At 37.4% G+C, this 142,634-nt stretch overlaps 8 protein-coding genes and 4 long non-coding RNA genes across 36 annotated transcripts in view; 8 read left to right on the top strand and 4 right to left on the bottom strand.

Moving 5' to 3' along the window:
* LOC137495847 (serine/threonine-protein kinase pim-3-like) overlaps positions 1 to 9,905 on the bottom strand; it is a 15,925-nt gene extending 6,020 nt beyond the window's left edge. For 3 of the 4 annotated variants that reach the window (XM_073953849.1, XM_073953848.1, XM_073953847.1), the window contains exons 1-7: positions 9,690 to 9,905; positions 9,024 to 9,068; positions 8,723 to 8,893; positions 8,523 to 8,605; positions 8,358 to 8,408; positions 7,909 to 8,281; positions 7,604 to 7,783 (exon numbers count right to left, since the gene is read on the bottom strand). In XM_073953849.1, the coding sequence (XP_073809950.1) occupies positions 7,604 to 7,783; positions 7,909 to 8,281; positions 8,358 to 8,408; positions 8,523 to 8,605; positions 8,723 to 8,893; positions 9,024 to 9,068; positions 9,690 to 9,750 (964 nt within the window). In that variant the 5' untranslated portion in view covers positions 9,751 to 9,905. Of the gene's footprint in view, positions 1 to 7,235; positions 7,325 to 7,419; positions 7,516 to 7,603; positions 7,784 to 7,908; positions 8,282 to 8,357; positions 8,409 to 8,522; positions 8,606 to 8,722; positions 8,894 to 9,023; positions 9,310 to 9,689 lie in introns of those variants that run through there. The other variant, XR_012407749.1, reaches the window with a different exon arrangement.
* A 370-nt stretch (positions 9,906 to 10,275) lies between these two features.
* On the top strand, positions 10,276 to 45,616 carry LOC137495937 (serine/threonine-protein kinase pim-3-like). 3 transcript variants are annotated; one of them, XR_012407780.1, is made up of 9 exons: positions 10,276 to 10,586; positions 10,717 to 10,887; positions 11,010 to 11,092; positions 11,207 to 11,257; positions 11,334 to 11,706; positions 11,832 to 12,011; positions 12,102 to 12,197; positions 12,293 to 12,422; positions 45,498 to 45,616. XR_012407780.1 is itself a non-coding variant. In XM_073953891.1 (8 exons), the coding sequence occupies exons 1-8, from the start codon at positions 10,559 to 10,561 to the stop codon at positions 12,319 to 12,321; spliced, it is 1,011 nt and encodes a 336-aa protein (XP_073809992.1). In that variant the 5' UTR covers positions 10,276 to 10,558; the 3' UTR covers positions 12,322 to 12,635. The 3 variants fall into 3 exon arrangements, 2 of the variants coding, with proteins under 2 accessions (XP_073809992.1, XP_073809993.1); XM_073953891.1 differs by lacking the exon at positions 45,498 to 45,616 and having other exon boundaries at positions 12,293 to 12,635; XM_073953892.1 differs by lacking the exons at positions 12,102 to 12,197; positions 12,293 to 12,422; positions 45,498 to 45,616 and adding an exon at positions 16,843 to 17,843.
* LOC141386225 (serine/threonine-protein kinase pim-3-like) lies at positions 31,004 to 42,624 on the bottom strand. Of its 3 annotated transcripts, XM_073953896.1 has the most exons (8): positions 42,121 to 42,624; positions 41,822 to 41,992; positions 41,617 to 41,699; positions 41,452 to 41,502; positions 41,003 to 41,375; positions 40,698 to 40,877; positions 40,512 to 40,607; positions 40,167 to 40,416 (listed from the first exon to the last, which is right to left on the bottom strand). In XM_073953896.1, exons 1-8 carry the CDS (start codon positions 42,146 to 42,148, stop codon positions 40,388 to 40,390), a joined length of 1,011 nt encoding a protein of 336 aa, XP_073809997.1. In that variant the 5' UTR covers positions 42,149 to 42,624; the 3' UTR covers positions 40,167 to 40,387. The 3 variants fall into 3 exon arrangements, with proteins under 3 accessions (XP_073809998.1, XP_073809999.1, XP_073809997.1); XM_073953897.1 differs by lacking the exons at positions 40,167 to 40,416; positions 40,512 to 40,607 and adding an exon at positions 31,004 to 32,459; XM_073953898.1 differs by lacking the exons at positions 40,167 to 40,416; positions 40,512 to 40,607 and adding an exon at positions 38,400 to 39,287.
* Positions 42,802 to 57,237, top strand: LOC137495846 (serine/threonine-protein kinase pim-3-like). Of its 5 annotated transcripts, XR_012407762.1 has the most exons (10): positions 43,370 to 43,689; positions 43,820 to 43,990; positions 44,113 to 44,195; positions 44,310 to 44,360; positions 44,437 to 44,809; positions 44,935 to 45,114; positions 49,978 to 50,153; positions 54,181 to 54,386; positions 54,456 to 54,603; positions 56,589 to 57,237. XR_012407762.1 is itself a non-coding variant. In XM_073953868.1 (9 exons), exons 1-9 carry the CDS (start codon positions 42,945 to 42,947, stop codon positions 45,422 to 45,424), a joined length of 1,089 nt encoding a protein of 362 aa, XP_073809969.1. In that variant the 5' UTR covers positions 42,819 to 42,944; the 3' UTR covers positions 45,425 to 45,501. The 5 variants fall into 5 exon arrangements, 2 of the variants coding, with proteins under 2 accessions (XP_073809970.1, XP_073809969.1); XR_012407761.1 differs by lacking the exons at positions 54,181 to 54,386; positions 54,456 to 54,603 and adding an exon at positions 42,819 to 43,005 and having other exon boundaries at positions 43,645 to 43,689; positions 56,589 to 57,235; XM_073953868.1 differs by lacking the exons at positions 49,978 to 50,153; positions 54,181 to 54,386; positions 54,456 to 54,603; positions 56,589 to 57,237 and adding exons at positions 42,819 to 43,005; positions 45,205 to 45,300; positions 45,396 to 45,501 and having other exon boundaries at positions 43,645 to 43,689.
* A 4,924-nt stretch (positions 57,238 to 62,161) lies between these two features.
* LOC137495845 (uncharacterized) lies at positions 62,162 to 65,048 on the top strand. The gene is made up of 4 exons (XR_011015838.2): positions 62,162 to 63,871; positions 63,964 to 64,030; positions 64,107 to 64,160; positions 64,235 to 65,048. It is a non-coding gene; the product is annotated as an uncharacterized lncRNA (long non-coding RNA).
* A 6,673-nt stretch (positions 65,049 to 71,721) lies between these two features.
* Positions 71,722 to 72,472, top strand: LOC103911196 (uncharacterized). The gene is made up of 3 exons (XR_011015837.2): positions 71,722 to 71,805; positions 72,212 to 72,289; positions 72,382 to 72,472. It is a non-coding gene; the product is annotated as an uncharacterized lncRNA (long non-coding RNA).
* Positions 72,473 to 73,951: 1,479 nt separating this feature from the next.
* Positions 73,952 to 75,332, top strand: LOC141386227 (uncharacterized). Of its 2 annotated transcripts, XR_012407794.1 has the most exons (4): positions 73,952 to 74,038; positions 74,131 to 74,200; positions 74,277 to 74,343; positions 75,248 to 75,332. It is a non-coding gene; the product is annotated as an uncharacterized lncRNA (long non-coding RNA). The 2 variants fall into 2 exon arrangements; XR_012407793.1 differs by lacking the exon at positions 75,248 to 75,332 and having other exon boundaries at positions 74,277 to 74,355.
* An 11,367-nt stretch (positions 75,333 to 86,699) lies between these two features.
* Positions 86,700 to 95,955, bottom strand: LOC137495942 (serine/threonine-protein kinase pim-3-like). Of its 2 annotated transcripts, XM_073953900.1 has the most exons (8): positions 95,640 to 95,955; positions 95,339 to 95,509; positions 95,134 to 95,216; positions 94,969 to 95,019; positions 94,520 to 94,892; positions 94,215 to 94,394; positions 94,029 to 94,124; positions 93,704 to 93,933 (listed from the first exon to the last, which is right to left on the bottom strand). In XM_073953900.1, the coding sequence occupies exons 1-8, from the start codon at positions 95,665 to 95,667 to the stop codon at positions 93,905 to 93,907; spliced, it is 1,011 nt and encodes a 336-aa protein (XP_073810001.1). In that variant the 5' UTR covers positions 95,668 to 95,955; the 3' UTR covers positions 93,704 to 93,904. The 2 variants fall into 2 exon arrangements, with proteins under 2 accessions (XP_073810002.1, XP_073810001.1); XM_073953901.1 differs by lacking the exons at positions 93,704 to 93,933; positions 94,029 to 94,124 and adding an exon at positions 86,700 to 87,216.
* Positions 95,956 to 96,337: 382 nt separating this feature from the next.
* On the top strand, positions 96,338 to 109,453 carry LOC141386221 (serine/threonine-protein kinase pim-3-like). 8 transcript variants are annotated; one of them, XR_012407764.1, is made up of 9 exons: positions 96,357 to 96,543; positions 97,198 to 97,242; positions 97,373 to 97,543; positions 97,666 to 97,748; positions 97,863 to 97,913; positions 97,990 to 98,362; positions 98,488 to 98,667; positions 103,480 to 103,655; positions 105,003 to 109,453. XR_012407764.1 is itself a non-coding variant. In XM_073953876.1 (8 exons), exons 2-8 carry the CDS (start codon positions 97,215 to 97,217, stop codon positions 103,545 to 103,547), a joined length of 954 nt encoding a protein of 317 aa, XP_073809977.1. In that variant the 5' UTR covers positions 96,338 to 96,543; positions 97,198 to 97,214; the 3' UTR covers positions 103,548 to 109,453. The 8 variants fall into 8 exon arrangements, 7 of the variants coding, with proteins under 7 accessions (XP_073809977.1, XP_073809975.1, XP_073809974.1 ...); XM_073953876.1 differs by having other exon boundaries at positions 96,338 to 96,543; positions 103,480 to 109,453; XM_073953874.1 differs by lacking the exons at positions 96,357 to 96,543; positions 103,480 to 103,655; positions 105,003 to 109,453 and adding exons at positions 98,758 to 98,853; positions 98,952 to 99,282 and having other exon boundaries at positions 96,912 to 97,242.
* Positions 109,454 to 112,020: 2,567 nt separating this feature from the next.
* Positions 112,021 to 121,636, bottom strand: LOC137495898 (serine/threonine-protein kinase pim-3-like). 5 transcript variants are annotated; one of them, XR_012407751.1, is made up of 8 exons: positions 121,312 to 121,636; positions 121,011 to 121,181; positions 120,806 to 120,888; positions 120,641 to 120,691; positions 120,192 to 120,564; positions 119,887 to 120,066; positions 115,618 to 115,802; positions 112,022 to 114,379 (listed from the first exon to the last, which is right to left on the bottom strand). XR_012407751.1 is itself a non-coding variant. In XM_073953852.1 (8 exons), the coding sequence occupies exons 1-8, from the start codon at positions 121,337 to 121,339 to the stop codon at positions 119,577 to 119,579; spliced, it is 1,011 nt and encodes a 336-aa protein (XP_073809953.1). In that variant the 5' UTR covers positions 121,340 to 121,636; the 3' UTR covers positions 119,381 to 119,576. The 5 variants fall into 5 exon arrangements, 3 of the variants coding, with proteins under 3 accessions (XP_073809951.1, XP_073809954.1, XP_073809953.1); XR_012407750.1 differs by having other exon boundaries at positions 113,088 to 114,415; XM_073953852.1 differs by lacking the exons at positions 112,022 to 114,379; positions 115,618 to 115,802 and adding exons at positions 119,381 to 119,605; positions 119,701 to 119,796.
* A 951-nt stretch (positions 121,637 to 122,587) lies between these two features.
* On the top strand, positions 122,588 to 124,878 carry LOC137495844 (serine/threonine-protein kinase pim-3-like). Its single transcript, XM_073953882.1, has 9 exons — positions 122,588 to 122,625; positions 122,851 to 122,895; positions 123,026 to 123,196; positions 123,319 to 123,401; positions 123,516 to 123,566; positions 123,643 to 124,015; positions 124,141 to 124,320; positions 124,411 to 124,506; positions 124,602 to 124,878. The coding sequence occupies exons 2-9, from the start codon at positions 122,868 to 122,870 to the stop codon at positions 124,628 to 124,630; spliced, it is 1,011 nt and encodes a 336-aa protein (XP_073809983.1). The 5' UTR covers positions 122,588 to 122,625; positions 122,851 to 122,867; the 3' UTR covers positions 124,631 to 124,878.
* Positions 124,879 to 135,650: 10,772 nt separating this feature from the next.
* LOC141386228 (uncharacterized) lies at positions 135,651 to 136,295 on the top strand. Its single transcript, XR_012407795.1, has 3 exons — positions 135,651 to 135,700; positions 135,824 to 135,922; positions 136,168 to 136,295. It is a non-coding gene; the product is annotated as an uncharacterized lncRNA (long non-coding RNA).
* The last annotated feature ends 6,339 nt before the right edge of the window (positions 136,296 to 142,634 follow it).

Below are 142,634 nucleotides of genomic sequence, written 5' to 3'. Positions count from 1 at the left end.
TTATTTTTTTGAAAATGCAGTTGCAGGAAAGAATAATTCTTAATTAAATCTAGTTTAGAGTTATAGCACAGAAACTTAGCATGCTGAATGTCTAGCGGTTATTACTCTTATTTATTTCAAACTAATTGTTTTATTCATATTATACAGTATATTCAAATGTATTTAAGTTATCATACATGTAATGTGAGCAATAAATTGTATGAAAATATGTTTCATTTTAAATTTGTAAGTGGCGAAACGGGCAGTCATAAATGTTGTGATTTTGAGAAAATAAAATCTCATTTTAATTACGCTGTAAAAGGCAATTAGTTGACTATAAAAAGGTAAGTTAAGTCAACTTAATAGGTCCTCATATTTTTAAGTGAAGTCAATTGGTCAATTTTAAGGCAGCGGTTTTGATCTCTTCATTAAGGTAACTAATCGCTTTTTATAGGAAACAAAATGATTCTTTACATTTGAAGGTGACATTTATTCTTTTTTCGATTATATATTTTTATTTCGCTTTTTCAACAATTAACAATACAGAACATCAAAACTAAACAGGAAACAAACTAAATTAAAACATACACCGTATATTAAATAAATGAGTAAAATTAAATTAAATAAATCAATAAAAAGGGAGGAGATACAGCATAAGCTAGTAGAAACAAAACATTTTGTCAAATCGAATCAAGTGGTACTGTTTTAATGTAGTTCAAAAATGGATTCCAAATCTTTTTAAATACTTCATCCTTTCCTCTCAAAGAATATGTGATCTTCTCCAATGGTATACAGTTGCAAACTTCTGAGATCCACAGTCCAATTGGTACATAAATGTTTGTTTTCCATTTTAAAGCAATGCATTTTTTAGCTATTGTCAGCAACATTTCGGTAAGTTTAATAGCATAATTATGCTGGAGGTTAGAATTTGTGCAATTACCCAATAAACATATCTCTGGATCCAATGCAAAATCAATTGCATGAATCTGTGATATAATATTACATACTTGTACCCACAATACTTTCACTTTAGGGCACAGCCATGTAGAATGCAAAAATGTAGCTTCTTCTATACCACATCTGAAGCAGAGAGGAGAAATACTGTTTTTAAATTTGTGTAATCTGGATGGAGTATAATAAAGCTGGTGTAAGAAATTAAACTGGATTAGTCTAAATCTGGAATTCAAAGTTGAGGTTACCCCATCTCTACATAGCTGACCCCACAGGTCATTTTCTAGCGTTATCCCCAAATCCTGTTCCCATCTAGTTTTAGACTTATCTGGGTCAGTCAAAGGTTGTCTAAGCATCAAAGCATCATATATTCTAGAAATTGTTTTATGTAATGGTTTATCAGAGAAAACAAGTTCCTCCACAGCAGTTAAATTGGGTATCTTGGGATATTTTTTTTAATTTGACCCTTAATAGTATATTAGTGGGACAGTCCTCTTTCATCTCAAATGTCTCCATATTAAGCCATGACAGGTAGGGGGTTTCAGCGGACATCTGTGCCAGATACCTGGATTGGGCTGCCCAATAATACATCTTAAAATTGGGGAGTCTAAAAAGTCCTCCTTTGCTGTAGTCTAAAGCCAGTTTGTCAAGACCAACCCTTGGCGTTTTCAGATAGCAAATAAATGATCTCACTAGTACATTATGAGAAGTCAAAAAGGATTTAGGTATTGATATTGGAAGAATGAAATACATATAAGAACCTGGGCAAAACATTCATTTTAACTGCATCAATTCTACCAGACAATGTGAGTGGTAAATCCATCCAATTTGTTAAGTCTCTGCCAGTTTTTTCTAAAAGATTAGCCAAATTAAATTTATAGAGATTTTTTAGGTTGCCGTCTACATGTATACCCAAATACTTAATGCCAGCAGGTGAGCATTTAAAAGAAAAGGTATTTAATGAAGTATAATCAAAACCTGATAATGGCAAAATTTCACTTTTATCAATGTTAACTTTATATCCAGAAAAAGTACTATATGACTGTAATACATTCTGTAAATTAGATAGGGAGTCTACAGGGTCAATAAGAAACAAAAGAATATCATCGGCGAACAAAGATATTTTTTGTATTTCAGGGCCAGTTTTAAAGCCTTTTATGTTGGGGACACATCTAATAGCCTCAGCTAGAGGTTCGATCGCAAGGGCAAAGAGAGCTGGGCTGATGGGGCAACCTTGTCTACATCCTCTATACAAAGGTATTGAAGAAGAAATAATACCATTTGTAATAATTTTAGCTTTTGGGGATTTATAAAGTGATTGAATTAGCTCTATGTATACAGTTCCAAATCCAAATTTTTTTAGTACTTCAAATAAGTATGACCACTCAAAAGCCTTTTCGGCATCGAGAGAGACGACTATCCCTGGTATATGTTTTTCTTTAGCAGTGTGAATAATGTTAAAAACTCTCCTCAGATTATTTGCGCCTAATCTCCCAACTACAAAACCAGTTTGATCTGGATTAATCAATTGAGGAAGTCGAGTTTCTAATCTTTTAGCTACCATTTTAGTGACTATTTTATAATCTACATTGAGGAGTGATATTGGTCTGTAGGAGGCACAGTTATTTGGATCCTTGCCTTTTTTGAGTATTACTGAAATTATAGCATTTGAAAAGGAGTCTGGAAAACTTTTTTCCACCTTAGCCTGATTAAGAACTTCTATTAAATATGGCACAAGCAAATCTTTAAACTCTTTATAGAATTCTAATGGAAAACCATCTTTACTGGGTGATTTATTATTAGACAATAGATTAATAGCTTCAATCAGTTCAGAAGTAGAAAAAGGCTGATCCAGACTAGATCTGTCTTCCTCTGAGAGATATGGTAAATGGACTGAGGAGAGAAAAGCTTTCATTTGTAACTGATCTATACATGATTGAGAGGTATATAATTCTGTGTAATATTGCTTAAATACATCATTAATTTCTACCGGGTTGCATGTTTCCTTGTTACCAGTTTTAATAACATTTATTGTTTGTTTCTGTTCCTCTCATTTTAATTGCCAGGCCAAGACATTCTAAGCTTTCTCACCGAGTTCGTAATAACGTTGATTAGAGTAAATAATAGCTTTCTCTGCTTGGTAGGTGTTCAATTTATTGTATTCAATCTTTTTGTTTAGTAGTTCTTTATAAATATCCTTTGTTTGCGACTTGTGGTACAATTTTTCAAGTACTAGTTTTTCAACTTCTAAAGTACTTAATTTGGATTTTTTGTTTTTTAACAGCCCTTTAGTGTAGGAAATTATTTGACCTCTAAGATAAGCTTTTAAAGTGTCCCATAATATAAAACTATTGGAGCATGAGGGTTTATTTGTTGCAGTAAAAATATCAATTTGTTCCCTTATGAATTTATGAAATTCAGGTTGTTTAAAAAGAGTAGGGTTTAGTCTCCACCTGTAAGTTCCTTTTGTTTTTTCTGGAATGGACAGTGACATTACAAGGGGAGAATGATCACTCAGTAATCGAGGGAGATATTCAACATCTAGCACTCTGTATAGAAGTTGAGAGGGCAACAAGAAATAATCTATACGAGTGTGTGTATTATGGGGATGCGAATAAAAAGAGTAGTCTCTTTCTTGTGGGTGTTCTTTCCTCCATACATCCACTAAATTCAGATCTTTCATAAATGTTGTAGTAGATTTAGCTGCTTTAGAAAGGGGCACTGGTGTAGTTGAAGATCTTTCTAGTATATTGTCTAAAACAAAATTAAAATCTCCACCTACCAGGAGTTGACATTTATTCTTGATTTATTCTTTGTAACACAGTTTGTTTCATTCAGCGCATGATATTCTTTGGTCTGAAAATGGTTGTTGATTACAAACCAGATGATAGTCAGTGTTTAATGATTTATTTCAGCCTTCAGAAGGGCCTGATTGTTTAATCTTTGACATTTTTACTTGGCTCGACTTCATTGATGTTGACTGTGCTTCAAGTAATTGTAATAGTTCATAAAGCAATGTACTTTGTTTACATCTTTGTTTATTACTGTGATGTGCTGCAGTGACTTGGATCTGAAAGTGTGACGGTGTCACATTCGTCCAGACATACTTAAGAAAGATTAATTTAATTATTTAAGAACTGACCCTTTTGGGCAACGCAACTGTGATTAAAGTAAAGCAGCAAGTAACAGAAGCTGATTTGAATGTAATGTTGTGACTTTTTAACAGGTCATTTGCTGTTAAATTTGTATAATAATAAATAATAAATATACTCAAGTTCTTTTTTTTCCAAACTTGGTTTTAATAGATAGTGACTACATTGTGAGTTCTATTGTATCTCTGCTGTATTTGCTCAATGTTACAGTTCTCTGTTCAGAATGTTTATTATTTATATCACAGAAATGGGATTCATTCAAACGTAATGTATTATGTATGGATTTCAGTGTTGACTGCTGTATGATTTTATGTGATTAATAATATGACATAAAATCTCATTTTTCATTGCGATCTCATTTTCACGTCATTGCAAGGATACTTATGAAGGTAAAAAATGAATATGTATTTGCTTCTGTCATTTCTATTTCTAAAGACAGTTAATTGTGCTCCAGTGACTTATAATTGTATAATCATGTCTATATTCTTCTGAGTCTAAAATATTGTTATTCTGAATGTCTTAACACCCTTGGCAGTCTTTATCCAGTATAACATCATATAACAGGTTATGTCACTATATACAAAATAGATCATGCGTTTTGCAAAGATAATCATTTATTTAAGGTCTTAGAAAACAAGAACTGACTACAATCTTTAAGTTATAATTGCTGCTGAATGACGCATTGTATGACTTCATTTCATTATTTTTCTTTCAATAAAGTCTCTTGGTCTCACGTAGGTTTTGTTTGTTTTCTGTGCCAGTGATTTATACTTGAATATGTTTACGAGGTGGGTTGTTAGCCCAACGATCAACCCTCAACCTGGAGGACCAGGACATACACACATACGGACAATTTAGCTTACCCAATTCACCTATAGCGCATGTCCTTGGACTTGTGGGGGAAACTGGAGCACCTGGAGGAAACCAACGTGAAAAAGGGGAGAACATGCAAACTCCACACAGAAATGCCAACTGGCCCAGCCAGGACTCGAACCAGCGACCTTCTTACTGTGAGGCGACAATGCTAACCACGGAGTCACTGTGTTGCCCCAGCGTGTATATCAATTAAGAAAAAAATATATCAGCATTTAAATATCTACTGACTAATTTAACTTTTCTCTTTTCGTCAGATGGGTTCAGGTAGTGCCTCTGTCCTGCTGCGCTTCAGGAGAATTCAGCATCACAAGCAAAATGACCACGTTGAGTCAAATAACATATATTGATCAATCAGCACGGTTGTCAAGGCAGAATCTCAAGCACAACCAATCATTTTAAATGACATGGTGAATCATTTAAAGAAATTTAAATGTTAAGTTCAGAGAACTTACAATAAGAATTAAAAGTTTGTTGCTGCCTAATGGGTAAGTTAAACACACCTTTGATGCCAAAACTTGGTATTTTAAATAATATCAAGTTATATTAACTTAATATCTTTAATAATGACTACAGCAGGGTTTACAGTGCATAATCAGGGCGGATTAAATCAATAAGCTAACTAAGCAGTCGCTTAGGGCCCCAAGGAAGTCTGGAGGCAGACAATAAACACTAATAATGTCATTTCCTGTCATATTTTGCAGGATAAGGCTCTAACAAATACATTTTACCTTAATCAGTATGTGTGCAATTGTGTCCCCCCACCCCAATCATGGATCAGTCCAGCAGTCAAATCAGATGAAAATTAAATCTTTTAAAATGTAGAGATTGTGTTCAGATAAAAATATAGAAAGCAAGACAGAGTGCTATAAGATAAAGACAGCTAAATAAATAAGCAAATATGAAAAGTGCTTATTACTGTAGGACTTCTGGGTCTCATGACTCGAATTGCTTAGGGCCCCCAAATCACCTAATCCGGCCCTGCTCATAACAAACAATCATCATGATCACAGTAAAAAGTGTAGAGTAAACAATGTTATTAACACTATGAGCTGTATTTGTTAAAATAAATGTTAAATTATTGTGTGTTTCATTAGAAAAACTGTTGAGATGATGAAAAACACGCAGTCTTATACGTTTTAGTTAAATTGTGATTCGCTGTGCTGAACATTGCCCCCTTGTGTTGTCCATGATCACTTACTGAGGAGAGACGTGACCCTGCACCACAAAAGCACTTTTTTTACTTCTTTTAGTTTGAGCACATGCTTTTTAAAATGATTGAGCTGTTGAAACTTTGACCTACACATGAAAAAACAATATGTACATTTTAAATTATTTTCAAAATCATAATTGTATTCTAACCTGAAACTGAAGATCGTCCTAAAAAGAGATTTATTGCACTATATTGGGATAATTTGCAATTTGATGTGCACAAAGAAGAAAAACACAGTAGTGTTTACTTTAAATTCTCTTAAGAAGTTTAGTATTTGTATTTTTTCCAACTTGAAATAGAAGATTATATCAAAAAACTATTCAGCACTCTTCAATGTTGAAATTTTGTAGTTCCATGTCCACAAAAACACAATATTGTTCATTTCAAATTCTCATACAAACTTTTCTTTTTTACCTAAAATTGAAGATCATTCAAAATAAAAAAAACATTTGTTAAATATCAGCATGCGTGTATGGACATTTACTGAGTTTATTATCGACAGATCTGTGTTTAAGTAAAACAATTCGGCTAGTTTAGATTTTTATGTTTTAAATTCAGACATCAAATATTGCAAATAAAGGTTTGGTCTAGTTAGTTCAGCACACTACAGACAGCATGATCATATCTGACTGAACAGAGTCTCCTAATTCCTCCAGTGTCTGTGTTCATTCATCAATTTTCCTTCAGCTTAGTCCCTTTATTCATCAGGGGTCGCCACAGGGGAATGAACCGCCAAAATATCCAGCATATGTTTTACACAGTGAACCTTGCTGTGAGGTTACAGTGCAAACCACTGAGTCACTGTGCTGCCCTAGGTTTGAACATTTACATTTTAGTGAAACCAGTAAAGAAAAAAAACTGCTGTAATTGCGAATAAAATAACTTTATTGTTTATGATTTATTTAACACCTTCCCCCGTTTTTCTCTAAGTGGTCAAGAAACTGTACATTTGTCTACTGTAGACTAGCTTGTGTGTGTGTGTGTGTGTGTGTGTGTGTGTGTGTGTGTGTGTGTGTGTGTGTGTGTGTGTGTGTGTGTGTGTGTGTGTGTGTGTCTTCAGCTCGTACAGCTTCACACAGAGGCTCACAGATGCAGCAGAGGAAGCTCAGGATCAGGATCTGTTCTCCTCAGTTCCTCTGCCCCTGCTGCTCTCCTTCTACAAATCATTGACAGCGTTTATCTACACTGAACCTGACAATGCAACCCAAGCCATGACTGCTGGATTCAGATAAGTGTAATGTCACTGGGCACCTGTGCAGTGCAACCAGGGATGGCTCTCAATGTCATCTAAACTGGGTCGATCAGCCGGTGCTGCACTGAGACACCAGCGAATCAGCTGACGGCACTCTGTTACACACAACACCGTCTTCAGAAACACACAACAACACATTTCTGCTCGCTCGCCAGGCTATCTGAATGTGTCTGAATCTCTTACCTGTTGACAAGCTCCTAGGGAAGGTCAGTCGGCTTCTGGACGTGACCCTCTGTGCCCCTCTGAATGGGAAACGGTCACACAGGATGTTGTAGAGCGTCACTCCTACTGACCAGACTGTAGCTGGAGTCGCATGGTAGCGATGTCTACGAAACCACTCGGGAGGAGCGTATGCAGGAGTGCCTGAGAGACATAAGAAGACCACAAACATCTGCTCAACATGCTCCAGTACAGACAAATTCCCTTTAGTGGATCAGCAGAAGTTCACAAACATCAACAGAACGTTTCCTTCTGTAACTCAAACTCACCTGCAAAGTATTTGTAGGCCGAGCGCTTCAGCAGATCTCCACAGCCGAAGTCCAGCAGCTTGATGTCCTGGGACTCTGTGGAGATCAGCAGGTTTTCTGGTTTGACGTCCCGATGCAGGACGCCGCGGCTCTCGCAGTGTTTTAGGGCCGCGATCAGCTGCACCAGCACTTTCTTGGCCAGACGCTCATCCAGACAGCCGTTCTCCTCACAGAAGCTCTGGAGATCTTGGCAAGGATCCGGTCGCTCCAGGATCAGGATGTAGCGTCTGGGACGGTCAAACCAGTCCAGCAGCTGCAGGACACTGGGGCAGGCAGGAGCTGACGTGACACGGGTCATCAATGCCACCTCCAGCGGCAGCCGACCCTGACCATCCTGCAGGACAAACCCTCCATTATATCCAGAACTCAATCAAACACAGCAAACACAACAGATTCACATCAAAACATACAACTTTCAGTCGCTCGGGGGTCCGGTCCTTCGACACATACTTGATGGCCACCTGCAGACAGAAAAAGCAGAGTAAATCACACCTGCCTGATTGTGACACATGACATTTACTGACGGCAACATTTCTAAAGCATGTCTGAACAAAGGAGGGAAGAAAATCTCTTACTGGCAGTCCATCAGACCTGCGCATCCCAGCAAACACAGAGCCGAATCCACCCCGTCCCAGCAACGGGCCCTTCTGGTACAAGTCTGCAACACAGAAGAGCACAAGAAATGAAGAGAGAAAGAGAAAACATGCTGCGGTCTCTTCAATGACAAATCATTTCCTAACTGAGCCATAAGATCTAGAAGATGAGCTGTGCTGACCTCTGCGAGAGCGTTTGGCTGGTCTGCTGGACGAGGTGGACAGTGTTTGCTGGCTGCTGCTCTGCCTTTTCCTCTTGCTGTTCCTCTGGTCTGTGGATGCAGAATCAGCCAAATGTGAAGGCACAGGAGCCAAAAAACCAGGAAGCTCAGTGGTGCCGTCCCGTGTATCTTCTGTGCATCAAAACATTTTTAATGAATCTTTTTTGTTAACTTCTGTAATCCTTTTCATATTAGTCAAACACCATACAGCATCATACAGTGATATACAATGACAAACAAATGAAAGATTAAAAACACTCACCTCCTCTTTCTTCACCCATGTGGGACATGGACAATCTCCTCCAACCTGCAATAAAACAGACAAATACAGACAAATATAAAAAATAAATGTAAAACAAAGTAAAGAAAAAAGAAAAAGAGCAACAAAGTTGTGTTTAAAAAAATAATCAGAAAAATAACGAAAAAAAGATGATTAGAGAAATTGTGCTCTTTAAAATAAGTCTTTTTCTCTCAGAAATCCTCCAACAGCTTCAGAAATCTCAGGAATCGCACAGAAATGCTCTGCAAAGTCGCCTCGTCTCTCAACCAAAAGATTGCGATGGGTTTGAATGTTTTTATATGCGGTCAGAAATCATACCATAACACACGTTGCTATAGCAACTAACATTGGCGTGACCTTGCGTGCCTGAGATATTTTTATTTTATTTTCATAAATATAAATCATGCAGTTATTCGATTTTCTAAATCTTAATTATTAATAGTAATAATTAATCTAAAGCTCTTGTTATAAAATTAAATAACTATCATTTTAATAGGCCAATCAGCTTTCCGTAAAACTTGATTGCGTCACCACCGACATTAGCAGAAGAGAAACCTTTACATTTAACGAAAATCACACAGAAATTCAAGAATAAAGATTTTAATAAACAGTACTAAACAAACGAGCTCTTCTATAAATGTGACTTACCATAATGAAGAAGTGGACAAGGATGAAATTGTTCTCCATTCGGGAGAGCTACAGGAATCATAAACTGTTTTCAGAAAAAATATTGTATTATTTTCAGAGAAACACATTTCTAGGAGTTTATTTACGCTAAATTTCATATTATTGCCGAATCACGCTGAAGCAGGGCATTACGAAAGGTCATGTGACTGACGTCCCTGACGTCACTCCTTGCGTAATAAATGTATGGCGAACGCACAATTTAGGTATATTAATGAATTATATTTTTAAATAAAATAAATTGTATAATAAACAACAATAATATTAAATTAAATAAGGCTTTTAGTATTTCATTTCATTTAATTTCGATAGCTCAATCAGTGTATGTTGATGACGCAGTGTTGATGAAAGCTGATTGGCCTATTGAAAATTATGCCGGAAATTAAATTTTAATACATTTTTAATTTAATAACAAGATCTTTTAATTTTAACTAATCGGATTTATACCACTTTTTGGCTATTTGTATTTTACAATGTTAGTTGCTATAGCAACGCGTGTTATGATATGAATTCTGACTGCATATAAAAACAATCAAACCCATCGCAATCTGTTGGTTGAGAGACGAGGCGACTTTGCAGAGCATTTCTGTGCGATTCCTGAGATTTCTGAAGCTGTTGGAGGATTTCTGAGAGAGAAAGACTTATTTTAAAGAGCACAATTTCTCTAATCATCTTTATTTCGTTATTTTTCTGATTATTTTTTTAAACAACTTTGTTGCTCTTTTTTCATTTCGTTTTTTTTCTTCTTTTTCTTTTTCTTTACTTTGTTTTACATTTATTTTTTATATTTGTCTGTTTTTGTCTGTTTTATTGCAGGTTGGAGGAGATTGTCCATGTCCCACATGGGTGAAGAAAGAGGAGGTGAGTGTTTTTAATCTTTCATTTGTTTGTCATTGTATATCACTGTATGATGCTGTATGGTGTTTGACTAATATGAAAAGGATTACAGAAGTCAACAAAAAAGATTCATTAAAAATGTTTTGATGCACAGAAGATACACGGGACGGCACCACTGAGCTTCCTGGTTTTTTGGCTCCTGTGCCTTCACATTTGGCTGATTCTGCATCCACAGACCAGAGGAACAGCAAGAGGAAAAGGCAGAGCAGCAGCCAGCAAACACTGTCCACCTCGTCCAGCAGACCAGCCAAACGCTCTCGCAGAGGTCAGCACAGCTCATCTTCTAGATCTTATGGCTCAGTTTGGAAATGATTTATCATTGAAGAGACCGCAGCATGTTTTCTCTTTCTCTCTTTTCTTCATTTCTTGTGCTTTTCTGTGTTGCAGACTTGTACCAGAAGGGCCCGTTGCTGGGACGAGGTGGATTCGGCTCTGTGTTTGCTGGGATGCGCAGGTCTGATGGACTACCAGTAAGAGATTTTCTTCCCTCCTTTGTTCAGACATGCTTTAGAAATGTTGCTGTCAGTAAATGTCATGTGTCACAATCAGGCAGGTGTGATTTACTCTGCTTTTTCTGTCTGCAGGTGGCCATCAAGTACGTGTCGAAGGACCGGACCCCCGAGCGACTGAAAGTTGTATGTTTTGATGTGAATCTGTTGTGTTTGCCATGTGTGATTCAGTTCTGGATATAATGGAGGGTTTGTCCTGCAGGATGGTCAGGGTCGGCTGCCGCTGGAGGTGGCATTGATGACCCGTGTCACGTCAGCTCCTGCCTGCCCCAGTGTCCTGCAGCTGCTGGACTGGTTTGACCGTCCCAGGCGCTACATCCTGATCCTGGAGCGACCGGATCCTTGCCAAGATCTCCAGAGCTTCTGTGAGGAGAACGGCTGTCTGGATGAGCGTCTTGCAAAGAAAGTGCTGCTGCAGCTGATCGCGGCCCTAAAACACTGCGAGAGCCGCGGCGTCCTGCATCGGGACGTCAAACCAGAAAACCTGCTGATCTCCACAGAGTCCCAGGACATCAAGCTGCTGGACTTCGGCTGTGGAGATCTGCTGAAGCGCTCGGCCTACAAATACTTTGCAGGTGAGTTTGAGTTACAGAAGGAAACGTTCTGTTGATGTTTGTGAACTTCTGCTGATCCACTAAAGGGAATTTGTCTGTACTGGAGCATGTTGAGCAGATGTTTGTGGTCTTCTTATGTCTCTCAGGCACTCCTGCATACGCTCCTCCCGAGTGGTTTCGTAGACATCGCTACCATGCGACTCCAGCTACAGTCTGGTCAGTAGGAGTGACGCTCTACAACATCCTGTGTGACCGTTTCCCATTCAGAGGCGCACAGAGGGTCACGTCCAGAAGCAGACTGACCTTCCCTAGGAGCTTGTCAACAGGTAAGAGATTCAGACACATTCAGAGATAGCCTGGCGAGCGAGCAAAAGTGTGTTGTTGTGTGTTTCTGAAGACGGTGTTGTGTGTAACAGAGTGCCGTCAGCTGATTCGCTGGTGTCTCAGTGCAGCACCGGCTGATCGGCCCAGTTTAGATGACATTGAGAGCCATCCCTGGTTGCACTGCACAGGTGGCCAGTGACATTACACTTATTTGAATCCAGCAGTCATGGCTTGGGTTGCATTGTCAGGTTCAGTGTAGATAAACGCTGTCAATGATTTGTAGAAGGAGAGCAGGAGGGGCAGAGGAACTGAGGAGAACAGATCCTGATCCTGAGCTTCCTCTGCTGCATCTGTGAGCCTCTGTATGAAGCTGTACGAGCTGAAGACACACACACACACACACACGCACACCTGCACACACACCAGCTCGGAGTGCAAACTGGTATAATGTGTTTTTAAAATGAGACTATGCAATGAAACAAATATATAATATAAATTAGTAAAACAAGCCTAGAGTAATCTAAATGTTTTTCATAATGAAAAATGGTTGTTTATACTCTGTCCAAGAATTCTGTCCTTTTTTTTAAAGAAAATTAACAATAAAATTGATTTTATACCCAATAACCAAGAACTGAGTCTTTACTGTTTTCAAATAAAATGTAAATCTTGAACTTTTTTCACCTCCAGTAAACAAAATGTTTAAAGTCTGCATGAACCCGAAGTTGCGACTTTTTTTTTTTTGTATTGTGACACAGTTCCTAGAGAAACTGAATATTAAATGACACAACGGTGGGCGTGGCTTGTTTTTTGTACTGCGAGCTGATTGGATGTAGTAAAGTAGGCATTTCATTCAGAAAGATTGGGAAAAGTGTTTGGGCAAAGTTATTAAAACCTAACAGACACCTCCTGCTCACCATTTCTGCTTAGTGTCAAAACTGACAGTTGGAGCAGCGTGGTTAAATATGTTAGTCATGCCCAATTCCTAAGATATACGTAATCTGGCAATTTAACAGAAAAACAAACAGGAAGTGCATTTTTGTATTTCAATTAAGATTATAAGGGTAAGGATTATAAGAATTATTTCTGCTATAAATATGGCAATAACAGATCAGTTGGACATTAACAAGCAGTTTAAAAAATTCTATGAAAAGTTATATACATCCGAGACAAATAATAAAGCGAATATATCCCATTTTTTGATACAATAGAAATGCCCAATATCAGTGATCAAGACAAGGATAATCTTGAACTACCCATATCTATAAAAGAAATTGAACAAGCTATCAAACAAATAAAAAGCGGAAAGGCACCTGGCCCTGATGGATTTATAATTGAATTTTATAAAACATTTTCACACAAATTATCCCCAATATTCAAAAAGGTGTTTATAGAAATAACTGAGCAGAAATCTTTACCACCAACTATGTCACAAGCTATTATCACTGTTATACACAAAAAAGGTAAGGATCCCTTGAAGTGTGACTCATATCGACCTATAAGTTTACATTCGAATGATTACAAGATATTAGCAAAGATTTTGGCAGCAAGGCTTAATCCAGTCATACAAACACTTATTCATCAAGATCAAAGAGGATTCATAGCAGGGCGGCAGCTTTCAAGCAACTTACGGAGACTATTTAATATACTTTACTCACAAAGTTCACATTTGCCAGAGGTGCTATTGTCATTAGATGCTCATAAAGCCTTTGACCGTATTGAGTATGAATATCTATTCACAGCTCTGAAAAATTTTGGCTTTGGTCCTGGTTTTTGCACTTGGATTAGTATACTATATTCGCATCCAACTGCTTGTATAAGAACTAACAAGATAATATTAAACTTTTTTCCTTTTATATAGAGGCACCAGACAGGGCTGTCCCCTTTCTCCCCTCCTATTTAATATAGCAATAGAGCCACTAGCTATAGCTTTAAGGAAAGAGTCAGACTTGCTAGGCAATAATAGGAGTGGGAAGACTCAAAAGGTTTCACTGTACGCAGATGATCTCATTATATACATATCCAATCCTGATAGTTCCATACCCAAAACAATAGATCTTATAAATAGCTTTGGGGCAGTTTCAGGATAAGAAATTAATTTCAGTAAAAGTATATTATTTCCAATTAATAAGATAGCAAAACAGTCAGACCTCAGTAAATTTTCATTTAAAATGAGTAATATATCTTTTAAGTACCTGGGAATTTCTGTGACCAGTACATACAAACAGCTATTTAGATGTAATTTTGATGCAGTGATGGAAAAAACGAAACAAGATTTAAACCGATGGTCTTTATTGCCTATCTCTCTTGCAGGCAGAATTAATGCGGTTAAGATGTCTACTTTGCCAAGGTTCTTGTTTTTGTTTCAAAATGTCCCAGTATTCATTCCTAAATCCTTCTTTAAGGAGCTGGATAAACAGATGTCTTCTTTTATATGGAATAAAAGCATTCCACGAATTAGGAAAGCATTTTTAGAAAGGCAGAAAGAAGTTGGGGGACTGGCGTTGCCCAACTTTATGTATTACTATTGGTCATGTAACATTGAAAAAATTGTTTATCTGACAGATCCTGAAAATCAGGAGAATGAACCTGAGTGGGTAGAGATGGAGCAGGCATCCTGTGGGACAGTTTCTCTGTTTTCAATGCTTTGTGCCTCACTACCACTTAATAGAAAATATCTGCCAAACAATCCTATAGTCAATGGTTTATTAAAGATATGGGCTCAGTTTAGGACGCATTTTAAGCAAAAGCAAGCACTTTCTTTATTACCCATTACTTCCAATGCATTATTTCCACCATCCTTAATTGATCATGCTTTTCAGATCTGGTTTAGAAAGGGACTCAGATATGCAAGGGACTTTTTTCAAGGAAGTCATTTTATGTCATTTGAACATTGACTAAAGAATTGGATATTCCTAAATCACATTTCTTCAGATATCTTCAGGTAAGAAGTCTAGTAAAAAGGTATTTTAATACACTTTCAGCTCCTCCCATAAGTAGCTGGATTGAGGAGATCTTTGATCTAAATGCATCTGAGGGTGGTCTGATATCAAAAGTATACAGTCTGATTCACAGAGCAGCTGCACCATCTCTAGATTTTCTAAAGAAACAGTGGGAAGATGACTTAGGAAATATAGTTCCAGAGTCAGTCTGGCAATCAACAATTAAGCAAATTCACTCAACATCTATTTGTGTCAAACACGGTTTATTACAATTTAAGATAATTCAAAGGCTGCACTTTTCTAAAAGCAAATTGTCCAGAATATTTCCAGAAATTGACCCAACATGCTCTAGGTGCCACAGAGACGAGGCCACCTTAGGTCATATGTTCTGGACTGGAGGGGTTATGTCCATCCCTAAGACCATTTTGGACTGCGGTTTTTGAAACTTTTTCTTATATATGTGAAAAGGAGATACTACCAGATCCAGTAATGGCAATATTTGGTGCGACACCTGAAAATCTTACACTACCAGCAGGTCAATTAAATGCACTAGCGTTCTCTACTTTGCTGGACTTATTCTTTTGCAGTGGAAGTCAACTAAACCACCAACACATACTAAATGGGTAGAAAATGTCATGACGTATCTAAAGCTTGAAAAACTCAAATATAACATCCAGGACTCAAATAATAGATTCTTCAAACTTTGGAGACCCTTCCTGTCATATTTTGAGAACAGATTTAACCCAAATACTGAAATGTAAGCCCCCCCCCCCCCCCTAAGTTTATTTATTTATTTATTTATTTATTTACTTATTTATTTTTATTTATGTATTTTTTCGTACCTTTTACCTTTTTCTTTTTAATTAATATTATTTCACCTTGTATTTGTTTTCTTTTTTTATGTACCTTGTTCTTGTATATGTTTAAGTTGCTCTGTTAAAAGTTTAATAATAAGATTTTTCTACTAAATATGGCAACAAATAAATGCAGTAGGGCTGGATGGTATGATGTATATATCATTATCGTGTACTGAAAAAGAGTTTTCTATTCTGTTTATACCTCAATGTAGGTGTAGTTAGCTCACGTCTAGCATGCGTGAGGCTGAGAAAGACTCTCTGGCAGTGTTGTCAATTCCTTTATATTAGGGCTGCTCGATGTTGGAAAAATCTGACATTGCAATTTTTTAGTTTTGCTGCGATATACATTGCTATAGGAATACAATTTCACCAGATGATTTGAATAGCTATATTTGGAAAGATTTTATTAATTTAGCTCGACTTGGATGATCAAGACTTTTTCTATGCAGTTCATCTGCATAAATTATAACAAATTACAAGCAATAATAAATAAATAAACAGTGCTTTATGCTTTTCTGGGGAGTGGAACAGTATTCAAGTACAGAAACGAAACAATCAAATGTAAAATAACATGGTCATCATTAGATAAATAATGTCAAATTTTGATAATATTTTTATCTTTTAATCATTATTAAAATTAATCCTGCATTGTGACTATTGCAAATACGCACATTGCGATATCGATGCTCAAACAATATATTGTTCACCACTACTTTATATTTTCAACAAAAAGGATCACAAAGTTTTATTTATACAAATTTTTGTACAAGAAATGTAATATTTGTATTTTAAAGGGGGAAAAAACTGTTTATTTCCTTAAAGTGTTTACATGTTTATAATTTCATTTTTGAGTAATTTACTTGGGATATATTTTATATTTGTGATTAGATGTTACTTGAGAAATGTTTATAATAATATAATTAAAGTTTGTCCATAAAACTGTGAAATGTGAGATACAGTGGAATTTGTTGTTCATCTGAAGTCATGTTTTATTTACAAAATACACCAGAGATGTTAATGTCTGTTAACTTTACCAGGTAATGATCATCATTTTTGTCATGAAGACTCCTGCTCCGCACCAGAGCCAATGCCTTCCACTGATTGACCAATGGTTCCTGTTCCTGGTTTACCTGTCGCTGGTCAGAAAGAGCAGGATCTGAGGGATTGTCTCAACATCCATCAGTCCACTCTCAGCGGGATTAGAAACACTTGGGTCAGTTTATTTATTTAATTTACTTGGAGCAGTTGGAATTTGGATGTCTCCTAAGGACATTAAAGCCACGATGACAAGTGTGTGTGGCAAGAAGACTTACACCTAGTTATCATTAGCTGTGTTTCCATCCAAAGAGATTTATCCACAAAACTGGAATATTGCATAAGACATTTGTGAATAAAGCACTGTTACCATCTAAGAGAACAAAACTGGTCACTTCCTGATAAACCGGCACCAAATATAAAAAAGAAAAAGGGAATTTGCTGTGGTAGGAGAAAACACTGTGGTCCTTTCTCTTATATAATAAATGACTTGCGCCTGGAGATAATGATACTGAACCAGTCTGAGGATGAACTTTGGCTGAATGATTTTAGAATGACCAAAACAACATGTCAGATGCTCTACATTGTGGTCGGTCCACTTGTTTGCCTTATGCTGTACCATCACTCCTAGTTTTCACATAATCTGTTAAAACAAAATCACATGACTTTCTTTGATGCGCATGACCTTAGTTGGCTAACAATGGTTTTGGGAAACGCACCCCTGGTTAGTTTTTTTTGGATTAATGGATGGATGATAGATTAATGAATGAATGGCTGGTCAGATGGTAAATACAGTAGATGTCCTTCCAAGAGGAAGGGGGTGGAGGTGGGCATAGATAGTTGGAAAGATGTCTTCTTTGTGGCAGCTATTTAAATTGTAGTTAATGAACACACAACAGACAGAAAAGGAGACTGACCAGGGGTGTCGCTAGACCCCATATACGGAGACACGTGCTCCAGTAAAGGGGGCAATGCAGTAAATAAAGCAACAATTTAATTGAGAACAAACTGACGCATGTGTGCAGAAAACCATTCTTGTGTGCCTCACACACCGCTGCTTCTACTTCTGCTGTGAATCCCGGTTGTTTAACATGCACACTGAAAAAAATACATGCCACTCATAAAACCAGCAGAACAGCCTTTAATGCAGTGGTGTCTGCGCTCAGTAAGTTTTGCAAGTCTGCAAAACTACTGTTTAAGTAATATGAGGATGATCATATTTTGACTATACGAGGCTTTTTTTGTATGAAGCACAAAGGAGAGATGATGAATGAGTCAGGAAAGTTAGACTTAATAACATTATTTCTCGGCCATCAGAGTCAGGTCTCAGACAACAGATAATTCTATACATTTTTGTTTTGTGTTTCTCAGAATTCTCATAATTTAAAATTCATGCAAAAGTTTTTTAAGAAAATTTAAAATCAATTGAATGTAAAGACACAACTGAGTGATAGATTATGAGAGTGATTCGATTATGTTAATTATTTAGGGAAAAAGTATTATTATAATACAAACATTAAATAATAATAATAATAATAATACTTTTATTTATAATATAATTCAAAATTTTATGTAAAATATTCAGTATAGCTATTTATATATGGGTAAATAAATGTTTTTTTGGGTGGGGTGCGGTTGAGGGGGGGAACAGTGGAGATATACTGGAAGACCTGGAGCTCGGCAAAGAGGTAGAACTGCTTGAACAGACTGAAAAATGGAGTTAGTTTCCAAAGAAATGTAGTAAGATTAATTATAGACCTGATATCTTTCTCTTTGGCAGATTTGTACGGAGCATGTGGAAGAACAGGGAAACACACCTCAGTAATCACAAGTCTATCGTAATAAATTAGGTACAGCCTTACATTTTTAAGTTGAATCAAATTAGCTTCATCAAACATTTTAATTTATATATTTACATTTTCACAGAGTGATAGTCGGGTATTTTCTTTAGATAGGATGGATGGACGGACGGACGAATAGATAGTATCAAACAAGCAGGTAGAGCTCTGTTGATGTTTTCTTTGTCTTTTACAGAGTGGAGTGGAGAATTTAGGTAATCACATCTCTGCAATGATGAGAAACTGATGGTCAGGTATCACCTATCACCGAAAGATGTTCAAGAGGAAGGGGGTGGTGGTGGGCTTGAGCTGGGCTCAGACTATAGGAGTTTTAAAAACCTAACCGATAATGACATCTGGTTGCTGTGAACACGAGGAGAATCTTTGGCTAATTTTTTAGAAATGCACCAAAGCCACTGAGAAAAACTGTAATATGTTGAATCATTTTGGGTTTTGGAGATAACTGACGTTCTAGTGCCCGGCTACACGTGTCATCAATATCTGCACACCGCTATAAGAATAATGTTAAATCTGGCTAATAATAAAGGATAATTCAAGCTTATTCAAAAAAAAGGATATTGTAATGAAGTTTACGACCCTTTGGCTGCCGGGAAGAAGGAGGCAGAGAACCGACGCAGGTTTAAAATATTTATTAATCACAATGACGGCAGCTCCTCACGGAGACTGCCATCTAAACCAAAACAAACGGACGGCAGCTCCTCACTGAGACTGCCGTCAAACTGAAAGCAAAAGTAAAACAATATGCCCGGGCCCGATCCTCTCTCGCCTTCCTCTGCCATCGGTCCTCCTTTTATGGTCCAGAGCTCCTTCCGTGGGATCCGATCCGAGGCAGGTGCGCACCGCAGGTGTATCCACTTACGCGGTGGCCTCACCCCGTTCCCACGGCTCTCGGCCACGCCCCCTCGCCACAGATATATTTATTTATTTATTGAAAGCAACATGATTCTCTCCAGCTCATGGCTTTGTTAATACTGAATAGGTTTGAACTGCTGTGATCAGCCCGATTTGAAATTCTGGATTTCAATAATGTCTGCTATGATCAGGGAGGCTGCGATTTGTGTTCAAGATGGCGAGGTGCAAAATTCTATCTTTAAACGGCTCACATTACCAGATAATCTGCACTGAGAATTGGAACCGATAAAAGTCCTCGACAAGATTTCATCTCCGATTCTCAGGAGGTCAAAATAAATTGGATTACAACTTCTGTAGTCTAAGCTCAGCTTTAGATAGATAGATGTATTCTCTGCGGCAGGCGTTTCTTTTTCAGGTAGTGGACACACAACAGACAGAAGAAGGAAACTCACAAGAGCATCAGTGGAGATTTGTCTAAGGAACGCTGGAGAACATTTAGTGCACTGCAGGAGTTCAGCAAGCATGTAGAGCTCTGTCAGTCCTGTCTTTGTCTTTTACAGTCTGGAGTGCAGCTTGTGGAGAAATATAGGAATCACACACCTCAGCAATGACTGGACACTGATGGTCAGGAGTGTCCTTTAAAAACAGGTGGATAGGTGCATGGCATGAATGTCCTTCCAAGAAGAAGAGGGTAGTGGTAGACATGGATTGTTAGCTAGATGTCTTCTCTGTGGCTGTTATTTATTGTAGGTAATGGACATACAGCAGGGAGAAGACAGAGACTCACAAGAGCATCAGTGGAGATTTTTTTTTAAATTGCCGGAGAACAGCATGTGCATTGCAGGAGCTCAGCCATCAGTTAGGGCTCTGTTGGTGCTGTCTTAGTCTTTTGCAGATTGGAGTGAAGCAAAAGGAGGAGAGTCACAAGGGAACAGTTGAGATATATCTGAAGAGCACTGGAGAAAACTTTGTTTATTGCTGGAGATCAGCAGCATGTAGAGTTTTGTTAGTCTTGTTTTTGTCTTGTATGTCAGATTACACTGGGGCATGTGAAGAAACGGGACTCACACCTCAGCAATGACTAGAAACTGATGGTCTGGTTAGTCATTTTACTGAATAGATAGGTGTATAAATGAATAAAAAATAGATGTCCTTCCAAGAGGAAGAGGGTGGTGGTGGGCTTAGATAGTTAGCTAGATGTCTCGTCTTTGGCAGGTGTTCAAGTAATGGACACACAACAGGCAGAAGAAGGAAACTCACAAGAGTATCAGTGGAGATTTATCTGAAGAACACTGGAGATTATCTTGTGCATTCGTGAGTTCAGAAAACATGTAGAGCTCTGTTAGTCGTGTCTTTGTCTTTACAGACTGGAGTGCAGCATGTGGAGTAAAATAGGAATCACACACCTCAGCAATGACTGGACACTGATGGCTAGAGGTTAGGTGTTTCCTGGGTGGATGGATGAATTGAAAAATAGATGTCCTTCCAAAAGGAAGGGGGTGGAGGTGGGCATAGATTGTTAGATGTCTTCTCTGTGGCAGTTATTTAAATTGTTCACTGTTAACCCTTGCTGTAGATTATGCGGTAAATAACTCTAAAATAGCCAGTGTTCTGCTGTAATGAAAGGAAACAGTATTTTACTGTAAAACCAGCAGGATTTGTATGAAATTGTGTCATGCAAAGAATAAATGACAGTAATTTACTTTATGTAGCCATTACAGGTAGTAACTGTGGTAATAAATGGTAAATTACTGTTCAACAATTACTGTTCATCTACTCTGATGCTTTATGTGGCTATTTATAGAGAGTTGCATTTATTTTAAGACAGAAAACAATGGTTTAGGCATTAACACACACATACACTGGCTGTCGGTCTTATTCTAAACACAAATGTGTTGTCCTTTAAGGGAGCCACAGGTGTTTGATTTGTTTACTTCTGAGTGTGCTCTATTCTCTGTCTGTCAGTTCAGATGCAGAGTCTGATGTGTTTTAAGCTCTAAATAAGAATCAACAATGAGTGTAAAGGAGTAAATGTGTTCAAATATTTTGAGGGTTTCTAAAATAAAGTCTGTGTGTTAAATCCAGTTGTTGTTATCCTGAACTGTGCACTTGAAAGCTACATTGTTAGCTAGTTAGCATCTCCTCACACTTCTTACATGACTTTCATTGAAGTATATGTATGAAATTGGACAACTCATCTTCAATGGTTTTGCCATAATGTACAGATGCAAACAGTGTAATGTGCCTTTCTGGAACTAAGCAGATTTTATACACATTAAAATCCTTCAATTTGAATCTCCTCAGTTAGATAACGTGCACAGAAATCCTCACAGGGAATCATAACAGATGATCTATACTGTACAGCCATCCACACACAGACCTCCACTGTCAGGTTGTGAATTTGTTAATGTGTTACTTGTTACTTGGAAAAGTCATATTATTTCATAACTTGTGTTACTTGTAATGCGTTACCCCCAACACTGTAATCATCGATGTCAAACTCAGTTCCTGGAGTTCCCCCCCTACTTCAACACACAAGTCCTACTGTATATACACTGCATGTGTTGTTCATTATTGAACCTTTTTGTTTCATTGTAAATAGAAAATGTCTTCATACCTGCTGATTTGTTTAATTTTGTCAGACATTTTCTGTTGTATGTTTGTTTGCTGCCAAAACAATAAAATACATTTGTCTGAAGAATTGATTTGCTTTTTTATTTTTCATAACAGTTCAGAAAACTGATTAATTTGAGTTAAACTACAATAACTACTGTATATATGATTTACCATTAATGTGTGTGCAGTAGCGATTAAGCTGTGAGTACAGAACTACAGTACAGTAATTAACTGTAAGCAGTTTCCAGTTTCCGCTACTGCTCTGTTACAGTGACTAACACTGTTGCCAGTATTCCACTGTAAAAAAAAAGTCAAACCTGGTAAGATCTAATACATTTATTACAGTATTTATTATTTGTTTACATTAGTTAATGTAAATAAAGTTTTATTGTTAATTCATGTGAACTCACAGGACATTAACTAATATTAACAATTTAATTTAATATTACATTAATAATAAAACAGCCCAGACCTGGCAATGGTCATGCAAGCAGACTAGCTTTTCTCACACTGAAGCATATATATGCATAAACACTCCTCAAAGATCTCTCTTAAATGAATGTTTTCTGCAGAATGTTTTATTTTAATATATTTGTGCATAAACATTAGATCAGTCAGTATCAAAGTGAAAACTGTAAACAAAAAACTTCAAAAAAATCTTAAGGTCACATTTAAAAAATGAGTTCACCCAAATGGTACACGCCACTGGTACTTCACAGCTACTGTGGGGTCACCCATTGTGGAGAGGTCTCAGCTGAGATGCCCAACCAAGACAAACCACCTGATTCTGGACAGCAGAAGATTGGCCTGACGCCCAGAAAAAAGATGTTGCCTGAATGACTGGAAGAAACTTTAAAATGACCGGAGTTACAGATGGACCAAGCTACTGTAAGCTCTTCTCTGGAATAAATATAACACACACACTCACACATAGAATAACACGAAATAAATCTAGCAGACATTAAGAATGAAATATTTATAGGTCAAATATTTATTAATAACCTTCATTTAAAGAATATTTTAATAAAATAAAAAAAAACGTTTTCAATGTCTTGAAATGGCCGAGTCTACTTTCACTAAAACACATTGAAATGAAAGGATTATTTCATCAAACATGTAAAACTTACAGTGGAAAAATAAAAAGAAGTGACCACTATAAAGTTATTGGTTATCCTGAATTAAATTAATGCAAATTATTGAGAAAATTTCATGTTTAATGTTATAAAATTGACTCGAAAAAGCGAAAATTTTCAATTCATCATTGTGTTAAATGTGAAAAGAAGCAAGTAAACACACAAAATAATCTACAATAGAAAGAAATTGATTTAAATGGCACAAAATGTGTAAATGATGACAAGTTTATTTTATATGTGTGAAAACAATTCAGCTTATTGTACTTTACTGCATTTATGAAAAAAGGATGTTTTAAAATGAAAATAATCTTCAAAATAAGAATCTAAAACTTCCAGTAGGTGGTGGTAAATACACACACTTACATACCTTTAACTACACATGACATTTTACTCCACCTTACATATTACTCACCCGGATATATATAATTGTATGAGGGTCATTCTCACTATAAAGTGCCTTCGAGACATCAAAATGATAAAACTAAATTGTTTGAGAGTTTTGATTTAACCACAGTTGTTGTATTAATTAGACCTTAGACTGTAAGAAATGAATGTTGGTCAAGCTCCTGCACTTTTTACAAATAATCTGCAAGTAGAAAAACAGTAAACAAACCTCACATTGTGTCAACCCTGTCATGGACAAATGTAAAGTATCAGTACAGTCAGAGCATCTGGAAAGTTTTCATAGCGCTTCACTTTAACCACATTTTCAAGAGTTCACACTTAGCTGATGATTGATTATAAGCAAGTTTGGCATGCTGTCCCGGGAGAGAGCCCTGAGCTCGAAGGTTCTTGAGCCCTGGGCTCCCTCCCGTTTGGAGGAAGAGAGGGGAGCCTCGAGCTCAGGTAGATCTCAACAACTCCCCTTTTTATAATAGCTAAAGATTAAGATTGAAGGCTATTAAAAGATATGCTGCATTATTAGATTACCTGTATTGAAATTTAGATTTAACGATTAACTTGTTGTACATGTTTTTGGAATGTGGGAGGAAACCGGAACCCGGGGAAAACCCACGCAAGCACGGGAAGAACATGCAAACTACACACAGAAACGACCACCGGCCTGTTAAGGAACTAGAACCGGTGACGTTCTTGCTGTGAGGCGACAGTGCTAGTCACTGAGGCACCGTGCTGCCCTATGGAGGGAAAGGTGAAAAGGTAGGGGTGGAAGGGGGGATTCTTCAAATCGAAGATGACTGTTGTGAGAAAACCCTGGCTCTTTATAGTGGTTAGGAATGGCCTGATTGGTGGATCAAGCATGCTAATGCAGAACCAGCCGTGTTCAATCATAATCACGTGCTCCTCTCGAAATTAGTTTATGAATAAACTTCACTTCAAGAGTTCACACTTAGCTGATGATTGATTATAAGCAAGTTTGGCATGCTGTCCCGGGAGAGAGCCCTGAGCTCGAAAGTTCTTGAGCCCTGGGCTCCCTCCCGTTTGGAGGAAGAGAGGGGAGCCTCGAGCTCAGGTAGATCTCGACAACTCCCCAAAATGCTCCACTCGGGACAGCAGCCGCGTATTTTAAGAACCCCCCAAAAGGCACAGGAGATTAATGCCATATCCGGCTGCTGAAAAGTGATACAGAAATAGCTTGGAGGAGCAACAGAGACTGGTGTGGGTGTAAAAATTAACTGAAAGTGCTTATGTATGACTATGTGTGCTCCCGGGTCCTGTTAATTGTAAGGACCAGCGGGAGAGTGAGTGGGGTAAGTGTAAAGATTTAAAACATATGTGGTGAGTTTCGTAAAGGTTTAGTATAGTAGTGATGGAAAATTAAGCTGTAAGGTTCTGCGGAGCTGTAGCTGCAGATGAGAAGGGGTTAACTGATTAACCGCTTTGGCAGTCCAATGGGGGTGTGTCAGTAGTGGTATGGATAAATGGTAGTGTGCGTGAGCTCCGGTGGAGCGACACTGCTGCAGCAGTGGTGCAGGGGTGATGAAGCTCGGCTGAGCGTCTCTGCGACTGCAGAGGTGCGGTGGTAGTCAGTACTAAGGGGAAGAATACGCTTCTGCAGCAGCGTTTTAACTGCTTTAGCAGTGCTGGGAGTGACAGAAGTGGTATAAGTGTAATGGAAGTGTGCATGAGCTCCAGCAGAGCGTCACTGCTGCAGCAGTGGTGCAGGGGATGTAAATGATGCTCGGCTGAGCGTCTCTGCTGCTGCAGAGGTGCAATGGAAGTCAGTATTTGTAAGGGAAATACGCCTCCGCAGGGACGTTTAACTGCTTTAGCAGTGCTGGAGAGTGTATCAGTCTTAGGTTGCTAAATTAAAGTGTATATGCGCTCGCTGAGCGTCACTGCTGCGGCAGTGATGTGGAGGGGAGTGATGCTCGGCTGAGCGTCTCTGCAACTGCAGAGGTGCGGTGGTAGTCAGTACTAAGGGGAAGAATACGCTTCTGCAGCAGCGTTTTAACTGCTTTAGCAGTACTGGGAGTGACAGAAGTGGTATAAGTGTAATGGAAGTGTGCATGAGCTCCAGCAGAGCGTCACTGCTGCAGCAGTGGTGCAGGGGATGTAAATGATGCTCGGCTGAGCGTCTCTGCTGCTGCTGCAGAGGTGCAATGGAAGTCAGTATTTGTAAGGGAAATACGCCTCCGCAGGGACGTTTAACTGCTTTAGCAGTGCTGGAGAGTGTATCAGTATTAGTTTGCTAAATTAAAGTGTATATGCGCTCGCTGAGCGTCACTGCTGCGGCAGTGATGTGGAGGGGAGTGATGTTCGGCTGAGCGTCTCTGCGACTGCAGAGGTGCGGTGGTAGTCAGTACTAAGGGGAAGAATACGCTTCTGCAGCAGCGTTTTAACTGCTTTAGCAGTGCTGGGAGTGACAGAAGTGGTATAAGTGTAATGGAAGTGTGCATGAGCTCCAGCAGAGCGTCACTGCTGCAGCAGTGGTGCAGGGGATGTAAATGATGCTCGGCTGAGCGTCTCTGCTGCTGCAGAGGTGCAATGGAAGTCAGTATCTGAAAGGTAAATACGCCTCCGCAGAGACGTTTAACTGCTTTGGCAGTGCTGGAGAGTGTATCAGTAGTGGATTGCTAAGTGGAAGTGTATATGCGCTGGCTAAGCGTCACTGCTGCGGCAGTGATGTAGAGGGGAGTGATGCTCGGCTGAGCGTCTCTGCGGCTGCAGAGGTGCGGTGGAAGTCAGTATCTAAAGGGAAGTGCGCTTTGGAGAGCTGATTAACAGCTGTGTAGCAGATAGGAATCAGGCACAGTAGAGCGACTCTGTGGCTGCAAGGGTGCATAGGTATTCAGAGTCTGGTGCATTATATGTGTGAAAGCAATACATGTTCCCGCTAAGCCTTTACAGCTGTATTATAGCAGGGAGTGTGGTGATGGAAAATAAATTGATACTACAATGCAATGTAATTAAGTGGAGCTGCTGTAAAGGTGTGATGGTGGTCAGTATGTAAGCAATACGAGTTCCCGCTAAGCCTTTATGGCTGTATTGTTGCGGGGAGTGTGGTGATGGAGAATAAATTGATGCTACAATGCAATGTAATTAAGTGGAGCTGCTGTAGAGGTGTGATTGTAGTCAGTATGGAAGCAATACGAGTTCCCGCTACGCCTTTACGGCTGTATTATTGCGGCGGAGTGTGATAATGGTTAAATTTTTGAAGTGTACATGTGAGCTCTTAAAGAGCTTCACTGCTGTGGCAGTGGGAGCTTGGGGCTACCCCTGTGGGAGTCCGAGCTGCGGAGAATGAGTGCAAGTGAAATTGAAAAATTATGAAGAGGAAGAGAAGGGAAGTTTAATAAAATAAAAAGGAAAGTTTAGTAAAAATGAGTCCTATGCAACTAAGACAGAAAGTAGGAAGAACAGACAGAGTCGTGCTGCTTGGAAACTAGGTTGAAGTCTGCAACCGAGAATCAGCTGGGCTTCTCTGAGGAAATATTGGCCGAGGCAAATTGAGGATTTAAAGGTGTTAGGGGACCAATGACAGAGTTTATATCTGTTGTTGGAAGACTGTTCAGGCAGGGCGTCACTGCTGCAGCATTGGTGCAGGGGAAAAAATAATCTCAGCAGAGCTTCTCTGCAGTTACAGAAGTGCAATAAAATCAGTGGTGCAGAGAATTAAGGCTAAACAGCCGTCTCTGCAGTTGCAGCTCAGGCAAAGCTTAACTGTTATAGCAGTGGTGCAGAGGGAGAATAAGGCTCGGCAAAGCGTCTCTGCAGTAGCAGAGGTGCAGTGGTACTCAGTATTAGAGCCTCACACGGAAATACTAAGTACTATTAGCAGTGATATTTAGAGATGAAAGTGAAAAGGGGGCTCAGCTAGAGCGTCACTGCAGTTGCAGTGATGTTAATGGGGTGTATAGTTAAGTGGAGCACCTAAACAGTCGATATTAGTAAGTTTTGAGTGCTCCCGCAGGGACGTTAAATACTGCCTTTAGTGATATGTAAAGATGAAGGTGAATAAGGCATATGCTAGAGGGTCACTGCGGTAGCAGTGGTGCTTTGGGTGTGCAACTCTGCGAAGCATTTCTGCGGCTGCAGTGGTGTAGTGGGCCAGTATGGAGGCAACTTGTGCTCCCGCAGAAGCATTTACTGCTGTATTAGTGCGGGGAGTGCAACGATAGTGGTATTTAGAAAATTCGTAAGTGTATGCAAGCTCATTTACAACGTTCCTGTTGCAGCAACTGAAACGCAAGACAACCCCTGAATTGGTCGGAGCTGTGGTGAATGAAAGTGAATAAAAGTATAGGATAGTTTAAATTTGGAGAGAAAAAGTTAAAGCTAGAAAAACGGGGAAGGGTAGTGAAGGAGCTCCTATGTTAAATAGGAAGGAAATGACAGAGTCATACTTCATACCCAATAATGCATGATGGTGGAAGTTGGCTGGAGAGGATCGTCTGGGCTTCCCCGAGGTGGTATTGCTCTTCTGTGGTGTAAAAATGCTAAGAGGTTTAGAACCAGGGCCGGAGTGGGACACCTTTTCAGCTCTGGAGTTTCAAGCCTCAGACCAGCCCACCTCAGTTCACGACTGACTATATTAAAATAAGTAAATAAATATTTCCAAATCAGTTTCTAATGGCACTATCATGTCTTTTTTTTTTTTTTTTTTTTTTTGAGAAAACAGCTGCTTTAGAACCTCAAATGTTCTACAACCTTAACAGTATTACATGTCTTATCAATAAAAATGAAAACACTAAATTACTCTAGCAAGGATCGAACCAGGGTCCGCGGTGTCTTAACCTAACGAGGTAACCACTCGACCACAACAACAACAATAGAGAAAAGTTGCGGTAAAATAATGAATAAAAAGGCTGTGGTCAAGTAAATAAATTTAAAAAGTGTCACTGCTGAGAGCAACAGATTCTGGAGGTAGGGACACCGGCCCTCGCGGCCAAAAAAAAACGGATTGGCCCACCGGGAATTCTCCCGGTCCTCCCGATTAGCCAATCCGGGCCCGTTTAGAACGGGTGTGTGGGGGAACGGATATCATCCTGCATCCCTTCATCCTGCGAAGATAGATCAGATATGGTTAGGTGTATTGTTGGATTGAAATGTCATACTTAGTTCAGAAGACTTAAATTAAAAAGGCTAGTGTGAATATGGCATCGAGGGTGTGGGCTATGTGAGTGGAAAAGTGTCATTTGCAAAGAGCGTAAATGTATTTACAAATGGATGTGGAGTGTAATAGGTTGGATGAGGGTCAGCTTCTAACCAACTTGCCATTATAAGCTTATGGCTTATAAGTGTATGGACATGAGTCACTGGGGCATATTACGATTGGACTTCTATGCCTAATGCGTTGAATGTTTTTCAGTAGCAGAGTAAATTTTTTAGAAGTTAAACTGCTATCAGATGTGGCAGTTTTTGTTTTTTTTTTCCCCTTTGATTTATACATTTTATAATTATTTATTTTCTATATTATTTATTTATTCATTTATGTATTTATTTATCATCAGCCAACATCAAACCCTGAACTTATAATTAATGTCACCATTTAGTAGTAATTGTGTAAATGTAATGATAATCATTCATGAGCTTGTCATGAGAGAGGGTGGAACCATCTCAAATTTTTTGAGAGTTCATTGGATGATGACGCTTCTCCTTTCAGCTATTGGCTCGAAGGAGTGTCAATCAAAGTTGCAGAAAAAGGCTGGCGGCCATTTTGTTTGCCAGAGAACTAGTGTTATGATTGGAGACGCTACTCTATTGAATGCACCACAGCGACTAGTTTGGAGGATTAACATGGATGTTTATCAATGTATGCATAAGTTGTGGACTGATGTTTTTAAGGATTGGATTGTCTAGAACCTTGATTGAGAGGTGAGTCATTCTATTCACGCTAGAATCATCCTTTAAAGATGGATGTTTAATCTTAGTTGTAGTTTGTGAGGCTTTCCCTTAAAAAGTGTCATGTATGTTACCGCTGGTGCACCCCTAGAAGAGAGTTCAGCTTGGATCGCAAGCATCGAGAGTTTAGGCAATGTTCATGGATGGTGATAGAGTTTTTACTGTGATCTTGTTGGAGAATTGGTTTGAAGACACAGAGGTTGCATTGTGTGAGGCAATTTGAAGTAGAAGTTTGAGAAGTTGTAGTTGGATAAGTTGTTGGATAAGTTGTTGAAGAAGTTGTTGTTGTTGTTGCTGGAGAAGTTGATGTAGCTGGAGAAGTTGATGTAGCAGTAGCAGTAGCAGTAGCAGTAGCAGTAGCAGTAGCAGTAGCAGTAGCAGTAGCAGCTGATGCAGAGCAGTGTATTCTTCAAATCGAAGATGACTGTAGTGAGAAAACCCTGGCTCTTTATAGTGGTTAGGAATGGCCTGATTAGTGGATCAAGCATGCTAATGCAGAACCAGCCGTGTTCAATCATAATCACGTGCTCCTCTCGAAATTAGTTTATGAATAAACTTCACTTTATGTTACAACCTTAATTCAAAATGAGTCAAATTCATTTATTGCCTCTAAATTCTACACACAATACCCCATAATGACAATGTGATTTTTTTTTTAAATTGTTGCAAATTTATTAAATTTGAGAAATCACATGTACATGTACTCAGAGATAGTAGAATCTCACAAATGTTTTAAGTGTTGCCCAGCGGCAGCTCTACAGTTGTCTGTTAGAGAGGCTCTGCTGCTCATGCTCAGGAGGATGCGGGAGTTCCAGTTGAGTGTGCCCTTATCCCTGAGGACACACTTTGCCTTGGGTATGATACACAAGGGAGATGGCATCCACAACCCAGTGTGCCAGCCTCTGCTTGGATATGGCACTTTCCTTCTGTCGACTTACAAAACAGACAAAAAAAAAAAAAAAAAAAAAAAACACACTAGAGAATGCTCTGTTTCGGCCATGTAAACACCCAGTGTGTGACCTCATCACAGCAATGGAGGGGTTGAGTATGCCTCCTCCAGAGTCAATGTTTGAAGTCTGGAAATGGAGTGGTAGGAGCCTTGGGCACATAGCCAGGCCAGAGTCTCAGGACAATGTGAGAGTTAGCTGGCCCAAATTCCAAGCATGATTTGCAGACAGAAAATGCCTCCAGGTCCCGGACTCTGTTGATAGAAGCCAGTGTGATGAGCAGAGCTGTCTTCAAGAATAGAAAACTTAAAGATACTGAATCAAGCGGCTCTCTTTGCAGTGCGCAGAGGACCACAGAGTGATCCCAAAAGGTCATGAGAGGTCAGCTACCGATGCTGGCAGGTCACTTAAGGTTTCTATGTCATGTCTATAGATCACACATGAAGGTTCCAGAGATTTGATTTGATTTATTTATTTTCAAACAGAAATATCATACATAAAAAATCATTAACAAAAAATACATTTCAACATGGTCAAAAATGGAGTGGGATGAAGCACAAGCTTATTATTTTCCCACCCCATTACCACACACGTCATTCGTCTATTACTTAAACTGATTTCTTCTTTTACTGATCTCTTCTTTTTCATAAAATATATTTCATCCTTTTGGCATCTTTGACAAATTATATGTTTGATTCCATTTGTACCTTTACATTTTGTAACAGACCCAAAGGTCCAGACCCAAAAAAAACACTGCAAATAGCCATTAATTAAAACTTCATCATACCTTTCTCACTTTATCCTTTTTCAATCACCTTCATCATTATATTCCTTTAATAATATACATTTATACAACTTCTTCAATTGATTATTATCCTGACATTGTTTGGGAGTCTGATCTAGACTGTTCCATAATTTCACATCACAGACAGACATACACAAACTTGTTAAAGTTGTCCTTGTTTTCAACCTCCTAAACCTTAGTTCTTCTCTCAGATTATATCCCCCTTGTCTTTCTTCAAATAACTTTTGCATGCATTTTATAAGTAATTCATTCCTAGCTTTAAACATAAATTGTGCTGTTTTAAATTGAACCAAATCATTGAACTTGAGTATCTTTCATTTTAAAAATAGAGGATTTGTATGCTCCAAATAGCCCACATTTTCCATCAGTCTAATGACTTTTTTGTATTTTAAGGGATTGATTGTATTTGAACAACATCAATTAGGACTAACAAAAACCAGAAACAACTATCTAACTAATGCTGAGATGACTTATTGATATTTGTGTGCAATAATTCCAAAATGTATGTCTAATCATTATTAAATATTAATGATGACAATAATACTAACAATGAATTACATCTCTCATGATCGTGCTGCCCTGAATGTGCTTGAATGTAAGTTATCTATTTATTTACCAATATGTTATCATTTATTGTATCAAATGCCTTCTTTAAATTTATAAAAAATCCAACTACCTTCTCCTTTTTCTGATCTGGACGTAAGTGCCAGATGGAAAACCTCCTTGAGAAAGAAGGTCCTTCCTCAGGAGAATCTGTCAGGGAGGGTCTGTCCCGAGAAGTGTGAGTTCTGGAAACCAGGTCTGGGTGGGCCAGTGTGGTGCAACCAGCAAGATCTGCTCCTCGTCCTCCCTGACCTTGCCCAGGGTCTGTACAAGAAGACTCACTAGGGAAACGCAAACTTGCCTGATACACATGTCCGAATCCAGCAGTGAGCCAGTGCATCTGTGCTGAGCGGCGCAGTGGCCGGTCTTTGGTAAAGCAAACAGGTAAACCTGAGTTTCTCCAAAACACCCCCATATCAGCTGGAGTACTTTAGGGTGAAGTTGGCACTTTCCTGGGAGTGTGAGCTGCATGATATTCCTTGGTGCTTCCCATTGACATCCCTGAGACATGCAACAAAAACCTAAAATTAATAACAAAATTTAACATGAACCTGTTTATAATGAGAACAATTAAGAACAATCAGTAAATAAAAGTGAATAAAAAGTTAAATGTGAAGTGCCATTAGAAACTCCTGGAATGTCAGTCGCTTTGAAAAAATGAACAGTATTTTACTGTAAATCAGGAAATTCTCCATTAGATTTATTAGAGTTTTATAACAGATTTGGACAGTTGCACAGTTTAACCATGCTTAATGTTGTGTTCAATGTTCTCTGTATTTCTCAGTTCTCCTGCATTTGTTCTGTTAATAGGTGTGGATGCCAGTTCACAGGCCAGTACTCATGAACTTTGAGAGACAGTTTTTGGGGAAACTGTATCAAAGATAGGGGTGTAACGATACACTCAAGTCCTGACGATGCACTGAGGTCTTATGAAGCAAAGGAATCTTTCTCTGTGCAACAAAGTAAACATTATTTACAAATGTATCATCTGTAATATCTCTGTGACTGACTTTTTCTTCATGAATATGTTGTGAATTTAAAGACGAGACAAACCAGGAGGATTTTTCAGGTATCTTCAGAGCAGAATCCTTTAATAAGAACTCGCCGTTGCTGTGATTCATCAAGAAAATCTCTCAACTACTGCAGCTGACTCTCAGTTAAATACACAAGTTAGTGGGCAGTGCTTATTAGTAGAAACAGAAACTGCCATTACAGGTTTAGTACAAAAGTCTTTTTTCGGCTTTTGTCAGACAAAAGACACAGCCGTGTCTGGAATAGAGGATGACATGGGAGGGAATTTTCACTTCTGTCCCGTTCCCACTCTCACAGAAAGAAATCTTTTCCCGTCCCACTCCCAGACCAAAGTTTAAAAAATGATCCTGTCCCATCCTGCTCCTATTTAAAATGACTCCCGCTCCTGTACCGCTCCATATATATTTTTTCTTCATTTAGACTTTAGGTAATACATATAATTTGATTTGATCTGCTCCCCATCCCGTTTTAGACCTGCTGCTGAGTCCCTGTTTCTAGATTTTCTGGAGATCAGTTACAGTGAATGAAAGAGTAGTTCACACCATGTCTACAATAGATTAATGAGCCCAAACAGCACATAAAGCTGCATTTAACTCATTTATTGAAAACTGTTTAATTAAGAAGAGCTTCTACTATTACAGGCAGCAGCTCTTTCACTAATTTTGTTGGAATTGGGTCCAACATGCATGTAGCTGGTTCAGAACCATTTATCATTTTATCTAGCTCGTCCTTCCTGTTCTGTGATTTTGAAGCACTGTAAATTATCTAGATTCAGTGGAATGTTGAGAAGTATAAGGCGGTGCAGAAAGTTTAGCGTCTTCTATTTTCTGTCTGAAGGCTTTTATTTCATCACTAAAAAAATCATCACTTCTAATTTGCGGTGGGACATTTTGTTCCAAAGATGACTGATTATTTGTTAATTTAGCAATGGTGTTAAATAAAAATCTAAGACTGTTATGATTATTTTCTATCAGTTTGTGGAGGTGCTCAGTCCTGGCAGATTTTAGAGCTCTCCTATAGCTGTGGGAAGCACTGAATCTTATAGTTACGACATTTTCATTTTGTTAAAAATAATGTTTCTCATAAGAAAGGTGGGGGATGGGATTAAAACTGACATTACATTCTTAAAATCAGAGGAGTGTAATAATTGAGTGTTTAAAATGGCTTTTCTTGACTGTGAACACTCTTATTTGTCAGTCACTGATCATTATGCTCTACATGCTTAACTGTGTTTTTTCTACTGTGCAGGTTCAGAGATGTGGCAGCCATGTGGACGGACCCTTCAACCATGACCACCTCCTGAAGTCACATTATGCTCTATTTATCGAAGATGTTCTGCTCTCTCTTTGAACTATTTGGGCCTCATCAATTCTCTTGATCTGGGATATAGTCTGAAGATTTTCTCAGGATTACTGAATCGCAATTACTGTAAATCACCCGATTAAAATCAATCATTCCATCAAAAAACAAACAAATCTCTGTGCATATACTCTATTTACTATTGTCTGCATTGAAATTATTCTAATAAGCATTATTTAGGCAGTTTTGGAATCGTGTCTGTGTTCAAGAATATGATGCATCGTCTTCTTAATTAAATCTAGTTTAGAGTTATAGCACAGAAACTTAGCATGCTGAATGTCTAGCGGTTATTACTCTTATTTATTTCAAACTAATTGTTTTATTCATATTATACAGTATATTCAAATGTATTTAAGTTATCATACATGTAATGTGAGCAATAAATTGTATGAAAATATGCTTCATTTTAAATTTGTAAGTGGCGAAACGGGCAGTCATAAATGTTGTGATTTTGAGAAAATAAAATCTAATTTTAATTACGCTGTAAAAAGCAATTAGTTGACTATAAATAGGTAAGTTAAGTCAACTTAATAGGTCCTCATATTTTTAAGGGAAGTCAATTGGTCACTTTTAAGGCAGCGGTTTTGATCCCTTCATTAAAGTAACTAATTTAACTAACTTTGAAGGTGACATTTATTCTTGATTTATTCTTAGTAACACAGTTTGTTTCATTCAGCGCATGATATTCTTTGGTCTGAAAATAGTTATTGATTACAAACCAGATAATAGTCAGTGTTTAATGATTTATTTCAGCCTTCAGAAGGGCCTGATTGTTTAATCTTTGACATTTTTACTTGGCTCAACTTCATTAATGTTGACTGTGCTTCAAGTAATTGTAATAGTTCATAAAGCAATGTACTTTGTTTACATCTTTGTTTATTACCGTGATGTGCTGCATTGACTTGGAGAACTGAAAGTGTGACGGTGTCACATTCGTCCAGACATACTTAAGAAAGATTCATTTAATCATTTAAGAACTGACCCTTTTGGTCAACGCAACTGTGATTAAAGTAAAGCAGCAAGTAACAGAAGCTGATTTGAATGTAATGTTGTGACTTTTTAACAGGTCATTTGCTGTTAAATTTGTATAATAAATAATAAATATATTCAAGTTCTTTTTTTTCCAATCTTGGTTTCAATAGATAGTGACTACATTGTGAGTTCTATTGTATCTCTGCTGTATTTGCTCAATGTTACAGTTCTCTGTTCAGAATGTTTATTATTTATATCACAGAAATGGGATTCATTCAAACGTAATGTATTATGTATGGATTTCAGTATTGACTGCTGTATGATTTTATGTGATTAATAATATGACATAAAATCTCATTTTTCATTGCGATCTCATTTTCACGTCATTGCAAGGAAACTTATGAAGGTAAAAATGAATATGTATTTGCTTCTGTCATTTCTATTTCTAAAGACAGTTAATTGTGCTCCAGTGACTTATAATTGTATAATCATGGCCATATTCTGAGTCTGAAATAGTGTTATTCTGAATGTCTTAACACCCTTGGCAGTCTTTATCCAGTATAACATCATATAACAGGTTATGTCACCATATACAAAATAGATCATGCGTTTTGCAAAGATAATCATTTATTTTAGGTCTGTAAGAATTGAAATATTACAAATATTTTTGATGTCTTTGACAATTCAAAACATGAGCTGAAAACAGGGCCAATGGACTCCACAACCCACCAGGGGGGAATGCGGGAAAAACCAGTTCCTGCTGCATTTGCATCTGAGTATGCTGAAACTCAGCTTCATCCCCCCAACTCACGCATATGGTCATTTCAATGTTTGAATGTTCTAGATTAACCAAACTGACTTTAACTATCATGTTTGATATCATTTGAAATGTCTCAGTGCGATTGGTACAATGGTCTCGTTCTCTCAGAAATAGACATAATCAAAACAATAAATATATAACTTCAGGCATCTTTTGAACCACTGTGAAGGGTGTGACTTTTCCCTAAGTGTGAATGCCTTTTGTTATTCACACCCCCTTCCTTGAGGGAATTCTTGGATTATTTAAGGTAAGGTCTGAGAAAGATTCAGCGCGATTCTGCCTAACCAGATCAGCCCATAACATGGTTTGATCCATGTTATGTATATTTTTGAAGTCAGGAATGCATCTTTTTCATCTTGGATTTGTCTTTGAAAATTTGATGTTTTGTATTGATCGTTTATGAATTGACTGATTGAATTTGGCATAATACATTTACCTGACTAATAAATTATGTTTTGAATTATTCAAACCTCGTGTTATTATCACTGATAAATGTTGTTGTCCATAGCACTACAAGCCACTGTACAGGTTAGTAACGGACTAAAACATGTTAGACGGAGCAGCGTGGCACGCTATACAATGTTGTTAGAGATCCGACTAATAAATTGGCATTTATTCAAGTATACTTGGACTGTAAAAGGCCAACTATTTAGAACAACAAAATATTGTTGAAACTACTTTAAATGTGGATATTTAGGCCTTCATCTACAAACGTATAATCCTGCGCGATTATTATTAAAATACTTTGTCTTGATTAAGTAGATAACAGATCTATGGGGACCACATAAAAATCTCCTAAATTGAGTAAGTAGGGTTCTGCCTTTTTAGGAGAGTGGTTAATCGCCTCTGTTTAATGACCAAGACTGACAAGCTTGTATTAAGAGATTGTATACCTTCATATTGTAAGTTCTCTGAACTTAACATTTTAATTTCTTTAAATGATTCACCATGTCTCTGTTTAAAATGATTGGTTGTGCTTGAGATTCTGCCTTGACAACCGCACTGATTGGTCAATATATGTTATTTGACTCAAGGTGGTCATTTTGCTTGTGATGCTGAATTCTCCTTAAGCGCAGCAGGACAGAGGCACTACCTGAACCCATCTGACGAAAGAGAAAAGTTAAATTAGTTAGTAGATATTTAAATGCTGATATACATTTTTCTTAATTGATATACACGCTGGGGCAACACGGTGACTTAGTGGTTAGCATTGTCGACTCACAGTAAGAAGGTCGCTGGTTCGATTCACGGCTGGGCCAGTTAGCCCTTGTATTTTAAGTTATCTGTGCTTAAAAATTTAATTTAATGAAGAGACCACATTTGGTCAACTCAATTAATTGAATTGTAGAGTTGTAGATTTGAGTAGTCTCAACTTATTAGTGTTTACAGTGTGAGTCAAAGAGTCATTCTGTGATGCTGCAGTGATGCTGAGTAAATAAGAGATCAGCTAAATCATCTAATAAGTAAAAATACAATTCCATACATATTCAAGTATAAATCACTGGCGCAGAAAACAAACAAAACCTACGTGAGACCAAGAGACTTTATTAAAAGAAAAATCATGAAATTAAGTCATACAATGCGTCATTCAGCAACAATCATAACTTAAAGATTGTAGTCAGTTCTTGTTTTCTTAGTTCTTGTTTTTAAGCAAACAAATCTTTTAAAATGTAGAGATTGTGTTCAGATAAAAATATAGAAAGCAAGACAGAGTGATATAAGATAAAGACAGCTAAATAAATAAGCAAATATGAAAAGTGCTTATTACTGAAGGACTTCCAGGTCTCATGACTCGAATTGCTTAGGGCCCCCAAATCACCTAATCCGGCCCTGCTCATAACAAACAATCATCATGATCACGGTACAAAGTGTAGAGTAAACAATGTTATTAACACTATGAGCTGTATTTGTTAAAATAAATGTTAAATTATTGTGTGTTTCATTAGGAAAAACTGTTGAGATGATGAAAAACACACTGTCTTATACGTTTTAGTTAAATTGTGATTCTCTGTGCTGAACATTGCCCCCTTGTGTTGTCTATGATCACTTACTGAGGAGAGACGTGACCCTGCACCACAAAAGCACTTTTTTACTTCTTTTAGTTTGAGCACATGCTTTTTAAAATGATTGAGCTGTTGAAACTTTGACCTACACATGAAAAAACAGTATGTACATTTTAAATTATTTTCAAAATTATAATTGTATTCTAACCTGAAACTGAAGATCGTCCTAAAAAGAGATTTAATTCAATTCAATTCAATTCAATTCAACTGTTTATTGTCATCTGCACAGTAAGGAAACACGTCTCCCTGTACAATGAGATTCTTACTTTGCCGTCCACAGTGAAGTCATACACATCATACACAACATACACATCATACACAACATACACATAAATACACATATATACACAGAAGTGACTGAAGATTGATTGTAAAATGTAAGTATATAAATATCTATGAAAGTAAACAATATGTAAACCTGATTTGAGTAATGAAACAGATGTAAACAGTGTACAGTGTTTTTTTTTTTTTTGTTTTTTTATTGTGCTTATTATGCAAAAAGGGCTTAGTGCAATTGGATTATGTGCAAAAAAAGAATAAAGAATAAAATAGTGCAAAATGGGATGGAGTATGTAGTGTTGTACTGAGCAGAAAAGAGACTGTTATGTGCGTTGGTTATCTGTTTAGAAGTCTGATAGCTGATGGGAAGAAAGAGTTCTTGAGTCTGGCAGTCCTGCATCTCACACTCCTATACCTCCGCCCTGAGGGTAGGAGTGTGAATAAGCCGTGTTGTGGATGAGTGGGGTCTTTCAGGATGGAGGCAGTTCTCTTGTGGACTCTGTGATGGTAGATAGTCTGCAGAGAAGGCAGTGGGGACCTAATGATCTTCTCTGCAGTCCTCACCACTCTCTGCAGACGTTTGCGGTCCTTTTCAGTAGCGTTTCCATACCAAACAGTAATGCAGTTGGTCAGGATGCTCACAACCACACAACTGTAAAAGTTGCTGAGGATCTTAGATGACAAACCGAGTTTTCTTAGCTTCCTTAAGAAGTACAGCCGCTGTTGTGCTTTCTTGACCAGCTGGGTGGTGTTCAGTGTCCAGGTGAGGTCCTCACTGATGTGGACCCCCAGGTATTTATTGCGCTATATTGGGATAATTTGCAATTTGATGTGCACAAAGAAGAAAAACACAGTAGTGTTTACTTTAAATTCTCGTAAGAAGTTTAGTATTTGTATTTTTTCTAACTTTGAATTGAAGATTATATCAAAAAACTATTCAGCACGCTTCAATGTTGAAATTTTGTAGTTCAATGTCCACAAAAACACAATATTGTTCATTTCAAATTCTCATAGAAACTTTTCTTTTTTACTTAAATTGAAGATCACTCAAAATAAAAAAACATTTGTTAAATATCAGCATGCGTGTATGGACATTTACTGAGTTTATTATCGACAGATCTGTGTTTAAGTAAAACAATTCGGCTAGTTTGGATTTTTATGTTTTAAATTCAGACATCAAATATTGCAAATAAAAGTTTGGTCTAGTTAGTTCAGCACACTACAGACAGCATGATCATATCTGACTGAACAGAGTCTCCTAATTCCTCCAGTGTCTGTGTTCATTCATTCATTTTCCTTCAGCTTAGTCCCTTTATTCATCAGGGGTCGCCACAGGGGAATGAACCGCCAAAATATCCAGCATATGTTTTACACAGCAGATGCCCATCCAGCTTCAACCCAGAACTGAGAAACATCCACACACTCTCACATGCACAAACACACTATGGCCAATTTAGTTTATTCAATTCACATAAACCACATGTCATTGGACTGTGGGGGAAACCCATGCCAACACATGGAGAACATTCAAACTCCACACAGAAATGTCAACTGGCCCTGCTGGTACTCGAACCAGCGACCTTCTTGCTGTGAGGTTACAGTGCTAACCACTGAGTCACTGTGCTGCCCTTGGTTTGAACATTTACATTTTAGTGAAACCAGTAAAGACAAAAAAAACTGCTGTAATTGCGTATAAAATAACTTTATTGTTTATGATTTATTTAACATCTGTCCCCGTTTTTCTCTAAGTGGTCTAGAAACTGTACATTTGTCTACTGTAGACTAGCTTGTGTGTGTGTGTGTGTGTGTGTGTGTGTGTGTGTGTGTGTGTCTTCAGCTCGTACAGCTTCACACAGAGCCTCACAGATGCAGCAGAGGAAGCTCAGGATCAGGATCTGTTCTCCTCAGTTCCTCTGCCCCTCCTGCTCTCCTTCTACAAATCATTGACAGCGTTTATCTACACTGAACCTGACAATGCAACCCAAGCCATGACTGCTGAATTCAGATAAGTGTAATGTCACTGGCCACCTGTGCAGTGCAACCAGGGATGGCTCTCAATGTCATCTAAACTGGGTCGATCAGCCGGTGCTGCACTGAGACACCAGTGAATCAGCTGACGGCACTCTGTTACACACAACACCGTCTTCAGAACCACACAACAACACACTTCTGCTCGCTCACCAGGCTATCTCTGAATGTGTCTGAATCTCTTACCTGTTGACAAGCTCTTAGGGAAGGTCAGTCTGCTTCTGGACGTGACCCTCTGTGCGCCTCTGAATGGGAAACGGTCACACAGGATGTTGTAGAGCGTCACTCCTACTGACCAGACTGTAGCTGGAGTCGCATGGTAGCGATGTCTACGAAACCACTCAGGAGGAGCGTATGCAGGAGTGCCTGAGAGACATAACAAGACCACAAACATCTGCTCAACATGCTCCAGTACAGAAAAATTCCCTTTAGTGGATCAGCAGAAGTTCACAAACATCAACAGAACGTTTCCTTCTGTAACTCAAACTCACCTGCAAAGTATTTGTAGGTCGAGCGCTTCAGCAGATCTCCACAGCCGAAGTCCAGCAGCTTGATGTCCTGGGACTCTGTGGAGATCAGCAGGTTTTCTGGTTTGACGTCCCGGTGCAGGACACCGCGGCTCTCGCAGTGTTTTAGGGCCGCAATCAGCTGCACCAGCACTTTCTTGGCCAGACGCTCATCCAGACAGCCGTTCTCCTCACAGAAGCTCTGGAGATCTTGGCAAGGATCCGGTCGCTCCAGGATCAGGATGTAGCGTCTGGGACGGTCAAACCAGTCCAGCAGCTGCAGGACACTGGGGCAGGCAGGAGCTGACGTGACACGGGTCATCAATGCCACCTCCAGCGGCAGCCGACCCTGACCATCCTGCAGGACAAACCCTCCATTATATCCAGAACTCAATCAAACACAGCAAACACAACAGATTCACATCAAAACATACAACTTTCAGTCGCTCGGGGGTCCGGTCCTTTGACACATACTTGATGGCCACCTGCAGACAGGAAAAGCAGAGTAAATCACACCTGCCTGATTGTGACACATGACATTTACTGACAGCAACATTTCTAAAGCATGTCTGAACAAAGGAGGGAAGAAAATCTCTTACTGGCAGTCCATCAGACCTGCGCATCCCAGCAAACACAGAGCCGAATCCACCTCGTCCCAGCAACGGGCCCTTCAGGTACAAGTCTGCAACACAGAAGAGCACAAGAAATGAAGAAAAGAGAGAAAGAGAAAACATGCTGCGGTCTCTTCAATGACAAATCATTTCCTAACTGAGCCATAAGATCTAGAAGATGAGCTGTGCTGACCTCTGCGAGAGCGTTTGGATGGTCTGCTGGACGAGGTGGACGCCGTTTGCTGGCTGCTGCTCTGCCTTTTCCTCTTGCCGTTCCTCTGGTCTGTGGATGCAGAATCAGCCAAATGTGAAGGCACAGGAGCCAAAAAACCAGGAAGCTCAGTGGTGCCGTCCCGTGTATCTTCTGTAGATCAAGACATTTTTAATGAATCTTTTTTGTTAACTTTTGTAATCCTTTTCATATGTCAAACATCATACAGCATCATACAGTGATATACAATGACAAACAAATGAAAGATTAAAAACACTCACCTCCTCTTTCTTCACCCATGTGGGACATGGACAATCTCCTCCAACCTGCAATAAAACAGACAAAAACAGACAAATATGAAAATAAATGTAAAACAAAGTAAAGAAGAAGAAGAAGGAATGAAAAAACAGCAACAAAATTGTATTTAAAAAAATAATCAAAAAAATAACTAAAATAAAGATGATTAGAGAAATTGTGCTCTTTAAAATAAGTCTTTTTCTCTCAGAAATCCTCCAACAGCTTCAGAAATCTCAGGAATCGCACAGAAATGCTCTGCAAAGTCGACTCGTCTCTCAACCAACAGATTGCGATGGGTTTGATTGTTTTTATATGCAGTCAGAATTCATATCATAACACGCGTTGCTATAGCAACTAAAATTGTAAAATACAAATAGCCAAAAAGGGGTATAAATCCGATTAGTTCTAATTAAAAGCTCTTGTTATTAAATTAAAAATGTATAAAAATTTAATTTCCGGGGTAATTTTCAATTGGCCAATCAGCTTTCATCAATACTGCGTCATCACCATACAGTGATTAAGCTATCGAAATTAAATGAAATGAAACACTAAAAGCCTTATTTAATTTAATATTATTGTTGTTTATTATACAATTTATTTTATTTAAAAATATAATTCATTAATATACCTAAATTGTGCGTTGGCCATACATTTACTACGCAAGGAGTGACGTAGGGACGTCAGTCACATGACCTTTCTTAATGCCCTGCTTCAGCGTGATTCGGCAATAACATGAAATTTAGCGTAAATAAACTCCTAGAAATGTGTTCCTCAGAAAATAATACAATAATTTTTCTGAAAACAGTTTATGATTCTTGTAGCTCTCCCGGATGGAGAACAATTTCATCTTTGTCCACTTCTTCATTATGGTAAGTTACATTTATAGAAGAGCTCGTTTATTTGGTAATGTTTATTAAAAACTTTATTCTTGAATTTCTGTGTGATTTTCGTTAAAGATTTCTCTGCTGCTAATGTCGGTGGCGACGCTATCAAGTTTTACTGAAAGCTGATAGGCCTATTAAAATGATAGTTATTTAATTTTATAACAAGAGCTTTTAATTAATTATTATTAATAATTAAGATTTAGGAAATCGAATAACTGCATGAATTATATTCATGAAAATAAAAAATATCTCAGGCACGCAAGGTCGCGCCATTATTAGTTGCTATAGCAACGCGTGTTATTGTATGATTTCTGACCGCATATAAAAACAATCAAACCCATCGCAATCTGTTGGTTGAGAGACGAGGCGACTTTGCAGAGCATTTCTGTGCGATTCCTGAGATTTCTGAAGCTGTTGGAGGATTTCTGAGAAAGACTTATTTTAAAGAGCACAATTTCTCTAATCATCTTTATTTTAGTTCTTTTTTTGATTGTTTTTTAAACACATTTTTCTTGCTCTTTTTTCATTCCTTCTTCTTCTTCTTCTTCTTCTTCTTCTTCTTCTTCTTTACTTTGTTTTACATTTATTTTTTATATTTGTCTGTTTTTGTCTGTTTTATTGCAGGTTGGAGGAGATTGTCCATGTCCCACATGGGTGAAGAAAGAGGAGGTGAGTGTTTTTAATCTTTCATTTGTTTGTCATTGTATATCACTGTATGATGCTGTATGATGTTTGACTAATATGAAAAGGATTACAGAAGTTAACAAAAAAGATTCATTAAAAATGTTTTGATGCACAGAAGATACACGGGACGGCACCACTGAGCTTCCTGGTTTTTTGGCTCCTCTGCCTTCACATTTGGCTGATTCTGCATCCACAGACCAGAGGAACAGCAAGAGGAAAAGGCAGAGCAGCAGCCAGCAAACGGCGTCCACCTCGTCCAGCAGACCAGCCAAACGCTCTCGCAGAGGTCAGCACAGCTCATCTTCTAGATCTTATGGCTCAGTTAGGAAATGATTTGTCATTGAAGAGACCGCAGCATGTTTTCTCTTTCTCTCTTTTCTTCATTTCTTGTGCTCTTCTGTGTTGCAGACTTGTACCTGAAGGGCCCGTTGCTGGGACAAGGTGGATTCGGCTCTGTGTTTGCTGGGATGCGCAGGTCTGATGGACTGCCAGTAAGAGATTTTCTTCCCTCCTTTGTTCAGACATGCTTTAGAAATGTTGCTGTCAGTAAATGTCATGCGTCACAATCAGGCAGGTGTGATTTACTCTGCTTTTCCTGTCTGCAGGTGGCCATCAAGTACGTGTCGAAGGACCGGACCCCCGAGCGACTGAAAGTTGTATGTTTTAATGTGAATCTGTTGTGTTTGCTGTGTTTGATTGAGTTCTGGATATAATGGAGGGTTTGTCCTGCAGGATGGTCAGGGTCGGCTGCCGCTGGAGGTGGCATTGATGACCCGTGTCACATCAGCTCCTGCCTGCCCCAGTGTCCTGCAGCTGCTGGACTGGTTTGACCGTCCCAGGCGCTACATCCTAATCCTGGAGCGACCGGATCCTTGCCAAGATCTCCAGAGCTTCTGTGAGGAGAACGGCTGTCTGGATGAGCGTCTTGCAAAGAAAGTGCTGGTGCAGCTGATTGCGGCCCTAAAACACTGCGAGAGCCGCGGCGTCCTGCACCGGGACGTCAAACCAGAAAACCTCCTGATCTCCACAGAGTCCCAGGACATCAAGCTGCTGGACTTCGGCTGTGGAGATCTGCTGAAGCGCTCGGCCTACAAATACTTTGCAGGTGAGTTTGAGTTACAGAAGGAAACGTTCTGTTGATGTTTGTGAACTTCTGCTGATCCACTAAAGGGAATTTGTCTGTACTGGAGCATGTTGAGCAGATGTTTGTGGTCTTCTTATGTCTCTCAGGCACTCCTGCATACGCTCCTCCCGAGTGGTTTCGTAGACATCGCTACCATGCGACTCCAGCTACAGTCTGGTCAGTAGGAGTGACACTCTACAACATCCTGTGTGACCGTTTCCCATTCAGAGGCGCACAGAGGGTCACGTCCAGAAGCAGACTGACCTTCCCTAGGAGCTTGTCAACAGGTAAGAGATTCAGACACATTCAGAGATAGCCTGGTAAGCGAGCAGAAGTGTGTTGTTGTGTGTTTCTGAAGACGGTGTTGTGTGTAACAGAGTGCCGTCAGCTGATTCGCTGGTGTCTCAGTGCAGCACCGGCTGATCGGCCCAGTTTAGATGACATTGAGAGCCATCCCTGGTTGCACTGCACAGGTGGCCAGTGACATTACACTTATCTGAATCCAGCAGTCATGGCTTGGGTTGCATTGTCAGGTTCAGTGTAGATAAACGCTGTCAATGATTTGTAGAAGGAGAGCAGGAGGGGCAGAGGAACTGAGGAGAACAGATCCTGATCCTGAGCTTCCTCTGCTGCATCTGTGAGGCTCTGTGTGAAGCTGTACGAGCTGAAGACACACACACACACACACACACAAGCTAGTCTACAGTAGACAAATGTACAGTTTCTAGACCACTTAGAGAAAAACGGGGACAGATGTTAAATAAATCATAAACAATAAAGTTATTTTATACGCAATTACAGCAGTTTTTTTTGTCTTTACTGGTTTCACTAAAATGTAAATGTTCAAACCAAGGGCAGCACAGTGACTCAGTGGTTAGCACTGTAACCTCACAGCAAGAAGGTCGCTGGTTCGAGTACCAGCAGGGCCAGTTGACATTTCTGTGTGGAGTTTGAATGTTCTCCATGTGTTGGCATGGGTTTCCCCCACAGTCCAATGACATGTGGTTTATGTGAATTGAATAAACTAAATTGGCCATAGTGTGTTTGTGCATGTGAGAGTGTGTGGATGTTTCTCAGTACTGGGTTGCAGCTGGATGGGCATCTGCTGTGTAAAACATATGCTGGATATTTTGGCGGTTCATTCCCCTGTGGCGACCCCTGATGAATAAAGGGACTAAGCTGAAGGAAAATGAATGAATAAACACAGACACTGGAGGAATTAGGAGACTCTGTTCAGTCAGATATGATCATGCTGTCTGTAGTGTGCTGAACTAACTAGACCAAACCTTTATTTGCAAAATTTGATGTCTGAATTTAAAACATAAAAATCTAAACTAGCCGAATTGTTTTACTTGAACACAGATCTGTCGATAATAAACTCAGTAAATGTCCATACACGCATGCTGATATTTAACAAATGTTTTTTTTTATTTTGAGTGATCTTCAATTTAAGTAAAAAAGAAAAGTTTGTATGAGAATTTGAAATGAACAATATTGTGTTTTTGTGGACATTGAACTACAAAATTTCAACATTGAAGCGTGCTGAATAGTTTTTTGATTTAATCTTCAATTCCAAGTTAGAAAAAATACAAATACTAAACTTCTTACGAGAATTTAAAGTAAACACTAATGTCTTTATCTTCTTTTGTGCACATCAAATTACAAATTATCCCAATATAGCGCAATAAATCTCTTTTTAGGACGATCTTCAGTTTCAGGTTAGAATACAATTATAATTTAAAAAATAACTTTATTTAAACAATATGTTTTTTTCATGTGTAGGTCAAAGTTTCAACAACTCAATCATTTTAAAAAGCATGTGCTCAAACTAAAAGAAGTAAAAAAGTGCTTTTGTGGTGCAGGGTCACGTCTCTCCTCAGTAAGTGATCATAGACAACACAAGGGGGCAATGTTCAGCACAGAGAATCACAATTTAACTAAAACGTATAAGACAGTGTGTTTTTCATCATCTCAACAGTTTTTCCTAATGAAACACACAATAATTTAACATTTATTTTAACAAATACAGCTCATAGTGTTAATAACATTGTTTACTCTACACTTTGTACCGTGATCATGATGATTGTTTGTTATGAGCAGGGCCGGATTAGGTGATTTGGGGGCCCTAAGCAATTCGAGTCATGAGACCCGGAAGTCCTTCAGTAATAAGCACTTTTCATATTTGCTTATTTATTTAGCTGTCTTTATCTTATATCACTCTGTCTTGCTTTCTATATTTTTATCTGAACACAATCTCTACATTTTAAAAGATTTGTTTGCTTAAAATGAGTTCACAAGTAAAAATAATGAACAAACTATTTGTTTTCTAAAACTAAATTTTCATCTGATTTGACTGCTGGACTGATCCATGATTGGGGGTGAGGGGGACACAATTGCACACATGCTATTTAAGGTAAAATGTATTTGTTAAAGCCTTATCCTACAAAATATGACAGGAAATTACATTATTAGTATTTATTGTGGGCCTCCAGACTTTCTTGGGGCCCTAAGCGGATAATATAACTTTTCATTAATAAAAATACCAAGTTTTGGCATCAAAGGTGTGTTTAACTTACTCATTAGGCAGCAACAAACATTTAATTCATATTGTAAGTTCTCTGAACTTAACATTTAAATTTCTTTAAATGATTCACCATGTCTCTGTTTAAAATGATTGGTTGTGCTTGAGATTCTGCCTTGACAACCGTGCTGATTGGTCAATATATGTTATATGACACAAGGTGGTCATTTTGCTTGTGATGCTGAATTCTCCTGAAGCGCAGCAGGACAGAGGCACTACCTGAACCCATCTGACGAAAGAGAAAAGTTAAATTAGTCAGTAGATATTTAAATGCTTGTATACATCTTTCTTAATTGATATACACGCTGGGGCAACACAGTGACTCCGTGGTTAGCATTGTCGCCTCACAGTAAGAAGGTCACTGGATCGAGTCCCGGCTGGGCCAGTTGGCATTTCTGTGTGGAGTTTGCATGTTCTCCCCTCGTTCACGTTAGTTTCCTCCAGGTGCTCTGGTTTCCCCCACAAGTCCAAGGACATGTGCTATAGAAGAATTGGGTAAGCTAAATTGTCCGTATGTGTGTAGAGCAGACTGACCTTCCCTAGGAGCTTGTCAACAGGTAAGAGATTCAGACACATTCAGAGATAGCCTGGTGAGCGAGCAGAAGTGTGTTGTTGTGTGTTTCTGAAGACGGTGTTGTGTGTAACAGAGTGCCGTCAGCTGATTCGCTGGTGTCTCAGTGCAGCACTGGCTGATCGGTCCAGTTTAGATGACCTTGAGAGCCATCCCTGGTTGCTCTGCACAGGTGGCCAGTGACATTACACTTATCTGAATCCAGCAGTCATGGCTTGGGTTGCATTGTCAGGTTCAGTGTAGATAAACGCTGTCAATGATTTGTAGAAGGAGAGCAGGAGGGGCAGAGGAACTGAGGAGAACAGATCCTGATCCTGAGCTTCCTCTGCTGCATCTGTGAGGCTCTGTGTGAAGCTGTACGAGCTGAAGACACACACACACATACACACACACACACACACACACACACACACACACACACACACACACACACATGCACACACACCAGCTCAGAGTGTAAACTAGTATGTGTTTTTAAAATGAGAATATGCAATGAAACAAATATATAATATAAACTAGTAAAACAAGCCAAGAGTAATTTAAATGTTTTTCATAATTAAAAATGGTTGTTTATATTCTGTACAAGAATTCTGTCCTTTTCAAAGAAAATGAACAATAAAATTGAAGTTAACGGAGACTTTAAAATTAACAGAGACTCACTCACTATCAGTATGATCCTTTAAGAGAAATGGAAACACAGATCAAATTATTTATTGATATAATACATGCTTTATACAGCAAATAAGTGTTGCTAGAATACAAGCACAAGATGCTAAACTACATGCTTAACACTTTCCCATAGAAAACCATTCTAAAGTAAACCCTAAACATTCAGTTACAATATCTTACTCCAAATGTTTACAATTTGTTACTTTGATCAGTTCATGACAAGGGTTACAAAGCATGTTTACAAACATCTGCTTTATAATAAACTACAGTAAGGGCTAACAGAGTACAGTTAATAAATAATCATGTTGCATTTCAGTAACACACTGATAATAAATATACATATGTGTTTCCATGACATAAATGACCAGGTATTATTTCTGCTATAAATATGGCAATAAATAAATGCAGTGGGGCTGGATGGTATGATGTATATATCATTACCGTGAAATCAAATGTGTACTGAAAAAGAGTTTTCTATTCTGTTTATATTTCGAAATGTAGGTGTAGTTAGCTCACGTCTAGCATGCGTAAGGCTGAGAAAGACTCTCTGGCAGTGTTGTCAATTGCTTTATATTTGTGCTGCTCGATATTGGAAAAATCTGACATTGCATTTTTTTTTTTTGTTTTGCTGCGATATACATTGCGATAGGAATATAATTTCACCAGATGATTTGAATAGCTATATTTGGAAAGCTTTTATTAATTTAGATCGACTTGAATGAAAAAGACTTTTTCTATGCAGTTCATCTGCATTAATTATAACAAATTACAAGCAATAATAAATAAATAAACAGTGCTTTATGCTTTTCTGGGGAGTGGAACAGTATTCAAGTACAGAAACAAAACAATCAAATGTAAAATAACATGGTCATCATTGGATAAATAATGTCAAATTTTGATAATATCTTTATCTTTTAATCATTATTAAAATTGATCCTGCATTGTGACTATTGCAAATACGCACATTGCGATATCGATGCTCAAACAATATATTGTTCACCACTACTTTATATTTTCAACAAAAAGGATCACAAAGTTTATTCATACAAATTTTTATACAAGAAATGTAATATTTGTATTTTAAAGGGGAAAACAACTGTTTATTTCCTTAAAGTGTTTACATGTTTGTAATTTCATTTTTGAGTTATTTACTTGGGATATATTTTATATTTGTGATTAGATGTTACTTGAGAAATGTTTATAATGATATTAATAAGGTTTGACCATAAAACTGTGAAATGTGAGATACAGTGGAATTTGTTGTTCATCTGAAGTCATATTTTATTTACAAAATACACCAGAGATGTTAATGTCTGTTAACTTTACCAGGTAATGATCATCATTTTTGTCATGAAGACTCCTGCTCCGCACCAGAGCCAATGCCTTCCACTGATTGACCAATGGTTCCTGTTCCTGGTTTACCTGTCGCTGGTCAGAAAGAGCAGGATCTGAGGGATTGTCTCAACATCCATCAGTCCACTCTCAGCGGGATTAGAAACACTTGGGTCAGTTTATTTATTTAACTTTCTTGGCGCAGTTGGAATTTGGATGTCTACTAAGGACATTAAAGCCACGATGACAAGTGTGTGTTCGGCAAGAAGACTTACACCTAGTTATCATTAGCTGTGTTTCCATCCAAAGAGATTTATCCACAAAACTGGAATATTGCATAAGACATTTGTGAATAAAGCACTGTTTCCATGTAAGAGAACAAAACTGGTAACTTCCTGATAAACCGGCACCAAATATAAAAAAGAAAAAGGGAATTTGCTGTGGTAGGAGAAAACACTGTGGTCCTTTCTCTTATATAATAAATGACTTGCGCCTGGAGATAATAATACTGAACCAGTCTAAGGATGAACTTTGGCTGAATGATTTTAGAATGGCCAAAACAACATGTCAGATGCTCTACATTGTGGTCGGTCTACTTGTTTGCCTAATGCTGTACCATCACTCCTAGTTATCACATAATCTGTTAAAACAAAATTACATGACTTTCTTTGATGCGCATGTTGGAATTTATTTCAGTAAATGTCTTTCCATCATAGTTGGATGATTCAATTTAGCATTTTAATTCTATGTTTGACGTAATCTCAACTGAAACATGGAGAGAGGGTGGGAAAGATTAGACAAAAAAAACAATCAGCCAATATTGTATTTATATCAATATCACATATCACAGCTCTGCCAGTGAGGGTGGTTGAGCTCAAGCGCATCAAATGAAAAGCAAATGGGAAGCGTCTTGAAAATGGCGGGTTATGTCAGATACTAGAGAGCATTTGAATGATCAAGATTTGATGAGAAACTGAAGTATGAGGTGATGGGGAAAAAATCATTGATCCAATTAGACGAAAGTGAGAAACTGCAAGCTTTGGATGCTTATATCAGTTTTATATCTTCTAAAGACAAATTCTGTCACTCGCTGACATGTAAAAAATATATTTTAATTTCACATTATCTTCAAAGCAACAGTCACCAAAATGACACAATTAGGATCAAAGCCTAAGGGCCCTATCACACACTCAGCGCAATAAGGTGCAAGGTGTGTATGGCGTGATTAGTTGCTATTTTCAGATCAGCACAACTGTAATTTTCATGCTTTGCACCACGTTGTTTAAATAGCAAATCCATTTGTGCCACTTTGTTGACTCATGGGTGTTCTGGTCTAAAAATGTGGTGTGTTAAGGCGTATTGTTGGCGCATTGCTATTTTGAGGAACTGAAATAGGCCACGCTATTGACCAGATGAATGCTGGTTTAAAGTCCTGTGCAGAGCGTTAGCTAAAGTTAAAGAGTAAAAGTAAAGCAAAGAGAAATTAAAGAGGCCGACTGGAGGAGGCTCAGTCTTCATCCTCGAACAGATGATTTGTCTAACTGTTTTCTCACTAGTGAAGCGTTTAGTTTTTCCACTTACAAAGTCCACCATGTATATAGAAAATGAGCCATGGTGCAACACAGCTGACTCTTACTACACGTTCACACCGAAAGCATCAAGAGCGTCAAAGGTCGCTTTGGGTGCCCTGGTGACAACACTGTCTGCCTTCACCTTTGGCGGCAAGAGCGTCAAAATTCGCTACATTGATCTTGTATTTAAAGGGGCCGTTGCAGCATATCAGTTACATTCCCACATAAAACATGCTTTCAAGCGTGAAAATGTTGCACACTTTTTATCAAATTTATTTAACAATGGAAGATCAAGTTGCATGTGGTGTGGCTTTGCTGCACTTAATTATCTAATGTGTCCATATGTCTGAAATATTCTGAAGCAGCAATAATGTTTTGTGCTGAGATTCCCGCTTTTTTAAGGAAAAATATATATAACATTAATTCACATGAGTAACTCACCAGTAACTTTTTAATGTATGTTCCTGTGAGAAAACATTGCAAATAATTGGAAATCCAGTGACCGCAATAATCAAACCCGTGGAAACAACTGTGGTCAGAACCAAAGTTCACTTTGACTGTGTTCTCTGGACTGCTCTCGTGCGGCAGACTTCTACATTCTGATTGCTTGCTGCCGAACCACATCATAGCTCATTACCAAAAAGTTAACTTGATTTCAACTCTCTTCGACGCCCACACCGGTGAAGGCGCGCTGCACTACTCCTCACTGCCGACTTTCATTGAAAATGAATGAATTCCGGCTACTTTGGCGCTGTCGCCGCTTTCGGTGTGAACATACGGTTAAAGATGAGACTCTGATTGGTTTAATGCACATTTTGCTGAAAACACACCCATAACTCATGAAAAGAATAAGCACAACCCTGTCGGACCATGCGCCAGGGCACAGAACATATTTTCCTGTCCTTAAAATAGCAAAATTGGATTCGGACATGGTCTTAATGCTTTTGTTCCATGCACTTTAGACTTTATGCTTAGATTGATAAAATAGAGACCTTTAAGGGGCAGTTTCAAAGAGTTTTAAAATAATTTTGTATGGTATTTTGAGCTGAAACGTCACATACACACCCCAGGGTCATCGGAGACTTATTTTAGATCTTGTAAAAAGGGGCATAATACTGTAGGTCCCGTAACATTGTTATTTCAGACTGGGTCTCTGCTTCATCAGTGTCTGGGTGATTGCCTGTCACTGTGGACCAGTAGTTGACATGTCCAAACACTACTTTATTTCCAATACGAGGCACAGAGAGACAACTCATTTGTATTTAAGACACAAACACAGAAACAACACTTTTTAATCTGACAAAACAACTGACATTTTCAACAGTTTAAAACAAAAACAATGTATATAAATAAAGATATGTAGAGTATTTAAAGCTGAAACTTCACAGACACATTCTGGGGACACCAAAAATAAAATAAGTGAATAATAGGTGCCCTTTAAATGATTAGTTCACTTCCAGAATAAAACGTTACAGATAATGTACTCACCTCCTGACAGTGTGCCACTGCAGTGGACACATTTCATGGTTATTGAGGTTGATGAGTCGTCAATAAATGATGATCAATTAAGGGAATTTATAATATCAGGCATCACATACAGCATTACTCATATTGAGCAGTTCTATCACTTTAAACACTGGGTCGGTAATGTGCAATGCTTTAAAATGTGCAGTTTTATTCTGAAACAGGAAGACAATGGCCAGTTTCAGCATCTTGAATGGGGTGGGACATATCAAATACCAGAAGAGCATTTGATTGGTCAGCAGATGTGATGAGCATCTGAAGTTTGAGGTGTCATCAAATAATTTCTTGTTTCATTTTGCTGGAAATGGCAAATCCTAAAAAAGTATTTACATTTTTTTAAGAAAATGACCAATCATCATGCTAGGCAGGCGAGGCAGTGGTGCAGTAGGTAGTGCTGTCGCCTCACTGCAAGAAGATCGCTGGTTCGAACCTCGGCTCAGTTGGGGTTTCTGTGTGGAGTTTGCATGTTCTCCCTGCCTTTGTTTGGGTTTCCTCCGGGTGCTCCAGTTTCCCCTACAGTCCAAAGACATGAGGTACAGGTGAATTGGGTAGGCTAAATTGTCCGTAGTGTATGAGTGTGTGTGTGAATGTGTGTGTGGATGTTTCCCAGAGATGGGTTGCGGCTGGAAGGGCATCCACTGCGTAAAAACTTGGCACTGTACTAAAATGTTGTGTGTTGTAAATGTATCTGATCAGGGGACATAACAGATACAACTATAGTGACTGTGATGATGAAAATTTATTTGGAAAAAAGAGACTGGAAAAGAAAGGCAGAATGGAGGATCTTTCAGAAATTGATGCAGCACCGCAAGTACCATCACCACCAATGACTATGGCAGAATCCTTAAGAACACCATCAAGATGCACAGTTACTTTACGTTCCAGTACCCCTAGGAACATTTACAGTCCTTGTTCCAGTGCAGTTGGAGATCAAGACAGAACTTATTGCAACTCGTCATGTCTTTGTAAGAATTCAAAACATCAGTAAATTTGTAAAGGCTTAATGCAGCTAGAAAGTAAAGATTAACTAGAGAACACCAGCAGTATCTATCCCACTGTTGAGATATATGAGATGTTATACTAATTCATTATTTGTGTTTTTTAGCATTACTGACTGAACTTATAAAATCACAAGAGGTCATAAAGCAGCAACTGGACCTGATTCTCAAAAATCAGCAAAAACAAAGCAGTACTCTGCAGCGTTATGAAACTCCAGATGCAAGCACATTTGACCTTCCTTTGTCCAATTTATTTGATTTAGAAAAGCTTGAACATCAACTAAAGGAGCAGCCCGAACAAAGGAAGAAAGTGGTAAGTTCAAGCTCTTTTGTATTTCATAGATTTTTTTTTTTTTATTTTAATTTATTTTTTGTTTGTTAGTTTATTTTACTTATTGGTAGGTTTTCCACTAAAGAAGCAGTGTGGCGTATCCAGCTTTTGGTCAACTCCTTGGCTAAACAAATGAACTGGAGTGGGGCAAACCAAAAAGTGGCTTTTCGTGCACTCACCCTAAGGACTGTCGTAGTCAGTAAGTTGATTTTAAATATACATTTCAATACATTTAGAGGCTGTTATTCATCTGTGCCAAAATACCTTTTATGCAGAATGTGTATTTAAATCATTAACCAGAGGAACAAAGAATCTTTATATAATGTGATTTTAAGTCCCATTTAGGTTGTACTTATGTGAGAGCAAACATGAATCTGTTTTTTTTTTTCGATTAACATTTGTACTTGTTCACAACAAATTATCTGTTTATCTTTTAATCACAGATGCATAAGGACATATATATATATATATATATATATTATACTATATTTGCTATTTCTTAAACTGGTTTCTGTTCAGGTTTTTTATAAAAAAAATAGCTGTTTTAAGATGTCTTGTGCAATTTCATAGATTTTTACATGGGTATTTTAAGTTGTTTCCTTTTTTTAATTTTGTGCAGTTTCTAAGCTTTTTTTTTTACAGTCTATTTGGAAACTTTTGTGCATGTGCAATTTCAGAATTTTTAAAAAATCTTCCTGTTTACTTAAATTTGTTTATAATGTGTCATTATTCTGCAGCTTCATTGTTATTGCTTTATTGAAATTTTTAATTCTTGAGTAGTACAACATGTATTCAATTTTATTATTATTTGTTTAATACTTGTTTAATCAATAAATGTTTTTTGTTATTTATTGTGTCCTTTGTTTGATTATTTGCAATGTAGGACATGTATGCTGTTTGCAATTTATTCAAAGGTTAAACGCTTATTTACTGTTATATCAACACAAATGGTCTATAAGTTGTGACTATATTGTTCTCTGGTGACTTAAACTGTATTCACACACACACACACACACACATAAATAAATATAAATTAAAGACACAGCTTAGATACCGATTGAGGGACGTAAACAACAACAATGGTTCTCATTCTTTCCTGGATTACATTTTTAATTAGCTCCCAGGAATCCAAAAAGGTCCACATATTGATTTTATAATGGAAGTCGTTTTAACATTATATGATTAAATTGCCATTGCTTATATACTTAAAAGATGGCGTTACAGGGACCCAAATCCTAACAGAATTATTATTATTATTATTATTATTATTATTATTATTATTATATTCTACAGTGCTTCACGGAAATCATGCACTGCACGTTTAATCAGGGTAATTGCATTTGGTGGCGCGGTGGCGTTGCTGTGGTTACTATAATCAGTGACGTTCTAAAAAAGAATGGGTTCGAAAAGCCGTCGATGACGTTGAGAAAGTGAGCTGCATTAAGTGTCTGACCATCGCTGACATTAGCGGTATGTAAAGATCTTTCTAAAAGTATCATTTTAAGTTGTTATATTTGGTTGTTTCTACGTGCTTTTGGTGACGGACAAAGATTTTACTATTTCTCTGTCTAGTTAGACTGTGGATTGTACTGAATGTTGGTTGGAATGTGAGATTGCCTTCTTAACTTATTTTGGCGACTTGTCAATTTTAGGCATTTGAATATATCTATTTTTCTAGTTTGTGTATTCTGTTGTCTTCTTTAGCAGCTTATTCATTATCGTAGAATGATTTTTGTTATGTTGTCAAGTTGGTAAACCGATAGATAAAACATTTTTGTTTGTTTATATGCTTCATTTGTATATTGCTATTTAACATTTGCAGATTGTTATTCGTTATATCATCAGATTAATTGATCTGTTATAATGTATTTGTATGCTGTCAGCTTTAACAAATATTCCATATTACTGCTGTATTTATTTACTGTTTTATTTAATTGTAATTTATGTCGTCGGCCTGTTCAACATTTGTAGCTTTTGATTGTTATTTCTTTTATTTACAGCTTTACTAATTATTGTAACACATTTATTTATTCTAGTTCATAGATTGTCATCTAGTAGAGGATTTACTTATAGCTGCAAAATATTAGAATAGAATCAGACTGGAGACAATGGTAGATGAAACCTTCAAAAAATGGTATTAAGTTTAATTAAGGACTTGACATCTTTTTTAATTGTATTTTGCAGATCAGAAGGGACCACATGAAAAAAAAGGGAAATTACACACCACAGCAACGACTGAAAATGGAAAAACAGATGGACGGCTGCATCGATGGAAGTCCTTCTAGGATGAAAGGGGTGTTGTTAAGTATAGATAAGTGGTTCTTAAACTTTTTCACTTTAGAAAGAATTTGTCTCTCGAAGTACGACCTATGCTTATATAAAATGTGTTTAAATTAAGTTAATTAAAATCATTACCATTCGTAAAAAAAAATAAATAAATAAATGCTGTACTTAAAGGTAAAGTATTAGCATATTGGAGCCTATATTCATCAAAACCTGGAAATGTAGCTCGGGCCTCATAAATTTATGTCATCATATTCATATCATATACAAACCAAATTGCATGTACATATGATATATTTGAATGGGGGAGACCAGGGATAGTTGTGCTTCTATTATATTTCTCTACAGATCTTTAAGATCTTGCGTTACAAGTGTCTGCTATTAAATTGCATTTAAGTTAATTTTCAGCGCATACAGAAATCGTGAACCTTTTTAGTTTCAAACAGGAGGAGTGAAATGTTACAATTCAGCCCACAGTTTGGGTTAGTTGTAACACACCCTGTGGTGAGATGTAAATGATGATTTCCACCGGGGTGAGATGAAACATTATAAAATAAGAATTAAAACCAAAAAATAGATTTGAAAGCTTTTTATTCAGCATTGAGCTTTCAATATAATTTGTGTCTCTGTGTTTCAAAGCTGAATAAAATGTGCATCAGCTTCAACAATTGAACACTATTTGTGTTTGCAGGCTTCATGAGCCCACAGAGTTCAAACACTGAGCTCAAACTACTTTTGACTTTCTCTTTAAAGAGCTATAGGAATACTGAAATTAAATCATATAAAGACATTTTTGAATCTGCTTGAGGTTGGTGGAAACATTTCACCGACGTTACGAGCAAGTTATTAGCTTTTATTCTTACAACTGACCCAGTGTTATGTGGCCATGAATCTGTTCTCCCACAGCAAACAGCTAAAACATTATCACCAACAATGTGGATTAAATATATCCACACACAGATTACATGGGTTTAACTACAAATCAGGCATTGATATCTTAAAAATAGTTCAAGTAAAAATATTACTTAGCTGAAACGTAGTGTTTCCTCTCTAATATCTGCTGTGTCTGCCACAGGACCTGGTCAGTCATCCACGGCCAGAGGGGTTAGGAAGTGCGAGATCGATTTACAAAATACTCCCCCTTGAAATCTAAACATTAACTTGTATTTTTAATATATGATTCACAATCACATATTTCAATTAGAGATTTGATCTGCTTACAGTGCGTCATTTACAGTATGTGTTTTAGAAAACTGAGTGATTATTAGGGATGCACCGATACCACTTTTTTTACAAACCAATACGAGTACGAGTATTTTAATTTATGTTCTAGCCGATACCGAGGACCGATATCAATAGATTTGGTTTCGATGAAGTTTATTTCTTTATTTCTTTATTTTTAATTTTTTGCTTGTTGCAAGGATAACCACAAAAATCTTTAAGAGAAGGCTTTTCCAAGCCAAAAATATACACACATTGTTGATAACCCTGCAAATCCAGACGTTATCTATTAAAGATTAACTGTGGACATTTAAATGATGAGTTATCCTTGCGCTGACATCCCTCCACGCCTTCACACATTACATAAAGTGTGTGCAGTGTACTATACCTTATGGAGTCACTCTCTTACACTGCATATTCGGGAAGCATAAAACCCTGTTATGTGCGATTCTTTCATATTCACGAGTCCTGCCGTTAATCCGCAGGTCAGGTATAAAGTAGGCTTCACTTGATGCTATACTTTAAGTTTAACTATAGGTGGGTCACGGCTAGATAAGATCAATAGCCATAAATACTCAACGCATACTCTCATTTTAAAAATCACGCCACCATCATCTCACAATGTTTAATAATAATTAATCTTATTTTCATTAAAACGAGTGATTTAGCAATGCCGCGCCACTGAGAAGCCAACTGCAGATCAAACAAAGCAACTTTTTTCCGAAGTTCAGCTGTTCTTTTTTTTGCATTTGATTATTATGCGTTTAAAATTAAAAAAATCAATAATGAATAGAGTGTATCCTGCGTGTGTGCGTTTTTTTTTTTTTTTTCACTGAAGCTGCCCTTTTTCAAAACTAAAAGTAACTTTGTCTCTCTGGCAATATTTCAGCTTTAATCTAATGAAAAGTTAATTTAGATGAGCCAATATTCAAAAATTGCAGTAAAGTAACTGTGACGTGCGGCCACACATTGAATCTGAGGTCTGATCTCATCTCTCTCTCTCGCTGTCATCCAGACACTGATGCGTAGACACCACACAAGTCATGTCACAAAACTGAGGCTGGTACCAGCTGACAGGTAGAACAGCTAAAGCCTTTGCGAAATCTGTCAAATACAGCACTGAAATGAACAGGCATAAATACCTTTGACCCAAAAAGTCTACCTATAGGATATCTGTAAAAACGCAATCAGAGCCAATGTTATGTAGAAGTTGTGTAGCCTAATAATTATATTAATTTTGATAAAAAGATAACCAAAATAAACAATTCATTGCATTTTTCGTTTGCTAAAAAATATACAAAGGGTGGCTAGTTTGTATTAATGTGTTTTAATATTAATTAAAATGTGTTTAGTCTATTTAAGCTTAATGGTTATATACGCTGCCAATAGGCAAGCCATTTAAAAAATATTATTTTACTGTGTACTGGGTTATAATGTATATTTTACATGAAAAACTATATGTAGCATGTCTCGCTGTCATTTAAAACATGCAATTCATAACACACCAGAGCTGTAGCCCTACACTTACAGGGCGTTGTTGATCAATAGTCATACTGCGCACCACGTTATTGAGCTCAAATATCTCTGAGGGAGATTATGTGACCCGATAGCCATTATTAACTTGAGAGATTGTAAAAACAAAAGGCCTTTTAAAAAAAGGAACAACACACAAATCGGCAACAAGTAAAACTGGTCCCTTGGAGTTCAGCACTTGTCATCTCGCCAGTGTATGCTGCGTGGTGTGTATAGCGCCCTTATGCAGCGCATGTCAACTGTCACTGGTGAGAGAGAGCGTGCCCGTGAGAGCTCAGTGCAAGTATCGATATAATCACACGCAAAATCATATCGTTTTAAATATTCTATTAACAATACTTATCAAAATATTTATACACTTACATGGTATTTATTGAGATTGTGTGATCTGTATAGGCTGTCTGATCTTTACAGAAGCTGTAAACTGAGACGGGCGCAGTGACCGCAGTAATGTTCAGCTCTGATGAGGTGCTTTTATTTACCCTGTAGTCTTTAGATTTTTTACATAATGTTCCATTACTTAAAATTTCTTTTATTTTTTTATTTATAGTTTATATTAAAATGAGTGCTAGCTTGTTTTGCTGTGATCATTATGCAAGGATCATATTTCATGTTCGGTTTTTTCTTCAGTAGCCGATAGATTCAATAATAATGTATTTTTAAAAGGATTGTTTATAAGGACTAAGCTATAAATATATAATACATTAGGCTAATTATTAAGACATTGAAGTCAGGTAGGATAACAAATCACATCCATGTAGTAAATTACTGTTGAGTGGGATCTGTGCGTGGTATCTGCCTTTCATGTACGATATGAGTATGAGTATTTTAAGTGTCGCCCCGATACTGGTATTGGAATCAGTGCATCCCTAGTGATTATAAATACACTGTTTGACCAATTCATTCGGGATTTGCAGCATTTCCATAATTTGGTGGAAGTGAGATCATATCTTAAGTAAAACATAGGGCCCTATCATACACCCAGCGCAATGCAGCACAAGGCGCGGCGCAAATGTTATTTTCTAGTTTCAAGTGTTGTTTTGCTGTTTTGCACCACGTTGTTTAAATAGCAAATGCATCTGCGCTTATATGTGCGCCCATAGGCGTTCTGGTCTAAAAAGGAAGGTGTTCTGAGGCGCACTGCTGGCACGTTGCTATTTTGAGAAACTATAATAAATTTTTCATTAGACCAAAACAAACCCGGTCTAAACTCCAGCGCAGAGTTGCGCCTCGCTTACACACTGCTTAATAGCCTACACACAAGATGTAGAGCAATACGCAAATATCTTTACATATGAAAAAATTTAAATATTAATGATATATATAGGATATAATAAGAATAGATATAGGAAATAAATTTAAAGGATTAAAATATTACAAATCATATTATTTTCTAGCCTAAATAAGTATGAAAAACCACTGCTTTTATGTCTTCTTCATCTCGGGGGGCTTTTTCAGTTCATTCATAACAATTTGCTTTTGTATAATGTTATTATTATTATCAGTATTATTTATTATCTCCATATTTATATTTGTTTTATTAAAAACAAGCTTAGATTTGCCCACCTGCAGGTTTTAGACCATATGGGGCACAGCATGTGTATTAGGATATACCTCAGGTTTTTGACCACACTTCGTTATTATTGTTCATTTATTCATTTGCTGGAAATTAGAACTGAATTTAGAAATAGTTTTGAAACGAATATGTGCGCTTAACAAACAAAATTAATTATTTATAGACTAATTGATGTCTGTGCGAAAAGGTTTCCTTATCCACGAGAGCGAAAGTGAAAGTAGATCGATTATCTCTCATTCTGCACGGTAGATGCTCTGTTTAACTGTTTTCTGTTTAAAAAAACTGTTAACGGTTAACTGTTTGCTTGTGAAATGCTCAGTTTTTCCACTTACACTTACTTTACGTCATGTAAATTGCAAATGAGTCTATGGCGTGACGCAGCTGGCTCTTAAAGGGAATGGGAGATGAGACTCTGATTGGTTTATTCTCAAAACTTACCTATAACTCAATAAGAAAATAAGCTCAACCCTTTTAGACCATGTGTCACGGCACAAAGCGGAATTGAAAGCATTTGCCCTGAAAGTGTTTGCGCCCTGCGTTTTGCGCCCTGCGTTTTGCGCTCTGCGCATGGACCGTCAAAATAGAGTCCATAGAGTTTGTGTAAACTGTGCAATTGACCACCGTTTTCAGGCCGACTCGGGTAAGGTTCGCGGGTGCTCCGTCTGTGTACACAAAGACTTTCAGTTTTTCTGTTTCTCCAAGCTTCAAACATGGCAAATTGGCTTGAGTCTGTTCTGCGGCCCGCACCATTTGAATCACATCCAGATTAATTTAAATCTGAGGCAACAAACTAAATCGAAAGCCACACCGCTAGACTATTTACATAACAAATGACTTTAGGCTATAAATCATAAATGCATTTTTTTACTACAAACACATGTTAAAACATTAGTGATAATAGAGTGGAGGAACTATGACGTCACTTTGTAGGCTAATCGGCTGCTTGCATAAAACTGGTTTCCTCGTGAAAATCTCTATGGGATTTAAAAAGCTCTGTGTTCAAACACTGTTCATTACACTTACATGTTTTGTCCAGCCGGATAATCCTCACATGAAAATACAACTTTGAGCACTTTTGGATCTTAAATACAAACGCAAGAATTGAAAAGCTAACATTAGGCTATAAACGGACAACACTGCTCTCGGGGCGCTCGCCTGTGACGTCAGCACCACCCTGCTACAGGCAACTTTTCAAGCTTATTTTTTAGAAATAATGTCCATGACAAAGAGTTAATCTCTCTTTTTATTATATTATAATCCACGGTATATATGATAAACAAATAAAAACCTATGTGCCTTTTGGATCGTTTTTAAGTGGGAAATACATCTGTGTTGCTTTACGGTTGTTCTAAAAGTTTTAAAACTGTTTGTATAAATCTGCCTACATAGTATTATCATAAGACATATTTAAATAAGTGTATCGCTCGCGTGCACACAGCCTGCTTACCTTAACAGACGACAGAAATGCGACGTGAGGAACAAATCTATCAAATGCCTGCAAGTTCCATCATCATGGACACAGAGCAACATTCAATATTCTCTTTTTTTGTCACGAAATGCACTAAAAAGCAGCCCATACAGTCACATGCTCTACATTTTACGGAGGAGTGTAAATATTGCTGTTATGACAGAGTTAAATGTGTTCCGATGAAGAAGAAAAACCCGACAAAAAATCACTTGATCACATTAAAATGACAGTTAACATGCATGTATTTTTACACATTTATTGATACGTTTGCATTACTGAGAGCAGGAAAGAGACAGGCTACACTAGTAAGCAATATCTTCATAATATTGTTTATTAAAATAAATGATCAACAAATTAATCTGTCTCGACAGCCTTTACAAGTGAAGGAATTATCTGCACACAATCTGAATTCCCAATTAGAATAATACTACAAACTATAAAATACTATTCATGAAAATACCTAAATAACAGACAAATCCAAATGCCCATCACGAGTGAGCTGCGCTCCAGACCAGATCAACTCGATGACATATAATGTCTCCGACACCGTTTGTAGTCCCAATTAGCAACTTGATAGCAACCGTCTTTTTAAAGAAGCATAACCGATTTAAAAATTCAAGAGTGTGCTGTAACTGATGTGTTTTATTTCGTAGAACAAAACGTGAAAGTATTTTGAGTTTGTGTTGGCCACGAACCTTATTTAACCGATTTTACTGAAACCCCATTGAAAAAACCCATTGACTTTGGGACGAGGGAACCGGAACTGCTAAAATGCTAACTCGCTTCCGGGTTTTTGCATACAAATTGACGTCATAGTTCCTCCACTCTATTATTTTACCAATAAATCTCCTGAGTTTGCACTGCAGTAACTGAAATGCCAACAGGACTTGTCTGTAAAAGCACCTCTCTAACATGTATCTGCTTAAGCCATCCACATTTTTTTTTAGATTCTTAGCATCTGATGACATGATGCACTAAACATACTAATCATAACAGTGTGATCGTACAGAACAGGGAACAGCCAATGCTGATCACATCTGTTATCGTTTGCATCAAAGGGTAAAAGGGCGTTCATATATTTTTAATTATTTATCAGTGATTTCTCTGCATACCACTAGAAGGAAACCTGCGTACAACACTTTGAGAACCACTGGTATAGATGGGTGGTTAGGCCTTGTCTGTGTCAGGTTTTTCCTTTTTTCAAGTATTGGAGAGCAGGCAGAAGAGGGAGAATCACAAGAGCATCGGTGGAGATTTCTCTAAAAAATGCTGGAGAACAGCAGTTGGGGTTTTGTTGGGGCTGTCTTTGTTTATTTGCAGATTGGAGTGGAGCAGAAGAAGGAGAACGGTGGAGATATACTTGAAGACCTGGAGCTCATGAAGCAGGTAGTGCTGCTTGAACAGACTAAACAATGGAGTTAGTTTCAAAAGAAATGTATTAAGATTAGTTAAAGACCTGATATCTTTCTCTTTGACAGGTTGGCATGGAGCATGTGAAGGAACAGGGAAACACACTGTAATGACAAGTGCATCGTAATAAATTAGGTACAGCCTTAAACTTTAAGTTGAGTCAACTGAACTTTATAAAACTTTTTAAACTTATACAATTACATTTTTACAGAGTAAGTGTCACAGAAGGGACGACATTCAGTTCAGTAATATAACAGAACGTCAGGTGAGTATAAGCAGGTGAGTATATTAATGCAGATAATAAGTCCATTAACCTGAATTGGATATTTGATTATGCAGGCTTGGAGACTGGAGACCCATAGGCAACTGGATACCACAGACAGCAAACAGGATGAAGACTTCGAGGAACCAGGAGACACCTCACTAGGAGAGACACTGGAACTCACAGGAGATGTGCTTGTGGTGCTTCAGTGAGTGGAAAACCTGGTCTTAATGGGGCAGTAAGTGGTTGTCAGATATTTCCTTCAGATAGACAGAAATAGATACAATATTTTTGTTTGTTTGTATGATTCAATTGTATATTGCTATCTAACTTAACATTTGCAGATTGTTATTTGTTATATGATCGGATAAATTGATCTGTTCTAATGTATTTTTATGCTGTCAGCGTTAACACATTGAATATTACTGCACGTCTATTGTCAGATAGATTGTCACACACCTCAGCAATGACTGGATGGTCAGGAATTTAATTTTTTTTTTAATTAGGTGGACGTGTGAATCGATGGACGTCCTTCCAAGATGAAGGAGTGCTGGTTGTTGTAGATAGTAATTAGGCCTTGTCTTTGTCAGGTTTTTCTTTTTCAGGTAATGGAGAGAAAGCAGGCAGAAGAGGGAGACTCACAAGAGCATCAGTGGAGCTATCAGGAGCTTAAGTTTGATTACTTTATTTTGGATTAAGAAAGCAAAATTCTCCAACAAGAGTGATTATGCTGCTTCCTGATGGTGAAAGTGATTATACTCATGGCAAGTATTATTTGATAGTTTGGTCATTTGTTTCACTAAGGGCCTACTCACACTATGCCATCCGTACCGTGCCCAGGCTCGTTTCCCGGATCGTTTGAGAAGTTTGAGTGCGCTGAATCAGGCTCAAGCACGGTTCACTTGGCCGGCCCTGGCCCGGTTGGAAGAGGTGGGCCTGAGCGCGGTTCACTTGGGCTTTGGCGCGGTACACTTGTAGTGTGAGTGCAAAACGCGCCAAAGCCCGAAACTGAAAGCGACACGTGACTCTTAAGGGACTGTTTCATATGGATTTATTAATCATTTTTACTGTTCAGTGAACGCAAACTGCCGTAGTTTATTAAATACGCAAACTTCTCAATGCACGACAGCTGAATTTGTGGTTAGTAAATAACCGATTGTGTTCTATTTGGGACACTACATTCATATACTATGCTATTGAGTGTGTAAGTGCATAAGTACATAGTGTATAAGTTCATAGTGTATAGCGTGCCATTTGGGACGCAGCTTTTGTCATTTGTAGGTTGGAGTGGAGCAGAAGTAGAAGACTCACAAGGAGAACGGTGGAGATATACTTGAAAATCTGGAGCTCAGGAAGCAGGTAGAACTGCTTAAACAGACTAAACAATGGAGTTAGTTTCCAAAGAAATGTATTGAGATTAAAGACCTGATATCTTTCTCTTTGACAGGTTGGCATGGAGCATGTGGAGAAACAGCGAACCACACATCAGTATTGACAAGTACATCGTAATAAATTAGGTACAGACTTACATTTTTAGTTGAATCAAATTAACTTAATAAAACATTTTTAAATTATATACTTTAATTTGTAAAGACTAAGTGATGATCAGTTATTTCCTTCAGATACAGTAAATAGTTAGATAGATGTCTTGTCTGCCACAGGTGTTTCTTTTTCAGGTAATGGGCACACAATAGACAGAAGAAGGAGACTCACAAGAGCATTGGTGGAGATTTATCTGAAGAACGCTGGAGAGCAGCTTGTGCATTGCTGGAGTTCAGCAAGCATGTAGAGCTCTGTTAGTCGTGTCTTTATCTTTTACAGACTGGAGTGGAGCATGTGGAGACAAATAGGAATCACACACCTCAGTGGTGACTGGACACTGATGGTCAAGAATATCCTTTTAATGCAGAAGTATGGGTGCATGGATAGATGTCCTTCCAAGTGGAAGGGGGTGGTGGTGGGCATAGATTGTTAGATAGATGTTTTGTCTGTGGCTGTTATTTACATTGTAGGTAATGAATCCTCAACAGGCGGAAGAGAGATACTCACAAGAGCATAAGTATTATAAATTATTATTGATACATTTTGAAATATAAGTTGCATGTACATATGATATATTTGTATGGGGGAGACCGGGGATAGTTGTACTTCTATTATATTTGTCTATATATCTTTGAGATCTTGAGTTACAAGTGTCTGCTATTAAACTGCAAATAAGTAATTTTTGCAGCGTAAACAGTAAATGTGAAACTTTTTAGTTTCAGGGCGTACTCACACTATGCTATCCGAACCGTGCCCAGGCCCATATCGTTTGAGAAGTGTGAGTGCTCCGAATCTGGCTCAGGTGCGGTTCACTTGGCCGGCCCTGGCCTGGTTGGAAGAGGTGTGCCAGTGCGCGATTCACTTGGGCTGGAAACTGAACACGAGACGTGACTTTTAAGGAACTGTTTTATATTGATTTATTAATCATTCATACTGTTCAATGAATGCAAACTGTCGCAGATTATTAAAGACGCAAACCCCTCACTGCATGATAGCTGCACCTGTAGCAAACCTCTTAATTCCTGCAGCGCGATGACTTTATGATTGTTTATGAGCGTCAAAAGTGGTGGATCTGTTCGGCGAAATAATTAACTGCGTGTCACCGCATCCCAAATGATTTACATGAAGTTTATTTATAAACTAATTTCGAGAGGATCACGTGATTTTGATTGAACACGGCTGGTTCTGCATTAGCATGTATGATCCACCAATCACGGCAATCCTAACCCACTGTAAAGAGCCAGGGTTTCTCACTACAGTCATCTTCAATTTGAAGAATCCCCCCTTCCACCCCTACCTCTCCAGCTTTCCCTTCATAGAGTGGCACGGTGGCCCAGTGGTTAGCACTGTAGCCTCACAGCAAGAGCGTCACCGGTTCTAGTCCTTTAACAGATCGTTATCGATCCGATGTCTAAATTAAGCCGATAAATTACGTAATTGTTGCTGTGCACGCGTGGGCGAAACATGTTCAGATTTGTTCATGGATCTCTCCTCACACTGATTATTCCTTCAAAGTCCGTCCTTTCCTCACGTGGTATTGCTGTGCGTTAATAACTCAGTAAGTAACCGTTATCCTTATCATTGTAGATATGTTTGATTGAGTGTCATTGTGTATTTTGCTTCAAATCGCCTCAGGAAAAAATATTACATATGAAAGTCTTTCCTGCTCAGTCTATTTGTTGTGTTAGAGATAGCAGGGAGATTTACTTATTACTCCAAGGCCGAATAATATTAGTTTCAGGGTTAATTCTTTTAGTTGCAGCCGGTGAATGAACGAGGACCCGAAAAAAGCGCTCCTCTTTTCTGTCTCTCCCTCTTCGCTTCACACACACAAACACACATACACACACACACCAAACTGACCTGCACATGTGACGCGCTAAACAAAAACTTTACGGAAAGTTTTTAGTCTAATATAATTATTTGTTATCAACGCGTTTCCCATGTGTTGATCAGAATATTCATATTGATTATAACAAGCGCGCGAGAGCTTTCACCGCACGAGCGCACACACATAGATCTGACAGCCTTCACACACACACATAGATCTTGAGCCTTCACAGATCAACAGGGGAGAGCCTAGGTGCACCGGTCACTGAATCCAGCATACGGGCCACACGTTCTGTCTTTATATTCTGCTCTGTGTTTGCCATAAAGTCATCTGAGCTCAATGATCAGGTTTGTATCAAAATCCGAGGGCAAATCTGCACCCTCACAGCGGTTTATCATAAACTTTCCATCGATCATTTTCCCCGCGATTGACAGCAAGAACGAACGCAAGCGTTGATACTACATGTGTTCAAAAGAATCTAAAACGCCAAATAGGATGAATTTATGTCGCATTTTTAAAAATAATACATTCTGTATCTAGCTTATCACTTGTACTGTGGCTCTGAACTGTCAAAACACCTCTAAAAAAAGGCGTTTTCGGACATGACATATTTGTACACATGTACATTACTGTAACCCGTTTTATTCAAGAACATTTGAGCTGGTTTTAGTCCTTAACTCTTTAAATTTCATCTTATTTAAAATATATTTAACTTGCTTGTTAATTAAATCCTATTTTGTTATTTAACCTTTTTAATTTTATGCAACAGTCAATTTGCATGTTAATTTGCTATGAAGAAAATGAAATAATATATTTTTTGCATGCTGATTTGTGTGAAATCGTGAATATAGGTTATATATAATTGAATATATACTTTTGAAATCATAGCTTTTTTGCTTTGAGTATAGGCTATTCAGTTCAAAAGAGCGGAGTTTCAGCTTTTATGAAGTTTGCTGTGTAAAAATATAACATTTTGAAATTTATAATTATCGGCCTATATATATCGGCTATCGGCCTCCAAGTCTGAAGAATTATCGGTTATCGGTATCGGCCAAAAAATCCATATCGGTGCATCCCTAATAGTTTGCATGTTCTTCCTGTGCTCGCGTGGGTTTTCCCTGGGTTCTCCGGTGTCCAATTGTCAAGTGAATTGATCAATCTAAATTTAGCACTACAGTCAAACTCTCATCCAGCAGCATATCTCTTCATAGCATTTATTTTAGTCATCAGCTCATATCAAGGGGAGAGGCAAACGGGAGGGAGCCCAGGGCTCAAGGACCTTTTGAGCTCAGGTCTCTCTCCCGGGACAGCATGCTAAACTTGCTTATAATCAGTCATCAGCTAAGTGTGAACTTTTGAAAACGATATAACTAAAGAAATTTCCACTGTGCTGAGTGAGAGCGCTTCTTACTGAACTGTGCATCATTGATGACGTAAGCATGCTCAGTCTCAAATGCGATGTGAGTGCGGGCCGTCGGGTGAGACGGGAGGGGGGACAAGTTTGCTTCGGCCCGGTTCAAGGCAACTGTACATAGTGTGAGTAAGCCCTCAAACAGGAGGAGTGAAATGTTACAATTCAGCCCACAGTCTGGGTTAGTTGTAACATTATAAAATGAGAATTATGACATAAAAATGGATTCGAAAGCTTTTTATTCAGCATTGAGCTTTCAGTATAGTTTGTGTGTCTCTGTGTTACAAAGCTGAATGAAATGTGCAAATGTGCATCAGCTTCAACAATTGAACACTATTTGTGTTTGCAGGCTTCATGAGCCCACAGAGGTCAAACACTGAACTCAAACTACTTTTGACTTTCTCTTTTATAAGCTATAGCAATACTGAAATTAAATCATATAAATACAGTTTTAAATCTGCTTGGGGTTGGTGGTAACATTTCACTGATGTGACTTGCAAGTTACTAGCTTTTGTTGTTTCAACTGACCCAGCATTATGTGGCCATGAATCTGTTCTCCTACAGCTAACAGCTAAAACATTATCACCAACAATGTGGATTAAGTATATCCACAATCAGACACACAGATTACATGGGTTTAACTACAAATCAGGCAATGATATCTTAAAAATAATTAATTAGCTAATCTTAGCTGAAGTGTAGTTTTTCTGTCTAATATCTGCTGTGTCTGTCACAGGACTTTTTCATATGTGGTATGAGGACTAAAATGAGCATGTGTGAAGTGAATCAGCTGATTTGTAACTAGTTCCTTGTCGTAGAGATTGTAAGTGTTACAACTATCCCCGCTCTCTCTCTTTAAATCTAAGAGCTCTATTTTGACGGTCCATGCGCAGAGCACAAAACGCAGGGCGCAAACGCTTTCAGGGCGTGTCAGAACACATTTTTGCTAATTTAAAGATGGGAAAATCCACTTTCAAGGGTTGAGTTTATTTTCTTAAGAGTTATAGGTGTGTTTTGAGAATAAACCAATTAGAGTCTCATCTCCCATTCCCTTTAAGAGCCAGCTGCGTCGCGCCATAAGCGCATTCGCTATTTACAGGACGTAAAGTAAGTCTAAGTGGAAAGCATTTCACTAGCAAACAGTTAACAGTTTTTTTAAACAGAAAACTGTTAAACAGAGCATCTACTGCATGAGAATGAGAGATAATCGATCTACTTTCACTTTCGCTCTTAGATAGGGAAACCTTTACGCACAGACATCAATTAGCCTATAAATAATTAATTTTGTTTGTTAAGCGCAAATATTTGTTTCAAAACTATTTCTAAATAACAAATATAAATATGGAGATAATAAATAATACTGCTAATAATAATAACATTATACAAAAGCAAATTGTTATAAATGAACTGAAAAAGCCCTCTGAGATGAAGAAGACATAAAAGCAGTGATTTTTCATATTCATGTAGGCTAGAAAATAATATGTTTTGTAATATTTTAATCCTTTATATTTATATCCTATATCTATTCTTATTATATCCTATGTCCCTAATATTTAATTTTTTTCATATGTAAAGATATTTGCTTATTGCTCTCTTGTGCGTATTAAGCAGTGTGTAAGCGAGGCCGGGTTTGTTTTGGTCTAATGAAAAATCTATTTTAGTTTCGCAAAATAGCAACGCGCCAGCAGTGTGCCTCAGAACACCTTCCTTTTTAGACCAGAACGCCTATGGGCGCACAAATGAGCGCAAATGCATTTGCTATTCAAACAGCGTAGCGCAACGCCTCAAAACCACTCTTGCGCCAAGCTGAAACTAGCAAAAGACTTTTGCGCCGCGCCTTGCATCACATTGCGCCGGGTGTATGATAGGGCCCAAAACATTAACTTGTATTTGAATTATATGATTCACATTTACAATTTAAATTAGAGATTAGATCTGCTTACAGCACGTCATTTACAGTATGTGTTTCAGAAAAGTGAGTGATTATAAATACACTGACCAATTCATAGGTGATTTATCAATTCATACATGCAGCATTTCCATGATTTGGTGGAATTGAGATCATATCATAAGTAAACCGTGGAGTTTGTGTAAACTGTGCATCCGACCACCGTTTTTCAGGTCGACTTGGGTAAGGTTTGCAGGTGCTCCGTCTGTGCACAAACTTCCATTTTGTGTTTTTTCAAGGTTCAAACATGGTAAAATTGGCTTTAATGTGTTCTGCGACCTGCACCATTTAACAAACTAAATCAAAAGCCACACCGCTAGGCTATTTACAAAACAAATATATATCGAAATATGTATCGGCTATACATCGAAAACACACATTATTTTACACAACTATGAACACTTTAACACGTTTGTGATAATTATTTCACCAATGATGCAGCTTGTAGAAACTCCTGAGTTTGCATTAACTGAAAAGCACTTCACTAGTGCGGATCTGCTCGAGAGCTCCACAGTTTTTTTCAATCTTAGCATCTGATGACATGATGCACTAAACATACTAATCATAACAGTGTGATCATACAGTACAGGGAACAACCAATGCTGATCATATCTGTGTTATCATACGCATCAAAGGGTAAAAGGGCGTTATATTTTTTTTATATATATATATATATATATATATACATTTTTTTTTTAATATATATAATATATTTTTAATTATTATTCTGTGATTCCTCCGTGCACCTCTAGAAGAAAGTCTGCGTACCACACTTTGAGAACCACTGGTATAGATAGATAGTTAGGCCTTGTCTGTGTCAGGTTTTTCCTTTTTCAGCTAATGGAGAGCAGGCAGAAGAGGGAGACTCAAAAGAGCATCGGTGGACATTTATCTAGAAAATGCTGGAGAACAGCAGGTAGGGCTCTGTCAGTACTGTCTATGGGTGCGTTCCAAATAACATACTTGTACACTATTCTATGCCATTTTGTAGTGTAAATGGTGTAAGTAGTGTGTTCACACTGAAATATTCTTTTTTTTTTCGGCTTTTTTGCCTTTATTAGATAGGACAGTAATGAGACAGGAAACGAAGTGGGAGAGAGAGAAGGGTGTAGGGTTGGGAATTGTCTTTGAGCTGGGTTTCGAACTCGGGACGCCCTATTGTGCTACTGCAGCATATGTCAGTGCATTGACCACAAGGCTATTGCGCTGACAATATTCTTTTATTTTAAAAAGTTCACTTTAAATTCCTGGATGATGCACTTATTTAACTGTTTAAAAGAAGTGTGGACTGTGCACTTGGGGCTGTCTTTGTTTGTTTGCAGATTGGAGTGGAGCAGAAGAAGGAGACTCACAAGCGGAATGGTGGAGATATACTGCAAGACCTGGAGCTCAGGAAGCAGGTAGAACTGCTTGAACAGACTGAAAATTGGAGTTTGCTTTCAGAGAAATCCATTAAGATAAAATAACGACCTGATATCTTTCTCTTTGACAGGTTGGCATGGAGCATGTGGAGGAACAGGGAAACGCACCTTAGTAATGACAAGTGCATCGTAATAAATTAGATACAGACTTACACTTTTTTAGGTTGAATCAAATTAACTTTATAAAACATTTAAAATCATATACTTTCATTTGTACATACTAGATGATTGTCTGGAATCTCTTTAAGTCAGATAAATGTCTTGTTTGCGGCAGGTGTTTCTTTTTCCTGTAATGGACACACAACAGACAGAAGAAGGAGACTCACAAGAGCATCTGTGGAAATTTGTCTGAAAACCGCTGGTTAACAGTTTATGCATTTCTGGAGTTCAGCAAGCATGTAGAGCTCTGTTAGTTGTGTCTTTATCTTTTCCAGGCTGGAGTGCAGCATGTGGAGACAAATAGGAATCACACACCTCAGCAATGGACACTGATGGTCAGGAATATCCTTTAAAGGCAGATGAATAGGTGCATGGATGGATGTCCTTCCAAGTGGAAGGGGGTGGTGGTGGGCATAGATTGTTAGATATATGTATTGTCTGTGGCTATTATTTACAACTTCAACAGGCAGAAGAGTCAGACTCACAAGCAAAATGGTTAATACTTATCTGAGGAACACTGGAGAACGTTTGGTTTATTGATGCAGATCATCCAGCAAGTAGAGCTTTGTTAGTCTTGTTTTTGTCTTTTGCAGATTAGACTGGGGCCTGTGGAGAAATGGGACTCGCACCTCAGCATGACTGGAAACTGATGGTCTGGGCTGCGTTTCCCAAACAACGAAGTAACTCACGGCTAAACTATAAAAGTCTGATGCATCGTTTGAGAAAAGAATGATGTAGTGACGAGTGTTTTCCAAAACCTGTAGTTTCTCTGTCGCAGATTTATCGCTTAAACCAGATTAGTTATAATTATGATAAAATGCCCGTAATGATGCTCTAAACTACTTCTTTAGAGAAAAGAAACTTAATTTATTTGTGCAAATTATACACGCACACGCATTTACAATAGAATTCAATATTAGATTTGGTAAAAATATGCACTCGCTTTCCATATTAACTGAAATATATGTAAATGACACAAACAGGGCTAATGTTTGCTTTACTAATATTATTGAGAAGTTGAACATTACACATTCTATTCTAAAACATATCACTTACAAAAGCTAACACGTATTCTAATATCATATAAATCATAAAAATAAATAAATAATAAAGGCTATTTATTATAAAATGAAATATAATATTAATTATTTATTAGAAATTAAAAAATGCTACTTTAATAATAATATTAATGATGATGATGGTGATGATGATTCTTATTATTATTAAGTAGGATATTTATTTATTTATTATTATTATTTTTTTAAGTCTACTTTTACAATTTAACACATGTAAACCACTTTAGAAAGTTCTAACTGGCAGGCCCATGTCATATACAGTACAGATACTTAATAAATGACCCAATATAAATGAAAAGAATAGTTTTATTTATAATATAATTTAAATTTTAATTAAAAATATTCAGTATAGCTATTTATATATGGGTAAATAAATGTTTTTTTTTGGGTGGGGTGCAGTTGAGGGGGGCTCGTGGCCCAGTAGAGCTTTACCCCTGAGACTCACAAGGGGAACAGTGGAGATAAACTGGAAGACCTGGAGCTCGGCAAAGAGGTAGAACTGCTTGAACAGACTGAAAAATGGAGTTAGTTTCCAAAGAAATTTATTGAGATTAATTATAGACCTGATATCTTTCTCTTTGGCAGATTTGTACGGAGCATGTGGAAAAACAGGGAAACACACCTCAGTAATCACAAGTGCATCATAATAAATTAGGTACAGCCTTACATTTTTAAGTTGAATCAAATTAACTTCATCAAACATTTTAATTTACATATTTATATTTTCACAGAGTGATAGTCGGGTATTTTCTTTGGATGGACGGACGGACGAACGGATAGATAGTATTGAACAAGCAGGTAGAGCTCTGTTGATGTTTTCTTTGTCTTTTACAGAGTGGAGTAGAGAATTTAGGGAATCACATCTCAGCAATGATAAGAAACTGCTGGTCAGGTATCACCTATCACCGAAAGATGTTTAAGAGGAAGGGGGGCGGTGGTGGGCTTGAGCTGGGCTCAGACTATAGGAGTTTTAAAAACCTAACCGATAATGAAATCTGGTTGCTGTGAACACATGAGGAGAATCTTTGGCAAATTTATTAGCCCACCTCAAATCTTAAATGTGTGCAAAGTACAAAATATGAAAACTGCGCCACAGCACACAAGATATTAAGGTTATCCTGACCGATGGAGCACATCACTCTCTTTGTCAAAAATTACGCTTTTTTTTTACTAATATTAGATTATTAAATTATGCGGTGGTTCGGTTCTGGGTTTTTCGGGGTCGACAGCTAATTCTCGACTCTTAATTTTGGAGTCGGTGGAATCGGCTCAAGAATCAACACCTTTTACATTCACTTAAAATAGCGCAAGGATTAAACATGCTGTATCATATCGTTCTTTATACAAGCAGTTCTCCTGTGGTCAGACAAAATCAGCATTTTAAATCATCTGCAGTCAAAATAAAATAATAATCAGCCTATACTTTTTTTAATTTAGAAAATTAAATTGCAATCTTTGAGACAGAAAGTTAAAACCTCAATTTATTATCAAAATATTTAATGAAAAGATGTGTAGCAGCAGTTCAATAACAAATTAAAAAACACCCCAATTGAGCCCAAACAACGCTTAAATAAAAATCATGAAATACCCTTAATATCTTCTTAATATAAATGTTTGATACATGAATACAGAGTATGAGTGAACAAAATAATCTGGTGTAGTGAACAGTCTGAGGTTGTTTAGTACTATATTTGTTTTAAAGGCAACAGATGCTCTAACTCAGGGGTGTCCAAACTCGGTCCTGGAGGCCCGGTGTCCTGCAGATTTTAGCTCCATCTTGCCTCAACACACCTGCAAAGATGTTTCTAGAAAGCCTGGTAAGAGCTTGATTAGCTAGCCCAGGTGTGTCTTGAAGGATTCGGATTTCTGCTTTCCAGTCCATCTCATCATGGACCAACGTTTATCGTTTTCATCATCCTGTTTCTCAATATTTAACTGTGAATTGATTTTAATTAATGAATAAGTTAACACATTGCTTAATATAAGAATGTTCAGTGCATTTGGCAGTCTCTTTATACCTATTTTCAGGAGCCAGCAAACTAGATCAGAGGTCATGGAGATCTTGAGTGGAACTGAGGACTGGAAGCAACTGTTTCTATTGTTATTTCTAGGAGTTAATACTGTCTAAAATGTCTAAAGTGATTTTGCTATAGTTTTACGGTTAAATCTTTTAAAGTGATTTTACTTTTTATTCAAGATAGACTTTGTGTAGTAAGAATATAACTGCCTGAATGTAGATTATACCAGTTTTTAACCAGTTTTGATAAAGACGGCGGACGGTACACTCAGCCTTGGATAAAAAACAGATTATACTTAAAGTGTGTGTGTTCTATTTGATTGTTGATCCGTTTCACAGGTCTGGAGTCAGCTCTAATCAGTCTAAAGGGTGTCTGACGTTTATGCTTAGATATTGTTCAGAATTGTACGCACGAACCTCACGTGGAAATGTTCCTAGTCTATCTGTGTTTTAACCAATCAGGTTAGAACACCTTTATGTATGACGCAGTTAATGACGTTATGTGAGAGTATAATTGTTATTGATTGGTGATTGTAAGCAGAGTGGCCTAGGAACTCATTGCGAGTGTTGAAGCTGGGTTCTGCGGATGAAACTGCAAACTATCTTCAGTAAACTTGATTTATTTATTTAAATCTCTGACTCCGGCTCTTCTTCATTTACCAGACTGGTCATTCTTTGGGTTAAACTGTAAACTATCCCTACAGTCTGATTGGGGTTGGAACTAAACTTTGGAGGACACTGCCCCTCCAGGACCGAGCTTGGACATGCCTGCTCTAACTGATCAATAAACAATATAGCTAGATTTCAATTTGATTTAATGACCGATTAAATATTAACCCCCTACACGAAATTCATAACAAACCTAAAATAATAAATAAAATCAGCTGTGCCTCAAAACATATCATATTGCTCTCTCTTGTAAATTTTTTTTTTTTTTATGTGTTCTTTTAAACAGCCTATTACTTTACTTTTAAATATCACTGTTTGTTTTGTGCAATTTGTTCATTGTAGTTAAATAAGGGTTTGTTTATGGGACAGCATACGCCGGAAGAAAAGGAGTGAGTCAGAGCTGTTTTTGAACTTAGCCTTGTCTCTATTTGTATTTAAAAATCCTCTTTTTGAAATGAATTTAGTTTGTTATTAATTGTATTTTAATTTTAATGTATTTAATTTGTAGTTATTTACAAAATAAACAAGAAGAATAGCCCAAATATTAGAGCTAAATTGTATTGATAACACAGCAAACTTGACATCGCAGGCAGATCATCTTTAAAACCAAATTGCACAAAGTTGTGTTTCATAGGTATTTAAAAGTGAAAGCAAACTTTCTCTGCAGCACTAAATTTATAATTGCCTTCAGAGTTCATCGTGCTCGAGAATGAGCATTATAACTGCAGCTTAAAACAGCTTCATTCAGGAGGATTTGAAAAAAACAGACTCAACTCTCATATTCCTGTCCTGAAGTCGATTTCAGTACTAGGTTCATTGAGAGTCGAGGAGTCGACTCCCCGTCCCTAATGCCCAGACAAATGTCTAATAATAATAATAGACTTATAATCTCTCCATCATGCCACGATGTGCTGTGCTTTCTTGCTCAAAAGCTAAATTGTTACCTGTTGCACTGCCTATATTGTGTGGAAAAATAATCTGTTATAGCATATAGAGCTACTCTATGTCGGTTTACGGCACTAGACACAGGCCTAAGGATTTTTTTATACTGTACAGAGCACTAATCTGTCCCCTATCCTAAACACAGCCCTCACAGAAAAGATATATCTGTGATTTCTAAAAGCACATTTTAATGTTGAAGCTTTTTGTTTTTTGGAGATAACTGGCAATTTAGTAGGCATAGCTACCCAGCTACATCTGGCTCATAAATATTCACACACAGAATAACGTTAGTGGCCAATGAAAACTGATTATTTAAGCTTATTATAAGGAGGTCGTTGTCCTATCCACAAACTGAATAACTCACTTTTTTAATTACTTATTATTAATTTAGTAATATTTGACCAACTGCCACTACAGGAAAACACTAATATCCTGCACTCGAAATAGGCTACACTACGTCTCAGTAAGCGTAGCTGTTCATGCAGTTAGCCTGTAAAATTTAATTAACACACGCAAGTTGAGCCGCAAGTGTCTTTTAAATTTGCTCTCACACACAAACATTAATTTCATAAATGCGTATTATATATGGCTAATAATATTTGGCAATTGGGATGTTTATAAGGGTCTGACATGCAGGCAGTGGACAGCAGAATGAAGAAATGTTGATTTGATATGTCTAAACGAATGTCCAATTATAATTATATCAATTATTCACACACCCATACACTCACATTCACACACATACACTATGGCCAATTTAGTTTATTCAGTTCACCTATATCGCATGTCTTTGGACTGTGGGGGAAACCAGAGCACCCAGGGGAAAACCACACGAACACAGGGAGAACTTGCAAACTCCACACAGTAATGCCAACTGACCCAGCTGGGACTCAATCCAACGACCTTCTTGCTGTAAGGCGACAGTGCTAACCACTGAGCCACCCTGTCACAATGATATTACTATTTATGACAATAATTGAAATCTCTCCGTCTTGCTGCGATGGCTGTGCTGTGTTTGACTGGCAATAGCTCGGCTTTTAGATTGCTATAGCCTCTTTAAAAGTGAGTCACTTCCTCAAAATGGATAGCTCATTCCTCAAAAGCAAGTATTGATGTCAATGAGAGTGTCAGTGTCATCGAGAGGAAAAGTCCTGACACCACTGTCTATTCACAAGATAGTCAAATGGCTTTGTCTATTTTTTTCAATGTAATAAAGTTCGATTTTGGTGACACTTTCTGAAAATGCTCAAGACAGCACTATATACTATTTGCTCAGCCATTTGAAAACTACAGTAAAGTTAGACATCACTGCATTTAGTGAGGAATCTGATTACAAGACACTGAATATGTATGTTTCACATTTTTACTGCAGATGCTCTTTGCAATTCTAATTTATTCACAGGATTGGCCAAAAGAATAAATACACTCTTATTTACAACAAACATAAACTCCCTTTGGGCAGAGCTGTGCACAACTGTAAACAATATGTGCTGTGCACAACTTTCAAACATTAAGTACAAATTGCAACTGAACCTACAACATACACACGTCTGTAAATCATTCATGAAATTGTTCAATTTAGAAGACATTTTCTGGAAAATAAAGATGTAAAAATTTTAATATAATTTGCTTGTCAGATTTCGGCAACTAGTTCAACATTTTTGTATGTAATGACTCAAGTAATGAAATGAGGACTATTAGTTTTTAAATGGAATGACTTTTCAGCATTCACAAGTTTAGTTTATTTTGACTGACATGACATAAGCCAATAATAATTTTATAAACAGCAGAGAGTTGTATGAAAGCAATTGATACATGTCCAAAAGCATTCGCAATTTATTGGAAGGAATGAGAAACTGCTACTATGATGTGCACAAATGACTAATTGTTTTGAGAAATGCATTAACTGTTGTGCAAATGTAAATAGTGTTGTGAGAAATGCACCAAAGCCACTGAGAAAAACTGTAATATGTTGAATCATTTTGGGTTTTGGAGATAACTGGCAACGTTCTAGTGCCCGGCTACACATGTCATCAATATCTGCACAAGGCTATAAGAATAACGTTAAATCTGGCTAATAATAAAGGATAATTCAAGCTTATTCAAAAAATGATATATTTATTTATTTATTAAAAGCAACATGATTCTCTCCAGCTCATGGCTTTGTTAATACTGAATAGGTTTGAACTGCTGTGATCAGCCCGATTTGAATTTCTGGATTTCAATCATGTCTGTTATGATCAGGGAGGCTGCGATTTGTGTTCAAGATGGCGAGGTGCAAGATTCTATCTTTAAACGGCTCACATTACCAGATAATCTGCGCTGAGAACCGATCAAAGTCCTCGACAAGATTTCATCTCCGATTCCCAGGAGGTCAAAATAAATTGGACTACAACTTCTGTAGTCTGAGCTCAGCTTTAGATAGATAGATGTATTCTCTGCGGCAGGCATTTCTTTTTCAGGTAATGGACACACAACAGACAGAAGAAGGAAACTCACAAGAGCATCAGTGGAGATTTGTCTAAGGAACGCTGGAGAACATTTAGTGCACTGCAGGAGTTCAGCAAGCATGTAGAGCTCTGTTAGTCCTGTCTTTGTCTTTTACAGTCTGGAGTGCAGCTTGTGGAGAAATATAGGAATCACACACCTCAGCAATGACTGGACACTGATGGTCAGGAGTGTCCTTTAAAAACAGGTGGATAGGTGCATGGCATGAATGTCCTTCCAAGAAGAAGAGGGTAGTGGTAGACATAGATTGTTAGCTAGATGTCTTCTCTGTGGCTGTTATTTATTGTAAGTAATGGACATACAGCAGGGAGAAGAGAGAGACTCACAAGAGCATCAGTGGAGATTTTTTTTAAATTGCCGGAGAACAGCATGTGCATTGCAGGAGCTCAGCCATCAGTTAGGGCTCTGTTGGTGCTGTCTTAGTTTTTTGCAGATTGGAGTGAAGCAGAAGGAGAAGAGTCACAAGGGAACAGTGGAGATATATCTGAAGAGCACTGGAGAAAACTTTGTTTATTGCTGAAGATCAGCAGCATGTAGAGTTTTGTTAGTCTTGTTTTTGTCTTGTATGTCAGATTACACTGGGGCATGTGAAGAAACGGGACTCACACCTCAGCAATGACTAGAAACTGATGGTCTGGTTAGTCATTTTACTGAATAGATAGGTGTATAAATGAATAAAAAATAGATGTCCTTCCAAGAGGAAGGGGGTGGTGGTGGGCTTAGATAGTTAGCTAGATGTCTCGTCTTTGGCAGGTGTTCAAGTAATTGACACACAACAGGCAGAAGAAGGAAACTCACAAGAGCATCAGTGGAGATTTATCTGAAGAACACTGGAGATTATCTTGTGCATTGCTGGAGTTCAGCAACATGTAGAGCTCTGTTAGTCGTGTCTTTGTCTTTACAGACTGGAGTGCAGCATGTGGAGTAAAATAGAAATTACACACCTCAGCAATGACTGGACACTGATGGCTAGAGGTTAGGTGTTTCCTGAATGGATGAATAGGTGGATGGATGGATGGATGGATGGATGGATGGATGGATGGATTAAAAATAGATGTCCTTCCAAAAGGAAGGGGGTGGAGGTGGGCATAGATTGTTAGATGTCTTCTCTGTGGCAGTTATTTAAATTGTTCACTGTTAACCCTTGATGTAGATTATGCGGTAAATAACTCTAAAATAGCCAGTGTTCTGCTGTAATGAAAGGAAACAGTATTTTACTGTAAAACCAGCAGGATTTGTATGAAATTGTGTCATGCAAAGAATAAATGACAGTAAAGTTTTTTTTAATCATTATTATTATATGTGTGATTGAGATAAATGTTGCCAGTTGCTTTGACAATGTGCCGTATACCATCAGTGTTGGGGAAAGATATTTTAAAAGTAATGCAATACAATATTGAGTTACTCCCCCAAAAAAGTAACGTTATAATGTAAAGCTGTGTTACTTATACTTATTATGGAAAATAATGTGTTATGTTACCTTTGAGAAAAATTCCTTTTTTTATACCAGGCTGAGGCTTGATCTCTTTCAGAACTTGCAGGTTTTTTCCTTCTTTTTTTTAAATAGAGGAGCTCTGCAATTAACAACACACTCTATAACCTTTATTTACCTCTAAAAACACATCAGATAATAATGATTAAGGAGAATGTTATCTTCTGAGAACTTCCTGAGGCCAGAGCTCTACATGCCGTATACTGTTTAGAGATTAATGACAGTTTTAAGCAATGTGTTTGATGCTTTTGTACTTTTAGTCTTATTAGTGAAGTAAAATGAGCATTTGACACAAACAATCCCCGTTTACTTGTCCTCCATGTGTTCAGAAAAATGACAATACTTTCAGTGCAGAAATGTAAGGCTCTGCCATCTTGGGTTCTGTTTGTTTCTGCTGGGAGAAAATTATTATTATTATTATTATTATTAATTCAACAATTTATTTTTTAAAAGAGAATTAATTAAACTAAGAAGTAACTTGAATACTCCTTAATTTGTTAATGTGTTACTTGTTACTTAGAAAAGTCATATTATTTCATAACTTGTGTTACTTGTAATGCGTTACCCCCAACACTGTAACCATCGATGTCAAACTCAATTCCTGGAGTCCCCCCCCTACTTCAACACACAAGTCCTACTGTATATACACTGCATGTGTTGTTCATTATTGAACCTTTTTGTTTCATTGTGAATAGAAAATGTCTTCATACCTGCTGATTTGTTTAATTTTGTCAGACATTTTCTGTTGTATGTTTGTTTGCCGCCAAAACAATAAAATACATTTGTCTGATGAATTGATTTGCTTTTTATTTTTGAGAACAGTTCAGAAAACTGATTAATTTGAGTCAAACTACAATAACTACTGTATATATGATTTACCATTAATGTGTGTGCAGTAGTGATTATGCTGTGAGTACAGAACTACAGTACAGTAATTAACTGTAAGCAGTTTCCAGTTAGTTTCCGCTACTGCTCTGTTACAGTGACTAACACTGTTGCCAGTATTCCACTGTAAAAAAGTCAAACCTGGTAATATCTAATACATTTATTACAGTATTTATTATTTGTTAACATTGGTTAATGTAAATAAAGTTTCATTGTTAATTCACGTGAACTCACAGGACATTAACTGATATTAACAATTTAATATTACATTAATAATAAAACAGCCCAGACCTGGCAATGGTCATGCAAGCAGACTAGCTTTTCTAACACTGAAGCATATATATGCATAAACACACTCCTCAAAGATCTCTCAAATTAATATTGTCTGCAGATGCTTTATTTTAATAATCGTACATAAACATTAGATCAGTCAGTATCAAAGTCAAAACTGTGAACAAAAAAAACTTTTAAAAAATCTCAAGATCACATTTAAAAAATGAGTTCACCCAAATGGTTCACGCCACTAGTACTTCACAGCTACTGTGGGGTCACCCATTGTGGAGAGGTCTCAGCTGAGATGCCCAACCAAGACAAACCACCTGATTCTGGATAGCAGAAGATTCTGGACCACACCATAGTCTTCAAAATAAGAATCTAAAACTTCCAGTAGGTGGTGGTAAATATATACACTTACATACCTTTAACTACACATGACATTTTACTCTACCTTACATATTACTCACCCGAATTGTATAAGGGTCTTTCTCCCAATAAAGTGCCTTCGAGACATCAAAATTATAAAACAAAATTGTTTGAGAGTTTTGATTTAACCACAGTTGTTGTATTAATTAGACCTTATTCCAGGGATGGGCAAACTTAATCCCAGAGGGCCGGTGTCCCTGCAGAGTTTTGTTCCAACCCTAATCAAACAGACCTGAACAAACTAATCAGTGTCTTCAAGATCACTTGAACTCTATAGGGAAGTCTGTTTGAATAGGGTTGGAGCTAAACTATGCAGGACACTGGCCCTCCAGGATCAAGTTTGCCCACACCTGCCTTGGACTGTAAGAAATGAATGTTGGTCAAGCTCCTGCACTTTTTACAAATAATCTGCAAGTAGAAAAACAGTAAACAAACCTCACATTGTGTCAACCCTGTCATGGACAAATGTAAAGTATCAGTACAGTCAGAGCATCTGGAAAGTTTTCATAGCGCTTCACTTTAACCACATTTTTATGTTACAACCTTAATTCAAAATGAGTCAAATTCATTTATTACCTCTAAATTCTACACACAATACCCCATAATGACAATGTGAAAAAAATAAATAATTTTAAATAGTTTCAAATCATCTCACAAATGTTTTAAGTGTTGCCCAGCCCGCAGCTCTACAGTTGTCTGTTAGAGAGGCTCTGCTTGCTAATGCCCAGGAGGATGCGGGACTTCTAGCTGAGTGTGCACTTATCCCTGAGGACACACCTTGATTTGGGTATGATACACAAGGGTGATGGCATCCACAACCCAGTGTGCCAGCCTCTGCTTGGATATGGCACTTTCCTTCTGCCGACTGCCAAAACAGACACAAAGCAAAATAAAACAAAAAGAAAAAGAAAAAAAAAACAGACTAGAGAATGCTCTGTTTGGGCCACGTAAACACCCAGTGTGCGACCTGATCACAGCAATGGAGGGGTTAAGTAAGCCTCCTCCAGGGTCAATGCTTAAAGTCTCACTATCTGATCTGGAGTGGTAGGAACCTTGGGCACATAGCCAGGCCAGAGTCTCAAGACTATGTGAGAGTTAGCTGGCCCAAATTCCAAGCATGATTTGCTGACAGAAAATGCCTCCAGGTCCCGGACTCTGTTAATAGAAGCCAGTGTGATGAGCAGAGCTGTCTTCAAGAAAAGAAAACTTAAAGATACTGAATCAAGCGGCTCTCTTTGCAGTGCGCAGAGGACCACAGAGTGATCCCAAAAGGTCATGAGAGGTCAGCTACCGATGCTGGCAGGTCACTTAAGGTTTCTATGTCATGTCTATAGATCACACATGAAGGTTTCAGAGATTTGATTTGATTTATTTATTTTCAAACAGAAATATCATACATAAAACATCATTAACAAAAAATACATTTCAACATGGTGGAAAATGGAGTGGGATGAAGCACAAGCTTATTATTTTCCCACTTCATTACCACACACATCATTCGTCTATTACTTAAACTGATTTCTTCTTTCACTGATCTCTTCTTTTTCATAAAATATATTTTATCCTTTTGGCATCTTTGACAAATTATATGTTTGATTCCATTTGTAAAAAATACACTGCAAATAATTAAAATGTCATCATACCTTTCTCGTTTTATTTATAAAGGATTTGTATGCTCCAAATAGCCCACATTTTCCATCAGTCTAATGACTTTTTTGTATTTTAAGGGATTGATTGTATTTGAAAACAACATCAATTAGGACTAACAAAAACCAGAAACAACTATCTAACTAATGCTGAGATGACTTATTAGCCGCTTTTCCACTATCGTGCTGAATCGTTCTTTAAACAGAACTGTTCCATTCCGTGCCAAACCGGGCCAGACAGCACGGATACGGTTTCATTTTCCACTGTCGTGCTGCGACAAAGCTCTTTAAAACATTATACAAAACGCATCAGTAGATGCCTTGGTAACGCAATGTAAACGACTCCCTTTGTTCAATTAAAGTTAAATAAGAGCCGAAACTAATTTTTTTTTTCATAAAAGCAAAAGCAACCATGTGACTAAACACTGTTATGCCGCTCTATCAAATAGGGGTGCTAAATATAGGTACATGTGCACCCTTATTTATATTTTGCGCAGCTCTGGCTAAATTTTATTTGGAGGGAAAATTACCAAAATGTAACGTGATGATTGAAAATAATTGGAGGGGAAATAAATAAAATTTAAAATCTCTGAACATAACAGAAAAATAAACAATGATAAGACAACAATAATAGTGCATTTGCATTATAGTGGCAGAAATATCATTTTGGACAGGCCTTGTCAAAGGTGAGCCGCGCACTTTCACTAATAAAAACACAGCACATAAATTATTTCATTTTTAACAATTAATTAAATTACACTGCGTTTTTATATCAAAAGTTGATAATGATATAAAATATACTACATTATGATGGTAAAATGAAATTAAGCGATGGCTGTTATTTGTTTTACTATTCAAACATTAAATAACGAATGCAGCAAGTGAAATAAAAAACGAATATGAAACAACACATATATAGCAGGATTTAAAGCATATAAAGCACTATTATATTTAGCAAAATGCTGCTCTATTATCTTTTTATTTTGATCATTTTATTATTATTATTATTATTATTATTATTATTATTATTATTATTATTATTATTATTATTATTATTTGTTCATAATTAACTAACAAGCTGTAGGCAAATTATTACTAGACGTTTTAGAAAATATTTGCGTAGCTATATTAAAGATCACTAAGAACAAAAAAACAAAAACACAGAAACATGTTACATGAACAAAAAAACAAAAACACAGAAACATGTTACAACTTATGTATAACTGAATCATATAATTGCCTAGAGCTGAAATGATGAAAATCAAACATTTGTCAAAACGTATTGATATTTTTTGAGTAAAAGCAATACTGACATTTAAGAATCCATATTTATTTAATTCATTCATTCTTTTGACTTGTTCATTAGTGCATACGCTATAATATAAATCCTACAACAGTACCTTGGACAGTTACATTGCCGCTCCGTAAAGCTTTCAAGCAAAGTCTTTTGGACGGCCGACATTACAACACGAACACGCCGTCCTTCAGGTGGTCTCGCCGGTATTAACAAGCTGTCCTGGCTTTGAATTAAAAAGTGCAATTATTTCCTCGTTGTTAAAAGAGTCTGCAAGTTCGTGTCCCATGGATATAGTGATGTAGTTGTGGAATTTGGACATCGACGATGCAAATCGTGACTTTATTCGCTTTATTCGATGCGCAGCAGGAAAAAAAGTCAGCAGCGCAAGTCGCTGGCATGTCTCTCCCGGATCAGAGCGAGTTTTGTGCTGTGAAATACAGCACAATAAACTCACATTCAGCAGGCGAAGTAGGTCTGTATTCGTCAATAAAATAATAACTTTAATGAATAAAATATGTTCGTAAGAATGTGATGAGTTATTCACTTCTCTGCCAGAGACTGCTCTATGGTTTTAAAACCCTTTTCAAACTGTTTCGTTTAGATCTGGATCATTATTTTATATTAAATGTACTGTAGTTTATTGAGGATGTCTGATGACTAGCGCGCTTCTGCTGAGCCAGCTGTGGTAGCTTAGCAACCGAGTCGCGACGTCAACACACAGAATCTGTCAGCACAGTTCAGCACGGTTGTCTAACCGTGCCGAGAATTCCGGGCCAAGAACGGTTTGTAATCGTGCCGCGCCGTTCCAGGCTCAGTGGAGAAACAACCGTAACCGTACCGAAGTGTTCTTAGAATGGTTTGGCACGATAGTGGAAAAGCAGCTATTGATATTTGTGTGCAATAATTCCAAAATGTATGTCTAATCATTATTAAATATTAATGATGACAATAATACTAACAATGAATTACATCTCTCATGATCGTGCTGCCCTGAATGTGCTTGAATGTAAGTTATCTATTTATTTACCAATATATTATCATTTATTGTATCAAATGCCTTCTTTAAATCTATAAAAATTCCAACTACCTTCTCCTTTTTCTGATCTGGACGTAAGTGCCAGATGGAAAACCTCCTTGAGAAAGAAGGTCCTTCCTCAGGAGAATCTGTCAGGGAGGGTCTGTCCCGAGGAGTGTGAGTTCTGGAAACCAGGTCTGGGTGGGCCAGTGTGGTGCAACCAGCAAGATCTGCTCCTCGTCCTCCCTGACCTTGCCCAGGGTCTGTACAAGAAGACTCACTAGGGAAACGCAAACTTGCCTGATACACATGTCCGAAGCCAGCAGTGAGCCAGTGCATCTGTGCTGAGCGGAGCAGTGGCCGGTCTTGGCTAAAGCAAACAGGTAAACCTGAGTTTCTCCAATACCCCCGTATCAGCTGGAGTACTTTAGGGTGAAGTTGGCACTTTCCTAGGAGTGTGAGCTGCATGATATTCCTTGGTGCTTCCCATTGACATCCCTGAGACATGCAACAAAAACCTAAAATTAATAACAAAATTTAACATGAACCTGTTTATAATAAGAACAATTAAGAACAATCAGTAAATAAAAGTGAATAAAGAGTTAAATGTGAAGTGCCATTAGAAACTCCTGGAATGTCAGTCGCTTTGTAAAAATGAACAGTATTTTACTGTAAATCAGGAAATTCTCCATTAGATTTATTAGTGTTTTATAACAGATTTGGACAGTTGCACAGTTTAACCAAGCTTAATGTTGTGTTCAATGTTCTCTGTATTTCTCAGTTCTCCTGCATTTGTTCTGTTAATAGGTGTGGATGCCAGTTCACAGGCCAGTACTCATGAACTTTGAGAGCCAGTTTTTGGGGAAACTGTATCAAAGATAGGGGTGTAACGATACACTCAAGTCCTGACGATGCACTGAGGTCTTATGAAGCAAAGGAATCTCTCTCTGTGCAACAAAGTAAACATTATTTACAAATGTATCATCTGTAATATCTCTGTGACTGACTTTTTCTTCATGAATATGTTGTGAATTTAAAGACGAGACAAACCAGGAGGATTTTTCGGGTATCTTCAGAGCAGAATCCTTTAATAAGAACTCGCCGTTGCTGTGATTCATCAAGAAAATCTCTCAACTACTGCAGCTGACACTCAGTTAAATCCACAAGTTAGTGGGCAGTGCTTATTAGTAGAAACAGAAACTGCCATTACAGGTTTAGTACAAAAGTCTTTTTTCGGCTTTTGTCAGACAAAAGACACAGCCGTGTCTGGAACAGAGGATGACATGGGAGGGAATTTTCACTTCTGTCCCGTTCCCACTCTCACAGAAAGAAATCTTTTCCCGTCCCACTCCCAGACCAAAGTTTAAAAAATGATCCTGTCCCATCCCGCTCCTATTTAAAATGACTCCCGCTCCTGTACCGCTCCATATATATTTTTTCTTCATTTAGTCTTTAGGTAATACATATCATTTGATTTGATCTGCTCCCCATCCCGTTTTAGACCAGCTGCTGAGTCCCTGTTTCTAGATTTTCTGGAGATCAGTTACAGTGAATGAAAGAGTAGTTCACACCATGTCTACAATAGTTTAATGAGCCCAAACAGCACATAAAGCTGCATTTATCTCATTTATTGAAAACTGTTTAATTAAGAAGAGCTTCTACTATTACAGGCAGCAGCTCTTTCACTAATTTTGTTGGAATTGAGTCTAACATGCATTTAGCTGGTTTAGAACCATTTATCATTTTATCTAGCTCTTCCTTCCTGTTCTGTGATTTTGAAGCACTGTAAATTATCTAGATTCAGTGGAATGTTGAGAAGTATAAGGCGGTGCAGAAAGTTTAGCGTCTTCTATTTTCTGTCTGAAGGCTTTTATTTCATCACTAAAAAAATCATCACTACTAATTTGCGGTGGGACATTTTGTTCCAAAGATGACTGATTATTTGTTAATTTAGCAATGGTGTTAAATAAAAATCTAAGACTGTTATGATTATTTTCAATCGGTTTGTGGAGGTGCTCAATTCTGGCAGATTTTAGAGCTCTCCTATAGCTGTGGGAAGCACTGAATCTTATAGTTACGACATTTTCATTTTGTTAAAAATAATGTTTCTCATAAGAAAGGTGGGGGATGGGATTAAAACTGACATTACATTCTTAAAATCAGAGGAGTGTAATAATTGAGTGTTTAAAATGGCTTTTCTTGACTGTGAACACTCTTATTTGTCAGTCACTGATCATTATGCTCTACATGCTTAACTGTGTTTTTTCTACTGTGCAGGTTCAGAGATGTGGCAGCCATGTGGACGGACCCTTCAACCATGACCACCTCCTGAAGTCACATTATGCTCTATTTATCGAAGATGTTCTGCTCTCTCTTTGAACTATTTGGGCCTCATCAATTCTCTTGATCTGGGATATAGTCTGAAGATTGTTTCTCAGGATTACTGAATCGCATTTACTGTAATTCACCCGATTAAAATCAATCATTCCATCAAAAAACAAACAAATCTCTGTGCATATACTGTATTTACTATTGTCTGCATTGAAATTATTCTAATAAGCATTATTTAGGCAGTTTTGGAATCGTGTCTGTGTTCAAGAATATGATGCATCGTCTTCTTAATTAAATCTAGTTTAGAGTTATAGCACAGAAACTTAGCATGCTGAATGTCTAGCGGTTATTACTCTTATTTATTTCAAACTAATTGTTTTATTCATTTTATACAGTATATTCAAATGTATTTAAGTTATCATACATGTAATGTGAGCAATAAATTGTATGAAAACATGCTTCATTTTAAATTTGTAAGTGGCGAAACGGGCAGTCATAAATGTTGTGATTTTGAGAAAATAAAATCTCATTTTAATTACGCTGTAAAAAGCAATTAGTTGACTATAAAAAGGTAAGTTAAGTCAACTTAATAGGTCCTCATATTTTTAAGGGAAGTCAATTGGTCACTTTTAAGGCAGCGGTTTTGATCCCTTCATTAAAGTAACTAATCGCTTTTTATAGGAAACAAAATGATGTTTTACATTTGAAGGTGACATTTATTCTTGATTTACTCTTAGTAACACAGTTTGTTTCATTCAGCGCATGATATTCTTTGGTCTGAAAATAGTTGTTGATTACAAACCAGATAATAGTCAGTGTTTAATGATTTATTTCAGCCTTCAGAAGGGCCTGATTGTTTAATCTTTGACATTTTTACTTGGCTCGACTTAATTAATGTTGACTGTGCTTCAAGTAATTGTAATAGTTCATAAAGCAATGTACTTTGTTTACATCTTTGTTTATTACTGTGATGTGCTGCATTGACTTGGATCTGAAAGTGTGACGGTGTCACATTCGTCCAGACATACTTAATAAAGATTCATTTAATCATGTAAGAACTGACCCTTTAGAGCAACGCAACTGTGATTAAAGTAAAGCAGCAAGTAACAGAAGCTGATTTGAATGTAATGTTGTGACTTTTTAACAGGTCATTTGCTGTTAAATTTGTAATAAATAATAAATATATTCAAGTTTTTTTCCAATCTTGGTTTTAATAGATGGTGACTACATTGTGAGTTCTATTGTATCTCTGCTGTATTTGCTCAATGTTACAGTTCTCTGTTCAGAATGTTGATTATTTATATCACAGAAATGGGATTCATTCAAACGTAATGTATTATGTATGGATTTCAGTGTTGACTGCTGTAAGATTTTATGTGATTAATAATATGACATAAAATCTCATTTTTCATTGCGATCTCATTTTCACGTCATTGCAAGGATACTTATGAAGGTAAAAATGAATATGTATTTGCTTCTGTCATTTCTATTTCTAAAGACAGTTAATTGTGCTCCAGTGACTTATAATTGTATAATCATGGCCATATTCTGAGTCTGAAATAGTGTTATTCTGAATGTCTTAACACCCTTGGCAGTCTTTTTCCAGTATAACATCATATAACAGGTTATGTCACCATATACAAAATAGATCATGCGTTTTGCAAAGATAATCATTTATTTTAGGTCTGTAAGAATTGAAATATTACAAATATTTTTGATGTCTTTGACAATTCAAAACATGAGCTGAAAACAGGGCCAATGGACTCCACAACCCACCAGGGGGAATGCGGGAAAAACCAGTTCCTGCTGCATTTGCATCTGAGTATGCTGAAACTCAGCTTCATCCCCCCAACTCACGCATATGGTCATTTCAATGTTTGAATGTTCTAGATTAACCAAACTGACTTTAACTATCATGTTTGATATCATTTGAAATGTCTCAGTGCGATTGGTACAATGGTCTCGTTCTCTCAGAAATAGACATAATCAAAACGATAAATATATAACTTCAGGCATCTTTTGAACCACTGTGAAGGGTGTGACAATCTTTAAGTTATGATTGCTGCTGAATGACGCATTGTATGACTTCATTTCATGATTTTTCTTTCAATAAAGTCTCTTGGTCTCACGTAGGTTTTGTTTGTTTTCTGCGCCAGTGATTTATACTTGAATATGTATGGAATTGTATTTTTACTTATTAGATGATTTAGCTGATCTCTTATTTACTCAGCATCACTGCAGCATCACAGAATGACTCTTTGACTCACACTGTAAACACTAATAAGTTGAGACTACTCAAATCTATAACTCTACAATTCAATTAATTGAGTTGACCAAATGTGGTCTCTTCATTAAATTAAATTTTTAAGCACAGATAACTTAAAATACAAGGGCTAACTGGCCCAGCCGTGAATCGAACCAGCGACCTTCTTACTGTGAGTCGACAATGCTAACCACTAAGTCACTGTGTTGCCCCAGCGTGTATATAAATTAAGAAAAATGTATATCAGCATTTAAATATCTACTAACTAATTTAACTTTTCCCTTTCGTCAGATGGGTTCAGGTAGTGCCTCTGTCCTGCTGCGCTTCAGGAGAATTCAGCATCACAAGCAAAATGACCACCTTGAGTCAAATAACATATATTGACCAATCAGTGCGGTTGTCAAGGCAGAATCTCAAGCACAACCAATCATTTTAAACAGAGACATGGTGAATCATTTAAAGAAATTAAAATGTTAAGTTCAGAGAACTTAAAATATGAATTAAAGTTTTTTGCTGCCTAATGAGTAAGTTAAACACACATTTGATGCCAAAACTTGGTATTTTTATTAATATCAAGTTATATTGACTTAATATCTTTAGTAATGACAACAACAGGGTTTAAAGTGGATTAAACCAATAGGCGAAGTAAGCAGCTGAAGTTAGGGCCCAAAGGAAGTCTGGAGGCAACAATAAATACTAATAACAGTTTCTATAAATTATATATAATCTCATTTCCTGTCGTATTTTGTAGGATAAGGCTCTAACAAATACAAATTTACTTTAATCAGTACATGTGTGCAATTGTGTCCCCCCACCCCCAATCATGGATCAGTCCAGCAGTCAAATCAGATGAAAATTTAGTTTTAGAAAACAAATAGTTTGTTCATTATTTTTAGTTGTGAACTCATTTTAAGCAAACAAATCTTTTAAAATGTAGAGATTGTGTTCAGATAAAAATATAGAAAGCAAGACAGAGTGCTATAAGATAAAGACAGCTAAATAAATAAGCAAATATGAAAAGTGCTTATTACTGAAGGACTTCTGGGTCTCATGACTCGAATTGCTTAGGGCCCCCAAATCACCAAATCCGGCCCTGCTCATAACAAACAATCATCATGATCACGGTACAAAGTTTAGAGTAAACAATGTTATTAACACTATGAGCTGTATTTGTTAAAATAAATGTTAAATTATTGTGTGTTTCATTAGACAAACTGTTGAGATGATAAAAAACACGCAGTCTTATACGTTTTAGTTAAATTGTGATTCTCTGTGCTGAACATTGCCCCCCTGTGTTGTCTATGATCACTTACTGAGGAGAGACGTGACCCTGCACCACAAAAGCACTTTTTTACTTCTTTTAGTTTGAGCACACGCTTTTTAAAATGATTGAGCTGTTGAAACTTTGACCTACACATGAAAATAAACAAAATGTACATTTTAAATTACTTTCAAAATTATAATTGTATTCTAACCTGAAACTGAAGATCGTCCTAAAAAGAGATTTATTGCACTATATTGGGATAATTTGCAATTTGATATGCACAAAAGAAGAAAAACACAGTAGTGTTTACTTTAAATTCTCGTAAGAAGTTTAGTATTTGTATTTTTTCTAACTTTGAATTGAAGATTATATCAAAAAACTATTCAGCACTCTTCAATGTTGAAATTTTGTAGTTAAAGGTCCACAAAAACACAATATTGTTCATTTCAAATTCTCATAGAAACTTTTCTTTTTTACCTAAAATTGAAGATCATTCAAAATAAAAAACATTTGTTAAATATTAGCATGCGTGTATGGACATTTACTGAGTTTATTATCGACAGATCTGTGTTTAAGTAAAACAATTCGGCTAGTTTAGATTTTTATGTTTTAAATTCAGACATCAAATATTGCAAATAAAGGTTTGGTCTAGTTAGTTCAGCACACTACAGACAGCATGATCATATCTGACTGAACAGAGTCTCCTAATTCCTCCAGTGTCTGTGTTCATTCATTCATTTTCCTTCAGCTTAGTCCCTTTATTCATCAGGGGTCGCCACAGGGGAATGAACCGCCAAAATATCCAGCATATGTTTTACACAGCAGATGCCCTTCCAGCTTCAACCCAGTACTGAGAAAAATCCACACACTCTCACATGCACAAACACACTATGGCCAATTTAGTTTATTCAATTCACATAAACCACATGTCATTGAACTGTGGGGGAAACCCATGCCAACACATGGAGAACATTCAAACTCCACACATAAATGCCAACTGGCCCTGCTGGTACTCGAACCAGCGACCTTCTTGCTGTGAGGTTACAGTGCTAACCACTGAGTCACTGTGCTGCCCTAGGTTTGAACATTTACATTTTAGTGAAACCAGTAAAGACAAAAAAACTGCTGTAATTGCGTATAAAATAACTTTATTGTTTATGATTTATTTAACATCTGTCCCCGTTTTTCTCTAAGTGGAAGTGTAGACTAGCTTGTGTGTGTGTGTGTGTGTGTGTGTGTGTGTGTGTGTGTGTGTCTTCAGCTCGTACAGCTTCACACAGAGCCTCACAGATGCAGCAGAGGAAGCTCAGGATCAGGATCTGTTCTCCTCAGTTCCTCTGCCCCTCCTGCTCTCCTTCTACAAATCATTGACAGCGTTTATCTACACTGAACCTGACAATGCAACCCAAGCCATGACTGCTGGATTCAGATAAGTGTAATGTCACTGGCCACCTGTGCAGTGCAACCAGGGATGGCTCTCAATGTCATCTAAACTGGGCCGATCAGCCGATGCTGCACTGAGACACCAGCGAATCAGCTGACGGCACTCTGTTACACACAACACCGTCTTCAGAACCACACAAAAACACACTTCTGCTCGCTCACCTGGCTATCTCTGAATGTGTCTGAATCTCTTACCTGTTGACAAGCTCCTAGGGAAGGTCAGTCTGCTTCTGGACGTGACCCTCTGTGCGCCTCTGAATGGGAAACGGTCACACAGGATGTTGTAGAGCGTCACTCCTACTGACCAGACTGTAGCTGGAGTCGCATGGTAGCGATGACTACGAAACCACTCAGGAGGAGCGTATGCAGGAGTGCCTGAGAGACATAAGAAGACCACAAACATCTGCTCAACATGCTCCAGTACAGACAAATTCCCTTTAGTGGATCAGCAGAAGTTCACAAACATCAACAGAACGTTTCCTTCTGTAACTCAAACTCACCTGCAAAGTATTTGTAGGCTGATCGCTTCAGCAGATCTCCACAGCCGAAGTCCAGCAGCTTGATGTCCTGGGACTCTGTGGAGATCAGGAGGTTTTCTGGTTTGACGTCCCGGTGCAGGACGCCGCGGCTCTCGCAGTGTTTTAGGGCCGCAATCAGCTGCACCAGCACTTTCTTGGCCAGACGCTCATCCAGACAGCCGTTCTCCTCACAGAAGCTCTGGAGATCTTGGCAAGGATCCGGTCGCTCCAGGATCAGGATGTAGCGTCTGGGACGGTCAAACCAGTCCAGCAGCTGCAGGACACTGGGGCAGGCAGGAGCTGACGCAACACGGGTCATCAATGCCACCTCAAGCGGCAGCCGACCCAGACCATCCTGCAGGACAAACCCTCCATTATATCCAGAACTGAATTAAACACAGCAAACACAACAGATTCACATCAAAACATACAACTTTCAGTCGTTCGGGGGTCCGGTCCTTCGACACGTACTTGATGGCCACCTGCAGACAGAAAAAGCAGAGTAAATCACACCTGCCTGATTGTGACACATGACATTTACTGACGGCAACATTTCTAAAGCATGTCTGAACAAAGGAGGGAAGAAAATCTCTTACTGGCAGTCCATCAGACCTGCGCATCCCAGCAAACACAGAGCCGAATCCACCTCGTCCCAGCAACGGGCCCTTCAGGTACAAGTCTGCAACACAGAAGAGCACAAGAAATGAAGAAAAGAGAGAAAGAGAAAACATGCTGCGGTCTCTTCAATGACAAATCATTTCATTTCTGAGCCATAAGATCTAAAAGATGAGCTGTGCTGACCTCTGCGAGAGCGTTTGGCTGGTCTGCTGGACGAGGTGGACGCCGTTTGCTGGCTGCTGCTCTGCCTTTTCCTCTTGCTGTTCCTCTGGTCTGTGGATGCAGAATCAGCCAAATGTGAAGGCAGAGGAGCCAAAAAACCAGGAAGCTCAGTGGTGCCGTCCCGTGTATCTTCTGTGCATCAAAACATTTTTAATGAATCTTTTTTGTTAACTTCTGTAATCCTTTTCATATTAGTCAAACATCATACAGCATCATACAGTGATATACAATGACAAACAAATGAAAGATTAAAAACACTCACCTCCTCTTTCTTCACCCATGTGGGACATGGACAATCTCCTCCAACCTGCAATAAAACAGACAAATACAGACAAATATGAAAATAAATGTAAAACAAAGTAAAGAAAAAAGAAGAAGAAGAAGAAGAAGAAGGAATGAAAAAACAGCAACAAAATTGTATTTAAAAAAATAATCAGAAAAATAACTAAAATAAAGATGATTAGAGAAATTGTGCTCTTTAAAATAAGTCTTTTTCTCTCAGAAATCCTCCAACAGCTTCAGAAATCTCAGGATTCGCACAGAAATGCTCTGCAAAGTCGCCTCGTCTCTCAACCAACAGATTGCGATGGGTTTGATTGTTTTTATATGCAGTCAGAATTCATATCATAACACGCGTTGCTATAGCAACTAAAATTGTAAAATACAAATAGCCAAAAAGGGGTATAAATCCGATTAGTTCTAATTAAAAGCTCTTGTTATTAAATTAAAAATGTATAAAAATTTAATTTCCGGGGTAATTTACAATTGGCCAATCAGCTTTCATCAATACTGCGTCATCACCATCCATTGATTAAGCTATCGAAATTAAATGAAATGAAATAGTAAAAGCCTTATTTAATTTAATATTATTGTTGTTTATTATACAATTTATTTTATTTAAAAATATAATTCATTATTATATACCTAAATTGTGCGTTGGCCATACATTTACTACGCAAGGAGTGACGTCAGGGACGTCAGTCACATGACCTTTCGTAATGCCCTGCTTCAGCGTGATTCGGCAATAACATGAAATTTAGCGTAAATAAACTCCTAGAAATGTGTTCCTCAGAAAATAATACAATAATTTTTCTGAAAACAGTTTTTAATTCCTGTAGATCTCCCGAATGGAGAACAATTTCATCTTTGTCCACTTCTTCATTATGGTAAGTTACATTTATAGAAGAGCTCGTTTGTTTGGTAATGTTTATTAAAAACTTTATTCTTGAATTTCTGTGTGATTTTCGTTAAAGATTTCTCTGCTGCTAATGTCGGTGGTGACGCTGTCAAGATTTACTGAAAGCTGATAGGCCTATTAAAATGATAGTTATTTAATTTTATAACAAGAGCTTTTAATTAATTATTATTATTAATAATTAAGATTTAGGAAATCGAATAATTTCATGAATTGTATTCATGAAAATAAAAAAATATCTCAGGCACGCAAGGTCACGCCATTATTAGTTGCTATAGCAACGCATGTTATTGTATGATTTCTGACCGCATATAAAAACAATCAAACCCATCGCAATCTGTTGGTTGAGAGACGAGGCGACTTTGCAGAGCATTTCTGTGCGATTCCTGAGATTTCTGAAGCTGTTGGAGGATTTCTGAGAGAAAAAGACTTATTTTAAAGAGCACAAATTCTCTAATCATCTTTATTTTAGTTATTTTTCTGATTATTTTTTAAACACATTTTTGTTGCTCTTTTTTCATTCCTTCTTCTTCTTCTTCTTCTCCTTCTTCTTCTTCTTTACTTTGTTTTACATTTATTTTTTATATTTGTCTGTTTTTGTCTGTTTTTGTCTGTTTTATTGCAGGTTGGAGGAGATTGTCCATGTCCCACATGGGTGAAGAAAGAGGAGGTGAGTGTTTTTAATCTTTCATTTGTTTGTCATTGTATATCACTGTATGATGCTGTATGATGTTTGACTAATATGAAAAGGATTACAGAAGTTAACAAAAAAGATTCATTAAAAAGGTTTTGATGCACAGAAGATACACGGGACGGCACCACTGAGCTTCCTGGTTTTTTGGCTCCTCTGCCTTCACATTTGGCTGATTCTGCATCCACAGACCAGAGGAACAGCAAGAGGAAAAGGCAGAGCAGCAGCCAGCAAACACTGTCCACCTCGTCCAGCAGACCAGCAAAACGCTCTCGCAGAGGTCAGCACAGCTCATCTTTTAGATCTTATGGCTCAGTTAGGAAATGATTTGTCATTGAAGAGACCGCAGCATGTTTTCTCTTTCTCTCTTTTCTTCATTTCTTGTGCTCTTCTGTGTTGCAGACTTGTACCTGAAGGGCCCGTTGCTGGGACGAGGTGGATTCGGCTCTGTGTTTGCTGGGATGCGCAGGTCTGATGGACTGCCAGTAAGAGATTTTCTTCCCTCCTTTGTTCAGACATGCTTTAGAAATGTTGCCGTCAGTAAATGTCATGTGTCACAATCAGGCAGGTGTGATTTACTCTGCTTTTCCTGTCTGCAGGTGGCCATCAAGTACGTGTCGAAGGACCGGACCCCCGAGCGACTGAAAGTTGTATGTTTTGATGTGAATCTGTTGTGTTTGCTGTGTTTGATTGAGTTCTGGATATAATGGAGGGTTTGTCCTGCAGGATGGTCAGGGTCGGCTGCCGCTGGAGGTGGCATTGATGACCCGTGTCACGTCAGCTCCTGCCTGCCCCAGTGTCCTGCAGCTGCTGGACTGGTTTGACCGTCCCAGGCGCTACATCCTGATCCTGGAGCGACCGGATCCTTGCCAAGATCTCCAGAGCTTCTGTGAGGAGAACGGCTGTCTGGATGAGCGTCTTGCAAAGAAAGTGCTGGTGCAGCTGATTGCGGCCCTAAAACACTGCGAGAGCCGCGGCGTCCTGCACCGGGACGTCAAACCAGAAAACCTCCTGATCTCCACAGAGTCCCAGGACATCAAGCTGCTGGACTTCGGCTGTGGAGATCTGCTGAAGCACTCGGCCTACAAATACTTTGCAGGTGAGTTTGAGTTACAGAAGGAAACGTTCTGTTGATGTTTGTGAACTTCTGCTGATCCACTAAAGGGAATTTGTCTGTACTGGAGCATGTTGAGCAGATGTTTGTGGTCTTCTTATGTCTCTCAGGCACTCCTGCATACGCTCCTCCTGAGTGGCTTCGTAAACATCGCTACCATGCGACTCCAGCTACAGTCTGGTCAGTAGGAGTGACGCTCTACAACATCCTGTGTGACCGTTTCCCATTCAGAGGCGCACAGAGGGTCACGTCCAGAAGCAGACTGACCTTCCCTAGGAGCTTGTCAACAGGTAAGAGATTCAGACACATTCAGAGATAGCCTGGCGAGTGAGCAGAAGTGTGTTGTTGTGTGTTTCTGAAGACGGTGTTGTGTGTAACAGAGTGCCGTCAGCTGATTCGCTGGTGTCTCAGTGCAGCACCGGCTGATCGGCCCAGTTTAGATGACATTGAGAGCCATCCCTGGTTGCACTGCACAGGTGGCCAGTGACATTACACTTATCTGAATCCAGCAGTCATGGCTTGGGTTGCATTGTCAGGTTCAGTGTAGATAAACGCTGTCAATGATTTGTTGAAGGAGAGCAGGAGGGGCAGAGGAACTGAGGAGAACAGATCCTGATCCTGAGCTTCCTCTGCTGCATTTGTGAGGCTCTGTGTGAAGCTGTACGAGCTGAAGACACACACACACACGCACACCTGCACACTCACCAGCTCGGAGTGCAAACTGGTATAATGTGTTTTTAAAATGAGAATATGCAATGAAACAAATATATAATATAAATTAGTAAAACAAGCCAAGAGTAATCTAAATGTTTTTCATAATTAAAAATGGTTGTTTATATTCTGTCCAAGAATTCTGTCCTTTTCAAAGAAAATTAACAATAAAATTGATTTTATACCCAATAACCAAGAACTGAGTCTTTACTGTTTTCAAATAAAATGTAAATCTTGAACTTTTTTCACCTCCAGTTAACAAAATGTTTAAAGTCTGCATGAACCTGAAGTTGCGACTTTTTTTTTTTATATTGTGACACAGTTCCTAGAGAAACTGAATATTAAATGACACAACAGTGGGTGTGGCTTGTTTTTTGTACTGCGAGCTGATTGGATGTAGTAAAGTAGGCATTTCATTCAGAAAGATTGGGAAAAGTGTTTGGGCAAAGTTATTACAACCTAACACACACCTCCTGCTCACCATTTCTGCTTAGTGTCAAAACTGACAGTTGGAGCAGAGTGGTTAAATATGTTAGTCATGCCCAATTCCTAAGATATACGTAATCTGGCAATTTAACAGAAAAACAAACAGGAAGTGCATTTTTGTATTTCAATTAAGATTATAAGGGTAAGGATTATAAGAATTATTTCTGCTATAAATATGGCAATAACAGATCAGTTGGATATTAACAAGCAGTTAAAAAAATTCTTTGAAAAGTTATATACATCCGAGACAAATAATAAAGCGAATATATCCCATTTTTTTTGATACAATAGAAATGCCCAATATCAGTGATCAAGACAAGGATAATCTTGAACTACCCATATCTATAAAAGAAATTGAACAAGCTATCAAACAAATAAAAAGCGGAAAGGCACCTGGCCCTGATGGATTTATAATTTAATTTTATAAGACATTTTCACACAAATTATCCCCAATATTCAAAAAGGTGTTTATAGAAATAACTGAGCAGAAATCTTTACCACCAACTATGTCACAAGCTATTATCACTGTTATACACAAAAAAGGTAAGGATCCCTTGAAGTGTGACTCATATCGACCTATAAGTTTACGTTCGAATGATTACAAGATATTAGCAAAGATTTTGGCAGCAAGGCTTAATCCTGTCATACAAACACTTATTCATCAAGATCAAACAGGATTCATAGCAGGGCGGCAGCTTTCAAGCAACTTACGGAGACTATTTAATATACTTTACTCACAAAGTTCACATTTGCCAGAGGTGCTATTGTCATTAGATGCTCATAAAGCCTTTGACCGTATTGAGTATGAATATCTATTCACAGCTCTGAAAAATTTTGGCTTTGGTCCTGGTTTTTGCACTTGGATTAGTATACTATATTCGCATCCAACTGCTTGTATAAGAACTAACAAGGTAATATTAAACTTTTTTCCTTTATATAGAGGCACCAGACAGGGCTGTCCCCTGTCTCCCCTCCTATTTAATATAGCAATAGAGCCACTAGCTATAGCTTTAAGGAAAGAGTCAGACTTGCTAGGCATTAATAGGAGTGGGAAGACTCACAAGGTTTCACTGTACGCAGATGATCTCATTATATACATATCCAATCCTGATAGTTCCATACCCAAAACAATAGATCTTATAAATAGCTTTGGGGCAGTTTCAGGATAAGAAATTAATTTCAGTAAAAGTATATTATTTCCAATTAATAAGATAGCAAAACAGTCAGACCTCAGTAAATTTTCATTTAAAATTAGTAATATATCTTTTAAGTACCTGGGAATTTCTGTGACCAGTACATACAAACAGCTATTTAGATGTAATTTTGATGCAGTGATGGAAAAAACGAAACAAGATTTAAACCAATGGTCTTTATTGCCTATCTCTCTTGCAGGCAGAATTAATGCGGTTAAGATGTCTACTTTGCCAAGGTTCTTGTTTTTGTTTCAAAATGTCCCAGTATTCATTCCTAAATCCTTCTTTAAGGAGCTGGATAAACAGGTGTCTTCTTTTATATGGAATAAAAGCATTCCACGAATTGGGAAAGCATTTTTAGAAAGGCAGAAATAAGTTGGGGGACTGGCGTTGCCCAACTTTATGTATTACTATTGGTCATGTAACATTGAAAAAAATGTTTATCTGACAGATCCTGAAAATCAGGAGAATGAACCTGAGTGGGTAGAGATGGAGCAGGCATCCTGTGGGACAGTTTCTCTGTTTTCAATGCTTTGTGCCTCACTACCACTTAATAGAAAATATCTGCCAAACAATCCTATAATCAATGGTTTATTAAAGATATGGGCTCAGTTTAGGACGCATTTTAAGCAAAAGCAAGCACTTTCTTTATTACCCATTACTTCCAATGCATTATTTCCACCATCCTTAATTGATCATGCTTTTCAGATCTGGTTTAGAAAGGGACTCAGATATGCAAGGGACTTTTTTCAAGGAAGTCATTTTATGTCATTTGAACATTGACTAAAGAATTTGATATTCCTAAATCACATTTCATCAGATATCTTCAGGTAAGAAGTCTAGTAAAAAGGTATTTTAATACACTTTCAGCTCCTCCCATAAGTAGTTGGATTGAGGAGATCTTTGATCTAAATGCATCTGAGGGTGGTCTGATATCAAAAGTATACAGTCTGATTCACAGAGCAGCTGCACCATCTCTAGATTTTCTAAAGAAACAGTGGGAAGATGACTTAGGAAATATAGTTCCAGAGTCAGTCTGGCAATCAACAATTAAGCAAATTCACTCAACATCTATTTGTGTCAAACACGGTTTATTACAATTTAAGATAATTCAAAGGCTGCACTTTTCTAAAAGCAAATTGTCCAGAATATTTCCAGAAATTGACCCAACATGCTCTAGGTGCCACAGAGACGAGGCCACCTTAGGTCATATGTTCTGGACTGGAGGGGTTATGTCCATCCCTAAGACCATTTTGGACTGCGGTGTTTGAGACTTTTTCTTATATATGTGAAAAGGAGATACTACCAGATCCAGTAATGGCAATATTTGGTGCGACACCTGAAAATCTTACACTACCAGCAGGTCAATTAAATGCACTAGCGTTCTCTACTTTGCTGGACTTATTCTTTTGCAGTGGAAGTCAACTAAACCACCAACACATACTAAATGGGTAGAAAATGTCATGACGTATCTAAAGCTTGAAAAACTCAAATATAACATCCAGGACTCAAATAATAGATTCTTCAAACTTTGGAGACCCTTCCTGTCATATTTTGAGAACAGATTTAACCCAAATACTGAAATGTAAGCCCCCCCAACTTTATTTATTTATTTATTTATTTATTTACTTATTTATTTTTATTTATGTATTTTTTCGTACCTTTTACCTTTTTCTTTTTAATTAATATTATTTCACCTTGTATTTGTTTTCTTTTTTTATGTACCTTGTTCTTGTATATGTTTAAGTTGCTCTGTTAAAAGTTTAATAATAAGATTTTTCTACTAAATATGGCAACAAATAAATGCAGTAGGGCTGGATGGTATGATGTATATATCATTATCGTGTACTGAAAAAGAGTTTTCTATTCTGTTTATACCTCAATGTAGGTGTAGTTAGCTCACGTCTAGCATGCGTGAGGCTGAGAAAGACTCTCTGGCAGTGTTGTCAATTGCTTTATATTAGGGCTGCTCGATGTTGGAAAAATCTGACATTGCAATTTTTTAGTTTTGCTGCGATATACATTGCGATAGGAATATAATTTCACCAGATGATTTGAATAGCTATATTTGGAAAGATTTTATTAATTTAGCTCGACTTGGATGATCAAGACTTTTTCTATGCAGTTCATCTGCATAAATTATAACAAATCACAAGCAATAATAAATAAATAAACAGTGCTTTATGCTTTTCTGGGGAGTGGAACAGTATTCAAGTACAGAAACCAAACAATCAAATGTAAAATAACATGGTCATCATTGGATAAATAATGTCAAATTTAATAATATCTTTATCTTTTAATCATTATTAAAATTAATCCTGCATTGTGACTATTGCAAATACGCACATTGCGATATCGATGCTCAAACAATATATTGTTCACCACTACTTTATATTTTCAACAAAAAGGATCACAAAGTTTTATTTATACAAATTTTTATACAAGAAATGTAATATTTGTATTTTAAAGGGGGAAAAAACTGTTTATTTCCTTAAAGTGTTTACATGTTTATAATTTCATTTTTGAGTAATTTACTTGGGATATATTTTATATTTGTGATTAGATGTTACTTGAGAAATGTTTATAATAATATAATTAAAGTTTGTCCATAAAACTGTGAAATGTGAGATACAGTGGAATTTGTTGTTCATCTGAAGTCATGTTTTATTTACAAAATACACCAGAGATGTTAATGTCTGTTAACTTTACCAGGTAATGATCATCATTTTTGTCATGAAGACTCCTGCTCCGCACCAGAGCCAATGCCTTCCACTGATTGACCAATGGTTCCTGTTCCTGGTTTACCTGTCGCTGGTCAGAAAGAGCAGGATCTGAGGGATTGTCTCAACATCCATCAGTCCACTCTCAGCGGTATTAGAAACACTTGGGTCAGTTTATTTATTTAATTTACTTGGCGCAGTTGGAATTTGGATGTCTCCTAAGGACATTAAAGCCACGATGACAAGTGTGTGTGGCAAGAAGACTTACACCTAGTTATCATTAGCTGTGTTTCCATCCAAAGAGATTTATCCACAAAACTGGAATATTGCATAAGACATTTATGAATAAAGCACTGTTTCCATCTAAGAGAACAAAACTGGTCACTTCCTGATAAACCGGGACCAAATATAAAAAAGAAAAAGGGAATTTGCTGTGGTAGGAGAAGACACTGTGGTCCTTTCTCTTATATAATAAATGACTTGCGCCTGGAGATAATAATACTGAACCAGTCTGAGGATCAACTTTGGCTGAATGATTTTAGAATGACCAAAACAACATGTCAGATGCTCTACATTGTGGTCGGTCCACTTGTTTGCCTAATGCTGTACCATCACTCCTAGTTTTCACATAATCTGTTAAAACAAAATCACATGACTTTCTTTGATGCGCATGACCTTAGTTGGCTAACAATGGTTTTGGGAAACGCACCCCTGGTTAGGTTTTTTTTGGATTAATGGATGGATGATAGATTAATGAATGAATGGCTGGTCAGATGGTAAATACAGTAGATGTCCTTCCAAGAGGAAGGGGGTGGAGGTGGGCATTGATAGTTGGAAAGATGACTTCTTTGTGGCAGCTATTTAAATTGTAGTTAATGAACACACAACAGACAGAAAAGGAGACTGACCAGGGGTGTCGCTAGACCCCATATACGGAGACACGTGCTCCAGTAAAGGGGGCAATGCAGTAAATAAAGCAACAATTTAATCGAGAACAAACTGACGCATGTGTGCAGAAAACCATTCTGATGTGCCTCACACACCGCTGCTTCTACTTCTGCTGTGAATCCCGGTTGTTTAACATGCACACTGAAAAAAATACATGCCACTCATAAAACCAGAATAACAGCCTTTAATGCAGTGGTGTCTGCGCTCAGTAAGTTTTGCAAGTCTGCAAAACTACTGTTTAAGTAATATGAGGATGATCATATTTTGACTATACGAGGCTTTTTTTGTATGAAGCACAAAGGAGAGATGATGAATGAGTCAAGAAAGTTAGACTTAATAACATTATTTCTCCGCCATCAGAGTCAGGTCTCAGACAACAGATAATTCTATACATTTTTGTTTTGTGTTTCTCAGAATTCTCATAATTTAAAATTCATGCAAAAGTTTTTTAAGAAAATTTAAAATCGGCAAAGAGGTAGAACTGCTTGAACAGACTGAAAAATGGAGTTAGTTTCCAAAGAATTGTAGTAAGATTAATTATAGACCTGATATCTTTCTCTTTGGCAGATTTGTACGGAGCATGTGGAAGAACAGGGAAACACACCTCAATAATCACAAGTCTATCGTGATAAATTAGGTACAGCCTTACATTTTTAAGTTGAATCAAATTAACTTCATCAAACATTTTAATTTATATATTTACATTTTCACAGAGTGATAGTCGGGTATTTTATTTAGATAGGATGGATGGACGGACGGACGAATAGATAGTATTGAACAAGCAGGTAGAGCTCTGTTGATGTTTTCTTTGTCTTTTACAGAGTGGAGTAGAGAATTTAGGGAATCACATCTCAGCAATGATAAGAAACTGATGGTCAGGTATCACCTATCACCGAAAGATGTCCAAGAGGAAGGGGGTGGTGGTGGGCTTGAGCTGGGCTCAGATTATAGGAGTTTTAAAAACCTAACCAATAATGAAATCTGGTTGCTGTGAACACATGAGGAGAATCTTTGGCGAGTTTATTAGCCCACCTCAAATCTTAAATGTGTGCAAAGTACAAAATATGAAAACTGCGCCACAGAACACAAGATATAATTATTTTTATAGGCTATTGAACTCATTCTATCCTCATCACAGAAAAATAAAAAAATAAATGTATAAAAACACAGTTTAGATTTTTTCAGTGGCTTTGGTGCATTTCTCACAACACTTTTTACATTTGCACAACAGTTAATGCATTTCTCAAAACAATTAGCACAAACTGCTAAACCTAGATGATAACCTGAAAAAGTGAGTCACTTACTCAAAATGGATAGCTCATTCCTCAAGCAAGTATTGATGTCAATGAGAGTGTCAGTGTCATCAAGAGGAAAAGTCCTGGCAAGTGTTTATAAAAAGATAGTCAAATGGCTTTGTCATGTTTTCATTATGACAGTTTGCTCTATTTTTTTTCAGTGTAATAAAGTTCGATTTTGGTGACACTTTCTGAAAATGCTCAAGACAGCACTATATACTATTTGCTCAGCCATTTGAAAACTACAGTAAAGTTAGACATCACTGCATTTAGTGAGGAATCTGATTACAAGACACTGAATATGTATGTTTCACATTTTTACTGCAGATGCTCTTTGCGATTCTAATTTATTCACAGCATTGTGCAAAAGAATAAATACACTCTTATTTACAACAAACATAAACTCCCTTTGGGCAGAGCTGTGCACAACTGTAAACAATATGTGCTGTGCACAACTTTCAAACATTAAGTACAAATTGCAACTGAACCTACAACATACACACGTCTGTAAATCATTCATGAAATTGTTCAATTTAGAAGACATTTTCTGGAAAATAAAGATGTAAAAAATTTTAATTAAATTTGCTTGTCAGATTTCGACAACTTGTTCAACATTTTTGTATGTAATGACTTAAGTAATGAAATGAGGACTATTAGTTTTTAAATGGAATGACTTTTCAGCATTCACAAGTTTAGTTTATTTTGACTGACATGACATAAGCCAATAATAATTTTATAAACAGCAGAGAGTTGTATGAAAGCAATTGATACATGTCCAAAAGTATTCGCAATTTATTGGAAGGAATGAGAAACTGCTACTATGATGTGCACAAATGACTAATTGTTTTGAGAAATGCATTAACTGTTGTGCAAATGTAAATAGTGTTGTGAGAAATGCACCAAAGCCACTGAGAAAAACTGTAATATGTTGAATCATTTTGGGTTTTGGAGATAACTGGCAACGTTCTAGTGCCCGGCTACACGTGTCATCAATATCTGCACACCGCTATAAGAATAACGTTAAATCTGGCTAATAATAAAGGATAATTCAAGCTTATTCAAAAAAAAAGGATATTGTAATGAAGTTTACGGCCCTTTGGCTGCCGGGAAGAAGGAGGCGGAGAACCGACGCAGGTTTAAAATATTTATTAATCACAATGACGGCAGCTCCTCACGGAGACTGCCATCTAAACCAAAACAAACGGACGGCAGCTCCTCACTGAGACTGCCGTCAAACTGAAAGCAAAAGTAAAACAATATGCCCGGGCCCGATCCTCTCTCGCCTTCCTCTGCCATCGGTCCTCCTTTTATGGTCCAGAGCTCCTTCCGTGGGATCCGATCCGAGGCAGGTGCGCACCGCAGGTGTATCCACTTACGCGGTGGCCTCACCCCGTTCCCACGGCTCTCGGCCACGCCCCCTCACCACAGATATATTTATTTATTTATTGAAAGCAACATGATTCTCTCCAGCTCATGGCTTTGTTAATACTGAATAGGTTTGAACTGCTGTGATCAGCCCGATTTGAAATTCTGGATTTCAATAATGTCTGCTATGATCAGGGAGGCTGCGATTTGTGTTCAAGATGGCGAGGTGCAAGATTCTATCTTTAAACGGCTCACATTACCAGATAATCTGCACTGAGAATTGGAACCGATAAAAGTCCTCGACAAGATTTCATCTCCGATTCTCAGGAGGTCAAAATAAATTGGATTACAACTTCTGTAGTCTAAGCTCAGCTTTAGATAGATAGATGTATTCTCTGCGGCAGGCGTTTCTTTTTCAGGTAGTGGACACACAACAGACAGAAGAAGGAAACTCACAAGAGCATCAGTGGAGATTTGTCTAAGGAACGCTGGAGAACATTTAGTGCACTGCAGGAGTTCAGCAAGCATGTAGAGCTCTGTCAGTCGTGTCTTTGTCTTTTACAGTCTGGAGTGCAGCTTGTGGAGAAATATAGGAATCACACACCTCAGCAATGACTGGACACTGATGGTCAGGAATATCCTTTAAAAACAGGTGGATAGGTGCATGGCATGAATGTCCTTCCAAGAAGAAGAGGGTAGTGGTAGACATGGATTGTTAGCTAGATGTCTTCTCTGTGGCTGTTATTTATTGTAGGTAATGGACATACAGCAGGGAGAAGAGAGAGACTCACAAGAGCATCAGTGGAGATTTTTTTTTAAATTGCCGGAGAACAGCATGTGCATTGCAGGAGCTCAGCCATCAGTTAGGGCTCTGTTGGTGCTGTCTTAGTCTTTTGCAGACTGGAGTGAAGCAGAAAGAAGAGAGTCACAAGGGAACAGAGGAGATATGTCTGAAGAGCACTGGAGAAAACTTTGTTTATTGCTGGAGATCAGCAGCATGTAGAGTTTTGTTAGTCTTGTTTTTGTCTTGTATGACAGATTACACTGGGGCATGTGGAGAAACGGGACTCACACCTCAGCAATGACTAGAAACTGATAGTCTGGTTAGTCATTTTACTGAATAGATAGGTGGATAAATGAATGAAAAATAGATGTCCTTCCAAGAGGAAGGGGGTGGAGGTGGGCATAGATTGTTAGATGTCTTCTCTGTGGCAGTTATTTAAATTGTTCACTGTTAACCCTTGATGTAGATTATGCGGTAAATAACTCTAAAATAGTCAGTGTTCTGCTGTAATGAAAGGAAACAGTATTTTACTGTAAAACCAGCAGGATTTGAATGAAATTAGATCATGCAAAGAACTAATGACTGTAATTTACTTTATGTAGCCATTACAGGTAGGAACTGTGGTAATAAATGGTAAATTACTGTTCATCTACTCTGATGCTTTATGTGGCTATTTATAGAGAGTTGCATTTATTTTAAGACAGAAAACAATGGTTTAGGCATTAACACACACATACACTGGCTGTCCGTCTTATTCTAAACACAAATGTGTTGTCCTTTAAGGGAGCCACAGGTGTTTGATTTGTTTACTTCTGAGTGTGCTCTATTCTCTGTCTGTCAGTTCAGATGCAGAGTCTGATGTGTTTTAAGCTCTAAATAAGAATCTACAATGAGTGTAAAGGAGTAAATGTGTTCAAATATTTTGAAGGTTTCTAAAATAAAGTCTGTGTGTTAAATCCAATTGTTGTTATCCTGAACTGTGCACTTGAAAGCTACATTGGTAGCTAGTTAGCATCTCCTCACACTTCTTACATGACTTTCATTGAAGTAAATGTATGAAATTGGACAACTCATCTTCAATGGTTTTGCCATAATGTACAGATGCAAACAGTGTAATGTGCCTTTCTGGAACTAAGCAGATTTTATACACATTAAAATCCTTCAATTTGAATCTCCTCAGTTAGATAACGTGCACAGAAATCCTCACAGGGAATCATAACAGATGATCTATACTGTACAGCCATCCACACACAGACCTCCACTGTCAGGTTGTGAATTTGTTAATGTGTTACTTGTTACTTGGAAAAGTCATATTATTTCATAACTTGTGTTACTTGTAATGCGTTACCCCCAACACTGTAACCATCGATGTCAAACTCAGTTCCTGGAGTCCCCCCCCTACTTCAACACACAAGTCCTACTGTATATACACTGCATGTGTTGTTCATTATTGAACCTTTTTATTTCATTGTAAATAGAAAATGTCTTCATACCTGCTGATTTGTTTAATTTTGTCAGACATTTTCTGTTGTTTGTTTGTTTGCTGCCAAAACAATAAAATACATTTGTCTGAAGAATTGATTTGCTTTTTATTTTTCATAACAGTTCAGAAAACTGATTAATTTGAGTTAAACTACAATAACTACTGTATATATGATTTACAATTAATGTGTGTGCAGTAGCGATTATGCTGTGAGTACAGAACTACAGTACAGTAATTAACTGTAAGCAGTTTCCAGTTAGTTTCCGCTACTGCTCTGTTACAGTGACTAACACTGTTGCCAGTATTCCACTGTAAAAAAAGTCAAACCTGGTAAGATCTAATACATTTATTACAGTATTTATTATTTGTTAACATTAGTTAATGTAAATAAAGTTTCATTGTTAATTCATGTGAACTCACAGGACATTAACTAATATTAACAATTTAATTTAATATTACATTAATAATAAAACAGCCCAGACCTGGCAATGGTCATGCAAGCAGACTAGCTTTTCTCACACTGAAGCATATATATGCATAAACACACTCCTCAAAGATCTCTCTTAAATGAATGTTTTCTGCAGAATGCTTTATTTTTTTAATATATTTGTGCATAAACATTAGATCAGTCAGTATCAAAGTCAAAACTGTAAACAAAAAACTTCAAAAAAATCTTAAGATCACATTTAAAAAATGAGTTCACCCAAATGGTACACGCCACTGGTACTTCACAGCTACTGTGGGGTCACCCATTGTGGAGAGGTCTCAGCTGAGATGCCCAACCAAGACAAACCACCTGATTCTGGACAGCAGAAGATTGGCCTGACGCCCAGAAAGAAGATGTTGCCTGAATGACTGGAAGAAACTTTAAAATGACCGGAGTTACAGATGGACCAAGCTACTGTAAGCTCTTCTCTGGAATAAATAACACACACACACTCACACATAGAATAACACGAAATAAATCTAGCAGACATTAAGAATGAAATATTTATAGGTCAAATATTTATTAATAACCTTCATTAAAAGAATATTTTAATAATAATAAAATAAAAAAACGTTTTCAGTGTCTTGAAATGGCCGAGTCTACTTTCACTAAAACACATTGAAATGAAAGGATTATTTCATCAAACATGTAAAACTTACGATCCTGAGGAAAAATAAAAAGAAGTGACCACTATAAAGTTATTGGTTATCCTGAATTAAAATAATGAAAATTATTGAGAAAATTCCATGTTTAATGTTATAAAATTGACTCGAAAAAGCGAAAATTTTCAATTCATCATTGTGTTAAATGTGAAAAGAAGCAAGTAAACACAAAATAATCTACAATAGAAAGAAATTGATTTAAATGGCACAAAATGTGTAAATGATGACAAGTTTATTTTATATGTGTGAAAACAATTCAGCTTATTGTACTTTACTGCATTTATGACAAAAAGATGTTTTAAAATGAAAATAATCTTCAAAATAAGAATCTAAAACTTCCAGTAGGTGGTGGTAAATACATACACTTACATACCTTTAACTACACATGACATTTTACTCCACCTTACATATTACTCACCCGGATATATATAATTGTATGAGGGTCATTCTCACTATAAAGTGCCTTCGAGACATCAAAATGATAAAACTAAATTGTTTGAGAGTTTTGATTTAACCACAGTTGTTGTATTAATTAGACCTCAGACTGTAAGAAATGAATGTTGGTCAAGCTCCTGCACTTTTTACAAATAATCTGCAAGTAGAAAAACAGTAAACAAACCTCACATTGTGTCAACCCTGTCATGGACAAAAGTAAAGTATCAGTACAGTCAGAGCATCTGGAAAGTTTTCACAGCGCTTCACTTTAACCACATTTTTATGTTACAACCTTAATTCAAAATGAGTCAAATTCATTTATTACCTCTAAATTCTACACACAATACCCCAGAGATAGTAGTGTACTCAGAGATAGTAGAATCTCACAAATGTTTGAAGTGTTGCCCAGCCGCAGCTCTACAGTTGTCTGTTAGAGAGGCTCTGCTTGCTAATGCCCAGGAGGATGCGGGACAGTTGAGTGTGCACTTATCCCTGAGGCACACCTTGATTTGGGTATGATACACAAGGGTGATGGCATCCACAACCCAGTGTGCCAGCCTCTGCTTGATATGGCACTTTCCTTCTGCCGACTGCCAAAACAGACACAAAGCAAAATAAAACAAAAAGAAAAAGAAAAAAAACAGACTAGAGAATGCTCTGTTTGGGCCACGTAAACACCCAGTGTGCGACCTGATCACAGCAATGGAGGGGTTAAGTAAGCCTCCTCCAGGGTCAATGCTTAAAGTCTCACTATCTGATCTGGAGTGGTAGGAACCTTGGGCACATAGCCAGGCCAGAGTCTCAGGACAATGTGAGAGTTAGCTGGCCCAAATTCCAAGCATGATTTGCTGACAGAAAATGCCTCCAGGTCCCGGACTCTGTTAATAGAAGTCAGTGTGATGAGCAGAGCTGTCTTCAAGAAAAGAAAACTTAAAGATACTGAATCAAGTGGCTCTCTTTGCAGTGCGCAGAGGACCACAGAGTGATCCCAAAAGGTCATAAGAGGTCAGCTACCGATGCTGGCAGGTCACTTAAGGTTTCTATGTCATGTCTATAGATCACACATGAAGGTTTCAGAGATTTGATTTGATTTATTTATTTTCAAACAGAAATATCATACATAAAACATCATTAACAAAAAATACATTTCAACATGGTGGAAAATGGAGTGGGATGAAACACAAGCTTATTATTTTCTCACCCCATTACCACACACATCATTCGTCTATTACTTAAACTGATTTCTTCTTTTACTGATCTCTTCTTTTTCATAAAATATATTTTATCCTTTTGGCATCTTTGACAAATTATATGTTTGATTCCATTTGTACCTTTACATTTTGTAACAGACCCAAAGTAAAAAAATACACTGCAAATAGCCATTAATTAAAACTTCATCATACCTTTCTCTATTTATCCTTTTTCAATCACCTTCATCATTATATTCCTTTAATAATATACATTTATACAACTTCTTCAATTGATTATTATCCTGACATTGTTTGGGAGTCTGATCTAGACTGTTCCATAATTTCACATCACAGACAGACATACACAAACTTGTTAAAGTTGTCCTTGTTTACAACCTCCTAAACCTTAGTTCTTCTCTCAGATTATATCCCCTTGTCTTTCTTCAAATAATTTTTGCATGCATTTTGGAAGTAATTCATTCCTAGCTTTAAACATAAATTGTGCTGTTTTAAATTGAACCAAATCATTGAACTTGAGTATCTTACATTTTATTTATAAAGGATTTGTATGTTCCAAATAGCCCACATTTTCCATCAGTCTAACGACTTTTTTGTATTTTAAGGGATTGATTTTATTTGAAAACAACATCAATTAGGACTAACAAAAACCAGAAACAACAATCTAATAATGCTGAGATGACTTATTTATATTTGTGTGCAATAATTCCAAAATGTATGTCTAATCATTAATAAATAATAATGATGACAATAATACTAACAATGAATTACATCTCTCATGATCGTGCTGCCCTGAATGTGCTTGAATGTAAGTTTTTAAATAAATTCATGGTTTGCATCAAACTAAAATGAAGAATTGCAGTAAGAAATATTTTTTGCACTATTGTTTTTATCTAATAAATAATATTTCTGCTACAAAACAAACAAAAGATTATAATAAATCATTTAATTCAAGGCTGAAAGCTGCAAAACTGTTTTTAGTTAGTAATTCAAGAAAGAATGGACAAAAGAAAGTAATAAAAGTCTCACTTCTATCACTCTTTAAAGGTTTTGATCTGGGTTTGTGTCATTTTAAATGCTCAGTCTTGTTATGAGCTGATTTTCTTTCTTCTGTGTTTGTGGAAAGCAGGCGAGTCAGCGAACCAATTTATAAGCAGGCAGAGCAGGATTCCCGTGATGACCACCGGCACAATACTGCTCTTTGTTATGAGCCGCAGATTCAGTTTAAACTTAGCAAAGGCGAGCTTCTTTGTCGATGATGTGTACAGTGTTAGATTTCACATTTAGCGGACATTTGCGCTGAACACGCAGTGAATGCAACGCATCGAGCTTCAGGCACCTTCTCCGAAAACACGGATCAACATTCACCACATGTCATGATCGCTGTCATCGGCACCATTACGTTGTAACTTTAGGTGGGGTTTGCAAATCTGTGTGTAGGCTACTTTTCACTCTTCAGCTGTTTGCATTTCCAAATAACATAACCTTTGTTTTACTTATATTTAATGACAATTTGTTTACGTCAAACCATAATTTTAATTAATTAATTTATGTTTTAATCAACTCCATAAGTTTTAGTAAATTATCCCCAGAACAAAAGAAACTTTTATCATCTGCAAATAACAAACTTAAACAACTCTGATATCTTACACAGATCATTCATGTAAATTATAAACTGTTGCCTATTTTTTAAATAACTGCTTATTCAGTCCAAGGCTGCTTTTCTAATAACAAACCTTTATCATTTGTTTACCAATATATTATCATTTATTGTATCAAATGCCTTCTTTAAATCTATAAAAATTCCAACTACCTTCTCCTTATTCTGATCTGGACGTAAGTGCCAGATAGAAAACCTCCTTGAGAAAGAAGGTCCTTTCTCAGGAGAATCTGTCAGGGAGGGTCTGTCCCGAGGAGTGTGAGTTCTGGAAACCGGGTCTGGGTGGGCCAGTGTGGTGCAACCAGCAAGATCTGCTCCTCGTCCTCCCTGACCTTGCCCAGGGTCTGTACAAGAAGACTCACTAGGGAAACGCAAACTTGCCTGATACACATGTCCGAATCCAGCAGTGAGCCAGTGCATCTGTGCTGAGCGGAGCTGTGGCCGGTCTTGGCTAAAGCAAACAGGTAAACCTGAGTTTCTCCAAAACACCCCCATATCAGCTGGAGTACTTTAGGGTGAAGTTGGCACTTTCCTGGGATTGTGAGCTGTATGACATTCCTTGGTGCTTGCCATTGACATCCCCGAGACATGCAACAAAAACCTAAAATTAATAACAGAATTTAACATGAACCTGTTTATAATAAGAACAATTAAGAACAATCAGTAAATAAAAGTGAATAAGGAGTTAAATGTGAAGTGCCATTAGAAACTCCTGGAATGTCAGTCGCTTTGTAAAAATGAACAGTATTTTACTGTAAATCAGGAAATTCTCCATTAGATTTATTAGTGTTTTATAACAGATTTGGACAGTTGCACAGTTTAACCATGCTTAATGTTGTGTTCAATGTTCTCTGTATTTCTCAGTTCTCCTGCATTTGTTCTGTTAATAGGTGTGGATGCCAGTTCACAGGCCAGTACTCATGAACTTTGAGAGACAGTTTTTGGGGAAACTGTATCATAGATAGGGGTGTAATGATACACTCAAGTCCTGACGATGCACTGAGGTCTTATGAAGCAAAGGAATCTCTCTCTGTGCGACAAAGTGAACATTATTTACAAATGTATCATCTGTAATATCTCTGTGGTAAACAAACGTGTGATTTCACGGCCATAAAACAGCATTATCAGCGTAATACAGGAAAACAGAATTTACCTTTTTGGGTGAAATATACCTTATACAATAAGCCGAGTACTGCAAAAAAAACAAGTTCAGTATTGCAAGTCCTATCGTTTACACAAGCGATGCACATCAGCACATTTATATTTCACAGTTTCACATTATGATGTATCGTTCAAAGCAAGTAACAGAATAAATGCTAAACACAGATGTGTGTAAGTTCTGAATTAAATGTACTTAATATATTTATTTTAAAAAATACTGTAATCAAACGTAAAGGAATGCAAAAGTTTAAAGAGAAGTGTTGTAGATACCGAGGCTGAATTTAATTGATGAATAAATAAAGTAAAATTACAACAATCTTTTATTATTATAGATTTATTTTTAAAGCTAAAGCTCACTTTTTAATGATCCTCACTAAACCAATGTTTCTATCTTGTCTTCAAAAATAATTCTATACTGATTTTTATTTAGGAAAATTAGTAGTAGTAGTAGTAGTAGTAGTAGTAGTGTTAGTAGTTAACATAGCAGTTGTAACGAGGAGACTGACACGGAGGGATCCATTATGCAGTATTTATTAGTCCCGCTCTTATTCACACACACAATATGCACTAACGTGCAAACACACAACAATAACAGTCTATGATGAATAAAGACTGGCAGTGAGTAGACACAGAGAGTGTTACCAGGCATAGATCAAGGGCTGGCTGCAAGCATCAGAGTCCGTGAATCAGGCTTGGGTCGTGGGCAGGCAGCGAGTATCAGAGTCCGTATAACAGGCGTGGTTCGTGGGCAGGCGGCGAGTATCAGAGTCCGTATAATAATGCGTGGGTCGTGGGCAGGCAGAAGGCGAAGCAGAGTCAAGAACAGGCTGGAGTAATACACAAGGAAACACGCAGGAATACTGGTCAGAAATGTTGGCCGGGGCTAAACAAGACTTCGCACTGACTGAGCGTTTGGAGCTGGCTTATAAAGGGTACGTGGGTCGTTAGCTAGATTCAGTTCAGGTGTGCTAGATCAGTTTAAGTGGATGATGTAATGCTTAGAAGTACGGAGATGGCGGCCTCTGCTGGCCAGCGAGGGGAATGACTGGGACCGAGTCGGTGACAGCAGTAGGGGCAGCAGCAGTTTTTTTTTTCTTAGCAGTGTGGTTGAATTTGGTGGTGGTCAGTATTGCCAGGATAACATTTTTATTTTTTTTGAAAATGCAGTTGCAGGAAAGAATAATTCTTAATTAAATCTAGTTTAGAGTTATAGCACAGAAACTTAGCATGCTGAATGTCTAGCGGTTATTACTCTTATTTATTTCAAACTAATTGTTTTATTCATGTTATACAGTATATTCAAATGTATTTAAGTTATCATACATGTAATGTGAGCAATAAATTGTATGAAAATATGTTTCATTTTAAATTTGTAAGTGGCGAAACGGGCAGTCATGAATGTTGTGATTTTGAGAAAATGAAATCTCATTTTAATTACGCTGTAAAAAGCAATTAGTTGACTATAAAAAGGTACGTTAAGTCAACTTAATAGGTCCTCATATTTTTAAGGGAAGTCAATTGGTCACTTTTAAGGCAGCGGTTTTGATCCCTTCATTAAAGTAACTAATCGCTATTTATAGGAAACAAAATGATGTTTTACATTTGAAGGTGACATTTATTCTTGATTTATTCTTTGTAACACAGTTTGTTTCATTCAGCACATGATATTCTTTGGTTTGAAAATAGTTATTGATTACAAACCAGATGATAGTCAGTGTTTAATGATTTATTTCAGCCTTCAGAAGGGCCTGATTGTTTAATCTTTATTTGCTTCTGTCATTTCTATTTCTAAAGACAGTTAATTGTGCTCCAGTGACTTATAATTGTATAATCATGTCCAGATTCTGAGTCTGAAATAGTGTTATTCTGAATGTCTTAACACCCTTGGCAGTCTTTATCCAGTATAACATCATATAACAGGTTATGTCACCATATACAAAATAGATCATGCATTTTGCAAAGATAATCATTTATTTTAGGTCTAAGAAAACAAGAACTGACTACAATCTTTAAGTTATAATTGCTGCTGAATGACGCATTGTATGACTTAATTTCATGATTTTTCTTTTAATAAAGTCTCTTGGTCTCACGTAGGTTTTGTTTGTTTTCTGCGCCAGTGATTTATACTTGAATATGTATGGAATTGTATTTTTACTTATTAGATGATTTAGCTGATCTCTTATTTACTCAGCATCACTGCAGCATCACAGAATGACTCTTTGACTCACACTGTAAACACTAATAAGTTGAGAATACTCAAATCTACAACTCTACAATTCAATTAATTGAGTTGACCAAATATGGTCTCTTCATTAAATTAAATTTTTAAAAATTAAAATTTTCAAAGTGGTCAAAGCAAAATGACCACTTTGAGTCAAATAACATATATTGACCAATCAGTGCGGTTGTCAAGGCAGAATCTCAAGCACAACCAATCATTTTAAACAGAGACATGGTGAATCATTTAAAGAAATTAAAATGTTAAGTTCAGAGAACTTAAAATATGAATTAAAGTTTTTTGCTGCCTAATGAGTAAGTTAAACACACATTTGATGCCAAAACTTGGTATTTTTATTAATATCAAGTTATATTGACTTAATATCTTTAGTAATGACAACAGCAGGGTTTAAAGTGGATTAAACCAATAGGCGAAGTAAGCAGCTGAAGTTAGGGCCCCAGAGAAGTCTGGAGGCCAACAATAAATACTAATAACAGTTTCTATAAATTATATATAATCTTGTTTCCTGTCGTATTTTGTAGGATAAGGCTCTAACAAATACAAATTTACTTTAATCAGTACATGTGTGCAATTGTGTCCCCCCACCCCCAATCATGGATCAGTCCAGCAGTCAAATCAGATGAAAATTTAGTTTTAGAAAACAAATAGTTTCTTCATTATTTTTAGTTGTGAACTCATTTTAAGCAAACAAATCTTTTAAAATGTAGAGATTGTGTTAAGATAAAAATATAGAAAGCAAGACAGAGTGCTATAAGATAAAGACAGCTAAATAAATAAGCAAATATGAAAAGTGCTTATTACTGAAGGACTTCTGGGTCTCATGACTCGAATTGCTTAGGGCCCCAAAATCACCAAATCCAGCCCTGCTCATAACAAACAATCATCATGATCACGGTACAAAGTGAAGCGTAAACAATGTTATTAACACTATGAGCTGTATTTGTTAAAATAAATGTTAAATTATTGTGTGTTTCATTAGACAAACTGTTGAGATGATGAAAAACACGCAGTCTTATACGTTTTAGTTAAATTGTGATTCTCTGTGCTGAACATTGCCCCCCTGTGTTGTCTATGATCACTTACTGAGAAGAGACGTGACCCTGCACCACAAAAGCACTTTTTTACTTCTTTTAGTTTGAGCACATGCTTTTTAAAATGATTGAGCTGTTGAAACTTTGACCTACACATGAAAAAACAAAATGTACATTTTAAATGATTTTCAAAATTATAATTGTATTCTAACCTGAAACTGAAGATCGTCCTAAAAAGAGATTTATTGCGCTATATTGGGATAATTTGCAATTTGATGTGCACAAAAGAAGAAAAACACAGTAGTGTTGACTTTAAATTCTCGTAAGAAGTTTAGTATTTGTATTTTTTCTAACTTTGAATTGAAGATTATATCAAAAAACTATTCAGCACGCTTCAATGTTGAAATTTTGTAGTTCAATGTCCACAAAAACACAATATTGTTCATTTCAAATTCTCATAGAAACTTTTCTTTTTTACCTAAAATTGAAGATCACTCAAAATAAAAAACATTTGTTAAATATCAGCATGCGTGTATGGACATTTACTGAGTTTATTATCGACAGATCTGTGTTTAAGTAAAACAATTCGGCTAGTTTAGATTTTTATGTTTTAAATTCAGACATCAAATATTGCAAATAAAGTTTTGGTCTAGTTAGTTCAGCACACTACAGACAGCATGATCATATCTGACTGAACAGAGTCTCCTAATTCCTCCAGTGTCTGTGTTCATTCATTCATTTTCCTTCAGCTTAGTCCCTTTATTCATCAGGGGTCGCCACAGGGGAATGAACCGCCAAAATATCCAGCATATGTTTTACACAGCAGATGCCCATCCAGCTGCAACCCAGTACTGAGAATCATCCACACACTCTCACATGCACAAACACACTATAGTCAATTTAGTTTATTCAATTCACATAAACCACATGTCATTGAACTGTGGGGGAAACCCATGCCAACACATGGAGAACTTTCAAACTCCACACAGAAATGCCAACTGGCCCTGCTGGTACTCCAACCAGCAACCTTCTTGCTGTGAGGTTACAGTGCTAACCACTGAGTCACTGTGCTGCCCTTGGTTTGAACATTTACATTTTAGTGAAAACAGTAAAGACAAAAAAAACTGCTGTAATTGCGTATAAAATAACTTTATTGTTTATGATTTATTTAACACCTTCCCCTGTTTTTCTCTAAGTGGTCTAGAAACTGTACATTTGTCTACTGTAGACTAGCTTGTGTGTGTGTGTGTGTGTGTGTCTTCAGCTCGTACAGCTTCACACAGAGGCTCACAGATGCAGCAGAGGAAGCTCAGGATCAGGATCTGTTCTCCTCAGTTCCTCTGCCCCTCCTGCTCTCCTTCTACAAATCATTGACAGCGTTTATCTACACTGAACCTGACAATGCAACCCAAGCCATGACTGCTGGATTCAGATAAGTGTAATGTCACTGGCCACCTGTGCAGTGCAACCAGGGATGGCTCTCAATGTCATCTAAACTGGGCCGATCAGCCGGTGCTGCACTGAGACACCAGCGAATCAGCTGACGGCACTCTGTTACACACAACACCGTCTTCAGAACCACACAACAACAGACTTCAGCTCGCTCACCAGGCTATCTCTGAATGTGTCTGAATCTCTTACCTGTTGACAAGCTCCTAGGGAAGGTCAGTCTGCTTCTGGACGTGACCCTCTGTGCGCCTCTGAATGGGAAACGATCACACAGGATGTTGTAGAGCGTCACTCCTACTGACCAGACTGTAGCTGGAGTCGCATGGTAGCGATGTCTACAAAACCACTCAGGAGGAGCATATGCAGGAGTGCCTGAGAGACATAAGAAGACCACAAACATCTGCTCAACATGCTCCAGTACAGACAAATTCCCTTTAGTGGATCAGCAGAAGTTCACAAACATCAACAGAACGTTTCCTTCTGTAACTCAAACTCACCTGCAAAGTATTTGTAGGCGGATCGCTTCAGCAGATCTCCACAGCCGAAGTCCAGCAGCTTGATGTCCTGGGACTCTGTGGAGATCAGCAGGTTTTCTGGTTTGACGTCCCGGTGCAGGACGCCGCGGCTCTCGCAGTGTTTTAGGGCCTCGATCAGCTGCACCAGCACTTTCTTGGCCAGACGCTCATCCAGACAGCCGTTCTCCTCACAGAAGCTCTGGAGATCTTGGCAAGGATCCGGTCGCTCCAGGATCAGGATGTAGCGTCTGGGACGGTCAAACCAGTCCAGCAGCTGCAGGACACTGGGGCAGGCAGGAGCTGACGTGACACGGGTCATCAATGCCACCTCAAGCGGCAGCCGACCCTGACCATCCTGCAGGACAAACCCTCCATTATATCCAGAACTCAATCAAACACAGCAAACACAACAGATTCACATCAAAACATACAACTTTCAGTCGCTCGGGGGTCCGGTCCTTTGACACGTACTTGATGGCCACCTGCAGACAGGAAAAGCAGAGTAAATCACACCTGCCTGATTGTGACACATGACATTTACTGACAGCAACATTTCTAAAGCATGTCTGAACAAAGGAGGGAAGAAAATCTCTTACTGGCAGTCCATCAGACCTGCGCATCCCAGCAAACACAGAGCCGAATCCACCTCGTCCCAGCAACGGGCCCTTCTGGTACAAGTCTGCAACACAGAAGAGCACAAGAAATGAAGAAAAGAGAGAAAGAGAAAACATGCTGCGGTCTCTTCAATGACAAATCATTTCCTAACTGAGCCATAAGATCTAGAAGATGAGCTGTGCTGACCTCTGCGAGAGCGTTTGGCTGGTCTGCTGGACGAGGTGGACAGTGTTTGCTGGCTGCTGCTCTGCCTTTTCCTCTTGCTGTTCCTCTGGTCTGTGGATGCAGAATCAGCCAAATGTGAAGGCAGAGGAGCCAAAAAACCAGGAAGCTCAGTGGTACTGTCCCGTGTATCTTCTGTATATCAAAACATTTTTAATGAATCTTTTTTGTTAACTTCTGTAATCCTTTTCATATTAGTCAAACACCATACAGCATCATACAGTGATATACAATGACAAACAAATGAAAGATTAAAAACACTCACCTCCTCTTTCTTCACCCATGTGGGACATGGACAATCTCCTCCAACCTGCAATAAAACAGACAAAAACAGACAAATATGAAAATAAATGTAAAACAAAGTAAAGAAGAAGAAGAAGGAGAAGAAGAAGGAGAAGAAGACGAAGGAATGAAAAAACAGCAACAAAATTGTATTAAAAAAATAATCAGAAAAATAACGAAAAAAAGATGATTAGAGAAATTGTGCTCTTTAAAATAAGTCTTTTTCTCTCAGAAATCCTCCAACAGCTTCAGAAATCTCAGGAATCGCACAGAAATGCTCTGCAAAGTCGCCTCGTCTCTCAACCAACAGATTGCGATGGGTTTGATTGTTTTTATATGCAGTCAGAATTCATATCATAACACGCGTTGCTATAGCAACTAAAATTGTAAAATACAAATAGCCAAAAAGGGGTATAAATCCGATTAGTTCTAATTAAAAGCTCTTGTTATTAAATTAAAAATGTATAAAATTTTAATTTCCGGGGTAATTTTCAATTGGCCAATCAGCTTTCATCAATACTGCGTCATCACCATACACTGATTAAGCTATCGAAATTAAATGAAATGAAATACTAAAAGCCTTATTTAATTTAATATTATTGTTGTTTATTATACAATTTATTTTATTTAAAAATATAATTCATTAATATACCTAAATTGTGCGTTGGCCATACATTTACTACGCAAGAAATGACGTCAGGGACGTCAGTCACATGACCTTTCTTAATGCCCTGCTTCAGCGTGATTCGGCAATAATATGAAATTTAGCGTAAATAAACTCCTAGAAATGTGTTCCTCAGAAAATAATACAATAATTTTTCTGAAAACAGTTTATGATTCCTGTAGCTCTCCCGAATGGAGAACAATTTCATCTTTGTCCACTTCTTCATTATAGTAAGTTACATTTATAGAAGAGCTCGTTTGTTTGGTAATGTTTATTAAAAACTTTATTCTTGAATTTCTGTGTGATTTTCGTTAAAGATTTCTCTGCTGCTAATGTCGGTGGCGACGCTATCAAGTTTTACACAAAGCTGATAGGCCTATTAAAATGATAGTTATTTAATTTTATAACAAGAGCTTTTAATTAATTATTATTAATAATTAAGATTTAGGAAATCGAATAACTGCATGAATTGTATTCATGAAAATAAAAAAATATCTCAGGCACGCAAAGTCACGCCATTATTAGTTGCTATAGCAACGCGTGTTATTGTATGATTTCTGACCGCATATAAAAACAATCAAACCCATCGCAATCTGTTGGTTGAGAGACGAGGCGACTTTGCAGAGCATTTCTGTGCGATTCCTGAGATTTCTGAGAGAAAAAGACTTATTTTAAAGAGCACAAATTCTCTAATCATCTTTATTTTAGTTATTTTTCTGAATATTTTTTTAAACACATTTTTGTTGCTCTTTTTTTCATTCCTTCTTCTTCTTCTTCTTCTTCTTCTTCTTCTTCTTTTTCTTTACTTTGTTTTACATTTTTTTTTATATTTGTCTGTATTTGTCTGTTTTATTGCAGGTTGGAGGAGATTGTCCATGTCCCACATGGGTGAAGAAAGAGGAGGTGAGTGTTTTTAATCTTTCATTTGTTTGTCATTGAATATCACTGTATGATGCTGTATGGTGTTTTACTAATATGAAAAGGATTACAGAAGTTAACAAAAAAGATTCATTAAAAATGTTTTGATATACAGAAGATACACGGGACTGCACCACTGAGCTTCCTGGTTTTTTGGCTCCTCTGCCTTCACATTTGGCTGATTCTGCATCCACAGACCAGAGGAACAGCAAGAGGAAAAGGCAGAGCAGCAGCCAGCAAACACTGTCCACCTCGTCCAGCAGACCAGCCAAACGCTCTCGCAGAGGTCAGCACAGCTCATCTTTTAGATCTTATGGCTCAGTTTGGAAATGATTTGTCATTGAAGAGACCGCAGCATGTTTTCTCTTTCTCTCTTTTCTTCATTTCTTGTGCTCTTCGGTGTTGCAGACTTGTACCAGAAGGGCCCGTTGCTGGGACGAGGTGGATTCGGCTCTGTGTTTGCTGGGATGCGCAGGTCTGATGGACTGCCAGTAAGAGATTTTCTTCCCTCTTTTGTTCAGACATGCTTTAGAAATGTTGCTGTCAGTAAATGTCATGTGTCACAATCAGGCAGGTGTGATTTACTCTGCTTTTCCTGTCTGCAGGTGGCCATCAAGTACGTGTCGAAGAACCGGACCCCCGAGCGACTGAAAGTTGTATGTTTTGATGTGAATCTGTTGTGTTTGCTGTGTTTGATTCAGTTCTGGATATAATGGAGGGTTTGTCCTGCAGGATGGTCAGGGTCGGCTGCCGCTGGAGGTGGCATTGATGACCCGTGTCACGTCAGCTCCTGCCTGCCCCAGTGTCCTGCAGCTGCTGGACTGGTTTGACCGTCCCAGGCGCTACATCCTGATCCTGGAGCGACCGGATCCTTGCCAAGATCTCCAGAGCTTCTGTGAGGAGAACGGCTGTCTGGATGAGCGTCTTGCAAAGAAAGTGCTGGTGCAGCTGATTGCGGCCCTTAAACACTGCGAGAGCCGTGGCGTCCTGCACCGGGACGTCAAACCAGAAAACCTCCTGATCTCCACAGAGTCCCAGGACATCAAGCTGCTGGACTTCGGCTGTGGAGATCTGCTGAAGCGATCGGCCTACAAATACTTTGCAGGTGAGTTTGAGTTACAGAAGGAAACGTTCTGTTGATGTTTGTGAACTTCTGCTGATCCACTAAAGGGAATTTGTCTGTACTGGAGCATGTTGAGCAGATGTTTGTGGTCTTCTTATGTCTCTCAGGCACTCCTGCATACGCTCCTCCTGAGTGGCTTCGTAGACATCGCTACCATGCGACTCCAGCTACAGTCTGGTCAGTAGGAGTGACGCTCTACAACATCCTGTGTGACCGTTTCCCATTCAGAGGCGCACAGAGGGTCACGTCCAGAAGCAGACTGACCTTCCCTAGGAGCTTGTCAACAGGTAAGAGATTCAGACACATTCAGAGATAGCCTGGCGAGCGAGCAGAAGTGTGTTGTTGTGTGTTTCTGAAGACGGTGTTGTGTGTAACAGAGTGCCGTCAGCTGATTCGCTGGTGTCTCAGTGCAGCACCGGCTGATCGACCCAGTTTAGCTGACATTGAGAGCCATCCCTGGTTGCACTGCACAGGTGGCCAGTGACATTACACTTATCTGAATCCAGCAGTCATGGCTTGGGTTGCATTGTCAGGTTCAGTGTAGATAAACGCTGTCAATGATTTGTAGAAGGAGAGCAGGAGGGGCAGAGGAACTGAGGAGAACAGATCCTGATCCTGAGCTTCCTCTGCTGCATCTGTGAGGCTCTGTATGAAGCTGTACGAGCTGAAGACACACACACACACACACACACACACACACACACACACACACACACACACACACACACACACACACACAAAAGCTAGTCTACAGTTGACAAATGTACAGTTTCTAGACCACTTAGAGAAAAACAGGGGAAGGTGTTAAATAAATCATAAACAATAAAGTTATTTTATACGCAATTACAGCAGTTTTTTTTGTCTTTACTGGTTTCACTAAAATGTAAATGTTCAAACCAAGGGCAGCACAGTGACTCAGTGGTTGGCACTGTAACTTCACAGCAAGAAGGTCGCTGGTTCGAGTACCAGCAGGGCCAGTTGACATTTCTGTGTGGAGTTTAAATGTTCTCCATGTGTTGGCATGGGTTTCCCCCACAGTCCAATGACATGTGGTTTATGTGAATTGAATAAACTAAATTGGCTATAGTGTGTTTGTACATGTGAGAGTGTGTGGATGATTCTCAGTACTGGGTTGCAGCTGGATGGGCATCTGCTGTGTAAAACATATGCTGGATATTTTGGCGATTCATTCCCCTGTGGCGACCCCTGATGTATAAAGGGACTAAGCTGAAGGAAAATGAATGAAGTAACACAAACACTGGAGGAATTAGGAGACTCTGTTCAGTCAGATATGATCATGCTGTCTGTAGTGTGCTGAACTAACTAGACCAAAACTTTATTTGCAATATTTGATGTCTGAATTTAAAACATAAAAATCTAAACTAGCCGAATTGTTTTACTTAAACACAGATCTGTCGATAATAAACTCAGTAAATGTCCATACACGCATGCTGATATTTAACAAATGTTTTTTTATTTTGAGTGATCTTCAATTTAAGTAAAAAAGAAAAGTTTCTATGAGAATTTGAAATGAACAATATTGTGTTTTTGTGGACATTGAACTACAAAATTTCAACATTGAAGAGTGCTGAATAGTTTTTTGATTTAATCTTCAATTCCAAGTTAGAAAAAATACAAATACTAAACTTCTTACGAGAATTTAAAGTCAACACTACTGTGTTTTTCTTCTTTTGTGCACATCAAATTACAAATTATCCCAATATAGCGCATTAAATCTCTTTTTAGGACGATCTTCAGTTTCAGGTTAGAATACAATTATAATTTAAAAAATAACTTTATTTAAACAATGTTTTTTTCATGTGTAGGTCAAAGTTTCAACAGCTCAATCATTTTGAAAAGCATGTGCTCAAACTAAAAGAAGTAAAAAAGTGCTTTTGTGGTGCAGGGTCACGTCTCTCCTCAGTAAGTGATCATAGACAACACAAGGGGGTAATGTTCAGCACAGAGAATCACAATTTAACTAAAACGTATAAGACTGCGTGTTTTTCATCATCTCAACAGTTTGTCTAATGAAACACACAATAATTTAACATTTATTTTAACAAATACAGCTCATAGTGTTAATAACATTGTTTACTCTACACTTTGTACCGTGATCATGATGATTGTTTGTTATGAGCAGGGCTGGATTTGGTGATTTGGGGGCCCTAAGCAATTCGAGTCATGAGACCCGGAAGTCTTACAGTAATAAGCACTTTTCATATTTGCTTATTTATTTAGCTGTCTTTATCTTATAGCACTCTGTCTTGCTGTCTATATTTTTATCTTAACACAATCTCTACATTTTAAAAGATTTGTTTGCTTAAAATGAGTTCACAACTAAAATTAATGAACAAACTATTTGTTTTCTGAAACTAAATTTTCATCTGATTTGACTGCTGGACTGATCCATGATTGGGGGTGGGGGGGACACAATTGCACACATGCTATTTAAGGTAAAATGTATTTGTTAAAGCCTTATCCTACAAAATACGACAGAAAATTACATTATTAGTATTTATTGTGGGCCTCCAGACTTTCTTGGGGCCCTAAGCGAATAATATAACTTTTCATTAATAAAAATACCAAGTTTTGGCATCAAAGGTGTGTTTAACTTACTCATTAGGCAGCAACAAACATTTAATTCATATTGTAAGTTCTCTGAACTTAACATTTAAATTTCTTTAAATGATTCACCATGTCATTTAAAATGATTGGTTGTGCTTGAGATTCTGCCTTGACAACCGTGCTGATTGATCAATATATGTTATATGACACAAGGTGGTCATTTTGTTTGTGATGTTGAATTCTCCTGAAGCGCAGCAGGACAGAGGCACTACCTGAACCCATCTGACGAAAGAGAAAAGTTAAATTAGTCAGTAGATATTTAAATGCTTGTATACATCTTTCTTAATTGATATACACGCTGGGGCAACACAGTGACTCAGTGGTTAGCATTGTCGCCTCACAGTAAGAAGGTCGCTGGATCGAGTCCCGGCTGGGCCAGTTGGCATTTCTGTGTGGAGTTTGCATGTTCTCCCCTCATTCACGTTAGCTTCCTCCAGGTGCTCCGGTTTCCCCCACAAGTCCAAGGACGTGTGCTATAGGTGAATTGGGTAAGCTAAATTGTCCGTATGTGTGTAGAGCAGACTGACCTTCCCTAGGAGCTTGTCAACAGGTAAGAGATTCAGACACATTCAGAGATAGCCTGGCGAGCGAGCAGAAGTGTGTTGTTGTGTGTTTCTGAAGACGGTGTTGTGTGTAACAGAGTGCCGTCAGCTGATTCACTGGTGTCTCAGTGCAGCACTGGCTGATCGGTCCAGTTTAGATGACCTTGAGAGCCATCCCTGGTTGCACTGCACAGGTGGCCAGTGACATTACACTTATCTGAATCCAGCAGTCATGGCTTGGGTTGCATTGTCAGGTTCAGTGTAGATAAACGCTGTCAATGATTTGTAGAAGGAGAGCAGGAGGGGCAGAGGAACTGAGGAGAACAGATCCTGATCCTGAGCTTCCTCTGCTGCATCTGTAAGGCTCTGTGTAAAGCTGTACGAGCTGAAGACACACACACACACACACACACCTGCACACACACCAGCTCAGAGTGCAAACTAGTATGTGTTTTTAAAATGAGACTATGCAATGAAACAAATATATAATATAAATTATTAAAACAAGCCAAGAGTAATCTAAATGTTTGTCATAATTAAAAATGGTTGTTTATATTCTGTACAAGAATTCTGTCCTTTTCAAAGAAAATGAACAATAAAATTGATTTTATACCCAATAACCCCAAAAAAAGAGTCTTTACTCTTTTCAATAAAATATAAATCTTAAACTTTTTTCTTCTCCAGTTAACAAAATGTTTAAAGTTTGCATGAACTTGAAGTTGCGACTTTTTTTTTGTATTGTGACACAGTTCCTAGAGAAACTGAATAGGCTCGTTTGACTTGGCCAAAATCTGCGCAGAATGGATCACTGGTGATCACAGCAAGATGCATGCCGGTTAGAAATGTGTCCGCCTTGCCTTCGCCTCGCTCTGATGTCACGCTGACGTGCGCCAAAAAACTCTCGCGATCGCGAGGCGGGTACCTCGGATAGAGCAGTCGGCCGCAGTTGCTCTCAAAAGACTGCGTTACCAAAAGCATGATGGGAAACGACTGGCTGACGACACAGCTTAATGCTGATTGGATAAGACTGACACATTACACTTTATTATCTTGTTTTACTAAGGTTTATACCTGGATTTGTTTAATACCTTTTTTTGTATTTTCGTTGATAATTAAAAAAAAAGTCATAAAGAGCATTAAATATGGTTATTTATTTAGATTTACACGCAAACAAAAACAAAACACATCTTTGTAAAACATAACGTGACCTATCCAATATAACTAAATGTAGCTAATACATCATTAGGATGTGTGTGTGCTGTATTTTATTTCTCTCTCAGTTTTAAGTCCTGTTTGTTGTCATTTTCACTTTTTGTATGTTTGTGTGAATTTTGTATAGTAATTTTTATGCAGCGTTATTCAATGAAAGTCAATCCAATATATACACATATTCAGACATACAAAGGTAATCAGACTGTTTTGTCATTATGCCTCATCTTTGTGTGGTTTCATATGAGAAGTGAAAAAGGTGTAGTAAACAAGACACACACACATATGTATGTATATATGTATATATGTGTGTGTGTGTGTGTATGTGAAGTCAAAAGTAATGTTTAATAGACCAAGAATATTTTCACAGTTTTTCCTACAGTCTAATAGTTTTTATTCTGGAGAAAGTCTTGGGCTGTTTATTTTAGTCTGGCTGGAGTAATATCAGTTTATATAAACCTAATAAGCATGTCAATGTAATTAACCCCCTAAGAATTTATTTATCAAACAAACATTTGTCATGACCCGTCACTCAAAAGCATCTATGGCTACTTCATTTATAATGTAGCCAAATTAGGTTTCTTGAACGTTTTCTTGCTGTATAAGCTGTTTATTTTGTTATTCTTTTAATGTTTGTTGAATATACAGAATTACATTTTAAATACACCCTTTTAGTTAATGAGCTGTTCATCTTCTGTAATTCTGAACCATTTTTTTTGTAAAAACTGTGATATTTCTATTGCATCCACTCCCATATTAAAAATACTATAGTAATGTATACTGTAGTGCTTTTGAACCATGTTATAAAATAGCCTATTTAAATTGTATAGTTGCTCTGGTATCACAACAACTATAAACACAACCCAATACTGAAAAAGCATGTTCAAAATGCAATAATATTTACTATAAATCACCATAGTATTTTTTCATGAGGTCATTCGTCTGCGATTAAAAAACGCGAACGAGATCTCCGCCACTGGTGACGTTTCCAGGTGGCTAAACAGCGAGATTCAGCAGGTGTCCGACTTCTGATGTAATTTTTGAGCCCTCCTCTTACTGCACACGCCTGCTCTCGTTTACAATGCAGTCAAGGCGAGGCGCACCTCAAGCGAGCCTAATATTAAATGACACAACAGTGGCCGTGGCTTGTTTTTTGTACTGCGAGCTGATTGGATGTAGTAAAGTAGGCATTTCATTTAGTAAGATTGGGAAAAGTGTTTGGCCAAAGATATTACAACCTAACAGACACATCCTGCTCACCATTTCTGCTTAGTGTCAAAACTGACAGTTGGAGCAGCGTGGTTAAATATGTTAGTCATCCCCAATTCCTAAGATATACGTAATCTGACAATTTAACAGAAAAACAAACAGGAAGTGCATTTTTGTATTTCAATTAAGATTTTAAGGGCAAACAAGTTTTGTTTTTTAATGACATGCACAGATAAATAGTTCCCCACAACACTAGCAATGTGAGCTAACAAAATCATACGGTTAATTTTGTCATAAGTTAATGGGGACTTTAAAATTAACAGAGACTCACTCACTAACAGTATGATTCTTTAAGAGAAATGGAAACACAGATCAAATTATTTATTGATATAATACATGCTTTATACAGCAAATAAGTGTTGCTAGAATACAAGCACAAGATGCTAAACTACATGCTTAGCACTTTCCCATAGAAAACCATTCTAAAGTAAACACTAAACATTCAGTTACAATATCTTACTCCAAATGTTTACAATTTGTTACTTTGATCAGTTCATGACAAGGGTTACAAAGCATGTTTACAAACATCTGCTTTATAATAAACTACAGTAAGGGCTAACAGAGTACAGTTAATAAATAATCATGTTGCATTTCAGTAACACACTGATAATAAATATACATATGTGTTTCCGTGACATAAATGACCAGGTATTATTTCTGCTATAAATATGGCAATAAATAAATGCAGTGGGGCTGGATGGTATGATGTATATATCATTACCGTGGAATCAAATGTGTACTGAAAAAGAGTTTTCTATTCTGTTTATATTTCGAAATGTAGGTGTAGTTAGCTCACGTCTAGCATGCATAAGGCTGAGAAAGACTCTCTGGCAGTGTTGTCAATTGCTTTATATTAGGGCTGCTCGATATTGGAAAAATCTGACATTGCATTTTTTTTTTTTGTATTGCTGCGATATACATTGCGTTAGGAATATAATTTCACCAGATGATTTGAATAGCTATATTTGGAAAGCTTTAATTAATTTAAATCGACCTGGATGAACAAGACTTTTTCTATGCAGTTCATCTGCATAAATTATAACAAATTACAAGCAATAATAAATAAATAAACAGTGCTTTATGCTTTTCTGGGGAGTGGAACAGTATTCAAGTACAGAAACAAAACAATCAAATGTAAAATAACATGGTGATCATTGGATAAATAATGTCAAATTTAATAATATCTTTATCTTTTAATCATTATTAAAATTGATCCTGCAATGTGACTATTGCAAATACGCACATTGCGATATCGATGCTCAAACAATATATTGTTCACCACTACTTTATATTTTCAACAAAAAGGATCACAGTTTATTCATACAAATTTTTATACAAGAAATGTAATATTTGTATTTTAAAGGGGAAAACAACTGTTTATTTCCTTAAAGTGTTTACATGTTTGTAATTTCATTTTTGAGTTATTTACTTGGGATATATTTTATTTTGTGATTAGATGTTACTTAAGAAATGTTTATAATGATATTAATAAGGTTTGACCATAAAACTGTGAAATGTGAGATACAGTGGAATTTGTTGTTCATCTGAAGTCATGTTTTATTTACAAAATACACCAGAGATGTTAATGTCTGTTAACTTTACCAGGTAATGATCATCATTTTTGTCATGAAGACTCCTGCTCCGCACCAGAGCCAATGCCTTCCACTGATTGACCAATGGTTCCTGTTCCTGGTTTACCTGTCGCTGGTCAGAAAGAGCAGGATTTGAGGGATTGTCTCAACATCCATCAGTCCACTCTCAGCGGGATTAGAAACACTTGGGTCAGTTTATTTATTTAATTTACTTGGCGCAGTTGGAATTTGGATGTCTCCTAAGGACATTAAAGCCACGATGACAAGTGTGTGTTCGGCAAGAAGACTTACACCTAGTTATCAGTAGCTGTGTTTCCATCCAAAGAGATTTATCCACAAAACTGGAATATTGCATAAGACATTTATGAATAAAGCACTGTTTCCATCTAAGAGAACAAAACTGGTCACTTCCTGATAAACCGGCACCAAATATAAAAAAGAAAAATGGAATTTGCTGTGGTAGGAGAAAACACTGTGGTCCTTTCTCTTATTTAATAAATGACTTGCGCCTGGAGATAATAATACTGAACCAGTCTAAGGATGAACTTTGGCTGAATGATTTTAGAATGGCCAAAACAACATTTCAGATGCTCTAGATTGTGGTCGGTCCACTTGTTTGCCTAATGCTGTACCATCACTCCTAGTTATCTCATAATCTGTTCAAACAAAATTACATGACTTTCTTTGATGCGCATGTTGGAATTTATTTCAGTAAATGTCTTTCCATCATAGTTGGATGATTCAATTTAGCATTTTAATTCTATGTTTGACGTAATCTCAACTGAAACATGGAGAGAGGGTGGGAAAGATTAGACAAAAAAAACAATCAGCCAATATTGTATTTATATCAATATCACATATCACAGTTCTGCCAGTGAGGGTGGTTGAGCTCAAGCGCATCAAATGAAAAGCAAATGGGAAGCGTCTTGAAAATGGCGGGTTATGTCAGATACTAGAGAGCATTTGAATGATCAAGATTTGATGAGAAACTGAAGTATGAGGTGATGGGGAAAAAATCATTGATCCAATTAGACGAAAGTGAGAAACTGCAAGCTTTGGATGCTTATATCAGTTTTATATCTTCTAAAGACAAATTCTGTCACTCGCTGACATGTAAAAAATATATTTTAATTTCACATTATCTTCAAAGCAACAGTCACCAAAATGACACAATTAGGATCAAAGCCTAAGGGCCCTATCACACACTCACCGCAATAAGGTGCAAGGTGTGTATGGCGTGATTAGTTGCTATTTTCAGATCAACACAACTGTAATTTTCATGTTTTGCACCACGTTGTTTAAATAGCAAATCCATTTGTGCCACTTTTTGGACTCATGGGTGTTCTGGTCTAAAAATGTGGTGTGTTAAGGCGTATTGTTGGCGCATTGCTATTTTGAGGAACTGAAATAGGCCACGCTATTGACCAGATGAATGCTGGTTTAAAGTCCTGTGCAGAGCGTTAACTAAAGTTAAAGAGTAAAAGTAAAGCAAAGAGAAATTAAAGAGGCCGACTGGAGGAGGCTCAGTCTTCATCCTCGAACAGATGATTTGTCTAACTGTTTTCTCACTAGTGAAGCGTTTAGTTTTTCCACTTACAAAGTCCACCATGTATATAGAAAATGAGCCATGGTGCAACACAGCTGACTCTTACTACACGTTCACACCGAAAGCATAAAGAGCGTCAAAGGTCGCTTTGGGCGCCCTGGTGACAACGCTGTCTGCCTTCACCTTTGGCGGCAAGAGCGTCAAAATTCGCTACATTGATCTTGTATTTAAAGGGGCCGTTGCAGCATATCAGTCACATTCCCACATAAAACATGCTTTCAAGCGTGAAAATGTTGCACACTTTTTATCAAATTTATTTAACAATGGAAGATCAAGTTGCATGTGGTGTGGCTTTGCTGCACTTAATTATCTAATGTGTCCATATGTCTGAAATATTCTGAAGCAGCAATACTGTTTTGTGCTGAGATTCCCGCTTTTTTAAGGAAAAATATATATAACATTAATTCACATGAGTAACTCACCAGTAACTTTTTAATGTATGTTCCTGTGAGAAAACATTGCAAATAATTGGAAATCCAGTGACCGCAATAATCAAACCCGTGGAAACAACTGTGGTCAGAACCAAAGTTCACTGTGACTGTGTTCTCTGGACTGCTCTCGTGCGGCAGACTTCTACATTCTGATTGCTTGCTGCCGAACCACATCATAGCTCATTACCAAAAAGTTAACTTGATTTCAACTCTCTTCGACGCCCACAGCGGTGAAGGCGCGCTGCACTACTCCTCACTGCCGACTTTCATTGAAAATGAATGAATTCCGGCTACTTTGGCGCTGTCGCCGCTTTCGGTGTGAACATACGGTTAAAGATGAGACTCTGATTGGTTTAATGCACATTTTGCTGAAAACACACCCATAACTCATGAAAAGAATAAGCACAACCCTGTCGGACCATGCGCCAGAGCACAGAACATATTTTCCTGTCCTTAAAATAGCAAAATTGGATTCGGACATGGTCTTAATGGTTTTGTTCCATGCACTTTAGACTTTATGCTTAGATTGATAAAATAGAGACCTTTAAGGGGCAGTTTCAAAGAGTTATAAAATAATTTTGTATGGTATTTTGAGCTGAAACGTCACATACACACCCCAGGGTCATCAGAGACTTACAGTATTTTAGATCTTGTAAAAAGGGGCATAATACTGTAGGTCCCGTAACATTGTTATTTTAGACTGGGTCTCTGCTTCATCAGTGTCTGGGTGATTGCCTGTCACTGTGGACCAGTAGTTGACATGTCCAAACACTACTTTATTTCCAATACGAGGCACAGAGAGACAACTCATTTGTATTTAAGGCACATACACAGAAACAACACTTTTTAATCTGACAAAACAACTGACATTTTCAACAGTTTAAAACAAAAACAATGTATATAAATAAAGATATGTAGAGTATTTAAAGCTGAAATTTCACAGACACATTCTGGGGACACCAATAATAAAATAAGTGAATAATAGGTGCCCTTTAAATGATTAGTTCACTTCCAGAATAAAACGTTACAGATAATGTACTCACCTCCTGACAGTGTGCCACTGCAATAGACACATTTCATGGTTATTAAGGTTGATGAGTCGTCAATAAATGATGATCAATTAAGGGAATTTATAATATCAGGCATCACATACAGCATTACTCATATTGAGCAGTTCTATCACTTTAAACACTGGGTCGGTAATGTGCAATGCTTTAAAATGTGCAGTTTTATTCTGAAACAGGAAGACAATGGCCAGTTTCAGCATCTTGAAAGGGGTGGGACATATCAAATACCAGAAGAGCATTTGATTGGTCAGCAGATGTGATGAGCATCTGAAGTTTGAGGTGTCATCAAATAATTTCTTGTTTCATTTTGCTGGAAATGGCAAATCCTAAAAAAGTATTTACATTTTTTTAAGAAAATGACCAATCATCATGCTAGGCAGGCGAGGCAGTGGTGCAGTAGGTAGTGCTGTCGCCTCACTGCAAGAAGGTCGCTGGTTCGAACCTCTGCTCAGTTGGGGTTTCTGTGTGGAGTTTGCATGTTCTCCCTGCCTTTGTGTGGGTTTCCTCCGGGTGCTCCAGTTTCCCCTACAGTCCAAAGACATGAGGTACAGGTGAATTGGGTAGGCTAAATTGTCCGTAGTGTATGAGTGTGTGTGTGAATGTGTGTGTGGATGTTTCCCAGAGATGGGTTGCGGCTGGAAGGGCATCCGCTGCGTAAAAACTTGGCACTGTACTAAAATGTTGTGTGTTGTAAATGTATCTGATCAGGGGACATAACAGATACAACTATAGTGACTGTGATGATGAAAATTTATTTGGAAAAAAGAGACTGGAAAAGAAAGGCAGAATGGAGGATCTTTCAGAAATTGATGCAGCACCGCAAGTACCATCACCACCAATGACTATGGCAGAATCCTTAAGAACACCATCAAGATGCACAGTTACTTTACGTTCCAGTACCCCTAGGAACATTTACAGTCCTTGTTCCAGTGCAGTTGGAGATCAAGACAGAACTTATTGCAACTCGTCATGTCTTTGTAAGAATTCAAAACATCAGTAAATTTGTAAAGGCTTAATGCAGCTAGAAAGTAAAGATTAACTAGACAACAACAGCAGTATCTATCCCACTGTTGAGATATATGAGATGTTATACTAATTCATTATTTGTGTTTTTTAGCATTACTGACTGAACTTATAAAATCACAAGAGGTCATAAAGCAGCAACTGGACCTGATTCTCAAAAATCAGCAAAAACAAAGCAGTACTCTGCAGCGGGATGAAACTCCAGATGCAAGCACATTTGACCTTCCTTTGTCCAATTTATTTGATTTAGAAAAGCTTGAACATCAACTAAAGGAGCAGCCCGAACAAAGGAAGAAAGTGGTAATTTCAAGCTCTTTTGTATTTCATAGATTTTTTTTATTTATTTTAATTTATTTTTTGTTTGTTAGTTTATTTTACTTATTGGTAGGTTTTCCACTAAAGAAGCAGTGTGGTGTGTCCTAGGAAAGCTTTTGGTCAACTCCTTGGCTAAACAAATGAACTGGAGTGGGGCAAACCAAAAAGTGGCTTTTCGTGCACTCACCCTAAGGACTGTCGTAGTCAGTAAGTTGATTTTAAATATACATTTCAATACATTTAGAGGCTGTTATTCATCTGTGCCAAAATACCTTTAATGCAGAATGTGTATTTAAATCATTAACCAAAGGAACAAAGAATCTTTATATAATGTGATTTTAAGTCCCATATAGGTTGTACTTATGTGAGAGCAAACATGAATCTGTTTTTTTTTTTTCGATTAACATTTGTACTTGTTCACAACAAATCATCTGTTTATCTTTTAATCACAGATGCAGTGAGGACAAATGTCCATACCAATAGCGCCACTGATGAAGAGGTGGAGAAATACATCACAAGGTGGCTACAACTTGCTCCTGATAGGGTTGATGGAAGGAAGGAAAGAGAGCAGCTAATGTGTCAAATGTCTAAATTACTTTATTTTTTTAAATTATTTTATTTTATAACAACATTTTAAGTGTATTAAGATGTTCCCTGATACTTGGGCAATTTGTTTCTTTCACTTTCTCTCTATATATAGAGAAAGTATATTCATGCTATATTCATATATATTAGCTATATATATTCATGCTATTTCTTTATATATACAAACATATATATATATATATATATATATATATATATATATATATATATATATATATATATATATATATATATATATATATATATATATATATTATACTATATTTGCTATTTCTTAAACTGGTTTCTGTTCAGGTTTTTTATAAAAAAAAATAGCTGTTTTAAGATGTCTTGTGCAATTTCATAGATTTTTACATGGGTATTTTAAGTTGTTTCCTTTTTTTAATTTTGTGCAGTTTCTAAGCTTTTTTTTTTTACAGTCTATTTGGAAACTTTTGTGCATGTGCAATTTCAGAATTTTAAAAAAATCTTCCTGTTTACTTAAATTTGTTTATAATGTGTCATTATTCTGCAGCTTCATTGTTATTGCTTTATTGAAATTTTTAATTCTTGAGCAGTACAACATGTATTCAATTTTATTATTATTTGTTTAATACTTGTTTAATCAATAAATGTTTTTTGTTATTTATTGTGTCCTTTGTTTGATTATTTGCAATGTAGAACATGTGTGCTGTTTGCAATTTATTCAAAGGTTAAACGCTTATTTACTGTTATATCAACACAAATGGTCTATAAGTTGTGACTATATTGTTCTCTGGTGACTTAAACTGTATTTACACACACACACACATAAATAAATATAAATTAGAGACACAGCTTAGATACCGATTGAGGGACGTAAACAACAACAATGGTTCTCATTCTTTCCTGGATTACATTTTTAATTAGCTCCCAGGAATCCAAAAAGGTCCACATATTGATTTTATAATGGAAGTCGTTTTAACATTAAGATATGATTAAATTGCCATTGCTTATATACTTAAAAGATGGCGTTACAGGGACCCAAATCCTAACAGAATTATTATTATTATTATTATATTCTACAGTGCTTCACGGAAATCATGCACTGCACGTTTAATCAGGGTAATTGCATTTGGTGGCGCGGTGGCGTTGCTGTGGTTACTATAATCAGTGACGTTCTAAAAAAGAATGTGTTCGAAAAGCCGTCGATGACGTTGAGAAAGTGTGAGCTGCATTAAGTGTCTGACCATCGCTGACATTAGCGGTATGTAAAGATCTTTCTAAAAGTATCATTTTAAGTTGTTATATTTGGTTGTTTCTACGTGCTTTTGGTGACGGACAAAGATTTTACTATTTCTCTGTCTAGTTAGACTGTGGATTGTACTGAATGTTGGTTGGAATGTGAGATTGCCTTCTTAACTTATTTTGGCGACTTGTCAATTTTAGGCATTTGAATATATCTATTTTTCTAGTTTGTGTATTCTGTTGTCTTCTTTAGCAGCTTATTCATTATCGTAGAATGATTTTTGTTATGTTGTCAAGTTGGTAAACCGATAGATAAAACATTTTTGTTTGTTTGTATGCTTCATTTGTATATTGCTATTTAAAATTTGCAGATTGTTATTCGTTATATCATCAGATTAATTGATCTGTTATAATGTATTTGTATGCTGTCAGCTTTAACACATATTCCATATTACTGCTGTATTTATTTACTGTTTTATTTAATTGTAATTTATGTCGTCGGCCTGTTCAACATTTGTAGCTTTTGATTGTTATTTCTTTTATTTACAGCTTTACTAATTATTGTAACACATTTATTTATTCTAAGTTCATAGATTGTCATCTAGTAGAGGATTTACTTATAGCTGCAAAATATTAAAATAGAATCAGACTGGAGACAATGGTAGATGAAACCTTCAAAAAATGGTATTAAGTTTAATTAAGGACTTGACATCTTTTTTAATTGTATTTTGCAGATCAGAAGGGACCACATGAAAAAAAAAAAGGGAAATTACACACCACAGCAACGACTGGAAATGGAAAAACAGATGGACGGCTGCATTGATGGAAGTCCTTCCAGGATGAAAGGGGTGTTGTTAAGTATAGATAAGTGGTTCTCAAACTTTTTCACTTTAGAAAGAATTTGTCTCTCGAAGTACGACCTATGCTTATATAAAATGTGTTTAAATTAAGTTAATTAAAATCATTACCATTCGTAAAAAATAAAAAAATAAATAAATGCTGTACTTAAAGGTAAAGTATTAGCATATTGGAGCCTATATTCATCAAAACCTGGAAATGTAGCTCGAGCCTCATAAATTTATGTCATCATATTCATATCATATACAAACCAAATTGCATGTACATATGATATATTTGAATGGGGGAGACCAGGGATAGTTGTGCTTCTATTATATTTCTCTACAGATCTTTAAGATCTTACTTTACAAGTGTCTGCTATTAAATTGCATATAAGTTAATTTTCAGCGCATACAGAAATCGTGAATCCTTTTTAGTTTCAAACAGGAGGAGTGAAATGTACAATTCAGCCCACAGTTTGGGTTAGTTGTAACACACCCTGTGGTGAGATGTAAATGATGATTTCCACCGGGTTGAGATGAAACATTATAAAATAAGAATTAAAACCAAAAAATGGATTTGAAAGCTTTTTATTCAGCATTGAGCTTTCAATATAATTTGTGTCTCTGTGTTTCAAAGCTGAATAAAATGTGCATCAGCTTCAACAATTGAACACTATTTGTGTTTGCAGGCTTCATGAGCCCACAGAGTTCAAACACTGAGCTCTGACTACTTTTGACTTTCTCTTTAAAGAGCTATAGGAATACTGAAATTAAATCATATAAAGACATTTTTGAATCTGCTTGAGGTTGGTGGAAACATTTCACCGACGTTACGAGCAAGTTATTAGCTTTTATTCTTACAACTGACCCAGTGTTATGTGGCCATGAATCTGTTCTCCCACAGCAAACAGCTAAAACATTATCACCAACAATGTGGATTAAATATATCCACACACAGATTACATGGGTTTAACTACAAATCAGGCATTGATATCTTAAAAATAGTTCAAGTAAAAATATTACTTAGCTGAAACGTAGTGTTTCCTCTCTAATATCTGCTGTGTCTGCTACAGGACCTGGTCAGTCATCCACGGCCAGAGGGGTTAGGAAGTGCGAGATCGATTTACAAAATATTTCCTGGTTTCTCCCCCTTGAAATCTAAACATTAACTTGTATTTTTAATATATGATTCACAATCACATATTTCAATTAGAGATTAGATCTGCTTACAGTGCGTCATTTACAGTATGTGTTTTAGAAAACTGAGTGATTATTAGGGATGCACCGATACCACTTTTTTTACAAACCAATACGAGTACGAGTATTTTAATTTATGTTCTAGCCGATACCGAGGACCGATATCAATAGATTTGGATTCGATGAAGTTTATTTCTTTATTTCTTTATTTTTAATTTTTTGCTTGTTGCAAGGATAACCACAAAAATCTTTAAGAGAAGGCTTTTCCAAGCCAAAAATATACACACATTGTTGATAACCCTGCAAATCCAGACGTTATCTATTAAAGATTAACTGTGGACATTTAAATGATGAGTTATCCTTGCGCTGACATCCCTCCACGCCTTCACACATTACATAAAGTGTGTGCAGTGTACTATACCTTTTGAAGTCACTCTCTTACACTGCATATTCGGGAAGCATAAAACCCTGTTATGTGTGATTCTTTCATATTCACGAGTCCTGCCGTTAATCCGCAGGTCAGGTATAAAGTAGGCTATACTTGATGCTATACTTTAAGTTTAACTATAGGTGGGTCACGGCTAGATAAGATCAATAGCCATAAATACTCAACGCATACTCTCATTTTAAAAATCACGCCACCATCATCTCACAATGTTAAATAATAATTAATCTTATTTTCATTAAAACGAGTGATTTAGCAATGCCGCGCCACTGACAAACCAACTGCAGATCAAACAAAGCAACTGTCGCGGCAACCTTTTTCCAAAGTTCAGCTGTTCTTTTTTGCATTTGATTATTATGTGTTTAAAGTTAAAGAAATCAATAATGAATAGAGTGTATCCTGCGTGTGTGCGTTTTTTTTTTTATCACTGAAGCTGCCCTTTTTCAAAACTAAAAGTAACTTTGTCTCTATGGCAATATTTCAGCTTTAATCTAATGAAAAGTTAATTTAGATGAACCAATATTCAAAAATTGCAGTAAAGTAACTGTGACGTGCGGCCACACATTGAATCTGAGGTCTGTTCTCATCTCTCTCTCGCTGTCATCCAGACATTGATACGTAGACACCACACAAGTCATGTCACAAAACTGAGGCTGGTACCAGCTGACAGGTAGAACAGCTGAAGCCTTTGCGAAATCTGTCAAATACAGCACTGAAATGAACAGGCATAAATGTCTTTGACCCAAAAAGTCTATCAGTAGGATATCTGTAAAAACGCAATCAGAGCCAATGTTATGTAGAAATTGTGTAGCCTAATAATTATATTAATTTTGATAAAAAGAAAACCAAAATAAACAATTCATTGCATTTTTCGTTTGCTAAAAACTATACAAAGGGTGGCTAGTTTGTATTAGTGTGTTTTAATATTAATTAAAATGTGTTTAGCCTATTTAAGCTTAACGGTTATATACGCTGCCAATAGGCAAGCCATTTAAAAAATATTATTTTACTGTGTTCTGGGTTATAATGTATATTTTACATGAAAAACTATATGTAGCATGTCTCGCTGTCATTTAAAACATGCAATTCATAACACACCAGAGCTGTAGGCCTACACTTACAGGGCGGTGTTGGTCAATAGTCATACTGCGCACCACGTTATGGAGCTCAAATATCTCTGAGGGAGATTATGTGACCCGATAGCCATTATTAACTTTAGAGATTTTAAAAATAAAAGGCCTTTTAAAAAAAGGAACAACACACAAATCGGCAACAAGTAAAACTGGTCCCTTGGAGTTCAGCACTTGTCATCTCGCCAGTGTATGCTGCGTGGTGTGTATAGCGCCCTTATGCAGCGCATGTCAACTGTCACTGGTGAGAGAGAGCGTGCCCGTGAGAGCTCAGTGCAACTATCGATATAATCACACGCAAAATCATATTGTTATAAATATTCTATTAACAATACTTATCAAAATATTTATACACTTACATGGTATTTATTGAGATTGTGTGATCTGTATAGGCTGTCTGATCTTTACAGAAGCTGTAAACTGAGACGGGCGCAGTGACCGCAGTAATGTTCAGCTCTGATGAGGTGCTTTTATTTAGCCTGTAGTCTTTAGATTTTTTACATAATGTTCCATTACTTAAACATTTTTTTCATTTTTTTATTTATAGTTTATATTAAAATGAGTGCTAGCTTATTTTGCTGTGATCATTATGCAAGGATCATATTTAATGTTCGGTTTATTCTTCAGTAGCCGATAGATTCAATAATAATGTATTTTTAAAAGGATTGTTTATAAGGACTAAGCTATAAATATATAATACATTAGGCTAATTATTAAGACATTGAAGTCAGGTAGGATAACAAATCACATCCATGTAGTAAATTACTGTTGAGTGGGACCTGTGCGTGGTATTTGCCTTTCATGTACGATATGAGTATGAGTATTTTAAGTGTCGCCCCGATACTGGTATTGGAATCAGTGCATCCCTAGTGATTATAAATACACTGTTTGACCAATTCATTCGTGATTTGCAGCATTTCCATAATTTGGTGGAAGTGAGATCATATCTTAAGTAAAACATAGGGCCCTATCATACACCCGGCGCAATGCAGCGCAAGGCGTGGCGCAAATGTTATTTGCTAGTTTCACCTTGACGCAAGTGTTGTTTTGCTGTTTTGCACCACGTTGTTTAAATAGCAAATGCATCTGCGCTTATATGTGCACCCATAGGCGTTCTGGTCTAAAAAGGAAGGTGTTCTGAGGCACACTGCTGGCACGTTGCTATTTTGAGAAACTATAATAGATTTTTCATTAGACCAAAACAAACCCGGTCTAAACTCCAGCGCAGAGTTGCGCCTCGCTTACACACTGCTTAATAGCCTACACACAAGATGTAGAGCAATACGCAAATATCTTTACATATGAAAAAATTTAAATATTAAGGATATACATAGGATATAATAAGAATAGATATAGGAAATAAATATAAAGGATTAAAATATTACAAATCATATTATTTTCTAGCCTAAATAAATATGAAAAACCACTGCTTTTATGCCTTCTTCATCTCGGGAGGCTTTTTCAGTTCATTCATAACAATTTGCTTTTGTATAATG

This window comes from Danio rerio, chromosome 6, assembly GCF_049306965.1.
Source record: "Danio rerio strain Tuebingen ecotype United States chromosome 6, GRCz12tu, whole genome shotgun sequence".
Taxonomy (NCBI): Eukaryota; Metazoa; Chordata; class Actinopteri; order Cypriniformes; family Danionidae; genus Danio; species Danio rerio.
Note: the sequence above shows the minus strand (reverse complement) of the source record. Positions and strands in the feature narration are given on the sequence as shown.

Bases quoted from the DNA above. Each gene is read 5' to 3' on its own strand.
- LOC137495846 (XM_073953868.1), top strand. From the start codon at position 42,945: ATGATTCTTGTAGCTCTCCCGGATGGAGAACAATTTCATCTTTGTCCA. The intron at 44,810-44,934 runs GTGAGTTTGAGT...TATGTCTCTCAG, and splicing joins GGCCTACAAATACTTTGCAG to GCACTCCTGCATACGCTCCT. The intron at 45,301-45,395 runs GTGGCCAGTGAC...AATGATTTGTAG, and splicing joins TCCCTGGTTGCACTGCACAG to AAGGAGAGCAGGAGGGGCAG.
- LOC141386225 (XM_073953896.1), bottom strand. From the start codon at position 42,148: ATGTCCCACATGGGTGAAGAAAGAGGAG. The intron at 41,993-42,120 runs GTGAGTGTTTTT...CTTGATCTACAG, and splicing joins CATGGGTGAAGAAAGAGGAG to AAGATACACGGGACGGCACC. The intron at 41,700-41,821 runs GTCAGCACAGCT...TCTGTGTTGCAG, and splicing joins ATCCAAACGCTCTCGCAGAG to ACTTGTACCTGAAGGGCCCG.
- LOC137495942 (XM_073953900.1), bottom strand. From the start codon at position 95,667: ATGTCCCACATGGGTGAAGAAAGAGGAG. The intron at 95,510-95,639 runs GTGAGTGTTTTT...TTTGATGCACAG, and splicing joins CATGGGTGAAGAAAGAGGAG to AAGATACACGGGACGGCACC. The intron at 95,217-95,338 runs GTCAGCACAGCT...TCTGTGTTGCAG, and splicing joins AGCCAAACGCTCTCGCAGAG to ACTTGTACCTGAAGGGCCCG.
- LOC137495844 (XM_073953882.1), top strand. From the start codon at position 122,868: ATGTCCCACATGGGTGAAGAAAGAGGAG. The intron at 123,567-123,642 runs GTATGTTTTGAT...TTTGTCCTGCAG, and splicing joins CCCCCGAGCGACTGAAAGTT to GATGGTCAGGGTCGGCTGCC. The intron at 124,507-124,601 runs GTGGCCAGTGAC...AATGATTTGTAG, and splicing joins TCCCTGGTTGCACTGCACAG to AAGGAGAGCAGGAGGGGCAG.
- LOC141386221 (XM_073953873.1), top strand. From the start codon at position 97,215: ATGTCCCACATGGGTGAAGAAAGAGGAG. The intron at 97,749-97,862 runs GTAAGAGATTTT...TCCTGTCTGCAG, and splicing joins GCAGGTCTGATGGACTGCCA to GTGGCCATCAAGTACGTGTC. The intron at 98,854-98,959 runs GTGGCCAGTGAC...GAAGGAGAGCAG, and splicing joins TCCCTGGTTGCACTGCACAG to GAGGGGCAGAGGAACTGAGG.
- LOC137495937 (XM_073953891.1), top strand. From the start codon at position 10,559: ATGTCCCACATGGGTGAAGAAAGAGGAG. The intron at 10,888-11,009 runs GTCAGCACAGCT...TCTGTGTTGCAG, and splicing joins AGCCAAACGCTCTCGCAGAG to ACTTGTACCAGAAGGGCCCG. The intron at 12,012-12,101 runs GTAAGAGATTCA...TGTGTGTAACAG, and splicing joins CCCTAGGAGCTTGTCAACAG to AGTGCCGTCAGCTGATTCGC.
- LOC137495898 (XM_073953850.1), bottom strand. From the start codon at position 121,339: ATGTCCCACATGGGTGAAGAAAGAGGAG. The intron at 120,889-121,010 runs GTCAGCACAGCT...TCTGTGTTGCAG, and splicing joins AGCCAAACGCTCTCGCAGAG to ACTTGTACCAGAAGGGCCCG. The intron at 114,416-119,886 runs GTAAGAGATTCA...TATTAATTTTAG, and splicing joins CCCTAGGAGCTTGTCAACAG to GTTTTTGTTGCATGTCTCGG.